A 139,859-nucleotide genomic window follows, 5' to 3' on the forward strand; every position below is an offset into this window, starting at 1 on the left:
CCTGGCCGGGACACTTTTCAATGTCTCTCTCCTTTTCTCCCTCTCCTCTTCTCCCCCTCTCTCCCTCTCTCCCTCTCTCTCCTCCCCTCTTCCTCTCTCTAAAGCATGTCCTCAGGTGAGGATTAAAAAAAATAATAATCCTATTATTGACATGTCATCTTTCCTGAGTCCTGAAAGGGAAAGCACGAATCTCAGCACTGGGGCCATGCAGGCCCATGAACAGTCCCAACTCTGCATCCTAGAACTGTGGGATCTTAGATAGAAGATTCCCTGCTCTGGGCCTCCATATTCTCATCTGTGAAGTGAAGGTAACAGCCATTCTTCCTGCTGAGAATGCTAGTGAGAGTTGGAGAAAGTCTTTGAAAATTGTGAACTGAGCCTCATCCGGGGTGACCCTCAATAAGTGTGTACATTGTATCTGGCCCACAAATAAGTGGATGCAAAATAAGTGGAAACTGTTATGTGTAACCATACAACCTGCTCTTCACTTGAAAACCCAGATTTAGCTGCTTCTGCCGCGTTTCACAACAGATCCTTCAAACCAGCGCATTTTTTTAAAAACCTCTGTGTCATCTCTGACTCCCCTTGGTCCTACGTCCCTCACTTTGAGACCTTAGTTCTAAATTCAATTGACACGTCCATTTTATCCAGCAAGGGCTCCTTTTATTCATTCAGGGTGGGTTTTTTAACTCAGTGCAACTTTATAAAGTCAAGGTGCCAGGAAAGTGAGCCTGCCAGGTGCAGAGAAGCATAAGAAGCTTGCGGAACCTCCAGCCCATGGACACCCTCAGCTAGCGTGTGGCCACGGCTGCTGGCCCGCAAGGAGCCGAGCGGCCCTCAGAATGAGAGCAGGGTGCCTGCTCCAGGTGCAGCTCAGGACCGCTTCCGTCTGTCCTCCTCTTACACAACATGTGCAAACAATCTGGGAACATCCTCGCACAGGACCCCAGAACCAGCTCCGCTCGCTGTCTCTGGGCCTAAGCAGCATTCTGGCCGTGCAGGAAGGGTCGGGCAGTTTCCCTTCTCCCAGAAGCCAGGGCGTCGTCAGCTGCCTCTGGCCTGCCAGCTCAGCCTTCACACAGGCGTCTCCTCTGCCACCTTCTTCAGGAAGCCTGCTGCCAGCAGGGAGTGCTGGGTAGCCTCGGCGCCCTCCATGTCCCGGATCTTCAGGTGTACTTTCTGGTTGGTCCTTCTCCACTCCGTGTACAGCTGGTAATGATAGCGGAAGGAGACCTACGGGGCAGTGCAGAGGTGGGTGAGAAGGTCAGCCAGCAGGCCTCCCTCCACCCCCAAGGGAAGAAAACGGGACTCCTGAGACACTGGCTCAAACTTCCAGAAAAAGGGACAGCTGCCAGTATTTTTCATACGGACTGTGCACACAAACCCATTCACTATTGTGGGGAAAGTCTCCAGCGTTCAAGACCCTGCCAATGTGAGGGTCTCTCAGAGGGTGGTATGGCCACTTGAACGTGATTATATAATTACCAACACTTGGAAACCACCAAGATATCCTTCAGTAAGTGAACAGATAAATAAACTGTGGAACATCAGACGATGAAATATTCAACACTAAAAAGAAATGAGCTAGCCGGCTATGAAAGGACACGGAGGAACCTTACTTAAATGTATGTTCCTAAGTGAAAGAAGCCAGTCTAAAAAGGCTACGAACTGCATAATTTCAACACTCTGACATTCTGGAAAAGGCAAAACTATGGAGTTGTCAGGAGCTGAGGAGAGGAGAGGAGGGATGAATAGCAGGGGCACAGAGGATTCTTAGGGCAGTAAAACTGCTCTGTATGATACTGTCCTGGTGGATACATGTCATGATACATTTATCCAAACCCACAGGATGTACTACTCAGGATGAACCCTAATGTGGCCTATGGACTTGGGGTAATAATGATGTATCAATGGAGATTCATTAATTGTAAGAAATGTACCCTCTGGTGCCATGTGGATAGTGGGGGGAAGCTCTGTGTATGGAGGAGAATATATGAGAACTCTATACTTTCTGATCAATTTTGCTTTATTTATTAGAATCTTAAAATGTTCTAATAAATAAAGTCTATACGAATTATTTTTAAATAAACGTCAATGGTTTATACTCTTGGACCAAGCAAGTTCCAAGAAACGTTTACATGGGTTGTGCCCAAAGCACTGCTCATAACAGCATGAAAAAAAGGAAAAAAAATGAACTTCAGAATACATCCCAGACCCTATCAAAGGGATTAATTAAGTCAATGTTATATACCCATACAATGAATGACTGCTGGGTGGCTGCCCTTTTTATTTAAAAGACATTAGCAAAGTTAAAACAAGCAGACTGCAAATCAGCACCTGTGTCATCCTATTTATATATTTTTAAAATATACTGGTGAATGCAATGAACAGTAATTATTGAGGTGGGAATGCCCCACAGGCAGGCACCAGTGGTTATACCTGAGGGGCAAGACTTTGGAGGCCCTTTTCTCTCTGAGGAAGGGTCCTAACGCCTGCCAGAGGCCTGACAACTCCTCCACCCCAGTCCCTGGCTCTCTTTCCGTAGCTTTTTTTCTCAGTCTCTTGATTTACTCTTCTCTGGGTCTCCCATTCTCCTGCTCTTTCTGTCGTTTGGTGACACACACACTCTCTCTCTCTCTCTCTCTCTCTCTCTCTCTCTCTCTCTCCCCCCCTCCCACTCTCCCTCCCCCTTCTCTCCTTCCCTCCTTCTCTCTCCCTTTCCTGCCAGCCCTGTCCAGTCTTGGTGGGCTCGTGGATGGCAGGGTTTACACTCAGCACTGGTGATTAGGTGCCCTGGTCTCCTTGGAACAGAAGGCTCACCCAGCTCAGGGAACTAAACCTGGGTTGGGTTTGGAGAGACAGGAAGGATCTCCCCTCCCCAAGCCACTGACCGAACCCTGGTCTGGCTGCTGTGAGCCAGAGGCCCTCTGGCGGACAGCCACTCACCAGCGTCCAGAGGACGTAGATGGTGAAGAGGGCAATGGTGAGGGCAATGAGCCCCATGGCCTCCAGCCGGCCGTGCAGCTGGAGGTGATCCTGGGCCCCGCGCAGGCACAGCCAGCCCGAGATGGCGGCTAGAGGAGTGATGAACAGGAAACACACCATGTCACAGCACAGCGTCCGCTTCTCTGTCCGAGGCCCCGGGTCCTTCAGCCACTGCCAGGGGTAAGGAAAGGAGGGAGCTGCTGAGAGAAGCGACACACCACCCTTCAGCTCTTCCAACCCAGGGAGGGGGTGCAAGACCTCCAGACCCTGTGCCTCCCTCTGCCGACACCGCTGTGACCACGGGCCCGCAGGCCCAGCCTCCCGCCTGGCACCTCCCTCCCTCCTGTTCTTCTTACAAATACTTAACGAGCCTATAGTAACCCAGGCACTGTGGGGCATTTTGGCCTCATTTTACAGATGGGGAAACAGAGGCACAGAGGGGCTGACTCATTTGTGCGAACTTACACAAACTCACAAAGCCAGGACTGGGAGCTAGGAAGTCTTGCTCTAGGGCCTGTGTGCCCTTGAACGCTGTGCTACACTGCCTGTCCCAGGTGAGTGGGCGAGAAAAACGGCTTCACTCATGAAATTCTGATGAACAGGACAGAGAGGGTCCCTGCCCTCCAGTGCCAATGGCGTGAGGTACAAAACAGTGGGTGCTCAGAGGGGAAGGCCTTGCTGAGGAGGTGACATGAGGACCAGATGAGCAGAAGGAGCCAGGTGAAGAATGGGAAGCCCTAACTGGTTTGGCTCAGTGGATAAAAATCTAGTGTCCCAGGTTCGATTCCTGTCAAGGGCATATACCTTGGTTGCGGGCACATCCCCAGTAGGAGGTGTGCAGGAGGCAGCTGATTGATATTTCTAACTCTCTCTATCCTTCTCCCTTCCTCTCTGTAAAAAATCAATAAAATATATATTTTAAAAAAATAAATAACAGATATTAAAAAAAAGAAAAAAAGAAAAAAAGAAAAAAAGAAAGAATGGGGAGACAGCACTCTAGGCGGCAGGAACAGCAAAGGCAGAGGCCCTGAGTCGGGACTGTGTGACCGGGACAGAGTACATGGGAAGGAGGCCCGTGTGGCTGGAGCATGAGGAGAAGGGGGCTACAGGCAGGGCAAGCTCTCCTTCCCCTGCTCTAAGAGCCCGTTCCCACGTGTGCCAGAACCTTTCCGAGCCCACACCTCAGCCCACTGTCATCACCCGTAGCTCTCAGCAGCCTCTGCCCAGCTGGGCAGGGAGGGCATCAAGAGCCTCCGGGTGGTCCGCAGACAGAGCTCTGAGGAGCAGGGAAACAGCCACGCCCGGGAATGCCCTATCACCGCCCAGACACATTCCACGCAGGCTAAATTCTAACCCGCAGCAAGGACCACAAAACCCAGTGTGGCTGCTACCACCTCCCTCTAGGTTTCTCTCCTCCTCCTCATTGCTTTCAGAGAGGAAGGGAGAGGGAGAGAAACACCAGTGATGAAAGAGAATCACTGACTGGCTGCCTCCTGCATGCCCCTCACTGGAGATAAGCATGCAACCTGGGCATGTTCCCTGACCAGTTACCGAACAGTGACCTCCTGGTTCATAGGTCATCCTCAACCACGGAGCCATTCTGGCCAGGCTCCCCTCCTGCTTTCGCTTGTTCCACTCTGGCCACTTGGGCTTTGTCAAGCACACTTAGCTCTTCCTGTTTCGGGGCCTCTGCACTTGCTGTGCCCTCTGCCAGGACTGCCCTCCCTGGCTTCTGGGCATTGCTGGCTCCTTTTCATTCCTCAGGTCTCCGGTTCAGAGATCACTTAAAGTGACCAGTTCAGGGAGGGGGCAGGCACAGGGTTTGTCAGATCTGGAAGCTTAGGCCTAGTTCCCTCCCCCCAGCAGACTCTACCCTAGAGTGGAGGAAGGAAGGAGGTTCATCCTATAAAGAAGCTGCTTCCTCAGCCCCCCAGGATGCTCCGGGCCGTTCCCTCCTCTGGACCCATTCCTGCATCCCTCCCTTGCCCCCTCCAACCTCATGCTGCTAAGCATACCTCTGTGAGGGGCCGCGGCCGCTTCTCCACCGCGAACGGTGTGTGGCACAGCTCGCAGTAGCTGGTGTTGGACGAGGAAAGCCACCTCTCCAGACAGCTCTTGTGCACGGCGCCCAGCGTGCCGGTGCAGCCACACGGAGACAGCAAGCTCTCCCCGTTCGCTCCCTCGTGGCAGATCCGGCAGAAGGGACCATCGCTGGACACGGAGATGGGACATGTGAGCAATGATCAGCTTTCTGCCTACATACCTGCTTCACTCCCCATTGGATCGCAAGCTACTTGGCAAACTCCTATTTATCCTTCAACACCCAGCTCCAAATGTCCTTTCCTTTGGGAAGCCTTCCCAAACCCCCTAGGTGGAGTGACGTGCTCTCTCCCCAGGGTTTCTGCACTTTTTTAGGCTCAGGGTGAGCATCTCTCTTTTTTAAAATTTATCTTTATTATTGAAAGTATTACAGATAACCCCCTTTTTTCCCCCATTGACCCCTTCCACCCTGCACTCATCATCCCTCCCAGGCCTTCACCACCCTGGGTGCGTATCTCTTATACCTGTCTACCCAGAGTCCCCTCCTTTTCCTGCAATAACATTCTCATTGTGCAATACCACCCTGATTGTCCTGGGCAACCACTCCGCTCTTTTTTTGTTGTTGTTAATCTTCATCCTAATATATTTTTCTATTGATTTTTAGAGAGAATGGAAGGGAGAGAGGGAGAGAAAGAAAGAAACATCGATGTGAGAGAGACACGTTGATTGATTGCCTCCTGCATGTGACTTGACCTGGATCGGGGAGCAAACCCACAACCCAGGTATGTGCCCTGACTGGGAATCAAACCGTGACCTCCTGATTCATAGGCTGATGGTCAATCATGGAGTCACACCAGCCAGGCTTCACTCTTAATTCTTGGTCTTTAAGGACTAGGACAGAGCTGATGATACTCCTGATGACCTCAGTCCTGACCAATCAAAACACCACATATCACCAGACACAGGACCAACTTAGACCGTGTGTGATACAATCAAAGCCACAGGAAATTAATTTTGAAATTCTACACCCCCCCCCCCATAAACCTCAGAACTACAGGCAGCATGGTTGACATAAGTCTAGAACTTCTGGTGGCAGCCTGGTCTCCACTTGGCGTCTTTGAATGATGCCAAACACAGAAAAACGAAGAAAGCAGAGCCAAAAGACAGGGAAGGGCAGCTTTTTTAGGAGATCAACCAGAGGCACTGGATCTAGACATACCTGAGACCATGCTACCTGAGAAACCTGTGTGTCCAGGGAGAAGAGCTCCTTTGCCCCTCTACCCTGTGAGGCTCAGAAAACACACACGTAGCATCATGGAGAGCCCCTTCGGGAAGTCTCAATGCTAGCCTGGTCTCTGGGATGCTGGTGCTTGCTGGGGCAGCTTAGGAGACCAGGGACGTGGCAGGTGGGCCCAGAGGCTGTCTAGAACATGAGTCATTGTTTTCCAGCCATTTCTGCCCAGAGAGGACTGTGGAACACACGAAGGCGAAGGAACAAGAGAGTAGTTGCATTTTTGTCTTGTTTTTTAATTTTTATTCATTGATTAAAAAATTTTTTTTGAGTTAATTCTTACCCAGGTATTTTTTCCATTGATTTTCAGAGAAAGAAGATGGGAAAGAGAGAGAGGGGAAAGGAGAGAGAGAGAAAGAGAGAGAGAGAGAGAGAGAGGGAGAGAGAGAGAGAGAGAGAGAGATTGGTTGCTTCCCACATGCACCCAACCGGGCCAGCGATCAAACCTGCAATCCAGGAATGGACCCTTGACTAGGAATCAAACCCACAACTCTTCAATTCTCAGGCCAATACTCTAGCCAAAGGAATTATTTATTGATTTTAGAGTGAAGAAGGAAGGGGAGAGAAGAGCATTGACCTGCTATTTCACTCATTTGCCCATTCATTGAATCTTTTTTTTTTTTAAGTAGAGTTTTTTTAATATATATATATGTATTTTTTATTGATTTCAGAAAGGAAGGGAGAAGGAGAGATACAAACATTAATGATGAGAATCATTGATCAGTTGTCTCCTGCACACCCTTAATGAGGCTCGAGCCCAGAACCCAGGCATGTGCCCTTGACCAGAATCAAACCCAGGATCCTTTAGTCCACAGGCCGATGCTCTATCCACTGAGTCAAACCAGCGAGGGCTATTGGTTGATTCTTGTATGTGCCCTGATTGAGGATCGAACCTACAACCTTGGCATATTGGAATAATGCTCTAACCAACTGAGCTACCCAGCCAGGGCAAGAGGGCAGTTTTCCAGAAAAACAACAGTTTTCCCTTAGGAACTGTTTTCCATTCTTTACTCAGCAGCTCCTGCTGGGGGGCAGGGCCCGGCTGCTTTGAAACCGAAGAGCTGAGCTGACCCTTCATGTCTGCTTTCTGTCACCAGTCCTGTGCAGGGTGCTGCTTTCTCACACAAGGTCAAAATGATGTTCCAATCCACACTCTCACTCCACACCCTGATTCCACCACACACACACACACACACACACACACAGTTCAATTCTGGAACCCAATGTGGGATGAGAACCCTCAGAAAAAGCCCATCAGTTTGGGGTTGTCCTGGGAAACCCTACTTCAGAGGAGCAAATTCAGAGAGAAAAACAAAACCAAACCAGATTTATGATCGAGTACTTATGTGCTGAGCACTGTTCGAAGTCTCACATCTTGGATCCATTTGTCTCGTTCTCACAGGAAGCCTAGAAGGAAGGTGCCCCCATTTTAGAGATGGGGAAACTGGAACTTCAAGGGGTAAAGTCAATTATGCAAACTCTCACAGCTAGTTATCTGCAAAGCTGGGGCTTGAACCCAGGAAATCTTGCCCTGGCCTTGGCCACACTGGTGGTGCAGTTTACCGAGAAACATGAGCAGAACATCGGCGCTATGTGAAGCTATTTCCAGATAGTTTGGACCAGACTGACATGCACAGAGACTGAATACATCATGTTTGGCCCTGACATCTGTGGCCTAGGACCAAGGAGGTTCATGTTATCTTCAACTACAAGGGCAAGAAAGTGCTCACCAACAAGGACATCCTTTGCAAGGATGATGAACTCACACACCTGTATACACTGACTCTATGGCCCGATAACACCTACGAGGTAAAAACTGACCACAGCCAGGTGGAGTCTGGCTCTCTGGAGGATGATTGGGGCTTCCCGACACCCAACAAGATAGAGCACATGTGTCAAACACAAGGCCCGCGGGCCAAATCCAGCCCGCCAGGCCTTGCAATGTGGCCCGCACCGCGCTGTCATCACTGCACTCCGCTGTCAGTTTATGACATTGTCAGTTTATGACTGTTCAGTAAACCATTCAGCCCGCGATTTAGGCTGGATTTTAGATTTTGGCCCCTTCTCTGATTGAGTTCGACACCCCTAAGATAGAGGATCCTGATGCTTCAAAGCCTGAAGGCTGAAATGAGCTGGCCAAGACTGATGGCACCATAGACTCCAAACCTGAGGGCTGGGACCAGGCCGAGCACAACCCTGACCCCGATGCTAAGAAGCCTGAGGACTGGGATGAAGGCATGGATGGAGAGTGGGAACCACCAGTGATTCAGAACCCAGAATATAAGGGCAAGTGGATCAACAACCTGGCAGATCAACAACCTGGATTATAAGAGCACTGGATTCATCCAGAGATTGACAACCCTGAGTATTCATTCTCCTGATAGCAGCATCTATGCTTATGGAAACTTTGCCATTCTGGGCCTAGACCTTTGGCGATCAAGTCTGGTACCATCTGGTACTCATCACCAATGATGAAGCATATGCCAAAGAGTTTTGGCAACGAGACATGGGGAGTCACAAAGGCAGCAGAAAAGCAAATGAAGGACAAGCAGGATGAGGAGCAGAGACTAAAGAAGGAGGAGGAGGACAAAGATGAAGATGAGGAGGAGGAGGAGGAGGAGGAGGAGGAGGAAGAAAAGGAGAAAGAGGAGGAGGAGGAGGAGGAAGAAGGTGCTGCTGCCGGCCAGGCCAAGGATGAGCTGTAGGGGCCACACCATCGCTTCCAGGGCGGCACTGAGGCCTGAGCGCTCCCGTCACAGAGCTGGCTGCGCCAAATAATGTCTCTATGAGACTGGACAACTTTCCTTTTTCCCAGGTGGGTTCCAATTTGGGGTAGACTTTGGTATTGTTCCTGCCCTCCCTCTCCCTTTTTTATTGGTGTTTTGTCTCTCATTCTCCTTTGGCCCACATCTTTGCCTTCTGTCTCCTTCTCCCCCTTAGGTTCCTTAGTTCCCCTTTCGACCTTGGGGCGTGTGGGGTGTGGAATAGCCCCAGGCCCAGGATTTCAGTGTTCTCCTTCCTGGAGCCCGGAGGAGGGCAGGAGAAGAGGATGGATCCCTCAGCCCCCCAGCACTGAGGAAGATTGGGGCTCCTAGGGCCTGAGCTCTGATACCCCACCAGCTCCCTTTCTTCCCTGCCTCCGTTACTGGGCCACAGGGAGGGGCAGTGGGTTCCAGTTCAGTTCACACTGAGAATGTAAGAACTCCAAACAAAATTTCTATTAAGTTTTGTGTCTTAAAAAGAAAAAAAAGAAACAGAGGAGAGGCTCTAGCCAGTTTGGCTCAGTGGATAGAGCATCGGCCTGTGGACTGAAGGGTTCGAGGTTCAATTCCAGCCCAGGGCACATGACTAGGTTGCAGGCTCAATCCCCATTGGGGGCATGCAGGAGGCAGCCGATCAATGATTCTTTCTCATCATTGATGTTTCTATCTCTCTCTCCCTCTCCCTTCCTCTCTGAAACACACTAATAAAAGGGTAATATGCTAATTAGACCAGGTGTCTTCCGGACATCCTTCCTGACAAAGGGCTGAGGCAGAGGAGGTTAGGGCCATCAGGCAAGCAGTGGAGCAGTTAGGGGCCATCAGGCCTGCAGGCAGAGGTGGTTAGGGGTGATCAGGCAGGCAGGCAGGTGAGCGGCTAGGAGCCAGCAGTCCGAGCTTGCAAGAGGGATGTCCGACTGCCGGTTTAGGCCCAATCCACAGTAGGACATCCCCTGAGGGGTCCCTGATTGGAGAGGGTGCAGGCCAGCTGAGACCCTTCCCCTCGTGCAACGGGGCTCTAGAATATATATATATATATATATATATATATATATATATATATATATATATATATATATATATATATATATATATATATATATATATTGTATATATATATTATAAAAAGCAGCAGAGGGGAGCCCTAGCTGGTTTGACTCTAAATTGAGCATCAGCCTGTGGACTGAAGGGTTCTGGGTTTGATTCCAGTCAAGGGCACATATCTTGGTTGCAGGCTCCTCCCTGGCCCAGGCCCTGGTTGGGCACATGCAGGAAGCAAATAATCAATGTGTTTCTCTCACATCAACATGTCTCTCTGTCTCTCCCTTTCTCTTCCACTCTCTCTCTCTCTAAAAAAAAAAAAAAAATCAATGGAAAAATATCCTTGGGTGAGGGTTAAAAAAAAAAAAAAGAAGAGGAGAGAAGCTGTTAGCAAAAAGGCAGAGGGGCAGATCAGGAGGGCCTTGTGGTCTCAGAGGACATGCCTGTCCAGGCCACCAGTCTGAAAGCAGAGGGACTCGCCTGGGTCTCTGAGGACTGTAGGAGAGCGGGCGGGACCCATGAGCATCTCCCCTGCTTCTCCCTCAGGAGCCCTGGAGTCAAACCTCCGTTCTGCGGTGTCTGCCTCCCTCTGGCCTGTTTCCTCATGTATCAAGTGGGAGGGTGGGGCATGGTGGGGTCAACTCACTCAGTGCCCCTCATGAACCCATGTAGGGAGGCGCCAGCTCAGTCAGCTCCTTCCCATGCCCCTGCCCGGGGAGCCCTGGCCTGCCAAGTGTCCCCTTCACGCCAAGCCTGACTTGACCAGAACGCAGTCTACCTTCAACAGATCTGATGGAGATACAGACTTAAAAACCAACACCCTATAATTCTTCTTATATAAATACAGTGTTAATTCCATTGGGGGGGGGGGGCGGAATCAATATCCTGTAAAATGATGCAGCCATTATGGAAAACAATATGGAAATTTCTCAAAAAATTACATATTTTATCTGATGGAAACAAAAAACATTAATTCAAAAAGACATATGCACCTGTATGCTCATTGTAGCATTATTTACAACTAGAGGCCCGATACACAAAAATTCATGCACTGGGGGAAGGGGGTCCCTCAGCCTGGCCCGTCTCCTCTCAGTCCAGGAGTCCTCAGGAGATGTCCTACTGATGGCTTAGGCGGCTGGGCTGATCAGGGAAGATGCCACCCCCAAAACCCCGCGGCTGCTGTCACTGCTGGCCATGGCAGCTGCGAGGCCCGAGCCCCAGGCCTCGAATCCACCAGAACTCACAGCTGCCTGAGCTCCATGCCTCACAACCACTGGGGCTCAAGGCTGCCTGAGCCCAAGGCTTCCTGAGCCCGGGGCCTCACAGCTGCTGTGGCTTTGTGCAGATGGATGTCCAGAAGACGTCTGCCCTAATTAGCTTATTACCCTTTAATTAGTATAGACCACATGTGTCAAACACACGGCCCGCGGGCCAAATCCAGCCCGCCAGGCCTTGCAATGTGGCCCGCACCGCGCTGTCATCACTGCACTCCGCTGTCAGTTTATGACATTGTCAGTTTATGACTGTTCAATAAACCATTCGGCCCGCTATTTAGGCTGGATTTTAGATTTTGGCCCCTTCTCTGATTGAGTTCGACACCCCTAGTATAGACTAATAGCCCTGCGCATGAATCCGTGCACCAGTAGCTTGCTGCCGCTTGCTTCAACTGGCTCCACACCCACAGCTGCTGGTAGCTTTCTGCTGCTCTCCGCCAGCTGCCCCACCCTCCTGGAGCTCCCCCCACATTTCCCACCTCCACCCCCACCTCCTCCTTATCCCCCCTCCCTCCGGGCTCATAGCTTGCTACCCAGTCCCCTCCAGTAGCTTTTCACTGCCTGCTGGTAGTTTGCTGCCCCACCCTCCAGCAGATCGTGATCTGATTGTTAGGTGGTTGGTTGTTAGGCCTCAAGGCATAACGGATTATTAGCATATTCCTCTCTTATTATATAAGATTATATAGGATAGCCAAGACAATGAAGCAATCTAGGAGTGGGTAAAGAAGAGGTGCTGCATATATACAAGCAAATATTACTCAACCATAAAAATGAAATCTTACAACAATGTGGAGGGTATTATGCTAAGTGAAGTAGGTCAGGCAAAGACAAGTACCATATGATTTTACTTATATGTGGAATCTAAAAACAAAATAAATGAACAAATAAAACAACACAAAAAGACCCTCCTAAATTCAGAGAACAAACTAAGGGCTGTCAGAGGGGACTGAGGGAGGGAGTGGGTAGGAAAGGGGGATTAAGAACTACAAACTCCCAGTTATAAAGTAAGTCATGGGGATGTCGTGTACAGCATAGGGAATACCGTAAATAACACTGTAATAACGATGTTACTAGACTTGAGATGATCACTTTGTGTAAAGCACAAAATATTGAACATATTATGTTCAATATATGTTATACACCTGAAACCAATATTAATACTCCATGTCAACTATTGGGTCGGCAGCTAAGTAATTGCGGGTTTCACACATATATGGCTTCAGTTGAATTTTTAGGTTTGCAGACGTAGTACAAATGTAAAACACATTTTGTTATTTGATAGTTGGCTATTCAGCTGTTAATCAGTAAAAAAAGTTTTTTGATCTGTTTTGTAGTTTTCGTTTGGCGTTCGTTGAAAAATGGAAAATCAAAAGGAACATTTTCGTCATATTTTGCTTTTTTATTTCCGCAAAGGGAAAACGCATCGCAAGCTCATAAAAAGTTATGTGCTGTTTATGGTGACGAAGCCTTAAAAGAACGGCAGTGTCAAAATTGGTTTGCCAAATTTTGTTCTGGTGATTTTTCACTCAAAGATGAAAAACGCTCTGGTCGTCCAGTTGAAGTTGATGACGCCCTAATCAAAGCAATAATCAATTCGGACTGTCACAGTACAACACGTGAGATTGCAGAGAAGCTTCATGTATCACATACATGCATTGAAAATCACTTAAAACAACTTGGCTATGTTCAAAAACTCGATACATGGGTTCCTCACGAACTGAAAGAATCACAGTTAACGCAACGCATTAGCAGCTGCAATTTGCTAAAGAAACGTAATGAAAATGATCCATTTTTAAAACGACTGATAACTGGCGATGAAAAATGGGTTGTTTACAACAATATCAAGCGGAAAAGATCGTGGAGCAGGCCAGGTGAACCAACTCAAACAACATCAAAAGCTGATATTCATCAAAAGAAGGTTTTGTTATCAGTTTGGTGGGATTACAAAGGAATTGTCTACTTTGAACTCTTACCACCCAACCGAACGATCAATTCTGATGTCTACATTGAACAACTAACGAAATTAAACAATGCAGTTGAAGAAAAGCGGCCCGAATTGACAAATCGAAAAGGTGTTGTATTCCATCATGACAATGCAAGGCCACACACATCTTTGGTCACTCGGCAAAAATTAATGGAGCTTGGTTGGGATGTTTTGCCACATCCACCATATAGTCCTGACCTTGCACCATCTGATTACTTTTTGTTTCGATCTTTACAAAACTCCTTGAATGGTAAAAATTTCAATAATGATGATGATGTCAAATCGTACCTGATTCAGTTTTTTGCTAATAAAAACCAGAAGTTTTTTGAACGTGGGATTATGATGCTGCCTGAAAGATGGCAAAAGGTCATTGATCAAAATGGGCAATACATTACAGAATAAAGTTATTTAGTTCCATGAAAAAATTGTCTTTGATTTTCTTTTAAAAATCCGCAATTACTTAGTTGCCGACCCAATATAATTAAAAATGAAATGTTAGCCGAAACCGGTTTGGCTCAATGGATAGAGCGTCGGCCTGGGGACTGAAAGGTCCCGGGTTCGATTCCGGTCAAGGGCATGTACCTTGGTTGCGGGCATATTCCCAGTAGGGGGTGTGCAAGAGGCAGCTGATCGATGACTCTCTCTCATCGATGTTTCTGACTCTCTATCTCTCTCCCTTCCTCTCTGTACAAAATCAATAAAATATATTAAAAAAATTAAACAAAGACATTAAAAATTAAAAAAAAAAAAGAAATGTTAGAAACACAATAGCTTGCTCTCCCTCCCTGGAGCACGCCCGCGCCTTTCTTCCCTCTCACGTGTGCATCTCCTAAAGGGCCCCCATGAGACCTGCAGCCAGGGGAGCAATGAATCGTGGCATCGCCTCCGGCTAACCCCCCGAACCTGTCCCCAGGGCCCGCTTTGGCTTCCCCGTGAGCCAAAGCGGTCCTCCTGGGCTCATTTCTTCCCTGTCACGTTTCTAGGGGGCCAAACAGCCCAGCGAGGCCCTCTCCTGTTGTTCTTCTATCCTAAGCCCTCCCTTGTTCCACTGTCCTCAGCTTTAATAAATGTACTCGCAAAATAAATAAATAAACAAACAAATAAATAAAATTTCAATTTAGAAAGGCAACACAAAAAAGTAAAATAAATAAATAAAACCATGGGAACAAAAACTGCCTTGGAGGAGGTCAGAAGGAAAAGTGCTAATCTCATCTGGGCTCAGGCAGGGCTTCCTGGAGGAAGTGACACTGGCAAACTTAGCGAGTGGCAGTGAGCTCCCTGCATAGCCCAGCAAAACTCCCAACTACTTTTTTTTTTTTTTAATATATTTTATTGATTTTCTTACAGAGAGGAAGGGAGAGAGATAGAGAGCTAGAAACATCGATGAGAGAGAAACATCGACCAGCTGCCTCTTGCACACCCCTTACCGGGGATGTGCCAGCAACCAAGGTACATGCCCTTGACCGGAATTGAACCTGGGACCTTTCAGTCTGCAGACCGACACTCTACCACTGAGCCAAACCAGTTTCGGCTCCCATCTGCTTCTTTTTATGTTTGAATGAAAGTCTTACAAATTAATTCTGATACTTACTATGACATGGATGAACCTTGGGGACATTAAGCCAGACAGAAGAGACAAATACTGTGAGACTCCACTTACATGAGGCGGTAGAGGAGTCGGATCCATAGAGACAGAAAGTAGATGGGGGTGCCAGGGACTGAGGGCGGGGAGGGAGATTGTTGTTTAATGGGGATAGAGACTCAGATTTACAAGATGAAAAGAGTAAATGGATGACTGATTGCACAGCAAAGAGGAGGAGTGGATGACGGCGACTGCACAGCAATGTGAATGTACTTAATACTGCTGAACTATGCACTTAAATGGTTATGATGGTAAATGTTAAGCTATGATATACATATTCACTGAGTGGCCAGATTATGATGATCTCTGAACACATAATAATCTGGCCTCTCAGTGTATTTTTATCTTAAATGGGTACCAAAAGCATTCTAGACTTTTGCTGGAGATCAACCACCTATTTGCCCTGAGCTTTTTATCAGCCAGTGCAAAAGGGAAAACTGATCAGATGCATGATTTATAGTATCTTTGATATCAAATAAATGAGGTACTCAAGAGAAGTACACTGAGCGGCCAGATTATTATGCGTTCAGAGATCATAATAATCTGGCCACTCTGTGTGTGTGTGTGTGTGTGTGTGTGTTTATATGTGTGTGTATATGTGTGTATATATATGTGTATATATATTATATTTTAAATGATTTCAGAAAAGAAGGGAGAGGAAAAAGAGACAGAAACACCAATGATGAGAGAGAATCACTGATCAGCTGCCTCCTGCACACACACCCCTGGGAATCGAGCCCACAACCAGGACATGTGCCTGACTGGGAATCAAACTGTGACTTCCTGGTTCATAGGTAGATGCTCAACCTCTGAACTACATGGGCTAGGCTATGTTATGTACATTTTAACACAATCAAAAAACTGGGGGGGGGAAACTTACGCATTAAATCATATCAAATAAAGAACATTAAACTTGAAAAACTGGTGGCTATTTTAAATTTGAATGAATTCAGATAGATTGAAATTTGTATGGGGTTTTTAAAAAAGTTCTTTCCCTAGAACTGATGACAAATTGGTGAACCAGGCAGATCTAGCTCACAGACGGGTCCGGAAGGCCAGCGCCAAGGTTAAAACACATTTATCAAATTCAGGCGAGGCCTAACCAATTTGGCTTGGTGGATAGAGTGTTGGCCTGTGGACTGAAAGGTCCCAGGTTCGATTCCCAGGTCAGGGGCATGTATCTTGGTTGCAGGCACATCCCCAGTGGGGGGTGTGCAGGAGGCAGCTGGTTGATGTTTCTAACTCTCTATCCCTCTCACTTCTTCTCTGTAAAAAAAATCAATAAAATATATTTTTTAAAAACGCAAGCGAGGTGGTAAGCCGACCTGTGTGCACTCTGTGGGGACCACAGCAACGTACTCTCAGCACAACCCAGCTGTATCTCCCGTTTATAGATATGGGGGTAAACAACTGCCCCAGGTCTCACAGGGAGGGAAGGCCCCCTCAGCACTTCAGCCAGGTTCTGTGAGTCAACCTCTGCACTTCGAACCCTGTCCTCCCACTGCCTCTGCAAAATATGAGCTACTTGTCACGTTTCCTCTTCCGATTTCACATAATCAACAGGTCTCCTGGCCTTTCCTGAAGAATCAGACCTTTGCAGCCTGGGCTGCTTTCTCTGTCTGACCCATCCAGATGGAGGATTTCTGACCACAGTTTGGGAGGAGATCCCTGGGCCCAGGAGTAAAGTGAGTGGAGATACATACACCTGCTCGGTCACCACTCACCTCGGAGTGTCCAAGACCCGGATGACAGTTGAGATGAGGCGGCCGTCCCTTGAAGTCACCTGTGCCACATACTGGGGTGGCCCCAGGCCTGTGGCCTCCACGACCTTGGAGAAGGCAGGGCTGCTGGAGCAGTCACACAGGGAGCCGGGGAGGTGGCAGCAATCGCCCGTCGTCATGGCCACAAGGAGCACCGCGTCCTCAGGGCCTGAGGCCCATTGTCCCAGGAGCCTGGGGAGAAGCCAGCAGGGAGGGGAAGCGCAAAGTGAGTGATGGGACACAGACCAGGGTTTGAATCCAGCTCTCTCCGCCTCAGTTGCCCAATCTGTAAGATAGGGCTTTGTAGGGGTTGTGAAGATTCAAAAAGGTCACACATGCAACTCAGCCCAGCACACACCAAGGACTTGGTTATATTACCTCTAACTCTCCTAAAATAAAAAAAAATAAAAAATAAAAAAAAGCCAGCCTGCTCCAGCCTTCAGAGCTTCCAGGCTCCCCAAAATTCACCTTAACAGCATCTAACAATTGCTGAGCACCTACGGTGTGGCATGCCCTTTACTTAGCGTTTGCCAGTGCCAGAGCCATGCCAACCAACCATATGGAGAACGGTTCTCTGTGGACTGAATTATAGGACTGGGCTCAGAACAGATAAACCGGCCTCTGAGTGGGGCAGAACCGAGCTGTCATTTGGCCCCACAGACAAGGATGGTGTCACCTTGACCCATCTGGTTCATGGGCTCCTCTTCTTCTTCTTCTTCTTCTTCTTCTTCTTCTTCTTCTTCTTCTTCTTCTTCTTCTTCTTTTTTTTTTTTTAATATATTTTACTGATTTTTAAAAATATATACTTTATTGATTTTCTACAGAGAGGAAGGGAGAAGAATAGAGAGCCAGAAACATCGATGAGAGAGAATCATCAATCAGCTGCCCCTTGCACACCCCCCACTGGGGATGTGCCCGCAACCAAGGCACACGTCCCTGATGGGAATCGAACCCAGGACCTCTCAGTCCGCAGGCCGACGCTCCATCCACTGAGCCAAACCGGTTTCAGCTGATTTTTTAAATTTATTAATTAAATATTTATTTATTTATTTTATTTATTTTTTTTTTACAGAGAGGAAGGGAGAGAGATAGAGAACTAGAAACATCGATGAGAAGCATCGATCAGCTGCCTCCTGCACACCACCCACTGTGGATGTGCCCACAACCAAGGTACATGCCCTTGTCTGGAATCGAACCTGGGACCCTTGCAGTCCGCAGGCTGACGCTCTATCCACTGAGCCAAACCAGTTAGGGCTCCTGGCCTCTTCTTGCACAGCTCTGAACTCCTTGGCACTTCAGGCCATCAAGGAAGCGGCCCAGGCTGGGAGGACCTTGGCCGCCTCTGTCCCCATCGGAGCAGCGCTTTAAGCCGCCTCTGTTGCGAGGTGAAGCCGAGGTGAAGCCACTTCAGACAGCAATCCGAACTCCGTTCTGGGTAGGTGACTTTAGCAGGATTTGGCCCCCCAGTCCGGGGTCTGACCTGCCAGAAGGAACCCTTGGCAACCCCCTTGTCCCTTCCAGAACCAGCCAGAAGACGTACGTGCTTCCCCCTGGGAATTTCGTGAAAGTATTATACTAGATGCCCCTCTTAATGCCTCTGAAGGCCAGTACAGGTGCCCTGAAGCTAAGGGTCTGTCCCCAAGTTCTCACCCTTTATCTCAGGAGCTTTTAGCCAGAGACCCCAGAAATACTCACTGATGTACCCCACCATCAGCTTTAACCAGTTCCTGCCAGTTAAAATCTGAAACCCAAGGAGACGGAGTCAGAGGAAAGCAGCGTAAGTTATTGACTAACTTTCTGCACCGGGATAGCCTGTCCGCGGATCACTGCTCTCTGAACAGCTCGACCGGAAGTATCCTAGCCCAACATATGCTTCTGGGCCTCCACATGGAGGCCGACCAGTATGAGCCAGAGGCAGGAGGAGCCGAGAGGAAGGGTGTGTGACAGAGATAACACCTGAAGGGCAGCGAGAGGCCTGCCGTGGTGTGTATGCCATGTGCCTACAACCCAGAGGTCAGCAGGAAAGTCAATGGTCTATCCAAGAGAATGTTCCTGCACCCCACCCCACTCCCACCTCCCTCCAAGGATCAACCTTAACATTCCTGCAAGGACTTGGGCACTACAAGAACAATCACAGCTCCTATATATTACTTCTACCATTCCTTTTACTATCAGGGGGGAAAACTCACTGGTATATCTGCTAATGTAAGGCCTGCAAATGGCCAAAATAATAACAGTAGTTACTCTTTCTTAGGGACTTACTACGTACTAGTACTGTGCTCAGCTCACTGAACTCTAAAAAATGAAGTGTCCTCTTCAAAGGTCACCTCCCCAGAGAGGCCTTCCCTGACCATCCTAACATGCCATTGATGTCCACCTTATTGCCCTCACAGACTGTGCCCCACTCTGAGATGCTCTTGCTTCTTCATCTGCTTGTGTAACCACTTCTGTCTTCCAGGCCTTAGGGAGCTCTATAAAGAAGGGACTGAATTGGACTTGCTCTCTGCGGTCCCCAGCACCTGACCCTGTGTCTGGCATAGAGCGGCTGCGTTAATTTCTCAGTCCCTACTCTGTGTAAGAGCAGACCCGTGTTATTAAGAAGAAGGTCCTGCCCTGCCACCATGGCTCAGTTGGTTGAGTGTCATCCTGTGCACCAAAAGGTTGCTGGTTCAATTCCCGGTCAAGGCATATGGGATGTGGGTTCAGTCCCAGGTCAGGGCACCTAAAGAAGGCAAAGTTTCTCTCTCTCTCTCTCCCTCTCCCTCTCTCTCTCTCTCTCTCTCTCTCTCTCTCTCAAATCAATAAAAACGTTTCAGAAAGGAAAAAAGAACAAGGTCTCTTGATTTGCCAGTGCCCATGGAGGGAATCAGATGTTTAAAGGCTAGAGGTCCTTGCAAACCACAGAGGTCAGGGCTCAGAAGAAACCAAACTCAAGGTTGGACACAAGGATAGAATGGCTGCAGGCTAGACTCTGCTGTGAGGCTGCTGGGATGGGAAAGGAAACCAGTGCCTATGGCAAACTTGCTTCAGTGCTCTAGAGATAAATTTCACTGAATCTTCTTCAGTTACTTGCTCAAGGTCACAAAGCTAAGAGGCACAGTGCCGGAATTAACTTAGTCCAGCCCTAGCTGGTTGCTCAATGGTTAGAGCATCAGCCCATGGACTGAAGGGTCACAGGTTCTGCTCTGGTCAAGGGCACTCCATTGCAGGCTCGACCACCTGCTCCTGTTGGGGCATGTGTGGGAAGCAACCAATTGATGGATATTTCTCTCTCTGTCTCTCCCCGTCCCTTCCACTCTCTCCAAAGGACCTGGGTGTTTTCAAGTCCTGACTCTGTCATTGACGATGTGTGTCCTGGGACAAGTCACTTTGCTTTTCTGGGCCTCATCCTTCTCTGTCAGCTGAGTTGGAGTTGGTGGACTGTGTCTGCTGAGGCTCCGTTCCTCCAGTGAAGCTCGCCCTGGGCTAGGCCTGCCTCGGTGGCACTCCGGCACCACAACCTTTCCACATCTGCCCCGTCTCCTTTACTGAAGGAAGGAAACTAAAGGAAAAGAAGGCAGGGGACCCAAACTCCCTACAGTATGATCTCAGGCCAGCTGCTTCGGTCTCTGGCCTTGGTTTACTCATCTGTAAAATAGTAATAAACATGATACCTAGCTGAAAATTCCATAAATATTAAGAAGTCAATAAATAGCCCTGGGCTGTACAGCCCAGTGAGTTAGAGCATCATACCATTAAACAAAGATTTTGGGTTGGATCTCTGACAGGGTATAAACAAGAATCAACCAATGAATGCATAAGTAAGTGGAAGAAGAAATCAATCTCTCTCTCTCAAATAAATACATGTTTTTAAAGTTAAAAAAAGTCAATAAATATTACCTCTTATTATAATTGCCAGTTCACATACAGAGTTGAGGGTTTGATGAGACAAGGCACAGCGTGGCACACAGTAAGTGCTCAATAAATGCTCACTTTAAAAAAAATGTAAAATAATAATAATAAATAAAAATAAAAGTAGAGCCTGTGAAATGCATTCATTCCCCTTCATTCACCATAAGGGAGGCTCCTGCTCCTATGTGCCCTTCAGTAACTCCCAGGCCCTGCACTGGAGGTCAGGTTCGAAGCCCAGTTCTGATCTTATTTGCTGTGCAACATTGGGCTAAACCTTGACCTCTCTGATCCCCTATTTCCTCTTCTGAATAAAAGGGAACATTTCTAATACTTGCATCTATTATGATCCCTGGAAGAGTAAATGAGCCAATCATATAAATTGCTTGCAACGCCCACTAACAATCAGGCACTCTGCTCAGCATGTCCTTTCTACAGGGTGCCTGGTTTACCATTATTTACTATTTTTCATCAGAACCCCTTTGAGAAGGAGACTGAAGGACACTGGTCACTACTGACCGCCTACTGTGTGCCTGAAACTCTCAGCAGCCACCGCCAGAATCAGCCCTATTACATTGACGCTGGGATGATCAATATCACAGATAGGGAAACCGGGGCTCGGAGACCTCCCGCTGCCCTCGAGCCGGGAACTGCAATCCCCTCGTCCTGGGAAGGGTTGAGGCCGAGGGTCAGAACCCGGCCGCTCCGCCAGGGGCCAGGCTCCAGGCTCCGGCCTCGAACCTGGGGCCGGCCCGCGGACCGGCGTCCTCGGTCCCCACCCGGCTCCCGTGCGCACCTGATCCGCGGCCGGGCCGGGAGGCAGCGCAGACCCTTCCTCTCGCCGGGCCCCGTCCCCGGCCCGGCCGGTCCCGTCAGCACCTCTAGCTCCGCTCCTCCGCCGGCACCTGCGTCCCGACACCGCCCGCCAAGCAGACGGAGCCGGGGGCCAATGGTGACCGCCTCTCTCCCGCGCCGGCCAATGTCTGTGCACGTCCAACCCTGGGAGGCGGGGCCGAAGGCGACAGGGCATCCTGGCCGCACAGGGCGCCCCGCTTTGCTGCAGCGGCTGGCTCCGCCCCTGCCGCGCCCTAGCCCCGCCCCCTGTCCCAACCCCACCATCAGCCTTGGCCCCGCCCTAATCCGGCAAGGAGCACGAGAGGGGCTGCTAGCGCCACCTGCCGGCGACCAGTGCTTGTTAATAAAACCGTTACAGGATTTGAGAGTTTGTCATCTGCCTTAAGCTTCCCATCAACCCTGGGGGAGGGAGACACCATATGCTCTCCAGAGGAAAAACAGAAGCCTAGAGAGGTTAAGAGGCCATGGAAGAGACAAAGTCAACATCATTCATTCATTCATGCAATAGAAATTCATCCACTAGATGTAATATAAACATCAATAAGAGAGCCTATTGGGCCCTGGTGTGACTCAGTTGGTTGAGCGTCGGTACTCTGTACCAAAGGGTCACTGGTTGGATCCTGATGTTTCTCTCTAAAATCAGTTAAAAATCTTTTTTTTAAAAAGGAGAGCCTATTCTGAGCAGGTACTGTGCTAGGCGCCGGGGACACAATGTTGAGTAAGAGAAATATTGCTCTTATGGACCTCAGTCTATGGAGTGAGAAAGACAAAACAACCAATTATGCTATTAATACAGGGTGATAAATTTTAGCAAGTGAGGGGGGATATCATGGAATAATTTGAACAATCCAAACTTCTATCCTTGAAGATGAATTAATTGAACTGACAAGGTGTGAATGAAAGTTAACTAGAAGAGGGAGGAATCCTAGGCACATGCAAAAAGCCTCAATACTCCTTTGCTCCTCCCACCCCTCCTTTATTTAATATATAGATCAGCTCAATTGTCTACATTAAATTCTATTGTTATATTGGCTTATATATTTTTAATGAAAAAAACAAAACATTTTCATTTTTAAAAATGTTTTATTGATTTCAGAGAGGGAGATGGAGAGACAGAAACATCAATGATGAGAATCATGTATTAGCTGCCTCCTGTATGCCCCCTACTGGGGATTGAGTCTGCAACCCAGGCATATGCCCTTGACGGGAATTGAACCTGGGACCCTTCTGTCCACAGGACAACACTCTATCCACTGAGCCAAACCAGCTAGGGCCATGAAAATATTTTATATAATTATATAAAACAAAATTTAAAGATACCCCTAAACACCAAAATAAAACAAATGAACCAGTGTATCTAGTTTGTGACAAAATAACACAAAGATGAATGAACACCTAGTGACTTTTAAAACACAACAATTTGTACATGCCATTGCTATATTGGTGGTGGTGGTATCAAAATAGTTCTAAGCGTGTTATGTGTGTAATATGAGATAATACAAAGGAGTAATTATGTTGGTGTCAAAAACTGGGATTTTCAGAGGGAGTGAAGGAGGTACAGATAAAGATTGATTTCAATAAATAAAACCCTTGTAGTCTTGAATTTGAATTTGGGAATATCATGATAGATATATATTTTTAAAATATTTTTATTGTTTTCTAAGAGAGAGAGGAAGGGAGAGGGAGAGAGAAACATTGATGTGATAGTGAAACAATGGATTGGCTACTTCCTGCATGCCACCTACCAGGGATTGAGCCCATAACTCAGGCATGTGCCCTGACTAGAAATCTAACCAGCAATCTTTCGGTTCACAGAAAAACACGCAACCAACTAAGCCACAGTGGCCAGAGCATCATGATATATTTTATCTTTATTTTTTAAAATATATTTTATTGATTTTTTTTTTTTTATAGAGAGGGAGATAGTTAGAAACATCGATGAGTCATCGATCAGCTGCCTCTTGCACGCCCCCTACTGGGGATGTGCCCACAACCAAGGTACATGCCCTTGACTGGAATCGAACCCGGGACCCTTCAGTCCGCAGGCCGACGCTCTATCCACTGAGCCAAACCGTTTTCAGCTATATTTTATCTTTATAAAAAGAGAACACTGCCCAGCTGGTATGACTCAGTGGTTGAGCATTGATCTATGAACCAATAGGTCTGGTTTTGGGCTTGAACCCCAGAAGGGCTACAGGAGGCAGCTGATCAATGGTTTTCATCATTGATGTTTCTCTTTCTTCCTCTCCCTTCCTTTCTGAAATTAATACAAATATATTTAAAAATAAATAAAAAGCAAGTATTACTTAGTTTTGTCCACTAAACAGGTCAGAAACAAAGACCAACCTCATTGCAGAGTGTTCCTCAAGCTTGTGGACTTTAAGTATCATTTCCAAGGAAAGAACAGGGAACCTTGGGGAAATGACTGATTCTTGGTCTGGTACAGGAAATGTACAAAATAAACGTGGCACATCGTGATATACCAGAAAGTACAATAATTGTCAAAGACATTACCTACTAATGTAGTGTCAGTGTGGGCCAACAAAAGATCCCACCAGCAGCAAGGTGGACAATTTGGCCTCCTTTAAGGATGATTGCAAATCAAAACACACCAAATGTTTAAATCTATGCACTTAAAAAATTTTAAACTTTCTATTTATTGATTTGTGAGAAGGGGCAGAAAGAGAAACATCAATTTTGACCCAGCTGGTGTGGCTCAGTGGTTGAGTGTTGACCTATGATCCAGGAAGTCATGGTTCAATTCCTGGTCCGGGCACATGGCCTGGGTTGTGGGCTCGATTCCGTGTGGGATGTGCAGGAGGCAGCTGATCAATGATTTTCATTATTTATGTTTTTTTTTTCTCTCTCTCCCTTCCTCTCTATAATCAATAAGCATTTTTAAAAGGTAACATCAATTTTTTTGTTCATTGGTTGCTACTTCTATGTGCCCTGACAAGGCATTATACCTGCAACCTTGGTATATCAGGACAAAACTGCCAAGGCTCAGGTTAAAAAAAATAAATTTATAGAGTGGCTTTGTTTGCTAGGTGTCCTATAGGGCCCAGTGGTTAGTTTTTTATGTTAAAATAATGTCAAATAAACATAAAAGTTGCAGAAATAATGCATTGAGCTCCCATAAACCTTTTGCCCAACTGTTAACATTTCAGAGTCCTTTGAGTATCAGGTACACACATGGTATCTCATTAATCCTTAATACTTCAGAGTATTTTTCTTAAGTGCACTCTTCTCATAATCTCAGTGCAACCTCAAAAATCAGGATATTAATATCAGTCCGATATTACCATGTCATTCCTAAATATTATAGTTTCAATCAAGTATTTTAAAGTTTCAAAATCCATCCCATGATTATTATATTTTGTCATCTAATTCAATCTCCTTTAGTCTAGAATAATTCCTCATCTTTCCTTGTCTCTCATGACCTTAATACTTTGGAAGATTATAGGCTAGTTATTTTTAGAAAGCCCCTCAACTGATGTTTGGATAGTATTTCCTCATGATTTATGCATTTGGGACAGGAACCACAGAAGTGATGGTGTTCTCAGTGCATACATGTATCAGGAGGCATAAAATGTTTTCTTCCATCACTGATTATGCTAACCTGATTAAAATCGTTTGCTAGGTTTCTCCAGCATGATTTATTATGTTGTGCTTGTTATGGGAAAATACTTTGAAACTAATTTTCCTGTTACTCAATAAACCTTCAAGCACCAGATTTAATGTTCATGGATGAGCCAATTTTTGTTAGTTTCAACAAGAATTCTAGAGGAGGATGGCTGCTGGCATTGGTTTGGTCAAATGATGATAGGGTCCATGACTCTGAGATCCTCTTGGCCTTTTTCTCATGGTAGCAAAATAGCTGATATAGGGTGTAATTATACTGACTGAGTTAGGTGGTGGCAATATATGAGTTCTTTTGACATCAGAAAAGCTCAGCCCTGGCTGGTTTGGCTCAGTGGATAGAGTGTCAGCCTGTGGACTGAAGAGTCCTAGGTTCAATTCTGGTCAAGGGCACATGCCTGGGTTGTGGAATTGATCTGGGGCGTGCAGGAAGCAGCCAATCAATGATTCTTTCTTATTGTTGATGTTTCTCTCTCCCCCTCTCCCTTCCTCTCTGAAATAAATAAAAAACATTTTTTTTTTTTTAAAAAAAGCTCAAACTTGGCCGGGACCGGTTTGGCTCAATGGATAGAGCGTCAGCTTGGGGACTGAAGGGCCCCGGGTTCGATTCCGGTCAAGGGCATGTACCTTGGTTGCGGGCATATCCCCAGTAGGGGGTGTGCAAGAGGCAGCTGATCGATGACTCTCTCTCATCGATGTTTCTAACTCTCTCTCTCTCTCCTTTCCTCTCTGTACAAAAATCAGTAAAATATATTTAAAAAAAAAAAAAAAAAAAAGCTCAAACTTGTAGAGAATTTTTGAGTTTATTTGAGCCAAAACTGATGCCAGAGAGTAAGATCTAAAATGCTCTGCCAAAATAATAATAGTAATAATAATAATAATAATAATAATAATAAAAACATGCCGAAACCGGTTTGGCTCAGTGGATAGAGCATCAGCCTGCAAACTGAAAGGTCCCGGGTTTAATTCTGGTCAAGGGCATGTACCTGGGTTGCGGGCACATCCCCAGTAGGATGTGAGACACATCAGCTGATCGATGATTCTCTCTCATCGATGTTTCTAACTCTCTATCCCTCTCCTTTCCTCTCTGTAAAAAATCAATAAAAATATATTTAAAAAATAAATAAAATGCTCTGCAAAATAACAATTGGAAGTTTCCTTTATGCATTCAAAATTAAAGAAGGAACACAAGGAAGATTATATGAAAGTGTGAGAAAGCGCTGAAACCGGTTTGGCTCAGTGGTAGAGCATCGGTCTGTGGACTGAAAGGTGCCAGGTTCAATTCTGGTCAAGGGCATGTACATTGGTTGCGGGCATATCCCCAGTAGGGGATGTGCAAGAGGCAGCTGGTCGATGTTTCTCTCTCATCGACGTTTCTAACTCTCCCTCTCTCTTCCTCTCTGTAAAAAATCGATAAAATAGATATTAAAAAAAAAAAAGTGTGAGAAAGCAAGGTAGAGATTGGAATGCAGAATAGTTAAGATTGTGCTCCCTTGAGGATGGTTATACTTTAGAGGGACTGAAAGGGTGGTTCACATTAAAAGGGTTTTAAAAAGAGGCATTTCAAAGGTTGATCTAGATGCACAGAAATAAACCCTTTATTAAAAAGTTATATGCCTGGGATGTGACTACCCATCATTACCTGCACAGTTAGGAATTATGATCAGACCATCCTGTAAGGTTACTTTTCATAGAATTCTTTTAAATTTTATTTAAAAAAATATATTCTATTGATTTCAGAGAGAGGAAGAGGGAGATAGAAACACTGATGAGAAACATCAATCGACTGCCTCTTGCATGCCTCCACTGGGGATCAAACCCGAGACTGGGACATGTGTCCTGATCAGGAGTCGAACCGTGATCTCCTGGCGACACTGGCTGGGCCATAATAAAATTTTGTTGTTAATCATCCTTTGAGGATATTTTCCCCTTTTTTGGGGGGTGCGTAGGGGAGACACAGAGAGAAACCTCAATGTGAGACACATGAATTGGTTGCCTCCTGCACACGCCCCAGCTAGAGCCAGGAATCAAGCCTGCAACCGAAGAATGTGCCCTTGACTGAAATCAAGTCCTGGATCCTTCAGTCCGCAGACCAATGTTCTATCCACTGAGCCAAACCAACTAGGGCTATAATAAAATAAAAAAGTTTTAGCCGAAACCGGTTTGGCTCAGCGGATAGAGCGTCAGCCTGCGGACTGAAGAGTCCCGGGTTCGATTCTGGTCAAGGGCATGTACATTGGTTGCGGGCACATCCCCGGTAGTGGGTGTGCAGGAGGCAGCTGGTCGATGTTTCTCTCTCATTGATATTTCTAACTCTCTATCTCTCTCCCTCTCTGTGAAAAATCAATAAAATATATATTTTTTTAAAAATTTTAATTTTGGTATACTTCTTCCCAGTCTTTTATCTAGGTGTTTTCTTCAATTGTTAGGGCTTTTGACACATAGTAAGCACTCAATAAACATTTGGAGAAGCCTGCTAGCTAATGGTTACTACATAGCTCTGGTATAGAAACCTACTTACTTAACTGTGGGACTCTGGGAGTCACTTTTTTGAAAATACCCATTTATTTATTTTTCCCATCAATGACTTCTGTTCCCTGTCTATAAATTGAGGCTGGTAAATAATGCCCACCTCCTGAATCACATGGCAATTCTGTATTTAATTTTTTGAGGAACTGTTATGATAGAAAAATTTATTTTTTTGTGGAACTATATTCTTTTATTGCATAATTTATTTAGATGAACAGTTCATCAAAAATATTAAACACAGAATTACCATATAATCCAGCAATTTAACCCAGAAGAATTGAAAGCAGGGATTCAAAGAGGTATTTGCACACCATTCATAGCAACGTGATTCACAACAGCAAAAGGTGGAAGCAACCAAATGCCCATCAAGATGGATAAACACAATGTGGTCCATCCACACAATGGACTACTACTCAGCCTAAAAAGAAAGGCCGACTGGATGCCTGCTACAACATGGACAAACCCTGAGGACAAATACTGTAGGATCCCACTTTTATGAGGTGCCTAGAGTCAAATTTGTGGGCAAAAAAGGGGGAGGGGGATTCTACCGAAAGTGACCTTGCTGGGTGGTCTGATCATAAGTTGCTAACTGGGTCTTGGCTGGTGTTGCTAAGTGGTTAGAGCGTTGGCCCGCTAACCAAAGGGTCCAGAGTTTGATTCTATCAAGGTCACTTACCTGGGTTGCAGGTTCAATACCCATCCAGGTCAGGGCACTTGCTGCCTCTCTTACATCAATGTTTCTCTCTCTCACCTCCTCCCTCCTCCTCTTCCACACTCTTAAAAAAAAAAAAAAAATCAGCCGAAACCGGTTTGGCTCAGTGGATAGAGCGTCAGCCTGTGGACTGAAAGGTCCCAGGTTCGATTCCCGTCAAGGGCATGTACCTTGGTTGCGGGCACATCCCCATTAGGGGGTGTGCAAGAGGCAGCTGATCGATGATTCTCTCTCATCGATGTTTCTAACTCTCTATCCCTCTTTCTTCCTCTCTGTAAAAAATCAATAAAAAATATATTAAAAAACAAACAAACAATGAAACCCTGGCTGGTATGGCTCAGTGGATTGAGTGTCAGCCTGAGGATTGGAGGGTCCTGAGTTTGATTCTAGTCAAGGGCACATGCTGGGGTTGGGGGCTCGATCCCCAGTAGGGGGCATGCAGGAGGCAGCCGATCAATGATTCTCTCTCATCACTGATGATTATATCTCTATCTCCCTCGCCTTTCCTCTCTGAAATAAATAAAAATATATTTTTAAAAATTCAGTGGAGCCCAGCCAGGTGTGGCTCAGCAGTTAAGCATTGACTCAGGAATCAAGAAGTTGCCAGCTTGAACTCCAGTAGGGGGCGTGCAGGAGGCTGCTGATCAATGATTCTCTTATAACTGATGTTTCTCTCTCTCTCTCCCTCTCCCTTCCTTTCTGAAATCAACAAAAAAAATATATATTTTTAAATCAATGGAAAAATATTCTTGGGTATTAACAAAAATCTAACAAACTAAAATGCCAACTGGGCAGTTCATAGTGGGTAGCCACACACCTGACATAACTTCTTTACTAAATAGCTTATCTTTGCCTTCAGCAAGCTCTATTCATTGATCCTATTAACACATCTTTGAAATGCTCTTTCATTTATAAAAAAATATATTTTATTGATTTTTTTACAGAGAGGGAGATAGAAAGTTAGATGAGAAATATTGATCAGCTGCCTCCTGCACACACACCCCACCCCCCAACTGGGGGTGTGCTCACAATCAAGGTACATGTCCTTGACCGAAATTGAACCTGGGACCCCCCCCCCCCGCCCCCCCAGTGTGCTCACAACCAAGGACGTGCCCTTGACCGGAATCGAATCTGGGACCCCTCAGTCTTCAGGCTAATGATCTATCCACTGAGCCAAACCGGTTTTGGCTGAAATGCTTTCAGATCCCTCCTTCTAAAGCATAGGAGAACACGTGATCTTAACTATCCTGTAATTTGATCACCATCTTGCCTTTTCACACTTTCATATAATCTTCCTTAATCTCAAATGCATAAAAGAAATTGCAAACTGTTATTCTCCAAAGCATTTTTTTCAGTGTTGAAATTTTGCTTCCAGGTGTATCCTCTGATAATTTATCCTCAAATAAATGTTTTAAATTTGATTTTCGAGAGAGGAAGGAGAGAGAGAGGGAGACAGTGACATCAATGTGAGAGAAACATAGACCAGTTGCCTCCCAAACGCACCCTGACCAGGATAGAATACGGGTATGTAACCTTGATTGAGAATCGAACCCACCTTTTGGTGTACAGAACGATGCTCCAATGAACTGAGACATACCTGTCAGGGTTATCCCCAACTACATTATAATAAAAATTCCCTACATGTTTAGACATTCTTAGGTTAACAAATTCATGGAGACTGAAAATAGAATGGTGGGTGTCAGGGGATGGGGAAGGGAGGTGGGGAATGAGTGTTTAATGGGGACAGAGTTTCATTTTGGGAAGATGAGAAAGATCTGGAGATTGATGATGGTGATACTGGTACAACAAATGTGAGTACCGCATTAATGCCACTAAACTGTAGTAGCTCAGTTGGTTAGAGCATTATTGTCCCAATAAGCCAAGGTTGTGGGTTTGATCTCCAGTCAGGGCACATACAAAAATCAACCAATGAATGCATAAATAAGTGGAAAACAAATCGATCTCTCCCCCTCTCTTCCTTCCTCTCTCTAAAAATCAATAAAAAAATTTTTTGTGTAATGTTTATTTTACCATAAAAATAAAAAACTCTGAAGAACAGTGCCTAGCACAAAGCCAGCGTGCTGTGCTTATTAAATTATCGAAATTAGAGTAACTGAAATAGTATCACTGGACTCACCCTCCAAGGGGAGAGTCACATCAGTCTAAACACTGGCATGTGCCCAGGGCCTGGCCCGTCTGCGGCTTCACGAAGATTTGATCTTTGACTGCTTGAAACCCTTTCACGTGCCCGAGTGCTTCGCTGGTCCTCCTGAAGCTCCCACTCACCCTCTGCCTCTCCACAGCACACCCTGCCCAAACCCTGGGGAGCTGGGATCCGTGTAAATGGGCCCTGGGTTGCACACCCCATTAGATTCCCAGCCGAGGATGCGCCTCAGCCTGGAGCATGGGCTCTGGCTCACCCAGCTCCTGTGAGAACAGCCCCTGTGACTCAAGAGCTCTTTCGGAGGATGTCTGCACAGGGCAGCGGAGCCTGGAATCCCCCTCTGGTGGCTCTCCTAAGGGTCAAGGGCACAAGGGGTTCAGGCAGAGACTGGAGCTTCTAGAATAGCTACCAGCACTCAGGAGAGAGAGAACACGCATTGGGTCATGTGATCAGTGCAAAGACAGGGCTGGGCACACCTCCTCCCCCTCCACTTTGGGAACCTGCCCTCAGGCCAGTCCTGCCCCTGTGGACAAGCATCCCATTCAGCCCTCCTCAGAGGTTAGTCTGGGATGGGACTGGTACTGCCAACATGTGGGCCAGCCCCTCTTACTAGTCCTCGCTGGGACCCCAAGTGGTGGCCAGGTGGGAATAGATGGGGGCAATGAGCAGTCCAACCCCCAGAGCTGGGAGTTGAAAGCAGAGGACACAGCCCACCTCCTCAGGGAGGGCCACACTCAAGTCCTAGAGCTGGTGGTCCTTGCAGCAAGGAGTTTAAAGTCAACCCCTCCCCCACCTCCCCTCCCCCCAGGGCCTCTGCGGTCAGCTCAGGAGGCCTCTGCATGGTCCTGAGCAGGGGTTCAGGCCTGGTGCTCTAGCTCCCCGAGAGGCTGAGCCCGGTGGTGCAGCCCAGGGAAGGATGTGTGCAGCGAGGGGCCTGGCTCAGGGTGGCCACCTGGAGGAGAGAAAGAAGACAAAAGTGCAGCAGCAGGTTTCTGTCCAGGAAGTCGGGTTACACGTTTTAGTAACGGGACAGAGAAATGAGGCATCGGGACAACAGGGGCCACAGGGAGAATAAGAGGTCCGAGAGCTGGGGTTTGGCGTCAATCTTACAAAGTGTATAAAGAATCTGTTTCTCTACAATAACAAAAAAACAAAGGCTACAAGAGCGGCTGTATATACAAAACACTGAGATATTGCTTCACTTGCAAACAGTTCCTGACCAGACAGGGAGACAAGACAGAGAGGAGGGCCCGGGGGGGGAGTGTGCTGCGTGCAGCGGGGAGGTCGTCTCCCAGCGAATATCTACAGGCAGGAGCTGGATCACGCACGCACGGGAGAGGCCGAGGTCAAAGGCGGGTGCCGGCGCTGGCTGTATGTGGGTGGCGGGGTGCCAGGAGCCTCTGTCGGCCTGACCCAGTCCCCTGGTCACTTGTTCTTCAGGCTTCAGCCCGGGGGGGAGGGGGGGTATGGGTGGGGACCAGGGCCAGCTGGGACAACTGGCCAGAGAGGAAGGGAGGTAATGGCTCCCTGGAGTCTGCTGTGGAAAACTGAAGCCTGCTTGCTGTGCCCATCCTCTTGCCTCTGGCAGGCCTGGTCCATCCTGCCACCCTCCCCACCCCACCCAGAGGCCCACTGGGACCCAAGAAGAACAGGTGCAGCAGCCAGGTTTCAAGCTTCCCTGGGGTGGGGGAGAAGGACAGATGGTGCAGCTGGACTCCTGTTCTTCCTGAGCCCCTGCTGACTGTGCAGAGCTCAGTGGAGGGGTAGGAGCCAGCCGCAGAGGGACAGAGAGGGTCGGGTCAGAGAAGACATCGTGGTGAGGGGCAGGCGAAAGATGAGGATGTGCACGCACGCATACTTGGACGAGGCACGGGGCAGTCACAGGTTCTGGCAGCACTGCAGCTTGCTCGGTTTCTGTCCGTCAGTAGTGGGTGGCACACTGATGTCCACCACGTTGTTACCAGGGGACTCGTCATGGGCTGCGCGGTCTGCGATTTGCTTCTGTGACACGATGCGGTAGATCTCTGCAATGGGGGGAAGTGAGGTGAGTGCCGGGCATACTCTTGCCTGTGGTGACTGGCACCCTGCAGGACTCATCTGGATGTCACCTCCTCGAGGGAGCTCCCCTAAGGTTGTGCCCCTCCCAAAGGCCCCACTGTGGCCTACCTGCACCTCTCACATAAGGGTTCTCCCCTGTGAACCCACATCTGGTCACAGAGATACTCTCCCCAGCCCAGGCCTCTTCTTCGTAAATATCTGAGACCCCTTCTCCTCAGAATAAACTTCAGAAAACCAGAGCTCTGGGCCTGAGGCCATCTGCAGTCCCCCCCTGGCTGTTCCCTGGTGGAGCCATGGGTTTACCATGGAGCTGGGTGCCAGGTGCCAGTAGGGGTGGATCTAGCCTGACTTCAGAGCTTGCCATGTCTGTCCTCCTGTGCAGACTGACCAGCAGGTTTAAGACATGAAGGGTTAGGGGCTGCATTCTGAAGCATGCAACCAGTGTAGCTGGTGCCCTTCCCACACCACCGCTGGTGGGCCTGCTGGGGGTTCCTGTGGCCCCACCAGACCCTGGGTAACCTGTGAGAATGTTCTTGAAGGCTTCCTCTACGTTGGTGGAGTCCAAGGCTGAGGTCTCAATGAAGGACAAGTTGTTCTTCTCTGGAACAAAGAGAATATTGCCCAGGTGGGCAGGGGGCTCTCCCGCATCCTCTAAGGGCCCTGTGTGCCCAACCACTCAGCTGGCCCAGGAAATGAAGGGCTGGGGCCAAGAGGGTAGGGCTGAGACGCCCACTCCTTGAAGAGGGGAGGATGGCACTGTGGCCACGCTCACAGGCAGGGAAATGGGAAGGACCTGGAGGGGGCTGCTGGCTTTCCAGAAACTTCACGGATGCCTTAATCCAAGTCCCGTTCTCAGGAGCTGGCCCCTGCGGGAGGACCCTGACCTAAGTGAAACCCCTCACAACGGGTAGGTGCTCACCTGCAAAGGCTCGGGCCTCATCAGTGGGCACAGCCCGCAGGTGGCGCAGGTCGCTCTTGTTGCCCACCAGCATGATGACGATGTTACTGTCAGCATGGTCCCTCAGCTCCTTCAGCCAGCGCTCCACATTCTCGTATGTCAGGTGCTTGGCGATGTCATACACCAGCAGTGCTCCCACTGCACCTCGGTAGTACCTGTGGGGACAGGGGCAGGGCCAGGAATGAGCTGCCTGCCAGCGCCCCATGGGGGCCCCCCACTTTGTGAGCAGCAGCTCCTGGACCCACACAGAGCCCAGCCGAGGGGTGACCTCCATGGCCTTGCGAGAGGACTCTGTGTTCCAGATTCAACTCAAGACTGTGGGGGCCTTCCTAGCCGGTTTGGCTCAGTGGCTAGTTGGTCTGTGGACTGAAGGGTCCCAGATTCAATTCTGGTCAAGGACACATCCCCAGGTTGTGGGCTCGATCCCCAGTAGGGGGCGTGCAGGAGACAGCTGATCAATGGTTTTCGCTCATCATTGATATTTCTCTCTCTCCCTTCCTCTCTGAAATCAACAAAGACATACATTAAGAACATAAATAAACAAAAGGCCGTGAAGGCCTGAGGAGGGAGTTAAGGGCCTGAGGTCAGAAGACACCCACAGAAAGGGAGAAGGAAACAGTGCCTATGCAGGAAAAGGCTGCTGCTTGGCAAAAGCTCCAGTGCCCGCTGTGGCCCGGCACACCGGAAGACTAATGGACACACATCCACCCTGAGGGATTAGAGATGAAGAGGTGACCGGGCTTCAGTGGTTGAGAGGAAAGCGTGACCAATGGGGAAATGGCCAAGGCGGTGGGAAGGGGGCAGCTCCAGTAGGTCCCGATGGCTGGGTGGCTGGAGGGAGCCGAGGAAAGAGGAAGACCTGGAACATAGCCAGGCAGGACAGGCCAAGCAGGCAGGACTGAGGGGTGGGCAGATTAGAATAGCCCACATGAGGTCACAGAGTGGTCAAGAGTGGGCACTGGTTTTCCTGAGCGTCCCACAGCTCCTGGGGGCGTCTCATCCCTCCACCCCTGGGCCAACTGCTCTCAGGGTTGTGCTCTCCCCTTCTCCTCCTGCCCAACTCCTACCCCTCCTTCAGAGCCCACTAAGCGCTACGTCCAAGCCCTACATATCCCCATCCTGCCACTCACGCGGAGGTGATGGCACGGTAGCGTTCCTGGCCAGCGGTGTCCCAGATCTGCGCCTTGATGGTCTTGCCGTCCACCTGGATGCTGCGGGTGGCGAACTCCACGCCAATGGTGCTCTTGCTCTCCAGGTTGAATTCGTTGCGGGTGAAGCGGGACAACAGGTTGCTCTTCCCTACTCCCGAGTCCCCGATGAGCACCACTGTAAGGGGGGAGGGCTATGGCTGCGGCTCCACGGGGCCGAGCAGGCAGCCCACCAAGCAAAGACCCACACGCCACCCACGGCCACCTGTAGAGCCTTCACAGCAGTGCCCAGGTTCTTCGGAAATGTGACAGCCAACAACAGATGGAGTCAGAGCTGTCTAGAGCCTTTTGCCCAAAGCCCCACATCTCTTGGTGCAGAAGCAAACAGTGGCTCCAGGTTTCCAGAAACACAGCCACTGCAGACAGCACAATGCTCCTGCCTGTGTCTGGTCCTTCGGAGCAGGGCTGCCCCGGCTAAGGCGCAGGGACCCATACAGCCAGGCAGGCAGGTGACTTGGGGACCCATCAGTTCCCAAACAGATGGAGGGCTCAGTAAGCTCTGGGGTAGGTGACTTTGGGCAAGTCACTTAACCTCCCTGGATTGCCTTTTCCACAAGTGTGAAAAGAAAGACAGGAACAAGAGCCAGTTAGGGAAGGGGACACGGGAGCTTGCAGGATCAGAACTCAGCCAGCATCCAGCCAGCTAAGATAAGTGGGAGAGCAATGCTCCTCCAGAGTTTTAAGTCACAGGAAATGAGAAGCCTCATGTCCCATGCCCACCTTGTTGCTTCTTCATGGAAAGTGGCTGCAAGCAAACCAACATTCAGCCCAACACAGCCAACTTGCCCATTCAAAAGAGAAAAATGCCCTCTGCGTGGAATTAAGAGGGAATAGAGCCCACTAACCCTCCCATCAGCCAACCCCAGGGTTGGACCGCCCTGCAGGGACATCCAGGACAAGAGCCCTCCAGGGCAGGGCAAAGCAGTGGGGCCACTCGAGATGATTCAGGAAGGTCCTAGGCCTGGGAAGGCTGGCCTCAGCCCCAGAAGGAGCAGTGTCTGTGTGTGTGTACACACACCTGGGTGTATATGCAGCACAGAAGGAACAACATACAGAAAGATCATACACCCCAGCTGGAAACCACATGGACCCCAAGTATGGGCCTTGGGCTCTGGCATCTGAGCGTGGATCTGCCCAGTGAGAGCTGTCAGCACTTCAGGTTTGGTCACCCTCGGCTTGATGAAAAATCCCTCAATGAAAAATGTTATGTGTACATGTCCAGATTCCCCCAAATGCTTTCCACCGTCTCTGCCCCAACACTAGGTAACCAGGCAGCCTCCTTCTTTCCCTGGGTGGCAGTGCCAGCCTTCCCTCCAGTGCCCCTGAGTTCACTCTCATCTCTAACCGACCGGCTGTTCTCCCGAGGCAGCCACCAGGGGGTACTTGTGAGCACCTGAGTCAGGTCCTGCTCCTCTCCTGCCCACAGACCTCCAGGGCTCCCACCTCCCTTGGGGTAAAAGCCTAAGTCCTCCCTAGGACCCACAAGGCCCTGCATGACCTGTCCCTGTCCCCTCCCCGCCCTCACCTCCTCTCCCCCCTGCTTGCTGACTCTGCCCCTGCCACACGGGCCTCCTCGCTAAGATTCAGAGATGTCCAAGTGCACACTGCCTTTTGCCTGATATGTTCTTCCCCAGGTACCGCCTGATTCCCACCCTCAGCTCCTCCACATGGTGCCTCAGATTTCACTCATTCAAGGAGGCCTTCCCTGCAGTCCTCATAAAACCCCTCCCCACTCCCTCACTCTGCCTTTCCTCCATAGCTCCTACCACCCTCCCACACTTGCCAGGTTTCACTTATTTGCTTTTCGTCAGTCTTCTTCAAGGGTATGATATCAGATGCTCTCATTCCCTGCGTATCCCCAGGCCTGGCACAGAACCCTGCACATAGGACAGAGTGAACAAACAAATGATAAAGTGGCTGCAAGAATAGGACGAGCTGAAACCGGTTTGGCTCAGTGGATAGAGCGTCAGTCTGCGAACTGAAAGGTCCCGGGTTCGATTCTGGTCGAGGGCATGTACACTGATTGCGAGCACATCCCCGGTGGGAGGTGTGCGGGAGGCGGCTGGTCCATGTTTCTCTCTCATCGATGTTTCTAGCTCTCTATCCTTCTCCCTTCCTCTGTGAAAAATCAATAAAATATATATATTTTAAAAAATAGGACGAGGGCCACTAGCCTTTGCCCATATAAATGTTGGAAAGGCCAGGATGCCTGGGCACTCCCTGGCACAGGTGCCCACTGTAGAGAGATGGCCAGCAGGGCCGTGGCTGGGTTGGCTCTGGGTACATTGTGGGAATGAGAACGGCACTGTCAAAGGCACAAGCGATCTATTGTCTTGGGGAAATAAAGGGCCTTTGTGGACACGACCCCTAGCATTTCCCCAGAAGGTGGTGGCAATGCTGGCCAGGAAATGGCCTCCCCAGACACGCCGCTTGGCTGGCAGGGCAGGCAAGCCTAGTTGGCAAAAATAAAGAACTGGCACCTCTTGAAGGCCTGGGTCCTCTGGCCTGCCCACAACAGTGTAGCACCACCAGGGCCCACACTCAGATGCTCAGCAAAGTGAGGGCCATTTGGGTGGGGAGCACACTCCCCTACTTCAGGCAGAGCAGAGTCCCCTCTCTCCTCCAGGAAGCAGACCCTGATATCCCAGGCTCCAGGGACCAGCACTTGGGGGCAATCTTACCACAGACAGTCCCCTGGAAATAGAGAACAAAGAAGAGGTGTTTGAAGCTGGGGCACTGGCAGGGCCACCATATGCAATGGGAGAAGACGGTGTGCTTGGTTCTGGGACCAGTGGGCCTGGCGGAGTCCAGGAGGCTGTCTGGGAGCACGTGGCAGAGAGAGGTGAACACTGGCCCTGGCAGTCACTCTCTCCTTGCCCCCTTTCCCAAAAGTACTTATAGATGGGACAAGGTGTAAACAGCCCAGAGGACAGGGCCCTGGGCCACCGGGGATGCTTCCCACATTAGTCACGTCCTTATGGGCCAGGTGAGTGGCTCTGGAAAGGCCTCGGCAGCCTTTGGGGACACCACTGCTCCCACTATAGACACCACGACCTGGTGGATCAGAGGAGAAAGCAGGGGAGCCTTAAGGGACCGATGGGGCTGGGAAAATGACCCACAGTTGGCAGGATAAATGTGAGAATCTATAATTAGGTACAAATAAACAACCTCACTCCTGGGGAAAGTGGAATGTGTAGCAAAGAAAAGAAACACCACGTGGAGAAAATACCCAGGAGGATCTGCTGGCCTTGGGGTGGAGGTCAGGAGAGCCAACATGTGATTGGCTGCCAACACAAACAAGATTGGTGGGAGGGCTGGACAGGCGGCAACCAGAGTCCCAAAGTGAGAGGTTGGCCCCTTTGTGCCCAGGACAGGGCCAGGGGAAGGTGACAGAAGCCTGAGGAAGGTTGGGCACGGGGTTGGGGGGAGTAGGAGGATGACTGGCCCCTTTTCTGCTAAAGGGTGGCCTTTACCAGGTGCAGGGTCAGGGAGAAAGCTGGCCCTGGTCAACCCTTCTGATGCAGTCATGTCTTGGATGCCTCTCTAATGCCCAGGCCTGACCCTTTGTAGGCCACGGGGTCTCAGGAGGGGCTGAGACGGGAGGGTGTGCAGCATATATATATATATATATACACATATATATTTAAATATATTTTATTGATTTTTTTACAGAGAGGAAGGGAGAGAGATAGAGAACCAGAAACACTGATGAGAGAGATACATTGATCAGCTGCCTCCTGCACATCCCTCACCAGGGATGTGTCTGCAACTAAGGTAAATGCCCTTGACCAGAATCGAACCCTGGACCCTTCAGCCTGCAGGCCGATGCTCTATCCACTGAGCCAAACCGGTTTCGGCGTGTGCAGCATATTTATGTATCTGTCTACCCACCATATTTATGTTATGTGGGGGTTATGGCATGCCTGCCGGCTTCCCTCCTCCCTTCTTTATTTGCCAGAGCCAAATAGACTTTCTTTTTCCCATTTAAAAGAATGAAAACGTGGGTAAATTTAAAGACAAACATTAAAGGATAAAGGTGTGTGTGTGGGGGGGGAGGGGGGATCCTCCAAAGAGATTTAAGTGTGGAGAGGAGGTCTCAGATGGCCCCAGCTTGGAGAGCCCTGACCTTGTGGACTCAGAAAAGGAGGTCAGTGGAGGAGGGAAGCAGAGCAGGCGGGCACCATCCCCCCAATGCCAGGTGCCACGGAAGTGGAATTCGTTTCCAGGAAGTGGACCAGATACAGCTGCTCCATTGCCCCTGACCCAGTAACTGAACTTCTGGGAACACACTTCAAGGAAATAACCCAAAGGGCAAAAGATGGTTTGTGCAAACACTTGGAACTGGATTACTTGTATCAGCAAACAATTGAAAATAACAAGCAAATGACCACAGAAACGTGGAGAGGGTGACAGGGGAAATGCCCCCTGCCCTGGCAATGCCGGGGCCAGGTGTGTACTCCACCTTGACCAGGAGCAGTCACCTAAGGGCAGGCTGGGTAGCAGTACTGAAGTCCAGACCCCCTGTCCCCAAACCCTGACAGAACTTCCCCTGCCTCTAAGGTGAGACCAACCACAAGGCTTAGTCTGCACCAGGCCTTGGCCTGATGCCTGCTGACCACACAGCCTCAACTGCCAGTGACATACCAGCCTGCAGGAACCCCCCCCAGAGCCCAGGGTACTGCGTGGAGACTCTGGGGCTCTGCAATGGGCACTCTCTCACCCAGGTAGGGAGTGCTCCACCCACTCTCCACACCTCCGAAGTTCTCAGGTTTGCCCCAAGATGCTGGATAGTCACCCAATAAGGAAAGAGTCCAACAGCTAGTGTGGCAGGCAGACTCTCACACAGCAGGCAGCAGAGCAAATGTGGACCTGGCCAGTTTGGCTCAGTGGTTATAGTATCGGCCTGTGGTCCAAAGGGCTGTGGGTTCAATTCCCATCAAGGGCACATACCTCAGCTGCAGGTTTTATCCCCAGCCCTGGCAACCAATCAATGTGTCTCTCTCACTTCGATGTTTCTCTGTGTGTGTCTCTCTCTCTTTCTCATCCCATCCTTCCTCCATACCCTCCACTCTCTCTCTCTCAAAAATAAATAAATAAAAGCAATGGGAAAAATATCCTCAAGTGAGGATTTTTTTTGAAAAGTACCCTGTGTGGGCCCAGGAGTTAGCTCTCAAGGGCAGCCACTATCAGCCAGCCTGGACAGCAGAGGCCTGGCCAAAGTCCAGGTTGGCACAGAAGACACTATAAAGCCAGTGACCCCTAAACTAGCTGAGCTGAGAAATGAAGGACTCTAGCAACATGTAGCAAGTCTCTTCAGCTAGGGGCAGGGTGAAGGAGTTCCCCAACTGGCTGCAGGCCAGCTATGGCTGTCTGACCTACAGAGGCCATACTTGAGGCTCACAAAGTCCTCTGTCCCTCCGGCTGGGAAAATCCTCCAGCAGGTCGGCCTGGACCCAAGCCTTCAACGGGCGGTGTTGAAGGAGGCTGTCTGATACCTTAGTCCCAGATCCTGGCCAGAAGCTCCCCCAAATACACTCCCTAAGTGGTAAAGCCAACAAATGGCCTGGTTTCAAATTCTGCTCTAACACCTATTCACTATGTCCTTGTCTCCCTGGGCCTGTTTCCAGGTCCATTAAAAAAAAAAAAAAAAAAAAAAAGAGGCTGGATAATACTGACCTCACAGGGTTGTGGTGAGGATTTCAATGAATTCTTGTGTGTAAAGAGCTTAGAAAAGTGCAGGTTCTTGGGTGGTGCTATTAAGAGTTCTAGGTGTGTGCTTGCTTCCGCAGCACATATACTAAAATTGGAATGACAGAGATTAGCAAGGCCCCTGCGAAAGGATGACACGCTAATTCATGAAGCCTCACGTACCAGATAAAATTATAGATGGGAATTTTTGTGCATCATCCACTATTATGTGTAATCATTAAACGATTTATATATACTTTTGAAAAAGAAAAGAGTTCTAAGAGTTAATAGAGGTAACTATTGATGTTAACCACCAGGCCTGGGTCCAACACACACACGCCAGGCACCCCTCCACGCAATCTGTGTTCCCCAACACACATCTCAACCCGCAGAGTCCACGCCTCCCTCCTCGGCCACGCCTCGAAAGGCGCTCACACCAAGCCTAACCACGCCCACCCTGTGAAGAGCACCGCCCCCACCCGGCCGCCCTCGTCTTGGACACGCCCACCGCGCCCTAGCCCCGCCTCCAATGGTCCCACCCCCACCCCCACCCTACTGGAGCTTTCCACCCAGCCCGGTCCTCAAAAGATGAGGCGGTCCCATCCCCTCCCGAGGCCTCGCCCCCAACGGCCTCTCCCACCGCTGGGGGCCCCACCTCCTCTGGGCTCTAGCCCTGCCGGGGCGCATCCCAGGAACCTCGGGCCCTCAGGCCTGCGGCCCAAAGCTGTCGAGACCAGCCTGCCCCGTCCTGTCCCGCCGGACCCCAAGTCCTGGGCTCCGACCTGGGCCCAGCGGCCTAGACGGGTCTTCGGCTCGCTTGTCGGCCGCCGGCACCCCGTCCATCTGTGCCCCACCGGCCATACCTTTGAATAGGTAGTCGTACTCGTCGTCCCGGGTCCCCATTGTCCTGGCGCTTCCGGCGGGATCCACGGCTCCGCAGCCCCACCACAAACACCACGGGGGCGGGGCCGGCGCCGCGCAGAGCGGCGGCAGGATAGTCAATCAGCGCCGGGTGGCGTAGTGACGGGCACCCAGGGCAGCCAATCAGAGGCGGAAGCAGAGCCCCCGGGGTGGGCGCCGCCTGGGATCCGCCTTCCTCGCCTCGGGTCGGCTGTAGAAAGGCGGAAGGAATGCGGACCTTTCTGAAGTGACAGCCGCGTCAACCTCTCAGAGACTGGATCGAGGAAGGCGGGGCGGAAGGCTGGTATAATTACACGGATTGACGGAGCGAGTAGCCAATGATAGGCTTGATACAAACCGTGCCTGACCAACAGCAAAACTCTCTAGGAAGGAAAATGGGGCAACGCCCAGGTAATGTTACGATATCTAACGTCCGGATGACATCATAGGTCACTGTGTGGGCCCACCGGCTCCGCCCCCATTAATGACCGTTTCCCCGAGGCCTCTACGCGAGGTCTTTTTCACCTTGAGGTCTCTTCTCCTCTCACAGTGCAGTTTTCATCCTTACATTGGCGACTCATAACGTTAACCCTCTGCCTCAGTTTCCCTCTTCTGTATAACCGGAAAGAAACCCACCTCATGGAAACTTTTGACGATATCTAGATCTTTTCCCTAAACATGTACTAAATCAACCACCCACTTTCTGTCATTAAGGTGTTTTAAAAATATATATTTTATTGATTTTTTACAGAGAGAAAGGGAGAAGGATAGAGAGCTTGAAACATCGATGAAAGAAAAACATCAATCAGCTGCCTCCTGCACATCCCCTACTAGGGATGTGCCACAACCAAGGTACATGCTCTTGACCAGAATCGAACCTGGGACTCTTCATTCTGCAGGCCAATGCTCTATTCCACTGAGCCAAACGGGTTTAGGGGTAAGGTATTTTTTTTTTTTAATTGTTGAAATTATAGACATCACCCATTATCCCTCTTTGTCCCCCTCCACCCAGACCCTGACCTCCTCTCCCTCTGGCTGTAACCACATTGTGTCTATGTCCATGGGGTATTCATATATGTTATTTGTCTATTCTCTTTTTTCCCCTAGCGCCTTCCCCTACACTTCCCTCTGATTAGTCTGAACTGTCCTATATAATAATTTTATTCTATATAATAAAAGACTAATATGCCAATAAACCAAACAACTGAACAACTGGTGGCTATGATGTGCACTGACCACCAGGGGGTGTAGGTGGAACATGGCGGGTGTTGGCTGCTGTGAGATGCTGGAGCAGGTGAGCAGGGGGGCCAGACAAAGGCAGGGTGCGGGTTGCTGTCATTGGGGCGAGCCTCTGCTGTTTACTGAAAATTATTTGCTCCCATGTGCCATAGTCCCGATCACTCAGTGGGGACTGCTGGCCCTGATGGCCCCTAAGGGTTTCTCCACCCCACTCGTGCTCCTGAGGGGCAATAGGGGCAGCAGCAGCACTGGTCCTACTTGCACCCTCTGCCAGCATCAGCCCCAATTGCTCACGTGCAAGCAGGGCCAGCACTGTCAGCATGTGGGAGTGATGGTGGTGGGAGCAGGGCTGCCAGCAGACAGGAGACTGGGAATGCAGTGGGAGGGGCCAGGAAGGGACACAGAGAATGGGCTGAGACCCACCCTTGTGCCTACTGCAGCCTCACAGCCCACAGTTCCTTTCAAAGTGCATGAATTCATGCACTGAGCCCCTAGTATATAATCTTAATATATAAAAACCCTGGGTCCTAACAACCAGTAACGACTGAGGCTCAACCAACCGAAAGCCATGGCAACCCAGTGCCCACTGCTTCTGCTGCAGGCCTTGTGCCCCAGCACTGACTGCTGAGGGGGTTGCAAATCAGGGCCAGAGAGAGGCCTGAATGGAGAAGCAGGGTCTGATCCATTGCCTCTGTGGCAACTTTTGATCAGCACTTGCCTCTCTCTTTCTCTCCCAGTCTGGCCAGCAGCCACACCTCCATTCCTCTCCAAGCCTCCACCGGGCCTGCTGATCAGCCCCACCTTTCTGATCAGGCCTCATTAATAGGCCCAGAGATGCTGATTAGTATAAAAACCGACCAATCAGAACCAAATCTGGATGAAGTGTGAGGAACCAATGGCTGCCTAGGAGGTGGAGCTTTTGACACTTACTGGCATAAAAACTGACCAATCAGAACCAAATCTGGGTCAATTGTGAGGAGCCAATGACTGACCAGGAGGCAGAGCTTTTAACACTGACTGGCATAGAAGCTGATCAATCAGAACCAAATTGGCCAGCAGAAGAGGGTATTTGGGGCGAGATCAGGACAGCAGGTGAGGGCCATTCGGGCAAGATTGGGCTGGCAGGGGAGGGCAGTTAGGAGTGATCAGGCTGGCAGGCAGAGGCAGTTGGGGGTGATCAGGCAAGCAGGCAGGTGAGCAGTTAGGAGCCAGTGGTCCTAGATTGCGAGAGGGATATCTGACTGCTGGTTTAGGTCCAACCCCTGGGATCAGGCCTAAACTGGCAGTTGGACATCCTCCAAGGGGTCCCCAATTGGAGTGGGTGCAGGCTGGGCTGAGGGACCTTTCCAACCCTCGTGCATGCATCTCATGCAAAGCGCCTCTAGTGTATCCATAACTCTGGTTCTATTTTGTTCATCAGTTTATTCTGTTCATTGGATTCCATGAATAAGTGAGATCATACCTTATTTGTCTTTCTCTGACTGGCTTATTTTGCTTAGCATTATAATCTCCAGGTCCATTCATGCTGTCAAACCGTGAGAGTTCCTTATTTACAGCTGCATAGTGTTCCACTGTGTAAATGTACCACAGCATTTTTATCCACTCATCTACTGATGGGCACTTGGGCTGTTTCCAGATCTTAGCTATTGTAAATAACACTGCTATGAACATAGGGGTGCATGTATGTTTCTGATTGGTGTTTTGGGATTCTTTTCTTTTTAAAAAAATATTTTTTTTATTGATTTGAAACATCAATAATGAGAGAAAAAGAATCATTGCTTGGCTGCCTCCTGCACGCCCCCTACTGGGGATCAAGCTAGCTACCCGGGAATGTGCCCTTGAGCGGAATCTAACCCATGAGTCTGCAGGTTCATGCTCTATCCGACTAGAGGCAAATATTTATAATAATCTTTACCGGACATCAGACTCTGTCCAACTCTCTGTCCCTTACCCTATTTTATCACACACACACACACACACACACACACACACACACTCCCCACCCCAGGATTTCTTACTACCTAACCTTAAAGTGTGTATTTCTTTCTTGGTCCATTAATCTGTTTAGTTTCAGTCTCGAGTCAATAAAATTACCAGCCTCATGAGGGCAGAGATGTGTCTGTCGCAATCACTGCTGTTCTCAATAAATATTTGGGATATGTGATGGATTATGTAAGCATAGATATCATGTACTAGTTATAACCATAACTATAATTTTATATAACTATAATTATTATTATTGCCTTCTGGACGTCATCCCTGCTATGTCCATCAGGCATCCTAGATATTAATTTGGCCTTTTTGCTCCTCCTCCTGTGTCTTCATTCTTCCCACCCCCACTCCATGATCAAAACCAGAGGTCATGTACTTTTCTCTCCTCATCCTTACTCCCCTGGCCCTGCCTCCTTATCCCTCTCTTTATTGCCATTTTATGTCCCTCCTTTCTCATATATTCTGACTTCTTCCCCACTGCCACCACCATGATTCTTGCCCCATCACCACTCCCTGGACCTCCCAGAAATCCCCGCTCTGCCCACACATGCACACGCTGTTCTTCCCACAGCAGTCAAAGGGAGTCTTTTAAAACATGAGCCAGATTTTCTCGCTCTCCTTTTAAAAATCGTTTTTAGTCCTTTCCTTAACAAGTGTTTACCTAGCACCTACTGGGTGCTGGGGACACACCTGCCCGATCCTCATGGAGCTGACAGTTCAGTGGGGACAGGGAGACAAGAAGCAAGTAAACAACACACACAGTATTTGTCTTTCTCTGGGACCTTTCAATCTGAAGGCCAACGCTCTATCCTCTGAGCCAAACCAGTTTTGGCTCTTTTTTTCGTTGTTTTTTTGTTTTTTGTTTTTTGTTTTTAGAATCTGGGCAGTTCTTTTGGGTGTCCCTGTGTCCTCATCTATTTTCTGGCAGTATTTTTTTTTTTTTTTCAGTAACAGATCCAAATTTAGATAAGGTGGCCTTTATCTTTCTCTGACTGGCTTACTTTGCTCAGTATTATAATCTCCAGGTCCCTCCCCAGGAGGCATGCAATGAGGAAAATAGCCTGGGTTATTGTCAGGAGCAGCAAGAGCTCTGCACAGCACTGCTGCTCTAAGTCCATGTGTCCTTCTGAATTCTCCTCAGCTACGCCAAGTACCAGGGCAGGTTCCTTCTCAAACCCTGCCCATTGTACTAACTGTTGGGGCCGAGCCCCTTTGCCAGGGTCTGGACCTTGTTGGCTACTGGGTGTTAGACAGAGAAGCCATGAGAAGTTGTGGGTCTGTAAGAATGGGGCTTTATTGCCGAAGCCGTGGCCATATAAGGCATCAGACAAAGCAGTCCTTCACAGCAACCCCACATAGGCAGCGGCTCAGTGGCTGGTAAACACGTATTTTCCCCACACAGTAGTAGCAGTCTCTGTATCCAGTTATTATCTGAGCAGCTGCATGCTGTCCCCTAGACCAGGGGTCCTCAAACTTTTTAAAGTGGGGGCCAGATCACGGTCCCTCAGAGAGCTGGAGGGCCGGACTATATGAACTACTAATTCCTACTGTAACACCTTGGCTGCGCTCACTGCCCAAAAAACCTGGCGGGCCGGATCAGACTCCCCTGGGGGCTACATGTGGCCCGCGGGCCGTAGTTTGAAGACCCCTGCCTAGACTCACCACCTCACATGGTAATGGCACCTGAGCTCTCTGCCTCAGCAGCTTCTCCACCCTCTCCAGCCTCACATTGTAGCTATACTCCTCTGTGTCCACCTCAGCTTCTCCAGTATACGCTTCTGTCCATTACGCCGGCTGGTCTCTAGCCTCACACAGTAACTACCTCTGAGCATCTCTCCCAGCACACTGGCAGGTTAATCACATGTATTTATACTCCTTAGACAAAGAAGGCCAGTTGCCGCCCTATCCGGTTTGGCTCAGTGGATAGAGTGTTGGCTTGTGGACTCAAGGTCCCAAGTTTGATTCTGGCCAAGGGTATGTACCTTGGTTGCGGGTACATCCCCAGTAAAAGATGTACAGGAGGCAGCTGATCAATGTTTCTCTCTCCTTGATGTTTCTAACTATCTGACTTCCTTCCTCTCTGTAAAAAAAAATCAATAAAATATATATTTTATTTATTTATTTATTATTATTATTTTTTTAAGTCTGGGATGATATGTTCTTATTTTTCTACAATAACTTTCTTTTAAAATATATTTTTTATTGATTTTTTACAGAGAGGAAGGGAGAGAGATAGAGAGCTAGAAACGTCAATAAGAGAGAAACACCGACCAGCTGCCTCTTGCACACCCTCTACCAGGGATGTGCCCATAACCAACGTACATGCCCCTGACTGGAATCGAACCTGGGACCTTTCAGTCCGCAGACCGACGCTCTACCACTGAGCCAAACCAGTTTCAGCTAAAATATATATATTTTTAAAGGCCAGTTGCCAACGATGACATCCATCAATTTGGCTACAGAAGTGAGATTGCTGTACTTGCTGTGCACCTGCACACAGTCCATGTACCTGTGAATGGTATCTTAGCCTTGAACATTTTGATTGAGTCCCAGGCTCAGCGCGGCCTTGACCATCCAGTGCACTCTAAACAGGGTCCCCACAGTTATGTGGTAGCGGAGCTCCTTAATTAGGGAGTCAGGGAAGGCATCCTGAGGCAGGTGGCATTGCACCGCATCCTCGGGTGAGGGAGGAGATAGTGGAGGCAACAGCAAGTGAAGGAGAGAACCTGATGAGTCTGAACAGCCAGGACATGGTGGCTGGAGAGTGAGTTCCAGCAGCCAGAGGTGAGATTAGGTGAAAAGCAAGGCCGGAAGAAAGCCTTAGTCAGCAAGCTCCTGGGCAGCTGGCTTGAAACCCTGCACATTCAGGCCAAATCTTCTCTCGACCTTACCCAGTTCACCATCCAGCTGCCTGCTCCATGCTGCAGCCAGATGGGGAGAACTTCCCTCCCAGACCACTAGGCTTTTGCTCTCACAGTGACCTTTTTCTAGAATGCCATCCCACCCCCACCCCACCCCCATCCCCACCCCCACCCCCACCGTCTTTGTAGAGTTTTTATCCTAATTTGAAAACTGACTCACAGGCCACGTTCACCAAATGAAGCCTTCTCTCCTGTTTTGGTCATGCTCCCTTCTCTGCCCTACACCCAGCATGACTTAATGGGCGGGGAGTTAGACCTGAGCAGAGGTGCAGAAAGAAGGTCACCACGGTGGAGAGCCCAAAGTGCCTAGCAATGGACAACCATTTGCAGGGTGGAACCTCACCCCAGGGTGACTTCTGGATGTGGTTTGGACCCCCTGACCTTTCCTCCCTAGAGATAACATCTAAGCCTCAGTTGGATTTCTGCTCCAGGCCCAGATGAGCAACAAAATCAGCCTCAGGACCAGCTGCATTGAATAATGACCCGCTGCCCTGGTGCCGGCCAGTGAAGCAGTGGAGACCACAACCCTGAACGGACACACCTGGAACACTGCTGTGATCCGTGGAGATCTTCCCCTAAAATCTCCACCCTTAAAACCCTCAGGTAGAAGGACCAAGAGGCTCTCCTCTGGGGAGTACCAGGTGCCTTTCCCTTCCCCCTCTGTCTTCCCCTCCTGCCCAGGCACATTACCATTAGCTTCCTCTATAACTTTACCTCTATAACTTCTTTCCTAAGCCCAGTTCTTCTAGGAATTACCTCTGTTATATTTTTCTCCTTTTTTCCTTTTTAAAAAATTATTCTTTATTGTTAAAAGTATTACATATGTCCCCCTTTTTCCTCCATTGACCCCCCTCAGGTCATGCCCCACCCCCCTACCTCTGTGATTTTATAAATAGAGGCCTGGTGCATGAAATTCATGCTCTCGGGGGCAGGAGGGGGTGTCCCTCAGCCCTGCCTTACCCTTCTCACAGTCCAGGAGCTCTCAGGGGGATGTCCAACTGCTGCAAAGGTGGGAGAGGCTCTGTGGCTGAGTGGCGCTCCCCCTGGTGGTCAGTGTACACATAGCAACTGGTCGTTCTGCCATTTGGTCGATTTGCATATTAGCCTTTTATTATATATGACTAGAAGCCCAATGCACAAAGATTGGTGCTAACATGGGCTTTCCTTTCCTGGACTGCCAGCACTGCCTTTCCACTCCGGCCCAGCCCCTTTCTGCTTAGGCCCTGGAGCCACCTCTTTCCACTCCAGCCCTGTCTTCCCACACTGCCCAGAGACCCGAGAGACCGGGGGTGGGGCAGAACACCTGCGTCCAAGCATCCCACCCCTGTCACTTGGCACCTGTGTTTGCAATTGAACCACTATCTGTTGGGTTGATTTGCATATTACTCCTGATTGGCTGGTGGTATAGCAGAGGTATGGTCAATTTACATGTTGTCTATTATTAGGTAAGATATTCTATCACAGTTTGGGCCTTGGCTCTGAATTCTTCTTCTTTTTTTTTTTTTTAATAAATTTTTATTGTTCATATTATTACAAATGTTCCTCTTTCCCCCCCCCCCCACTCCATTGCTCTCCTCCACCAGGTTCCCACCCCACCCTCTGCCCTTTCCCCACCCCCCATTGTCCTCATCCATAGGTGCACAGTTTATGTTCAGTCTCTTCCCACATCCTCCTCTCCCCTTTTCCTCAAGAATCATCAGTTCACTCCCATTCCATACCTCTGATTCTATTATATTCAACAGTTAATATTGTTCATCAGATTTTTTAAAATTCCCTTGGTGTTTAGATTCACTTGTTGATAGTTACGTATTTGTTGTTCATAATTTTTATCTTTATTTTCTTTCTCTTCCAAAAGAACCCCCTTCAGCAATTCATATAATTCTGGTTTGGTGGTGATGAACTCCTTTAGCTTTTTTTTTTTTATTAGTGAAGCTCTTTATCTGGCCTTCGATTCTGAGTGATAGCTTTGCTGGGTAGATTATCTTTGGCTGTAGGTTCTTATTATTCATCACCTTGAATATTTCTTGCCATTCCCGTCTGGCCTGCATGGTTTCTGTTGAGAAATCAGCTGACAATCGTATAGGTGCTCCTTTATAGGTAACTACCTGCTTTGCTGTTGCTGCTTTTAATATTCTCTCTTTGTCTTTTGCTCTTGGAATTTTAATTATGATGTGTCTTGGTGTGGTCCTCTTTGGATTCCTTTTGTTTGGGGTTCTGTGTGCTTCCTGAACTTGTAAGTCTATTTCTTTCACCAGGTGGGGGAAGTTTTCTGTCACTATTTCTTTCAGTATGTTTTCGATATCTTGCTCTCTCTCATCTTCTGGGACCCCCATAATTCTGATGTTGGTTCGCTTGAAGTTGTCCCAGAGGTTTCTTACATTATCTTCAATTTTCTGGACTCTCTTGCCTTCTTGCTTCTGTGGAGGAGTGTCTTCTGGCTCTTTATGTTCCAAATCTTTGACTTGATTCTTGCAATCTTCCATTCTGTTTTTAGGACTCTGTATAATATTTTTTATTTCAGACAATATATTCTTTATTTCTTGTTGATCCCTTATTATTTCTTGTTGATTCCTTATTATTTCTTGTCAATTCCTTATTAATTCTAGTTGATCCTTTTCATATCCTCATAGGTCTTATCGACCTTTTCTAGGAAATTCTTGAAAAACCTTATAAGCGTAGATTTGAACTCTATATCCAGTCGCTTTTTGTCCTCCATTTCTTTCGTTTGTGATCTATTTTCTTATCTTGGCATTTCGCAGCTTCCCTGAGTTGGTAGCCTTAAAAGTCTCTGTGTTCTGCTTGAATGGGGTGGGGTTTCAGGGTGGAGCCTACAGCCTTGGCTTCCATCAGCCACACCCTATGCGGCTCCTGAGTCTCAGTATTCCTCAGGGTCCTTCAGTACTCGCTGCAAGCACCTTTGAGAGAAAGGTGCCCTCGATTTTCACCTGCTACCAAACAGTCTAGGTTCTCCCCCAATGAGCCCGGAACTGGGATTTAGTTTAGTTGGAAGTGGAGTTGGAGGTGGCGTTCAGAGCAGTCTGGAGCCCCTGTCTCCTTCCCGCCAGGGCAATCCCGTGGCACAGCCAACCGTCCCCTCTCTGCACGCAATGTGCACGCCTCCGGGGGCTCTGCCCTTCGCTGCTCCCCCGGGGTTCCGCCTCACAGCCCAGTCTCCCTCTGTTTGAGCCTGGGTCCCCGGGGTCTGGCCTAGAAACGGGGTTCAGAGCAGTCAGACCTGGGACCCAGCACAGTCAGAGCCTTTATTTCCTTCCTGCTAGGGAACGCCAGCCAGGCACTCAGCCGCCCTTCCTCTCCGACTCCATCCTCGCCACGCGCGCCCCGTGTCTCCATACCTTAGGCTTCTACAGCTCCTCCACTCTTCCTTCTGGTTTTCTCCATGCTTTTCTTTGTAGAATTTCCAGTCAGTTGACTTTCCTGTAGTTCTGGGTAATGTCCATTTTATATTTTAGTTGCATTTTATTGAAATTGTTGTGTGCAGCTGCGGCTAGGTGTTTACCTGTGCAGCCATCTTGGATTCTCCCCTGAATTCTTTTCTAGCCAAAACCCAAGTTCTGAGGTTCCTGAACCCAGGTTTGGCCTGACTCCAAAGGTGAGACACCTGATGCTGTTGCCACCTACAGCAGTAATAATATTGATAGTATTAGTAAGGATGGGTAATGTTTATATTGGGTGCTGTGAGCCAGATATTCACTGTTCTGTGTGTTTTTCATGTAATGCTACATGAAATCCTCCCACCATGAGGAGAACAGGCAGGGTGGCGTGGGTTGGAAGGGTGGGGTACCAGAACCATCTCCATTTTCCAGATGCAGGAACTGAGGCCACAGCCACTTAGGAGATGGATATGCTTCAGCGCTCAGGCTCTGGAGTTAGACAGGTCTGGATTCACATCCTGATTCTTATTTGGTTCTCAGCTATGGTGATTATTTTTTGTGTTGTTCCTGGAGGTGAAGGGGCAGAACATGTTGTGTTGGGGGAGGTGGTGAGAGAAGGAGAGGGACAGGTTGGGGAGATGAGCTCTCTTGGAAGAGCTTGAGAGAATTAAGAGGGAAGAGCTGGGGGGACCACCCCTCCACCAACACAGTTGGGATTTCCTACCAGTTCCAGCCATGCAGAGTCTCAAGGGAGATTCCCCCATCTGCCTGGTAGAGGACACACCCAAACAAGGAGCCTGGAGAGGGCCTGGCCCACAGTGCTGAGGACTTCATGGCCCATACTCAACCAGGGCCCCAGGGAAGTTACTGTGTCCCCAGGACGTTCTAGGAAGAGGCAGCTGGGACTCGGGGCATAGGCAAAAGTTGTTTTCCTCTAACATGTGTCCCGGAGACAAGAGATCACATTATTCCAGGCCACATTGAAAGGAGTTTAGAAACAGAACAGGCAGTTAGGTAATAAAGGGGGGAGGGGTGTCCCTGGGAGAGGAAGACTTACATTCACAGAGGATAAAGGAATCCTATCTAATAAAAGGGTAATATGCAAATTAACCATCACTCCATTGCAAAGATGGTGGTGCCCATAGCCACAAGATGGTGGCGCCTAGTCCTCTCAGCCCTGCCAGAGTCCCCCAGTCCCTCAGGGGGCGGCCTCTGGGCAGCGGGCACGGAGCAGTGTGGGGGGATGGGGGACGCTTGCATCATACCCCCTGCAAGGAGGCAAGTGTTCCACGCCCAGCCGCAGATGGGCCTCTGGGCGGCAGAGAGCCTCTAGGCATCAGGCACGGAGTGGCCAGGCCCCACAGAGTCCTACTGATGCACGGATTCGTACTCAGAGCTATTAGTGTTACTAGATAAGGGGAAGAGGAAGACCAGGTCACCAGGTGGGCTTTGGACTTTGAAACACATACACTGCAAGAGTGACCAATTAGGAAAGCACTGAGTCATAAAATGGGAAAGGGATCCAATTAGAAGGCAGCGTAGATAGACAAAGAACTTCCAGCCTTTAAAAAAAACTTAGACAAAAGGGGCTTAGTTGTTTACCCCCTTGGGAGTCCTTCCCTATGTTGGAGTTTGTGTTTGCTTCCAATAAATTTCCACACTTCTACTAACTAGTCCTTTCAGTCCACGAATTTTATTCTTCAAACGTCATAAGACAAGAACCCACAAGGAGAGTCTGCTCGCCAAACTCCACGTTACTATATGATCTGGGTGATAATTTCAGGTGGTGCATTAAGTAACATTGAACCACACACTGAGAAAGTCCTATCTTTTTTCTTTTTTCTTTTTTCAACCCTTTATCACCTAACAAGGAGAGAGGCTTACTCTCTGTGGCTAATATCTCTTGAACAATTTTCTAACCCTTATCTTTCTCATTTTAAGAGATGGGGGACCACCCCTCCACCAACACAGTTGGCACTTATACTGAGAGTCTGCAGAAGGCAACAGGATCTGGCTAGGATTTTCTTCCTTACATTTGATTGTGAAAATGTTAAATGCTTAGAAAAATAAAAAGAATTGTAACAGAAAATATCTCTGTACTCATATCCCAACCACCTGGATCCCACTGTTAGTGCAGCATTTTGTTTTATCACATATCTCTCTATCCATCCATCATCATCTTATTTTTTTAATATATATTTTTTATTGATTTTAGAGAGGAAGGAAGAGAGAGAGAAACACCAATGATGAGAGAGAATCATTGATTGGCTGCCTCCTGCCCCACACTCCACTGGATGTGCCCTTGACCAGAATTGAACCCAGGACCCTTCAGTCTGTAGGCCAATGCTCTATCCACTCAGCCAAACCAGCTAGGGCTCTAGCTGGAATTTTAAAGCTTTGGCTTTGTTTTATTTTCATTGACTTTAGTTTTACTAATCTATTTTGGCAGGTGATATTGGCTTTCCATATGTAGTAGAGATATGTGTTTACATTTTTTCTTACCTTTGTTATTTATTTGTTTTGTGTTTACATTTTTAAAAACGGAGTCAGGCCCTAGCCAGGTAGTTCAGTTGGTTAGAGCATCATCCTGGTACACCAAGGTTGTGGGTTCCCTGGTCAGGGCACATACAAGAATCACTCCATAGCCCTGGCCGGTGTGGCTCAGCTGGCTGGGCATCATGCAGTGCACAGGAAGGTGGCTGGTTGAGTTCCAGTCGAGCACATGCATGGGTTGCAGGCTCAATCTCCAGGTGGGGGCATGCAGGAGGCAGCCGATCAATGTTGCATTCTCACATTGATGTTTCTCTCTCTCTTTCCCTTCCTCTAAAAATCTTTTAAAATTTTATTTTAACCTGTTGGGTCAGTTTGAAAGCCCGTGCGGGCGTCGCGCTCCGCTGTGACGGTGGAGAATGCTGCGAGCGAGCGGAGCCTGAGGGCGGAGGAGGCCGACAGGGATGCTTTGTTGCGGCTCACGCCGGGCTACAGGCCTGGGTTTCCGGCGGGCAGTTGTGAAGTACTATGCACAATGCCCGTTCCATCAGAGTCGTCCCGGAGCCGTGATTTCTAAGAGTTGTTCATTGATGCCCACATGTGAGTGATGACATCCTCCCGTTCTTGTCCCTTTCTGTCTGACTTCCTTCGCTTAGCAGGATACTCTCGCCATCCATCTATGTTGCAAATGGCGCTGTTGCATCCTTTCTTACAGCTGAGCAGTATCTCATTGTATATGTACCAGTCACCCACTGAAGGACCCTTAGGTTGTTCCATGTCTTGGCTGATGGGACTAGCTGCCTGGCCATTGTGGTTTCTAAGAGAAATGAAGAGAAATAACCCATTTTGAGGAAGGCATGGCAAAACCAAATACAAAACACAGAGTTTGTTCTCGGGAATCTTCAGTATCTTCTCTGTTAGCGAGCTGCAGCCTCAGTGGTAGTAATTCCTCTAACCCTGATGTCTCTGTTCAGTATAAGTATAAACTGTACAGTTCTGCATCTCAGGCTCTACAGGCCTATATTGATGATTTTGATCGCAGCCAGATGTATCCTGGTGTAAGCACTGGAAAGATTAACATTGATAAGTGTCCTGTTAATATGCCAGAATTCCCCAACTATATTTATAAACCAAACCATGCTTTTGAAAAATTTGATCACAAAGAAAGCTCCTTGTCCTTATCTTCTAGAAGATGTACTATTAATGACATAGATTCCATTAGCCTAACAACTGATGATCTGTTAAAACTTCCAGCAGATGGATCATTTCCTTTCACTTGTGTTGGACCAGGTCATCAAATTACCAAGAAAACCAAGAAATGCATCGGAAGACTGAGTTTATCGGATACTTAAAAGAATCAAAATTTTCAAGAAGCCTGCATTGCCAGGAGCAAGGATTACTTAGTTACTCCTGTTGTACATACAAATATAAATGGAAAGCAGTGTCGTAAGCTAAAAAACTCAAAACTTGTGAATAAAATGCATGTCTGAACCACCTTTTTATTTTATTTTATTAAATTATTATCTGTGTACATATTTTAACATTGCCCCCCCTCCCATACATACCCTCCCTCCCCAGAGTTTTGTGTCCATTGGTTGTACTTATATGCATGTATACAAGTCCTTCGGTTGATCTCTTATCTCCCCCAGATCTCCCTACCCTCCCCACTGTAATTTGACAGTCTGCTTGTTGCTTTACTGTCTTTATATCTGACTTTTGGTTCATCAGTTTATAATGTTCTTTAATATCCAAAAATGAGTGAGGTCATGTGGTATTTCTCTTTCATTGACTGGCTTATTTCACTCAGCATGATGTTCTCTAGTTCTATCCAGGTTGCTGCAAATGATGAGAATTCCTTCTTTTTTATGGCAGCATAGTATTCCATTGGGTGGATGTACCATGGTTTTTTGATCCAATCATCTGCTAATGGGCACCTAGGCTGTTTCCAGATTCTAGCTATCGTAGATTGTGCTGCTATGAACATAGGGGTGCAAACACCTTTCTGATTGGTGTTTCTAGTTTCTTGGGATATAATCCTAGGAGTGGGATTACTGGGTCAAATGGGAGTTCCATTTTCAGTTTTTTGAGGAAACTCCACACTGTTCTCCACAGTGGTTGCACCAGTCTGCATTTCCACCAGCAGTGCACAAGGTTCCTTTTTCTCCGCAACCTTGCCAACATTTGTCGTTTGTTGATTTGTTGATGTTGGCCATTCTGACAGGTGTGAGATGGTACCCCATGAACCACCTTTTTATTTTTATTTTTATTTTTTATTTTTATTTTTTTTTGAACCACCTTTTTAAAAGAAATCCTCTTTCAAGGACAGTTCAAAGTGAGATCTTGAAAAGAATTACCCACGATGACTCACTGGCCATAAATCTGACCTTAATGTCTCAGGGATAACTAGTATACCTGATTTCAAATATTCTGTCTGGCTCCACAATCAAGACTTGCTATCTGACACAAAGAGTCAAAGTATTTATAAACTATTTAAAGACGAGCGGTGTTCCCCAAGACATAGTTACCAGGCACAAAGAACTTCTCGACCTATGAATAAATTAGATTGTTTTGAATATTCTTTTGATCCTTCAAATATTTCAGATTTCTTGAGTGGTGATTAAGGATTTGTTAAATGAATATAAATGTGATTCTGAGCATAGCCAATGTTAGTGGGAGAATCCACTTCTTCCAGGACAATCCAAAAAGCCATTCAATGTCTCTTAAAATAGGTGACAAAATTGAATAACTTATCCTGAAGGCCAAGAGAAATCTAGAGCCTTGTACTAAATTACTGAAGTCTATGAAACAGGATGATAGTCCTTGTTCATTAGATAAACTGGAAGCAGAAAGGTCGTGGGAAAATGTTCCTGTTACTTTTAAGTCTCCTGTTTCTGTTAACTCTGATGACAGTCCTCAACAGCTTCAAGGACAAAGAATGCTAAAAGGTTCCTTGAAGACTTTTTAAGTGATAATGATCAGAGCTGTACTCTGTCTGGAGGAAAACATCATGGTCCTGTTGAAGCCCTGAAATAAATGTTATTTAATCTTCAAGCTGTACAAGAAAGTTTAAATCAGAATAAAACTATGGAGCCAAAAGGAGAGATTAAACAAGTTTCAGAAGATGATTTCTCTAAATTACAATTGAAGGAAGGTATGGTTCCTACCGTGTTTCCCCGAAAATAAGACATCCTCCGAAAATAAAACTTAGCCCATGGAAAGATAAGACATCCCCTGAAAATAAGACCTAGCGCAACTTTGGGAGAAAAAATTAATATAAGACACTGTCTTATTTTCGGGAAACAGGGTATTACTAAGTCACTTCCAAAGGCTTTGCACCATTTATCTTGCCTGAGGGGAGCTGGTTGGTGATACCAGTGGGAAATAGTCACCGAAAATGTGAAGAGGAAAATAAAAGTTTAATAAATAGTCACCACAAAAACAAAAAATAAAATAAAAATAAAAATTTATTTTAAAAATCAATCAACCTATACTAATAAAAGGGTAATATGCTAATTAGACCGTGTTGACTGAACATCTTCTGGTCATCCAGTCCTTCTTCCAGACAAAGCCATGGTGGGGGGGGCCTAGGCAGAGGCAGTTAGGGGCAATCAGGCAGGCAGGCAGAATGGTTAGGGGTGATCAGGCAGGCAGGCAAGTGAGCAGTTAGGAGCCAGTGGTCTCTGATTGCTGAGATGAGATGTCTGACTGCTGGCTGGATCAGACCTAAACCAGCAATTGGTCATCCCCTGAGGGGACCCGGATTGGAGAGGGTGTAGGCCAGGCTGAGAGACAACCCCAGTGCATGAAGTTCATGCACCGGGCCTCTAGTTAAGTGTATAAATAAGTGGGATAACAAATCAACATTTCTCTCTTCCATTCTTTCTAAAAATGAATCAATCAGTAATTTAGCCGAAACCGGTTTGGCTCAGTGGATAGAGCATCGGCCTGCGGACTGAAAGGTTCCAGGTTCGATTCTGGTCAAGGGCATGTACCTCGGTTGTGGGCACATCCCCAGTAGGGGGTTTGCAGGAGGAAGCTGATCAATATTTCTAACTGTCTATCTCTCTCCCTTCTTCTCTGAAAAAAAAAAAAAAAACCCAACACAATAAAACATATTTTTAAAATAATAATTTAACATTAAATAAAAATAAACATTTATTTTTTAAAATATTTTTTATTGATTTCAGAAAGAAATGAAAAGGGAGATAGAAACATCAATGATGAAAAAGAATCATTGACCAGCTGCCTCCTGCAAGTCCCCCCCTCCTCCTCTCCCCTCCTTCCCCTCCCCCCGCATTGGGGATTGAGCTCGCAACCCCGGCATGTGCCCTAGACTGGAATCAGTGACCTCCTGGTCATAGGTTGACCTCAACTACTGACCTTCTGGTTCATAGATTGACCTCAACTACTGAGCCATGCCAGCTAGCTAAACAATTGTTTAAAAATAAATAAAAATGGAGTCAATATATCCTGATATGCCTGGGAGTGAGCTGCTTTGTTTGTCATTTGGCTTAATTATTAACAGCATACTCCCTTTCACTTTCAAAAAGCATCTCAGTTTGGACCATCAGTTATAGGTCTGTAATGGGATGGGCTTGGTACTAGCAGGGACTCTTCTTTCACTACAGTATCCCAAGCACTTAGTACAGGGTTTTAGCATGTAGCAGGTGCTTGGTCAATACTAGTTGAATTTATATATGCATCTTTTAAAGCCAACTTAAAGGAAAACATACAGACATGACCAAAAAAATATGAATTTACCCCAAACACTGAATTAATGTACACATTAGAGCTGTGCTGTCCAAATATGGTGGCCATTGGCCTCTGTGATTGTTGAGTCCTTAAAATATGGTTGGTCCAAATTCAGATGTGCCATAAATGTAAAATATATACCAGATTCCAAATATCTATAAGAATAAAAGAATATGCTAATTAGACCGGACAGCCGAACGACCTTCCAGAGGTCCTTCCAGATGATCTTCTGGATGAAGCCAGGGCTGTGAGGGCCGAGCCTCTTGCACGAATTTCATGCATTGGGCCTCTAGTTTAGTATAAAAAAGCAATGTCAAGTATTTCATTAATAACTTTTATGTTGATCACATATTGAAATAGAAATACTTTTGATATATTGGATTCAATAAAATATATTTGTAAAATATATTTCACCTGTTTCTTTTTACTTTTAAAAAAATGTTTTTATCAGCCGAAGCCGGTTTGGCTCAGTGGTGGAGCGTCGGTCTGCAGACTGAAGGGTCCCGGGTTCGATTCCGGTCAAGGGCATGTACATTGGTTGTGGGCACATCCCCGGTGGGGGGTGTGCAGGGGGCGGCTGGTTGATGTTTCTCTCTCATCGACATTTCTAGCTCTCTATCTCTCTCCCTTCCTCTCTGTAAAAAATCAATAAAAATATATTTAAAAAAAATAAAAAAATGTTTTTATCAGTTGGTGGGACACTGAGAAATTAATGGTGATTCACATTTATAAATATGATCAGAAGGGTGTTCTAATTTTCTCTATTACCTGCTTCCAGAAGGAATGAATGGTGGCTTTGCTTTCTAATTTTGAAAATAAAAATAACATACACATCATAAAATAATAAATGAAGGAAATTAAATCAGTTGTCAGAGGTGATAGGGAGTTTTGTCCTTAACAGGCCAGCGAGTGTTCACCTCCACCTTGAGAGCATGTTTACCTGGATTTTGAAACTGTCCACTTTTAACAAACTTAAGGTCAAATAAGAATGAAATTTCTGAAGCTGCATTTATTTCAAGAATTCTGTGGGTTCCGCCCAGACACCAACGGCATGGGCCTGTCCCACAGCACCCACATAAAACAGCACCGCGAGGGTGCCCTCGTCCCCTGGCCAGTCAACATGACTGAATCTACCATTGAGGCTCCTGGTTGCCCCTGAGTGGTCCCTTTGCACCTCCCATTCCCTGGGTAGGCAAGGAACAGGCCTCAATGTCTGTTGGTCCCACACGTCTGTGGTCTGCACCCTGTGTTCTGTCCTCAGAGGGTATGTCACCTGTAGCCACCCTACCGAGAAAGGGGGCCTCTTCACTCACAGGCTGCTTCTCTGTCCACATCGCTCCAATGGCCCCTGCCCAGAGCCCCTGCCCAGGCAGAGTGCGGCCACGTGCTGGGCCAGAGTCATAGTCACTGTCCTCTAGGAGCCTGGGACCAGGCCCCAGCGAGGAGGCTAAGAGGCTGCTTCATCCGCTCGGGGCTGGACCAGCATGGTGGTGGCCTGCAGCGGGTAGTAGCGGCCCCGCCACGTCTTCCAGAAGATGCCCTTCTTACGCTGCTGCCGCTGCCGAGGAATGGAGTGGAAGTACTGGCCATTGAGGTTCGAGTGGCTGCAGTTACCAAACCACCAGCCTCCTGTCGGAACAAAAGGGGACACGGTTAGGCGGGGCCTGCCCACCGGGGCGGGGATAGCCGTGAGGCTAGGCACTGGACTGGCACACTCTAGATGGGAGGGCGTTGGCAGCGGTTGTCAAATTGGGTCCCGAAGAACCTCAGGTTGTAAGAGAGGAGCCTCAGGGACTCTGGGACTCCAACCCAATAACCGTAGCCTTTACATCTATGACCGTGGCAAGTTACTTCCCTGCCCCTGACATTCATTAAAGACTTTCTACACTTGGCATCTGCCTCATCAATTCCTATTATATTGGAAGAACAAAATATTACCAGTATTCCATCACTTGATGATGTATTCTTTTTAAAGTCACCCTTTTAAATGTTTTTTAATTGATTTTTTTTTTTTTTTTTTTTAGAGAGAGAAGAAAGAAGAGGGAGAGAAACATCGATGGGAGAGACATCGATTGACTGACACTTGCATACCCCCAAGATCAAGCCCACAACTTGGGCATGTGCCCTGACTTGGTCCATGGGTCAATGCTCAACCCCTGAGCAACACTTGCCAGGCTTTTTATCATTTTTAAATCTTCACCTGAGGATATGTTTTTATTGATTTCAGAGAAAGGAACATGGATGGGTTGCCTCCCTTATTCAACCCAACCAGGGACTGATCCTACAACCTGGGTAGGTGCCCTGACTGGGAATCAAACCCACAACCTTTCAGTGCATGGGATGCCACTCCAACCCACTGAGCCACACATTTTGCAACTCACCGAAAGGGAGTTTGATATGTTTCACTTCACAAGGCCTGGACTCTGCCTTAGATTTCATTTTTATGAAGTGAGTTTATCTTGGTGGCTTTGCCACAATGTCATCTCATTGAATATTCATAATAATTTTAAAAGTGGGGCAACTGTAGATGGGAGAGGTTAAGTCACACAGCGGATGGAATTGTGCTGAAGGCAGGGCAGGGAAGCAGAAAGGCAGGGAGAGGAGGCCCGGCAGGCAGGACCAGGAGGGACAGAGCTGACTCACCAGAGAGGCTCTTCGCACAGTTCTTGTCCCCCTGGAGGTCGTGAGCCTGGTCCCAAGTGGAGAAGGGAAGGGAGAGGCTGCTGGGTGTCGTAGTGGTGGCACCCAGCTCGCTGGCCGTGGGTGCTGTTAGCTGCAGACTGTAGGCTGTGTCCTCACCACCCAGGCGGACGGGGAACTGCAGGGACTTGGCATTGCCTTCCCAGTCCTGCAGCTGCACAGCCAGGTGGCTGCCGTGGTCCCCCAGGATCAGGTGCATCTTCTCTAGGCCCAGCCAGAACTCTCCTGCAGTGGGAACCGTCATCAGTGAGACAGAGACCCGCCGCCACCGCTCCTCCTCTCCCTGTGCCTCTGGCTTCTGGGAACACCCACCTTGGGGGTCTCCAAAGCCAGTCTTATAGGCTTCCCAGGGCTGATTGAAGTCCACGGAGCCATCCTGGCGCCTCTGAATTACGGTCCAGCCTCCATCTGCCCAGACAGGTACAAGGTCACTACTCACCCTCCGCACAGGGGACTCCAACTCCATCTGGCTCCAAACCCCCAAGCCCCCTCCAAACCCAGGGACAGCAATGCTCCCCTCATTCATCCCAGGGGGACTGGAGGAAGGTGGTCAAAGAAGGAATACTGTGGACTGGCAGCAGGAGGGAGGCTCAGCCCAGGTCTTTGTCCCCAGGACTCAGCAGGGGAAGAGGGAGTGGGAGGTGGGCTGCATTTGACAGAATGACAACAGTTCCCTAGTGGGCTAACTCATCCTACCTGAGGTCATCTTGCAGTTAACCAGGAAAGGCAGGGACCCCTGAGGCTGGATCTGGAAAAGTCCGCTTTGCCGTTCTCCTTCTTCAAACAGCTCTTGGCAGTCCCTGGGCAGCCCTAGAGGGCAAGGAGAGGGACAGGGAGACTGAATCAGAGAGCAGTCCTGTGGGTCCCAGGAAACAGGTGTGTGTAGAATCTGGGCAGTGGGCAACAGGGATATTAGAGGACAATCCCTAGTTCAGGACACCCTCCCCTTCACTTCCTAAAGTCTTCCATGGCTCCCTCTGACCTTCCTTAACACTGACCACAAGATGCTCCAGGACTGGCCGCTGCCCCCACCCTCCCTCTTCCCACACTGCAAGCCCACCTTCTGGCCACACAGCCTTCCAGTCCCACACACCTTCCTGCCACAGGGTCCCTCTGCCTAGCGTGCTCTTCCCTCATGCCTTTTTATGTAAGGGTTCCAGGTTCTGGAAGAAATCTCTGACCCCCCAGACCAGACCAGACTCCCAGAAAGGAGCATCAAGGACTTCCCACTCGAAATACTGGGGTCATCTGGTGTCCTCTCCCCAACTCCATCCCCTGAATGAGGCCTCCATGAGGCCAGGGATAGAGAACGTTCTTGGCCCAGGCTGGCACCAGTGCCAGGTGCTCCTAGTCCACAGCAGGTGTTTAATAAAGACACAATGACTGAATGATTGATAACGAATATTTGCAGGAGCTGAATTGGGGGCTGGGCAGAGGAGGCAAAAGCTGAGCTGAGCTGGACAGGCTTTGCTTTGTCTAGCGGGGATTCGGATCAGGTCTGGATGGGACTTGCTGGGACAGGGACCCGGCCAAGGGTCCCAGAGGGGGAGTTGAATGACTGAGTAGTGAGAGAGGGAGAGAGGAAGAAAGGGAGGGAGGGAGTGAGGGAGGGAGGCAGGAAGGCAGAGAGTGAGAAGGGGAGGGAGGAAGTGAGGAAGGAGGGATGGCCTCTGTTGGTGGGAAGTCCCGCCCCCAGCCCAGCAAAGAAAGTAGGGGAAAGGTCGCTGGAGGGAAAGGGGGAGTGAAGGCCCAGGACAAGGGGTGAATGTGTCCTATTGTTGCCAGGGTGGGGCCAGCCCAGAGTGACTGCAGACACTTTCTGGCCCCTGGGGCAGCTCCCCTTTCCCCTACTTTCCTTTCTTCCAATCAGGACAGGCACCTGGCCAAACCACCAATGTGGCTTCCATTAGCACCGGCTGTTTCTCTCTCCAGCTCTGAACTTTCCCCTACTTGGCAGGACTGAGCTGGAGCCTGGGAGTTCCCAAACCCATGAGTTCCCCCCTCCAATCCCCTCCACATCCCTCAGCCTGGACCTATACCTACTGGTCCATCCCAGAAGCCCCTCATCCCAGGACAGAAGCTGGGGAGGGTGTACTGGAGCCTTTCTGATAGGAGTGGGGGCGGGGAGCCGTGTGTGTGTGTGTGTGTGTGTGTGTGTGTGTGTGTGTGGCAGGGGCGGGAGGGGGGAAGCCCTCAGAGAGGGCTGGAAGCCAGCAATCAGTCTGAGGGTGTGAAGGGGGAGAATCTGAACTTTCACCCAGTTGGCAATAGGCAGCACAGATGCCAGGCCGGGTGATGGGGTAGGAGGACTAGAGGGAAGTTGGCTGGCTCTGGGGCCATGAACTTGAGGTGGGGCAGAGACAGGAAGCTGAGAGCCTGTGTTGACACACACAGACATGTGGTGGGGAATTTGGGCAATTTCAGGCATACATTCAAACAGAACTGCAGATGGTGGCAACGGCCAGCTCTCTGTGGAAGCAGGGGAATGGGAAATGGGGGTAATCAGGTACTTTGGGGCCAAGAATGGGGGCAGGGACCAGGTGCTCAGACCCGCAGCCCTGGGTTTGTCAGAGATGCAAGAGTGGATGTGTCTGGCTGGGGAGATAGGCCCCCTGCCCTTGCTCTACCTCCTAGATCCACATTCCCAATCTTAGAACCCTTCTCACAGGCAGGGGTTTGCTGTTCCGCCAACAAGGACTCCAGACTCCCCAGCTGGCACCCCCTTGTCCACCACGGTGCCCTCCTAGAAAGTTCCAGCCTACCTGGAGGTGTCCCTGCACTGCACCACCCCCTTCCCCACACTCCTGCAGCTCAAGTTCCTTTTGGACTTGGACCCTCTTTCCCAATCCTTGCTCTATTAATAGCCAGCAAGGCTTTGGGGAAAACCCCCTGGCCCATGGGAAGAAGGGTGGGGCAGTCAGGGGCAGAGCTGGAGAAGGTGCCCCATTAGCCCTTCACCAGGGCCCGGAGGGACCCAGGGCCAAGACCTCTCTCCTCCAGGAAGGTGGACATGACCAGGAGGGGTGCAGGAACGGCAGGTGCACGTGTCTGCGTGCGGAGGCGGGAGCTGCCAGAGGACGGCCGCGGGCTGGACACTCACTGTGTGGGTGGGTTGCGTTGTGAGCAGAGCCAGCAGGCTGGGGCATCTTGGGCAGCCTCTTCCTCCGGGCAGGCTTGGCGCGGCCCAGGTGCGTGGGGGCCAGGAGGCCCACCTGGGCGAGGACGGGGAGAGAATGTCAGCTATGCCTGCCTCACACCCAGACTCACGGGATCAGCTTGGACCTCCCCGCCCTCGCGGTGCGAGCAATCAGGTACCTACCTGGCTCTGCAGGTTCTGGATCCTCAGGTGCTGCTTCTCCAGGTGGCGCTGCTGCTTGGCCACCTTTTGGAAGAGCAGCTCGATCCTGCTGTTCTGAGCCTTGAGCTGGGTCTGGAGAGAGAGTGAAAAGCCTGGTGAGGGCCTGGCCTTCTGCCTCTCCATTCACCCGCTCCTCTGTCCTCCCAGCGCTCCATCCTTGGGCTCCCGGGCAGGAGCCCTGGAAGCGCACCGCTTCCGTCCACACCCTCCCAGACCTGCAGACCTGCACGTGCGGGCAGCCCCTGGGGAGCACGTACCTGCAGGCTGCGGAGGGTCTCGGGGACGGCCTCGCCCGGGGAGCCGGGACCTGCGGGGCCGTGCGGGGCGGAGGCGGCGGTGCCGGGGTCCCCGCAGGCGGCGCCGCACGCGCTCAGACGCCGCTCCAGCGCGCCCAGCTGCCCGCGGGTGCGCTCCGCGTGCTCGCGCAGCCCGTGGCCGAGCTGCAGGAGCCCGTGGGCCAGCACGTTCACCTCGTCCCAAGACGCGTAGCGGGGCGGCGGCTCGGAGGGCGCGGGGCGGCCCTGAGCACTCAGCAGCCCGGCGGCGGCGCACAGCACCAGGGCGGCCCCGGTCGCGGGCGCGCAGCGCATCTTCCCCGGCGGCTGGGCGCGGCTTGCAGACAGGGGGGCGCGGCACGCGGGGCGCAGACAGGGGGCGCGGCACGCGGGGCGCAGGCAGGGCTCTCCGCGGACGGACGGGGGTTCCAAACACGCGCCGACCCCGGCGGAGGCTTGCGTGGCTGCAGAAGCCCCGATGATCAAGGATCGGGTCCGAGCCTCCCGCCCTTCGCTCGGCGTGTTCCCCTTTTTATAGGGCGGGTGCGAGAGGGGGCGGGGCGGCTCCCAGGCGGAGCGCACGTGCCGGGGGCGGGGTGAGCCATCGGGGTGGGGTTCTGTGCATTCCCAGCCGTGTGGTTAGTGTGCGGGGTGCAGGGCGCCCTAAGATTGCAAAACTCAGGCTCCTCCCCGCCTGGCTCTGACGAGGCTTCTCTGCAGACCGTGAGAGACGTGACTGTCCCCCTTACCGTAATCCTCTTTCCTGCTCCGAAATTCCGAGTCACCCCCTCGCCCCCCCGCCGGCCACTGTACCCGAAGACCGGGCGGCTGGCATTCCTCGTGCCCTCCTCAAGTCAAACGCTGGAGGAGGCGTGTGAAAGGCCCTGTGCGCTGAGTCCCGCAGGACCGGCGGGGAGCCCGGGATATTAGGAGAGCTTCCCAAGACCAGGCTGTCCCCTCTCCCCCACACTACCACCCAGACGTCTGCAAGCTCCCACGCTCCTTCCCGCTCCAGGATTCGTCATAGCAGAGGTGTCTGTGGGTTTTTTAAAGTCCCTCATCATCACCCTTCCCCTCGACCTCGTGCCCTGTTGGCAGGGCCAGTGTCTGTCCCGTTAAGTCTCCAACTCAGGGTCTCTCTTCCCACACTCTCTACCCTCAGGGTCTGCAGTGTCTGAGTCTTGCCTGCATCAAAGCAGAAACCTCGGAACAGAAAGAGGGGATACTTGGAAGGAAGGCCAACCCATTCATTCATTCATTCATTCATCCATTCATTCATTCATTGGGCAGTCATCTACTCTCCTAAATGGAGCTCCCAGGTTGGTGGTGGAGAGACCCTGATACTCTGAGACTGGGGAATGAGCAAGGCTGGGACAAAGGGAGAGCTGAGAGCGGCTGCAATTCCATGGGCAAACATTTATTCAGCAAACTTTCACTAACACCCTCTCCCCCCCTGCCCTCCATCCCCTACCAACTCCCCTCTACCCGTCAGGAAAGAGCTGGCACAGAAAGTCCATCTGCCAGGAAGAACCCGGGGCAGGTTAGTTCCAAGCTCTGGCAAGCACAGCGTTGACTCAGCAGGGCCCAGAGCCAGGTCAGCTCTGTAATCCGAAACTGCATGCCTGGGGCCTGATGTGCAGGTCTGCACTCACAGGGGCCTGCCCAGATGTCAGGATCGCAGATCTCGGCGGCCATGCCAGGCAGATGGGAAGGGCAGGGAGGAAAATCTCCACCAGGAATAGACCTGGATGGTCACCATCTGCCTGGCAGCCAGCCTGTCCACGCCGAAGCCCATGCTCCGTCTGAGTGGGTGACACTGCTATCCCAGGGTGTGCTCTTCCTCCGTCTGAGTGGGTGACATTTCCATCCCGGGTGTGTTCTTTCACCCCTGGCTCCCTGCGCTGAGATAAATGATCAGTTACTTTCCCAACCTGATGGCCTTTTCATGATTCATTTTTAAAATATCTTTTATTCATTTTTTTACAGAGAGGAAGGGAGAGGGATAGTTAGAAACATCAATGAGAGAAAACATCAGCTGCCTCCTGCACACTCTCTACTGGGGATGTCCCTTTAACCAAGGTACATGCCCTTGACCTGAATCGAACCCAAGGCCTTTGAGTCTTCAGCAGAAGCTCTACTCATGCAACTACAGTCACCTGGAACTTGACTTGGAGTAGATATTCCAAGGTGGACACTTAGTGTCTGGTGATTAGCCTCTCCAGCAGGATCACCTGAGTTTCTCCCATGGTGACGGTAGTTCCAATAGGATGAGACCCAAAAAACAAGATGTATTCAACCTCTGCTTGCCTCACATTAGCTAACATCCCAATGGCCAGAGCTACAGAAGAATGTGGATACCAGTTGGCATGAATCATGAGTGAGCAGCTTATCACAGCTAGCGTAATGTAGAACTCCAAATAGTTAGACATAGACCTTCATTTGCACTCTTGACACACACCCTGCAAACACTGGAGTGAATGTCTCTATTTCATCAGGCACTCAGTGCAGATCAGGATATCCTCCTGCCATTTTCCTCTTGGAGATCCCAGCCCTGGGGGTCAGCCCAGCACACTCACTTAGTTCATTCTGAAAATGTTACCTATACATCTGCCGTGTACCATACACTAGGGGTACAGCCATCGGCAGGTAGACACAGTCCTGTCCTCAAGAACTGGGGAGTCCAGGGCCCTATCTACATAGAGTTCAGTGAGATTGATGTCGTGACTTTTTTTTTCTTCAATTCTCACCTGAGGATATTTTTTCCATTGCTTCTTCAGAGAGTGGAAGGGAGGGAGATAGGGAGGGGGGCGGGGAGCAACCATGGGAGATAGCTACATCAACTGGTTCCTCCCTCAGGGTGGGGAGCGAACCTACAACCCAGGTAAGAGCCCTTAGCCAGGAATGGAACCCTCCACACTTTGGTACATGGGGCGTCGCTCTAACAACTGAGCAACACAGGCCAGGGCTCCAGTGACATTTTGTAGACATTTAATTAAACATTTATTAACTTTAATAATGCAGACTATTTGTTATTTCCCAATTTGTGAGATGATATGCATTGTTTTCAAGCCTCAAACATTTTGTAGGGGCTTGGAAAGCCCTTACACTTTCTTTGTGGGAAAGTTTGCCCTGGGGAGGAAGACAGAACACGTAACTCTGTGATTTCTTTCCTTTTGTGTGAGTAATTTTAAATTTTGCAATAATTTCAACTTACAGAAATTTTGCAACAAGAGTGTAAAGACCACTTGTATACTCTTCGTGGAAATTCACTAATTGTTGACTGTTCTAGTCGCTTTATTATTCTCTCAGTCTCTCTATCTGGAAAATGAAACATGTATCGGCATATACTAGTATGCATCTGTAACATACACAACAAAATATAATGATATATAAAACATTTATTGAGAGAGACATGTATAATATATACATTTATACGTAGATGAATATATAACACACACAGAAACAGAATACATGTATGTATAGAAATATATAATTCATATACCTGTAGAGATGTATTACAACACACAGAGACATATGTACACTAGAGGCCCCAACAGGGACTGGGTGAGACTGCCCTCATCACTGGCCAGGCCTAGGAACCCCACCAGTGCACAAATTCCTGCACCAGCGTCTAGTTTATTTTATAACTGGAAGTTTGTAACTTTTATTTTATTTTTTATATAAATATATTGTATTGATTTTTTTTACAGAGAGGAAGAGAGAGGGATAGAGAGTTAGAAACATCAATGAGAGAGAGTCATCGATCAGCTGCCTCCTGCACACCACCCACTGTGGATGTGCCCACAACCAAGGTACATGCCCTTGACCGGAATCGAACCTGGGACCCTTCAGTTCACAGGCTGACACTCTATCCACTAAGCTAAACCGGTTTCAGCGAAAGTTTGTAACTTTTAACCTAATATGATTCTTTTAACCATTTAACTTGAATACTGGGTGATCAGTGCTATCCTGGGAGAAGCACAGGAGCTGTAAGAGCTCAGAGAAGGGGCCAATCCTCTCAGGCAAGGCTTCCTGGGGCAGGGGCCAGAGGCTGAGGGGACCAAGATCATCCAGACCAAGAGAGTAAGGAATGGGCGACCCAGACTGGGGAGGAGCCTGAAAATGCACTATAGCCTGGGGCGTGCGTGCCTGATTCTTCCCAGAAGAGCCCAGTGACATTGGGGCTAAGTATGTGGACACCCCAAGAGAGGCCTCTGTGCCTGTCTACGGACTGGCCCCACCACACCGTCAGCTGATCATGACCTTCTCGGCCAGCCTTTGGTCACATTCAGGTCACGGGGTCAGCCCCAGGGCAGGAGCCTCAGAGGCTTGGGCAGAGATGACTCAGCTTCTGGGTTGAGGATTCAGAAGGGAACAAAGTGGCTGCTACAGAGACGCCCTCCCTATCTGCACCGCGAAGTCTCCCCAGTCTGGGAGCGTATGTGAGCCTTTGCTCCCAGGGCAAACTCACCAAGGAGAGAAAAACAAGTCTAAGTGCACTTTACAGCACTCACCTTTATAGCATCCAGCATCACATGCTCCATCTCACCTCCTCAAATTCGCCTTGGATAGGAGAACACGCCTTTCCCTTTTGAACTAGGGAATCTGAGATGTTCAGACACTTCGCCAAAGTTGCACAGCTTTCAAGGGCCAAGATTTGTTTTTTTTTGTTTGTTTGTTTTGTTTTTTAAATTAAATCTTTATTTTTTTAAATCTTACATATAATATTACATCAATAAACATTAATATTTCAAGAATAAAAGGATTTTAAGTATAATAATATTGCCAAAACTGTACTAATATATCACAAAAGTTGTAGGAAATATTAAAAATCTGCAAATAACAGGATTTCTTCTATTATATCCTAGAATATTTTTTCCCTTTGGCTCTATTTTTGTTCATCAGTTTATATTGTTCATTATATTCCACAAATGAGTGAGATCATATGATATTTATCATTTTCTGACTGGCTTATTTTGCACATGTATGATGCTCTCCAGTTCCATCCATGGAACTGGAGAGCATCATACATGGAGAACATTTAGTATGATGCTCTCCAGTTCCATCCATGCTGTTGCAAATGGTAAGAGTTTCTCCTTTTTTACTGCAGTGTAGTATTCCATTGTGTAGATGTACTACAATTTTTAAAAAAATATATATTTTATTTATTTTTTACAGAGAGGAAGGGAGAAGGATAGAGAGCTAGAAACATCGATCAACCGCCTCCTGCACACCCTCTACTGGTGAGGTGCCCGCGACGAGGTAGAGGTACATGCCCTTGACCGGAATGGAACCTGGGACCCTTCAGTCTGAAGGCCAACGCTCTATCCACTGAGCCAAACTGGTCAGGGCAGTTTTCTAATCCACTTATCTGCTGAGGGGCACTTAGGCTGTTTCCAAATCTTAGCTATTTAAAATTATGCTGCTATGAACATAGGGGTGCATATGTCCTTTCCGATTGGTGTTTCTGATTTCTTGGGATAAATCTTTACTTATTTATTTTTTTAAATATTTTATTGATTTTTTACAGAGAGGAAGGAAGAGGGATAGAGAGCTAGAAAAGTTGATGAGAGAGAAATATCGACCAGCTGCCTCCTGCACATCCCCTGCTGGAGATGTGCCCACAACCAAGGTACATGTCCTTGACCAGAATCGAACCCGGGACCCTTCAGTTCGCAGGCCTACGCTCTATCCACTGAGCTAAACTAGTTTTGGCTTTTTTCTTTTCTTCTTCTTCTTCTTCTTCTTCTTCTTCTTCTTCTTCTTCTTCTTTTTTTTAATATATTTTATTGATTTTTTTACAGAGAAGAAGGGAGATAGAGAGATAGAAATGTCAATGAGAGAGAAACATCAACCAGCTGCCTCCTGCACACCCCCTACTGGGGATGTGCCCACAACCAAGGTACATGTCAAGGGCCAAGATTTGAACCTAGTTCTCTCTCCAGGTCCAAACCACTGAATCTTTTGTTTTGAACAGATAATGTATTTCCATTGCCCCAAACCCAAAACGTTTAAACAGCTTAGCTGGAAAAGTCACCCTCCCCTAGTCACATGTCCACACAAATTTTGTTCAAGAATGTTTATCCAGCCCAGCTGGCGTGGCTTAGTGGTTGAGCATCGACCTATGAACCAGAAGGTCACAGGTCGATTCCTGGTGAAGGCACATGCCTGAGTTGAGGGCTCAATCTTCAATGTGGGGCATGTATGAGACAGCCAATCAGTAATTCTCTCTCATCATTGATGCTTTTCTCTCTCCCTCTTCCTTCTTCTCTAAACTCAATTAAAAATATTTTTATCTCTGATAAGGGTTTAATCTCCAACATTTACAGGGAACTCATACAACTTAACAAAAGGAAGATAAACAACCCAATTAAAAAAATGGACAATGGACCTAAATAGATACTTTTTAAAAAAAAATTTTAAATATATTTTATTGAGTTTTTACAGAGAGGAAGAGAGAGGGATAGAGAGTTAGAAACATCGATGAGAGAGAATCATCGATCAGCTGCCTCTTGCACACCTCCCACTGGGGATGTGCCCGCAACCAAGGTACATGCCCTTGACCAGAATCGAACCTGGGACCTTTCAGTCCACAGGCTGACGCTCTATCCACTGAGCCAAACCGATTTTGGCTAGATACTTTTTGAAAGAGGACATTCAGAAAGCCAAGAGACATGAAAACATGCTCAAAGTCACTAATCATCTGAGAGATGCAAATCAAAATGACAATGCGGTACCATCTCACACCTGTCAGAATGGCTATCATAAGCAAATGAACAAACCACAAATGCTGGCGAGGATTCGGAGAAAAAGGAGCCCTCATGCACTGCTGGTGGGAATGCAGACTGGTGCAGCCACTGTGGAGAACAGTATGGAGTTTCCTCAAAAAACTAAAAATGGAACTGCCATTTGACCCAGTAATCCCACTTCTAGGAATAGATCCCAAGAAATCAGAAACACTAATCAGAAAGGATATATGCACCCCTATGTTCATAGCAGCACAATTTACCATAGCTAAGATTTGGAAACAGCCTAAGTGCCCATCAGCAGATGAGTGGATTAAAAATCTGTGATTACACCTGCACAATGGAATATTATACTGCTGTAAAAAGGAAGGAACTCCTACCATTTGCAATAGCATCAATAGACATGGAGAGCATCATGCTGAGTGAAATAAGCCACTTGGAGAAAGATAAATATCACATGATCTCATTTGTGGAATATAATGAACAAGATAAACTGATGAACAAAAACAGATCCAGAGACAGAGAAGCATCTATCAGACCTTCAAACCTCAGAGGGAACGTAGGGGAGGAAGGGGGTAAGAGAGAGAGATCAACCAAAGGACTTGTATGCATGCGTATAAGCAAAACCAATGGACACAGACACCAGGTGGGTGAGGGCATAAATGGGGTGGGGGGCAATAGAGGGATAAGGACACATATGTAATACTTTAATCAATAAAGAAAATAAAAAATATTTTAAAAAAGAATGTTTATAAAGGCTTATTTATAATCACTTTTGAGGGGTTTTTGTATGTTTAAACATTTCCATTTTAGAAATTTTCATGGCCCAGCAGGCATGGCTCAGTGGTTGAGCATTGACCTATAAACCAAGAGATCACTGTTAGATTCCTAGGTTATGGGTTCAATCCACAGTAGAGGGTGTGCAGAAGGCTGCCCATCAATGATTCTCTTCAATGATGCTTCTCTCTCTCCCTCTCTTCCTCTCTGAAATCAATAAAAACATGTTTTAAAAAAAGAAAAAATTGTAGCCTTGGCAGGTGTGACTCCGTTGGGCATCATCCCATTCACTTTAAGGCTGCTGGTTTGATTCCGTCAGGGCACATGCTTGGGTTTCTGGCTCAAGTCCTGTAGGGGGACAGCAAGAGGCAGCTGATTGACAATGCGCTCTCACATCAATGTTTCTCTCTTTCTCTCTCCCTCTCCCTTCCTCCCTCTCTAAAAATAAATTTTCAAAATCTTAGCTCCCTTTTGCTCTCCCTCTTCTCTCTCTCTCTCTCTCTCTCTCTCTCTCTCTCTCTCTCTCTCTCTCTCTCTCTCTCTCTCTCTCTCTCTCTCTCTCTCTCTCTCTCTCTCATCTCTTCTCTCTCCTCTCTCTCATCCTGGGATATTCTGGGGGATGTGCTCCTTGCGCCCAGGACTGGCTTCTCTCATTAAACTTTGCATCCACCAAAAAACACACAAAAACTTAGTCCTACCTAGTTTGGCTCAGTGAATAGAGCATCTGCCTGCGGACTGAAGGGTCCCAGGTTTGATTCCAGTCAAGGGCACATGCCTGGATTGACGGCTCAATCCCCAGTGGGGGGCATGTGGGAAGTGGCCGATCAATGATTCTCTCTCATCATTGTGTTTCTATCTCTCTGTCCCTTTTCCCTTCCTCTCTGAAATTAATAAAAATAAGAAAATAAGAGACAAAACAAACAAACAAACAAACAAACAAAAAACACCAAAAAAACCCACACAGCAAATCTGAAAAAAAAAAAAAATCTAACAAAAAGAAAAGAAAAAAATTGTTATGGACTGAATGTTTGTGTCCCCCTAAAATTCCTTTGTGGAAGCCCTCACCCTCCACTGTGATGGTGCTTGGAGGTGGGGCCTGTGGGAGGATGGGCCCCTGATGTGGCTGGTGCCCTTATAAAAAGAGAGATGCTCTCTTCCCCTCTCTGCCACGGGAGGGCACAGAGAGAAGTTTGCTGTCTGCCAGCCAGGAAGAAAGCTCTCACCAGAAACTGCCTGCACCTTGACCTTGGACTTTCCAGCCTCGGGGCGGTGAGAAATACATGGCTGTTGTTTAAGGCCCCAGCCTGTGGTGTTTTGTGATAGCGGCCCCAGCTGACTAACATAAAAACGGTGGGGGAAACATTTCAGCAGCAAGTGGAAGTCAACTGACATACCATAATATGCACATATCTCAAGTTCATGATGTAATAACCTTTGACATATGTATATGCCTGTGACACTGTAGCCACAAACAAGGCAATGTGCCCCACCCGAGAGCTTCTTTGTGCCTCTCGGGAACCCCTTGCACTGTCCTCTCTGCCTCCTTCATGTAATCAATCATCACTTGTTTTCCATCACTACAAACGAGGTTGTATTTTCCAGAACTTAATGTAAATGGAACCACATAGAATATACTTTTTTCCCCCTAGCTTCTTTCACTCAGCACAATTATTTTGAGATTATCCTTGTTGGATTATCTATAGCATATTTATTTGTTTAAAATATATTTTATTGATTTTTTACAGAAAGGAAGGGAGAAGGTTAGAAATATCAATGAGAGAGAAACGTTAATCAGCTGCCTCCTGCACACCCTCTATTAGGGATGTGCCCGCAATCAAGGTACATGCCCTTGACTGGAATCAAATCCGGGACCTTTCAGTCTGCAGGCTTACACTCTATCGACTGAGCCAAACTGGTCAGGACAACAGCACATTTATTTTTATGATGATAGGGATAAACCACAGTTTCTTTATCCACCTGTTGAAGGACATTTGGGTTGTTTCCAGTTTTTGGTTATTACAAATAAAGCTATGGACATTCATGTGCAAATTTTGAAAAATATATTTTCATTGGTTCAGAGAGGAAGGGAGAAAGCGAGATAGAAACATCAATGATGAGAGAATCGTTCATCAGCTGCCTTCTGCACGCCCCCTACTGTGCATCAATCCCAAAACCTATGTGCCCTTGACCCGGGATGGAACCTGCAACCCTTCCATGTGAGGGTCAATGCTCTAGCCATTGGAAAAACACTGGCCAGGAACATATATGGCTTTATGTTCATGCTTCATTATTTGATTCAAATCACAATATCATAACAAATCAGCTACGCCATCTCCCTAACCGATGACTTGTACAATACTAGTGACGCTCTAAGAAACAACCCAAGTGGTTCAACTACAAGGAACAGCCATAGAGTGTAACACACTTTCAAATTGCAAATTATTTTAATGAGGTATTTAGTGACCTGGGAAAGTATATAAGGTGTGTTGAGTTAGAAATACAGAAATTCAACTATGTATCCAGTGGCATTCCAAATTTTTTTAAATATATATTTTTATTGATTTTTCACAGAGAGGAAGAGAGAGAGGGATAGAGAGTTAGAAACATTGATGAGAGAGAGTCATTGATCAGCTGCCTCTTGCACATCCCCTACTGGGGATGTGCCCGCAACCAAGGTACATGCCCTTGACCGGAATCGAACTTGGGAACCTTCAATCCGCAGGCCAACGCTCTATCCACTGAGCCAAACCGGTTTCTGTGGCATTCCAAATTTCTTGTTAAATGTGTTTATGAGAAAAGAGGCTGGTGAGAAACACACAAATAGATGAGTCATCACAGGCTTAGTTTCCTTGGGCACATCCATTCATTCATCAAGATATTTATCGATGCTTCTATTGCGAAAGAGTGGCAGCTTCGCCTTGCTGAAAAAAACAAAACCAAACCCAAATCAGATAAAATGTCTAGAAGGTTCAATCTCCAAAAAATGTACAAAACAGTAGCTATGAGTCACTTGACATGCAGCCAGTCCATATTGAGATGTTCTCTAAATGTAAGCTATACACCAGGTTTGGAAGACTTGGAAAAAAAGAGAGCAAACTACTTGACTAATTCTATAAACTATTTTTTTTTTTTTTAAATAAAAAAACACTGGCCAGGGACATACCACAGGCCGACGCTCTATCCACTGAGCCAAACCGGTCCCGGCTAATTCTATAAACTATTGATTGCATGTTGAAATAATTAAATGTTGGACGTGTTAGTTTACAATTAAATGATTTTTTAAAAATTCACTTTTTTTCCCAAGTGCCTACTAGAAAATTTAAAACGTACAATGTGACTCGCATTGGCAGCTCACAGTATGTTTTTCTTTTCAACCCTGGCCTAGAGTTATGCCCCAATGTTTAGCAAATACAAAGAATAGGAGGACATCACCAATGACACTACTTGGTGCAAGGAAATCCCAGCTGTGGAAGACGCAACAGGACAAATCTGTTTTCTTTGACAAATAAATTGGAGGGGAAAATGGTGAGAAAGTTTTTAGATCAAAGGATATTTGAAAAGCATTTCAATCAAATGCAATGTATGGACATTTTGGGATCCTGATTTACTAAAGTAATAAAACAAAACAAATTATAACATTTATGAAACAATTAAAAGTTTGATTACTTACTGGACATTTGATGATTTTAAGTTTTAAAGTATAATAATGCCTTTATGGGAATTTTAAAAATAAATAATCCTTATCTGCTAGACTGCATACATATTGAAAATATTTATAGATGCCACCCGGTGTGGTTCAGCGGTTGAGCAACTACCTATAAACCAAGAGGTTGTGGTTCCATTCCTGGTTAGGGCATATGCCCACGTTTTGGGTTCCATCCCCTGTAGGGGGCGTGCAGGAGGCAGCTGATCAATGATTCTCATCATTTATATTTCTATCTTTCTTTCTCTCCCTTCCTCTCTAAAATAAATAAAAATATTTTTTAAATATTTGTAGAAGATAGAACATCTGCTTTCAAGCAAATGCTTCAAAACAATCTAATTGACAAGGAAGTGGGAACACAGGAAGAGATGAAACAGGATTGACTTGGCAATTGTCTATATTTAGAATCTATTATTTTTGTTCATTGTGGAAAGTGCACATCATATAAAACTTACATTTTTTTGTTGTTGTTAATCCTCACCTGAGGATATTTTCCCATTGACTTTTAGAAAGAGTGGAAGGGCGGAGGAAAGACAGAGAAACATCGCTGTGAGGTGAGAGAAGCACATCAATTGTTTCCCACACACAAGCCTGCAACTGAGGTATATGCCCTTGACCAGAATCAAACCCAGGACTCTTCAGTCCCCCAGCCGAGGCTCTATCCACTGAGCCAAATAGGCTAGGTCTAAAGTTTATCATTTCAACTATTTTCTTGTGTACAGTTTAGTGGCATGAGTATATTTCTCTACCTTTTTTGTTAAAAATTGTCCAAAATAAAAGGTTTAAATAAAAATTGTGAATAAGTAAATGGTGATAAAAATAAAATATGTAGCCCTAACCTGTTTGGCTCAGTGGATAGAGCATCAGCCTGTGGCCTGAAGGGTCCCAGGTTGGATTCCGGTCAAGGGCATGTACCTTGCTTGCGGACACATCCCCTGTAGGGAGTGTGCAGGAGGAGGCAGCTGATCCATGTTTCTCTCTTGTCGATGTTTCTAATTATCCCTCTCCCTTCTTCTCTGTAAAAATCAATAAGATATTAAAAATAAATAAAACAAGTAGTTAAATTAATATTGAGTTCCTAGGTGGGCTAGTGCAGTGGTTTTTACTTATCTCTTTCATTTCTTAAAATTCTATAATTAACATGCGAATTTTTAGAGATTAAATAATTTTTGTTGATTTGTTTAGAGAGAGACATACATCTATTTGTTGTTCCACTTATTTATACATTCATTGGTTGTTTCTTGCATGTGCCCTGATTGGAGATCAAACCCGAAACCTGGGTTCATAGGGACGACCCTCTTCACCAATTGAGCTACCCAGCCAGGGCAATTTTTAGAGATTTTTAAAAATAACAATAAGAAACAGATAAAAGTGGCATTGTTTTTTCAGAGCCATTTCTTCACGGGTGTTCCACGGGCAAGCGCTGCTCCTGTATTTGGCCGTATGAGAGGCGTCCCCTCGTGGCGGATATGAGAACTACCCTTGCTGGTTCCTTTACCCAAATGCTCCTATGCACTCTCTTGGGCGCCAAGGGGTCACCCAGAGTGACCTAGATGTCTTGTCCTAGAAGATGAGAGATTCAGAGGAGAAACCAAAGGGGAAATGTAGAGATGATGAACAGCAACACCCCATCCCCCTCCCCCTTCTTTTCTCAGTTTATCTCATTTAACAGCAAGTCACTTATTCCTCCATCAAACATTTATTGATCACCTACTGTGTGCCAGGCTCTGTTCCACGTACTAGGGATAAAAGCCCTTGCCCGAATGGAGCTGACACAATTACTGTGTGAGGACACACAATAAACGAATAAAGAAAATATACAGGGTGTTATATGGTGATAAGTACCTGGTGATAGGGAGAAAAATAAACCCAGGAAGGGAGATACCGAATGGGGTAGGCTTGTAATAGAATGGTTAGAAAAAGTTTCACTAAGAAAAGGGAGTTTGATGCCCAAACCGGTTTGGCTCAGTGGATAGAGCATCGGCCCGAGGACTGACGGGTCCCAGGTTTGATTCCAGTTAAGGACATGTACCTTGGTTGCGGACACATTCCCAGGGGGTTGTGCAGGAGGCAGCTGATCGATGTTTCTCTCTCATTGATGTTTCTAACTCTCTATCCCTTTCTCTTCCTCTCTGTAAAAAAAAAATCAACTATATATATATATATATATATATATATATATATATATATATATATAAATTTCTTATTTATTTTTATTTTTATTTTTTTAAAGAAAGAAAGAAAAGGGAATTTGAGCCTGGCCAGGGTGGCTCAGTGGTTGAGCATCGACCTATGAATCAGGAGGTCACAGTTTGATTCTTGGTCAGAGCACATGCCCAGGTTGCGGGCTCAATCCCTAGTGTGGGGTAACAAGAGGCAGCTGATCAACGATTCTCTCTCATCATAGATGTTTCTACCTCTTTCTCCTTCTCCCTTCCCTCTGAAATCAATAAAAATATATTTAAAGAAAAGAGAGTTTGAGGAGAGGAGCATCTGAGATCTTGCTTCCTGGCATATATCATCAGTTTGGCTCAAATAAACTCATAAAAATTCTCAAAAAAAAAAAAGAAAAAAGAAAAAAAGAACGAAAGAAAAGAAAACAGAAGAGAAGAGAAAGAAGTTTGATCAAGGAAGTGAAGGAAGTGAAGGGGTAAGTCAGGCAGATGTCTGGGAGAACATCCCAGGCAGAGGGAATAGACAGTGCAAAGGCTCTGAGGCAGGAATGTGCCTAATGTGTTTGGGAAACATTAGAATGCCCATAGAGAGGAGAAACCAAGATGTCGGCCTAGGTAAGCACCTAAGCTGCTGCCTCACACAACAATTTCAAAACAACTAAAAGACAGAACGGACATCATCCAAAACCACAGGAAAGCTGGCGGAGTGGGAAATCTACAACTAGAAAGAAGGAGAGAGGCTCATGGATCAGGGGAGCCACAAAGCGCTGAGGTAGGGAGATGCGCGAGCAGAGAGGAAGGGCGGCCAAGTGTCTGGCTCCTGGGAGGGGAAAGGAAGCCCCCGACTGCACTGCACCCCAGTTCCGACTGCACTGAACCCCAACCCCGTCCGAAACCCCATGGACCCAGACTCATACGGGTGGAGTCTGGACTGTAGAGAAAGACACCTGTAGACTCGGAGACTAGGAGATGGCAGGGGAGCCGGGAGCCACAGGGGGCAGGGGCTACAGTCGCACTCGAGTGAGTGCACACAGAGAGGTCTGACCACGGAGGATGCCATGGCCTCTCCATAGTGGAAGGAGTCAGAAGCTCCAGACTACAGATACCCAACCCAATTCCGAGTGAGCCCCTAGGGCACCCATGCTCTTGCACAGGGAATCTGGACTGTCAGGCGGAAACTCAGGGGAGCCACAGAAGGCAGAGGTCTGAGGTGTGCGCACAAGGGCAGGACTGACGGGAAGCCAAGACTGTCAGCTCAGCCCTGAGTCTCCGCCCCATCCAAGCTGAGCACAGAGGCTTTTGCAATTTTGCAAATATGATCCTATAAGACTGTCTCCAATACAGAAAGTATCCTGGAGTAGACACAGCTGATACTCACATCCAATTGGCATGGAGGTCAATTCCTCCCAGTGATACCAACAACAATCAAGACTTAACTACAACAAGGCTGTACTCACAGTCCACAAAGGGGAGCACCAAGAGTGTCTACCTCAGGTAACTGGGAGGTTGACCCACTGAACCATATAAGACACCTTAGCACACAAAGCCACCCTACCAACTCAGGGAAGCAGTGAAAATGCCGAGACAAGGAAATAGATCTCAAACAAAAGAAATGGAAGAGAACAAAAGACTGGATATAGAGTTCAAAACCACGGTTATAAGGTTTTTCAAGAATTTCCTAGAAAAGGCCGATAAATTTAACGAGATCCTTGAGGATATGAAAAAGGACTAACTAGAAATTAAACATACACTGAGTGAAATGGAAAATATTATATAGAGACCCAACAGCAGACTGGAGGAACACAAGAATCAAGTCAAAGATTTGGAATACAAAGAGGCAAAGGACACTCCTCTGGAAAAGCAAGAAGAGAATCCAGAAAGTTGAAGATAGTATAAGGAGCCTCTGGGACAACTTCAAATGTACCAACATCAGAATTATGGGGGTGCCAGAAAAAGAGAGAGTGCAAGACACTGAAACCTATTTGAAGAAATAATGTCATAAAACTTCCCCCACCTGGTGAAAGAGATATACTTACAAGTCCAGGAAGCAAGGAGAACCCCAAACAAAGGGAATCCAAAGAGAACTACACCAAGACTCATCATAATTAAAATGCCAAGGGCAAAAGACAAAGAGAGAATATTAAAAGCAGCAAGAGAAAAACAGTTAGTTACCTATAAGGGAGCACCCATACGATTGTCAGCTGATTTCTCAACAGACACTATGCAGGCCAGATGGGAGTGGCAAGAAATATACAAAATGATGAATAGCAAAAACCTACAACCAAGATTACTCTACTCAGCAAAGTTATCATTCAGAATAAAATAAAGAGCTTCACAGATAAGAAAAAGCTAAAAGAGTTCATCACCACAAAACCAGTATTATATGAAATGCTGAAAGGTATTCTTTAATAAGAGGAAGAAGAAAAAAGATAAAAATTATGATCAACCAATACATATATATCAACAAGTAATCTAAAAATCAAGTGAATCAAAAATCTGAGGAACAGCCGAAACCGGTTTGGCTCAGTGAATAGAGAGTGTTAGCCCATGGACTGCAAGGTCCCAGGTTCTATTCCGGTCAAAGGCATGTACCTTGATTGTGGGCACATTCTCAGTAGGGGGTGTGCAAGAGGCAGCTGATCAATGTTTCTAGCTTTCTTTCTTTTTTAAAAAAAATATATATATTATTGATTTTTTAAAAAGAGGAAGAGAGAGGGATAGAGAGTTAGAAACACCGATGAGAGAGAATCATCGATCAGCTGCCTCTTGTAAACCCCATACTGGGATGTGCCCACAACCAAGGTACATGCCCTTGACCGGGATCAAACCCGGGACCTTTCAGTCCACGGGCCGACGCTCTATCCATTGAGCCAAACCAGTTTCAGCTGTTTCTAGCTTTCTATTCCTCTCTCTTCTTCTCTGTAAAAACTCAATAAAATATATATATATATATATATATATATATATATATATATATATATATAATCTGAGGGACAGAATAAACTGGTGAATATAATAGAGTCAGGGGCAAAGAAAGGGAGTGTATTGATAATTTTCAGGGGGAAAGGAGTGTGGGGGGTGCAGGAAGAGACTGGATTAAAATAGCACACCTATGGATGAGGACAATGGGGAGGGGGAGGTAATAGCAGAGGTTGGGGTGGGAACTGGGTGGAAGGGAGCTATGGGGGGGAAAGGAGAAAGAATTGTAATAATCTGAGCAATAAAGATTTATTAAATTTGAAGAAGAAGAAGAAGAAGAAGAAGAAGAAGAAGAAGAAGAAGAAGAAGAAGAAGAAGAAGAGGAAGAAGAAGAAGAAGGAGAAGAATGCCCATGGAACCCTGACGAATTTGGCTCAGTGGATAGAGTATCAGCCTGTGGACTCAGGAGTCCCAGGTTCGATTCCAGTCAAGGGCATGTGTCTTGGTTGTGGGCACATCACCAGTAGGGGGCGTGCAAGAGGCAGCTGATTGATGTTTCTCTCTCATCAATGTTTCTAGATCTCTATCCCTCTCCCTTCCTCTCTGTAAAAGATCAATAAAGTATATTTTTTTAAAAAGAATGCCCATGGAGAGAGAGAGAGAGAAGTAGATATGTGTGTTTTGCTTTTTTTTTTTTTTTTTTTTTTCCTTTTGAGGACCAATCTCATGACTCCTTTATATTCCTAAATAGTTCCATTTATATTTCCTTAGAGGGGGTTTCTCTATCTTGTCATTGTCAACATTTGGACTGGGTGATTTTTGCTGTGGGGGGCTGCGCTGGGCACGGTACAATTTTTAGCACCTCTGGCCTGTACCCACTAGATGTCAGCAGCACACACCCCAGTAGTAACAACCAAAATGTCTTCAGACATTGTTTGTTGGATGTGCCCTGGATAACAGAACTGCCTGCAGTGAAGACTTCTAAACCTCAGGGTAAGTTCTGGATAACAGAACTGCCCACAGTTGCTTCTAAACCACAGTGTAGGGATTATAACCAGAATTTCTATTATCAATGCAATATTGCTATCTAAGCTACACACCTTACTCAAGTTTTATCAGTCATCCAATGATGTCTTTTATAGCAGTTTTTATTTTCAAGTCCCTGGTTCAATCCAGGATCATTTATTTCATTTAGATATCATTCTTTTTTAACATCCTTCCAACCTGGAACATTTTTTCTCCTTTCTTTGTCTTTCATGGCACTGACATTTTTGAAAGTTATAGGCTAGTCATTTTTATGAAAAATACTAGAGGTCCAATGCACAAAATTTATGCGTGTGTGTGTGTGTGTGTGTGTGTGTGTGTGTGTGTATGTATGTTCCTCGGCCCAACCTGCACCCTCTCCAATCTGGATGTATTATATATACATCCTCCCTACTTAGCTTTGCTCATTGAAAAAAGTCTAGCCACAATAGCAAATGAGTATTCCTAGCACCCAAATTACTCTATTTCCCACTAACAGAAAACAGAATTTCACGTGGTTCCTGGCTGATGCCACAGAATATGTCCAAGATGAACCTGTGACATCTGGTCCTATGAGAGAGTAAGAAAACCACCAAAGATTACCTGAGTCACTTCTGAAAGTTCCAAAACACAAAGTTCCCTCAGCCAGGTGTGTCCCGCAGAGAGGATAAGTGCCAGGGACTGAAGCAGGGTGTGTTTCTCCACAAGCTCATAATGACTTAACAACAATAAAACCCAACTCATCACTCCAGAGGATTGTGGGGAATCGTTCATTATTTTGAACACTGGTATATAAAGTGCAAGAAGCCAGCCCTCGCCTGGCCTTTTCCATAGGAAGGCTCACTGGGTAGCCACATAGGAAGTACGGGAAAGGAAGCACCTGGCAAAGGAAGAATCCTAGCTAGTAACTAGGAGAGCATTGCTGGAGAAAGGTCACTGTTTTTGCAACCTCAGTGGCTGCTGACCTCATGTAAGGAGAGACAGTCAGAGAGTATGAGCCTCCTGGTGAAAGGACACAACACCACCCGAGGTTGTGCCAAGGAATTAAACCCCAGTCTGAACCCAGTTCTAGAACCAACCACCAATGCTCAGGGCAAAGGGAAAACAAAGCAACATACTGGACTGCGTCATGAGGGTGCAATTAACAGCACCTCAACTGTAGGAAACACCTCAGGACAAATAGCCTGAGTTATATTTGGATTTATCTCAAGGGAAGGAAGGGGATGTAGGAGGCCTGTGAATTAACAGAGATTGAAAAGACATATTTTCTGCCCTAACTGATTTGGCTCAGGGGATAGAGCATCAGCCTGCGGACTGAAAGGTCCCAGGTTCGATTCCGGTCAAGGGCATGGACCTTGATTGCGGGCACATCCCCGGTAGGAGGTGTGCAAGAGACAGCTGATTGATGTTTCTCTCTCATCGATGTTTCTAACTCTCTATCCCTCTCTCTTTCTCTCAGTAAAAAAAAATCAATTATATATATATATATATATATATATAATTTTTAAAATATATTTTATTGATTTTTTCAGAGAGGAGGAGAGAGGGATAGAGAGCTAGAAACGTTGATGAGAGAGAAACATCGACCAGCTGCCTCTTGCACACTCCCTACCGGGGATGTGCCCGCAACCAATGTACATGCCCTTGACCAGAATCAAACCTGGGGCCTTTCAGTCCGCAGACCGACGCTCTACCACTGAGCCAAACTGGTTTCGGCTATTTTTTTTTTTTTTTAAAGAAAAGACATATTTTCTTTTGGAATGGGCAATGTTACAGGCAGTTAGACATGACCAGAGCAAGGACAATAAGCCAGGTGCTGAAACTCACCAGGGCAAAAAACTCCTAGAAAGGAGCAAAACTGAGAAAATGAAAACCTCACCCCCAGGCTAACATAGCCTCCCCTGACATATCACTAGTCAAGCAGTTTAGACCCCCTGCCCTATCCTTCCTAAATATAGCATCTGGGCCTCAGCTGTATTTTAGCTCCAGGCCCAGAAAAGCAGCAAAGCCAGACGAGGGATGCTGTGGCTGCCTCAGGACCAGCTCCGTTGACTAATGACCCTGCCCCAGCGTTGACCAATCCATGGAGAGCATGAACCTGAAAGAGCACACCTAGAAAATGGATAAATAGTCTCTTGAGACCTCCGTGAGACCTAAGATTTCTCCCTGAAAGAGAGATAAATATGCTCAGCATGAAGGACCCATCTCGGGCTCACCCCCCACCGGAGCATGCCCCTGCCATTCCCTTCTCCCATCTTTCCCCTAAGGGTCCCCACAAGACCTGTAACCAGGGGAGGAATGGTTGCAAGTGGCAGCTCATCCTGGGCTCACCCCTGAACCTGTCCCCAAGGCCCCCTTTTCTCAGACCTCTCAGCGAGCCAAAGCAGCCCAGCCTAGGTCTCCTGTTGCTTCTTCTATGCCTTCCTTGTTTCACTGCCCTTAGCATATTTTTGCTGCGGCCAATAAATTCTTTTTTTAAAATTAATTAATTAATTAATTAATTAATTTTTATTTATTTGTTTGTTTGTTTGTTTACTTATTTATTTATTTATTTTGGTATAGCAAAGGTGTAGATTTATTAGAGAACAAGTACAGACTCCCACGTCGGGAGAGGGAAGAGTCCCACAGAATGGACTTCCATGTGGGGAGGGGGAAAGGGTCCCTGTTTTTTTAAAAAAATTTTTATTGCTGACAATGTAATAGCTTCCCCTCACTTCCCCCCACCTCAGTTTGTTGCCCTCCAGCATGTCCCCACTCCACCCAGCAGTCACACATTTATATGGCTCCTTTAAGCCACAACATGACTTGTCATCAATTATACCTCGAGAGCAGGCCCAGAATCAGTTGAAGTTCAAACAGCTAGTCTGATTTTTCCCCACCAGGGTCCCGTTCTTCCCAGGGATTTGTAGCTGAAATTCCAGATTGAAATGTGGACTACCCCTACAACGTCCTCTTGAAAATCCAATTTCCTTTTCTTTTCTTTTTTTAAAATATATTTTTATTGATTTTTTACAGAGAGGAAGAGAGAGGGATAGAGAGTTAGAAACATCGATGAGAGAGAATCATTGATCAGCTGCCTCTTGCACACCCCCCACCGGGGATGTGCCCGCAACCAAGGTACATGCCCTTGACAGGAATCGAACCCGGGACCTTTCAGTCCGCAGACCGACGCTCTATCCACTGAGCCAAACCGGTTTCGGCTAAAAATCCAATTTTCAAGAGGAAGAGTCTTAACCTGTCTTTTTAAGAACAAAAATAAGAAATAAATTTTAAAATGTCTGTGGAAATAAAACTTGAGTATTTGGATAAATCAATATAAATACTGGCTCATATGCTGATTTTGCCATCTGCCATAGAGATAAACTGTACCTTTCCACTTGTGTGCAGCTCTAAGGAATGTAGTCAGTGTGGTTGCTTTTCTTGAAAAATTTAAATAGATGACTACCTTCTCCTATTATTGAGCAAACTCTTCAGCTAGTCATTGTACAAGTATTTCCTTGGCATCAAGTAGCTTACATTTTATTCAGCTACACTTGAGGGCACTTGTCCCTTTTAATGGGACCACTTCAGCTAATTATTTTTCTCTTTCTTCTTCTCCTTTTTTACATACATAATAATTGGAGCCTAAAGGGCTCGATTTTATTACTCTTTGAAAAAAAAGCATCCTTGATTCTTTTATTTCTTCGCTTTTATTCCTTTGCTCTAGTACATTTTGAATTGTTTAAACACCAATAGGCAAGTCCATTTTATTTTCCCTGGGAAAACATTTTCAGTTCCAAAAGAGAAATAAAGGTAAAATGAAACCATTTTCTTAGGAAAAAAAAAAATCTTCAGTCAAGAAAGAGCAAGATCAAACGGAAGGTGTCACCCACCCTCTTGTAAAGGACTACATTGAAATGAAAACATGAGAAAACCTTTCCAAATGCTCTCCGTTGTATTTTTAAAGTTCGGGGTAATATCCTGCAAAAGATTTTTTGTTTTGTTTATAAATGTCAACCAGGCATTGGTATTTGTGAACACTTTTAAAAAATCAAACTATGCTGTCTTAGGGGCATCCTTATCTCATAACGTGACAAAGCAAGTAGAAAAGGAACTCTAGCTCAGTAAGCTTTTGTATAGCCGGTCACCAGCCCTTGCAATGAGATATCAGGCCTTTAATAAACTTGCAAAACCAAGTTCAACTTCACATTGAGAAATACAATGGGCTCGAGAGCTTGTTTACTCGATGCAGGCATTTGAACTTGGCGCCATGGAAGTGTCAGGAGGCTGGGGTTCTTTCTAGGGACACAACATTTCGGGATTCTCTGCAGCTAGCTTTACCATCTTTTCTGAGATCATTTTTTTCAAGCTACTCAGAAAAAAAAAAAAAAGCCTGTTTGGTGTAAAGAACAAACCACTGCCAGCGACTGTCCTCGCTGTACTGGAATGGGAGCTCCAGGTTCTGGTTGAGGGTTCGCTTGGGGCCCATCCATATCCAGTAGAGTCCCCAGGAAGGTGACCTGCCGGCACTTCACTCTGCTCAGCTGGAAGACGACCTGCTGGGTCTGGCTGTCGGGCAGGGTGACACAGCAGCTGATCTCGTTGTTGCCAATGGAGAGCACAGCCCCGCAGCCCGGCTCCGGGTGTCACAGGTGCAGGGTCCAGCTGCACACAGCCATAGTGCCGCACCTCCCGGGACAGCTCCAGAAACTGTGTTTGCTTGTCTTCCACCTGGAGAGCCTCTGGTTTCTGCCTCTGGGCAGGTGTGGGTTTGGCCCATCCTCTCTGGATGTCCTGGATGGCCTGCAGGTGGATCAGATTCACCGCCGCTCTGCAGTCCATCAGCATGGAGTCAGGGATGGGTCCATGTACCACTTCCGGAGTCCGACCTTGCAGTCTTCCAGTTCGGAACTTTGGAGACTCACATAAGGGAGTTTAAAGTCTGCTAACTTATGCCGAAACTGGTTTGGCTCAGTGGATAGAGCGTCAGCCTGCAGACAGAAAGGTCCCAGGTTCAATTCCAACCAAGGGCATGTAGCTTGGTTGCTGGCACATCCCCAGTAGAGGGTGTGCAGGAGGCAGCTGGTCGATGATTCTCTCTCATCGATGTTTCAACTCTCTATCCCTCTCTCTTCCTCTCTAAAAAATCAATAAAATATATATTTAAAAAAAAACAACAACAACAACAAAGTCTGCTAACTTTTTTATGACAGAGAGCTTGCCCTCCTTGCAAAACCGAATGAGAAAGAGGCCAAAGTAGCCCAAGAGCTCCCGACACAGTTCGAAAGGTCCGCCTCCAGGACCTTTTCGGGGGTGTCCGAGGTGAGGATCTCGACTTCAATGCTCCTTCCGTCGGGCAGAAGTATGTCCAGGGCGGCTTTCTTGGCGGCGATGCTGAACGTGTCCAGCTGCACCCGCTTCAAGAAATCAATGAAGACTTCACTTCTCAACATGTCTGGGTCCACAGTTACATTTTGCAAATAATGTTCCAACTGGTCCCTCCTCTCATTAGCCATAGATGTGGTCATCGCGAGGTAGTACCCTGGTGGAAAGGGAGGCAGGCAATTTCCAAAGACCCGTCTCAGCTGCTGGTCCCAGCGATGCAGCTGGCTGTAGCGCACCCTGCAGACCAGCAGCCCCTCCAGGTACACGGAGTACAGCGTGTAGCAGCCGCCCAGCGCGTCGGGCCGCTGCTGGGACACCGGGATGCAGAACTGCGTCTTCATGGCTCCGCGCTCCGGCATGGGTTGGGTCCGCGGTCCCGGTTGGGTCGCGGCGGGGCAGCCCGGCCTGCCATCCTAGGCTCTGAGCCCCCAGCGGTGGGCGCAGCCGGGTGGCCAGGCCGTCGTGACGGAACCCTGCGGCCAATAAATTCTTACCTACTTTGCTACAGTCCCGCGATTGAAATCTTTCCTTCAAGAAGACAAGGTTTCAGAAGAAGAAGGAGGAGGAGGAGGAGGAGGAGGAGGAGGAGGAGGAGGAGGAGGAGGAGGAGGAGGAGGAGGAGGAGGAGGAGGAGGAGGAGGAGGAGGAGGAGGAGGAGGAGGAGGAGGAGGAGGAGGAGGAGGAGGAGGAGGAGGAGGAGGAGGAGAAGAAGAAGAAGAAGAAGAAGAAGAAGAAGAAGAAGAAGGAGAAGAAGAAGAAGAAGAAGAAGAAGAAGAAGAAGAAGAAGAAGAAGAAGAAGAAGAAGAAGAAGGAGAAGAAGAAGAAGAAGAAGAAGAAGAAGAAGAAGAAGAAGAAGAAGAAGAAGAAGAAGGAGAAGGAGAAGGAGAAGAAGAAGAAGAAGAAGAAGAAGAAGAAGAAGAAGAAGAAGAAGAAGAAGGAGAAGAAGAAGAAGAAGAAGAAGAAGAAGAAGAAGAAGAAGAAGAAGAAGAAAAGGTTTCTTAGTCTCCAGACAGGTAAGACTAAAACTACAGTGACAGGAGATGCATGTTCGGGTGATAGACTAGCCAGGAATGCAAGGCAGTGATTACTACAAAAGTCACAACAGTGGTTACTTTGCAAAGGAAAAAAGCAGCTGTGATGGGAATATGGTGAAAGGAGGGCCTTCTGAGGTAGCTGGAGACATGTTGACCTGGGCGGGGGTTATAATTCTGTTCACTTCCCAGCTGGTTTCTCAAACTCAGCACTATTTTTAAAAAATATATATTTTATGACTTTTTACAGAGAAGAAGGGAGAGGGAGAGAGAGTTAGAAGCATCCATGAGAGAGAAACATCAATCAGCTGCCTCCTGCACACCCCCTACTGGGGATGTGCCTGAAACCAAGGTACATGTCTTTGACAGGAATCGAACCCAGGACCCTTTAGTCCACAGGCTGACTCTCTATCCACTGAGCCAAATGGTTAGGGCTCAAACTCAGCACTGTTGACATTCAGGCTATTTAATCTTTTGTTGTGTGTGTGTGTGGGGGGGGGGGGGGGAGAGCTACCCTGTGCACTGCAGGGTGTTCACCAGCATCCTGTGCTTCCACCCACTAGATCCTTTCCCCTTCTCCATTATGGCAATCAAAAGTCACCCTGGGCCCTGCCGGTATGGCTCAGTGGTTGAGTGTTGACCTATGAGCCAGGAGGTCATCATTCAATGCCTGGGATGGAGGCTCAATCCTTAGTAGGGGGCCTGCAGCAGGCAATGGATCAATGATTCTCTCTCATCATTGATGTTTCCATCTCTCTCCCTCTCCCTTCCTCTCTGAAACCAATAAAAACATATACTTTAAAAATCACCTTGGTTGCCGAAACAGGTTTGGCTCAGTGGATAGAGCGTCGGCCTGTGGACTGAAAGGTCCCAGGTTCTATTCCAGTTAAGGGCATGTACCCTGGTTGCGGGCACATCCCCAGTAGGGGGTGTGCAAGAGGCAGCTGATTAATGTTTCTTTCTCATTGATGTTTCTAACTCTCTATCCCTCTCTCTTCCTCTCTGTAAAAAAATCAATAATATATATATCACCTTGGTTGAGAACCTCCTTTCACTATTCCTTAAGCTATACATTTATTTTATGTGGCTTCTTTATTTTTTCCCAAAGGTTCTTTCTTGATTTTTAGAGAGAAAGGAAGGAGAGGGAGAGAAATATTAATGTGAGAGTGAGATATTGCTTGACTGACTCCTGCACACCTCCTTCCAGGGATCTGGGATCCAACTTGCAACCCGGGGATGTGCCCTAGCCTGTAATCCTGTAATCCAGTGTTTCCCAAACTTTTGACATATGTGTACCCCTTCTATAATTTTCATAATGCTGAGTACCCCTCGTACTCATGAGAACGTAGAATTAGGCGCAGCTAAGCACGGTGCAGTGCATATCCCCACCAAACTCCGGTGCAACGCGTACCCCCACTAAACTCTTCCCTACCCCTGGGGGGACGCGTACCACCCTTTGGGAAACACTGCAGTGTAATCGAACAGGGAACATTTCAGTACACTAGAGGATGCCCAGCCAACTGAGCCACACAGGCTAGGGCTTATGTAGTTTGCTTCTATTTTACAATAAAAATACTCTTTAAATTCCAATGAAGTGTTCATGGGAAAATTGGACAGAATTCTACAAACAGTTTATGTGCATGAAAAAAAAGACAGTGGAAATAGCCCAGGAATTTTCTAAAAGGCAGACTACCCAGTATTGAAATGTGTTCTAAAGCTACAGTGTTAAAGTGGAGTGGCAGTGGGACAACATAGAGGAATCTGGAATAAATAACTTGCCTCCAGGGCTCCACTGATCAGATAAAGCCTGAGAGCTTCAGATGTGTTTTTCTGCCTGTCCCTTCAGTCTCCCTCCTGCCAACACATTGACCTGGTCAAAGTCCTGATATAGGGAGCTTCCTTCTTCCCTTCCTCTGCACACGCTCTTTCTCCCATTTGGAGCACCCTTCCTTAAATGTTACACCTCCAGCTGCCTCGCAGGACCCTCCGGGTCAGGGTTTGCCCCTCTTTTCTCCTCCCATAGACCCCAGCTCCACTCATCATCCCCTTACCATACACTGTAGCTTGAGTCTGCCTCTGCCTCTCAGCTTTGAGGTGCAGGATGACAGGGACTGTGTCTCCTTAGGGTCATACACAGTAGGTGCTCAGTAACACTAAAATAATCAGGGGGGAAAAAGCAATCTGTACAGCCGCTTTAGATAATGATATATTCCAAATGGATTAGAATGTTAAAGGTATTTTTTAAATCATTAGTTCAAGGAATATTTATTGCACACCTACTGTGTAACAGGGGCATTGGATAAAGTAGTAACCAAAATAAATCAATTCCCTGTCGTTACGGTGCTGACATTAGTGGGACAGACAGGTATGTGCAGGGAAGACAGGTCAGGAAGGTGGAACAGCCTGTGCAAAGACCCTGTGGTGGGAAAGACCCAGGGTCCAGGTACCTCACCCAGACACTGGGATCTGAGCATCAGTCCTTCCAGCTTCCATCTAAAGAATGTTTCAAGCAGTTTTTATTACTGCTTTATCCAATGCCCCTGGCACACAGTAGGTGTGCAATAAATGTTCGGTGAACTAATGATTTAAATTTCTAATCCATATGGAATATATTATTATCTGGAGCGGCTGTACAGATTTTTTTTTTTTTCCTGATTATTTTAGTGTTATCGAGCACCTACTGTGTTCCTGGCACTGTGTATGTCCCTAAGGGGACACAATCTCCCCCGTGCATCTCCTGCTCAGAGCCTCCCATGGCTCCCTAATGTCCAGTGGATCCAACCCAAGGTCCTCGGCCCTTCGCTGGGCAGCCCTTGGCCACGGGGCTCGGTCCCGCTGAGCCTTAGGGACAGTCATTCCAAGCCCCGCCCCCAGGCTCTCCCACCGTTGCGGGGTCGGCCCACCCCACCTCCCCATTGGACAGTTCGGAGAGTGCCGGGCGGTGGTTGGCTGCAGTGACCGTCAATTAGGGCCGAGGCATAGATAACCTGTTCTCGGGCTCCGAGGGGGCGGGCTCGGGCGCGGGCGCGGATGTGGATGCGGCATCAGGTAAATCCTTGCGGGCCACCGGGGAGAACCTCGGGCTGGATGAGGGGGCGCCCCGGGAAGCGGCGCCCTGGGAGCGGCGCTGCGCCATCAGCCCCCGCGGGCTCAGCCGCTGCGACGGGGCGGACGCCGCGCCCTCCGGCTGGGACCCTCCCTCACCGCGAGCCCCAGCGGGCAGCGCGCAGGACGGGGGGCTCTGCATTGGGGCAATCGCCTCCTCCCGCCCTCCGGGAGCCCAGTGGGGGCTGGTTCGCCCCCCAGCGGGCTCCCCCAGCCTTTCCCGCGTCCCTCCCGGACAGCCCGGGGCCGGGGTCGAGCCCCCCGCGCCGGACCGGGGTGTGCGCGGGGCGATGCGGAAACGGCGCGGGGGGGACGGCCGCCCCCGGGCCGCGGACAATAGGCAGCGGATGGAACCGCCCGGCAGCGCTTCCTGCAGGAAACGGCTCTGTCCCTGCGAGGCCGTTTGGGGGGGACGGGGAGGGAGTGGTGGGTACTCAGGGTGCTGACCTGAGTACCGCTCCCTCATCTCACGCCGTCACCAGCCGACACCCCCATCTCGGGGTGTGCATGTTCCGCTCCAACTTTAGGGGGCGCCACCACCCAGGGCCTCAAGCGGGGGTGGGTGTGGGCCGGGAGCTGCACAGCCGGCGGGGTTTCGTGATCGCAGCACCGAGCCCAGAAATAGTTCCGGGGCTGGAGTGGGGGCGTCTGGCGTCAGCTCTGACGGCCTAATGAGGGACCTCGGGCAGAGGACCCCAATCTAGCTGTGACAGCTCAGCGGGAGCGGAGGAGAGGGGAGGGCAGCTGACGCCCCAGTTCCCCAGCTGCGTGAGGCTGCAGCCCCTGGAGGAAAGGGGGGCCGAGGGGGGTGCTCCCTGCCTTCGGGGACACACCGGGGGACGGGCATGATGCCGGTGGGAGGGTCGCCGGGGAGGGAAGGGCTGTTTCCAGGAGGCCAGCAGGTGGAATGGCCAGTGCAGAAACAGTGGCAAAGCCGCCTGGGATCGAATCCTGCCTCTGCCGGAATGTGACCTTGGGAGCATCCCTTAATCTGTTTCTCCCTCTGGATCAAGGAGAAAGATAGTGAGAAACCGACCTCAGGGGCTTAGCTAGGATTTTTTTTTTTTTAAGATAATTAATACCTACAGATTGCCTAGAAGGGAAGCTGGTCCATTGAAAATGGAAAAAGAGTCCTGGCAGTTTGGCTCAGTGGACAGAGCATCGGCCTGCGGACTGAAGAGTCCAGGGTTCCATTCTAGTCCAGGGCATGTACCTTGGTTGCAGGCTGAATCCCCAGCAGGGGGCGTGAAGGAAGCGGCCAATCCATGGTTTTCTCTTGATTAATGTTTCTCTCTCTACCTCTCCCTTCCTCTCTGAGATCAATAACATATATATATCAGAAACCGGTTTGGCTCAATGGATAGAGCGTCGGCTTGGGGACTGAAGGGTCCTGGGTTCGATTCCGGTCAAGGGCATATACCTTGGTTGTGGGCATATCCCCAGTGTGGGGTGTGCAAGAGGCGGCTGATCGATGACTCTCTCTCATCGATGTTTCTAACTCTCTATCTCTCTCCCTTCTTCTCTGTACAAAATCAATAAAATATATTTTTTTAAAAAAATTTTTAAATAATATATATATATATATATATTTTTTTTTTTAAAGAAAAGATGAGACATTAAAGAGAGTAAAGAATCTTTAAAAAAGGAAAATGGGAAGTGTTTTTATTATTCGTTACCATTCTTGGAGTATGCACCCATTTCCCCACCAGCCTCTGGGTGAGCTGCTAGGTGGTCTGGGTCTTAGGGATGGCCCACAGCTATTCTTGGAGGTCCCAGCACCTCAGATTTGGGTGTTACCCGATCACTGGAGGAGGGGGCTGTTCCCCTTTGAGCTGTGTATGAAAAGGCCCAGCCTTCTAACCCCCCACCCAGGCCTTTTCCATGGCCAAGCTTTTCTCTGGAAGTTTCCTAAAAACAAGTCCTGAGAGGCACTGGATGTCCTGTGTGATGGCCAGCTGCCCTGCTGGTCCACCCTTGCTCCTGGTGAAGGGGCAGGAAACAGCTGCTTCAGGACAGGAAGAGGCTCCGGGTGGGGGAGGTCAGGGACCGAGGCTGGACAAAGGTGGGAAGTGAGAAGACGGTTAGTTTAGCACAAATGAGCGGTCAGATCGGGTCTGGTAGGGAAGGGTCTCCAGAAGATGAGCAGAGGGTGTTTCCCACAATTGACTTAATTGCTTTGCACTTCAGTTTCCCCATCTGTAAAATGTGACTATCTGCCTTGCAGGATTGCACAGGATTACATGTAACCAAGCAGGGAATACAGTAGCAGCTTGATCCTGGCAGCTGGCTGCCCTTCCCTGAGGCTTTTCATGGGAGCGCTTTAAAGCCCCATCTTTCTCACCTGTGCTTTCTGAACCCAAGTTCGGGACTCAGTGTTTGTTCTTGTAAAATAGCACATTATTAGGTGTGTCTCCGTCTCCCTCAGTTTCTTAGGGCCTCCATCATGTCACCCTTACTCCCCTTCCATCCCCAGACACAGTTTCAGCTCTGACAACCTGGGTGCTTGTGGTTCCATCACAAGCTCTTACAAGCCCAAGACAGGGCCCTGTGGCAGCCACCAGGGAATTCCGGGGTGCAGGTATCCACTGATTGGCATCCTTTGTGCATCTGACCCCCAACTCTGTCTTTCCTCTAAAGCAGTGATTCCCAAAGTGGTCTATATCGACCCCCAGGGGTCTATGACAACCTGCAAGGGGTCTACGTCAGCGAAAAAAAAATTGGGGGGTTCATGAAATGAAAATGGGGGTCCACGATAGTGGATCTCAACATACACTGATAGTACCTATTTACTTACATCATATTATCTTATAATATAAAAACATATAAATTATTTATAAAAGTACCTATGAAGTAAAAAATTTATTATATATGTTTATAAAATTGTGTAAGTTGTAGGATAAAAACCTGCACATAATGATATACCAGTATCATCTTGTTACAAGCATACGCGCAGTAAACATCTTGCCAATTTTTGTCTCAAAGCTTCGCGAACTTGCACCGACTTGTTCAATTCGTCACTCTATAAATATGAATGTGAGAAAAATACGTTCATTCGTTTCCTGAATCTTGAATAGGAAAGTGCTGAGAAAATATTTAAAAAAATATAAACTGGTAGTTTATCATACAAATTATAGTGAATCAGTGTTATTTTGTTTGAGAATGCCAGAGAAAAGTAGGTACATTATTTTTTATTAAATTTTAACACTAAACTTCACTACAGTTAGAAATTTACAAAAAAATCAATATCAGGTAAGTAGGGGGTCTACCCAAAACCGAAAAACATGGCAAGGGGTCTACGGCACAAACAAGTTTGGGAACCTCTGCTCTAAAGGCCTCAGAGGTGACCTTGGTAAACATTCACATGCAGTTGTATCTTACTTGCATTTGTCCAAGGGAAACATTCAAGTGATTCCGTGTTTTTGTTTTTTAATCTGCAGAATCTGACCAGATGAGTTTTTTTCTTTTCATATATATTTTATTGATTTTTTACAGAGAGGAAGGGAGAGAGATAGAGAGCTAGAAACGTCGATGAGAGAGAAACATCTACCAGCTGCCTCTTGCACACCCCATACTGGGGATGTGCCCGCAACCAACGTACATGCCCTTGACCAGAATCGAACCTGGGACCTTTCAGTCCGCAGACCAACGCTCTACCACTGAGCCAAACCGGTTTTGGCCCAGATGAGTTCTTAATGAGCCCATGAGGGCTTCCAGTTCTTGCCTTCCTCTCCTGAAGGTTCACATTCCAAACCTGTGATGATTGGCTTCTGATTTTCCCCAGCGACTGACAGAAAACTCAGATCTAGAATGACACCCATACCTGCTCGCACCTTCAGCTACTCTTGTTTTTCTTTTTTATTGATTTGAGAGAGGAAGAGAGAGGGAGAGATAGATAGAAAAATCAGTGATGAGAGGCAATCATTGACCAGCTGCCTCCTGCATGCCCCCTACTGGGGACTGAGCCTATAAACTGGGCATGTGTGCTGACTGGAATTGAACCATGGTTTACAGGTTGATGCTCAACCACTGAGCCACACCAGCTGGGCTACTCTTGTTTTCTGAATTACTTTCTCTCTCCTTTTGATGCTCTTCCTTTCTCCTCCTGCTCAGCAGGCTGAGGCCTAGCACCTGGGTGTTCCCACATTCATTTATTCTAAGGCCTCTTGGGGGAGGATGGAGAAATGGGCACTGGTGTGTGGGGTGGGTTGTTGGAGAACTCCTGGTCTGTTTACTCAGAATCCAGGCTGACCTGAGTCACAGCCAGAAGGATAGGGCCTGACCCTTACCCCTCTGGGGGCCTTTTTCAGGGTGTGTCTGGTGGCTGCTCCAGGAAACATGGCCAAGTTTGCCCTGAATCAGAACCTGCCTGGTAAGTGTACAAAATGGTAAGTGTGCACAGGCCCACACTTGGTGCTGGTGTGTGGACACAACCCTGCAGTTCCCTTCTTTGCAGTGGCCGGAGGGGCCCTCTGTGCTGCCCTGTCACGTGTGGAATGTAATCTAACATCTCGTGAAGGCCCGGAGTCCCCCTCTGTCTGGACTCATCTCCCTCTCCTACTCCTCTCCCCCTCTCTTCATTACTCTTCTCTGGACCCCTCAACTCACCCTTTATTCCAGCCCTTCCCCCCCGCCCCCCCCCCACTCCCATTCTCCCCCCACCCCCCTCGCCTCCCAGGACCGTTGCATGGGCTGTTTTGTTTTAGGAACCTTCTGTCTCAGCTGATTCCTCCTCATCGCTTGGCCCTACTTCACCTTATTATTGCCCTAAGCACCATTTGTAATGTTTGTGTTCATCTGTCTCCTACAAAAGGACAGAGATGTTTGTCTAGTTCGATGCTTTGTCCTCAGGAAAGTGCCTGATGTGTAGCAGGAGCCTCAATAAACGTGTGTTTGCATGACCATTTGGGTTCACATAGGCATCTGAGCCTGGATGGGGAATGGCTCGGTGCAGACAGAGCCCTGCCAGCGTGTTGCGGAGGGGAGGGGTACCCTTGGCCTGACACCCCTCACGCCCCTGTCATGCCCGCAGATCTGGGTGGCTCTAGCCTGTGCCACGGCCCGATTGGGGGCTCCCGCAGCCCGAGTTCGTCCTACACGGTGGAGACGCCCTATGGCTTCCACTTGGACCTGGATTTCCTCAAATACGTGGAGGAGCTGGAGCGCGGCCCCGTCGCCCGTCGCGCTCCCAGCGCCCAGCCCGCACGCCGTCCCCGCGCGCCCCGGATCGGCATCACGGGCGCGCGGAGCCCAGGAGCCTGGACGTCCAGCGAGTCCCTGGCGAGTGACGACGGGGGAGCGTCGGGCGCACTCTCCCCGGGCGCGCCCGCCTGGTTCCTGCAGCCGCCGCTGTCGCCGCGCGTGCCGGTGCCGCTGCGGAACCCGCACGTGGAGGACATGCTGCTGGAGACCAGCCGGCGGCTGGAGCTGGCGCAGGAGCGCGAGCGCAGCCCGCGGGGTTCGGGCCGCAGCAGCCCGGCCCCGGGCTCCGCCGCCACCCCCGCCCCCGCCTCGCCGGGCCCGGCGCAGCTGCAGGCGGTGCGGGAGCAGATGGCCGTGGCGCTGCGGCGGCTGCGGGAGCTGGAGGAGCAGGCGCGCGCGCTGCCGCAGCTGCAGGAGCAGGTGCGCGTGCTGCGCGCGGAGAAGGCGCGGCTGCTGGCGGGGCGCCGGCGGCCCGAGGACGATGCGGAGGCCGAGGCGCGCCCGGACAAGCTCGCCCAGCTGCGGCGGCTCACCGAGCGCCTGGCGGCTCCCGAGCGCGGTGTCCGTGCCAGGGCCTGTCCCCGGGCGGATGGCCTGGACGAGGAAGCTCCGCGGCGCAGCGAGGGCGCACTCCATGTCCTGGACGGGGCGGCGGGGACGGCCGACGGGGCGGCCCAGACTCAGGAGCCTGGAGTCCAGGCCGTGCTGGGGACCCAAGAGGCAGAAGCCCAGGCAGTGCCGGAGAGCCGGGAAGCCAGCGTGCAGGCGGTCCCCCAGACCCTCGAGGCGGACGCATGGGTGACGGAGGCGCTGCTGGGGCTGCCCGCCGTCGCCGAGCGCGAGCTGGAGCTGCTGCGCGCCGACCTGGAGCACCAGTGCGGGGTGAGCGAGCTCCTGCGGGGCCGGCTGCGAGAGCTGGAGGAGGCCCGGGCAGCTACGGAGGAGGCGGCAGCGGCCGGGTCTCCGTCCCGCGAGGCTGCAACCCAGACCCCGTGGGGTTGTGCGGAGAAGTCCACGCAGACCGAGCCCCCCGCGGAGGCCCCTTCCCGGACGCAGAGCCCACCTGGACTCACCGATGGGGACAGGGCCACGGCGCCAGTGGGTGAGTCCCCACCTCCCCCGGAGCCCCGGCTTGATGACCACTGGTCTGGAATTCAGTGCCCTTATCTGATCCCTGGCAGGCGTCCTCAAATCCATCATGAAGAGGAGAGACGGAACGCCTGGCGCCCAGCCCAGCCCCGGACCCAAGAGCCTGCAGTTTGTTGGGGTCACCAATGGAGAGTGAGCATCTCCCCCTCCTCCTGACAGCAGCTGTGGGAACACGGACCGGGGTTTGAGTTCCAGCTCTACCCTCCTGGGAGATGGGGATAGCCGGTCCCACCTGGCAGGACCCGGGACCGAGCCCACAGGGGAGGGTCAGCCGATGCCTCCCAAACCGCCCCCAGGTACGAGAGCTCATCCAGTGAGGAAGACAGTGACAGCGAGGACGGTGCCGCCGACCCCCTGAGGAGCAGCTCCTGTGGCTCCGAGGACGACAGCGGCCAGGAATCCGACTCGGGCACCCCCGGACCTCCCGGCAGCGGAGTCGTTCGGGAGCCGGAGCGGGAGCAGGAGCCAGAGCGGGAGCCGGAGCCGGGTGTGCCGGGGAGGTGAGCAGCGCTAGAACTCTGGAGTGGGGACCGTTGTTCTCTCTCCAGTTTCCGCGCCCACCCCCACCACTCCTGAGCCTCTCCCCACCTCCTCCGTAGGTGCGAACTGAGCCCGCGATTGAGGGAGGCGTGCGCAGCGCTGCAGCGGCAGCTGAGCCAGCCCCGTGGGGTCGCCCGTGACAGCGTGAGTGCGTGAGGAGACAGGCCTTTACATATGAAGCCATTGAGTCCGCCCAGGACCTCCAGGTGTCCTTAGGGAAGCGCCTCTATAGTCTAGAGTTGGGGGAGGGTCTGGAGTTCCGCCCCCTAGCGCCTGGGACCTCCACCAATCCCAGACTCCAAAGGAATCTCCCTAAAAGCATCCCGCCCAGGCACTGATCAGAGCCCCGGGCCCACTCTGACTCCCCAAAGGAAAGCGCTCACCAGGTCTCCCACAGGCTCTTCCCCAGAAGAGGATCCCTGCTCCCATGAGCCCGGGGCCCAATGTACTCCCTCTTCCGAAGGGGTGTGGCCCCACGGGTCCCTACGGCCCTCCTCAGTGACCATCCTCCCCAGCCTGGACTCCCAGCCCCAACTCCATGGCGCCGGGACCTTCGCTGATGCTCTTCCCTGTCCCCTCAGGGCGCAGCACGCCTGGTGGCCCTGGAGTGGTTTCGAGTGTCCAGCCAGCGCCGGTCGCAGGCTGAGCTGGTAGCCGGGGTCCTGCGGGCGGCAGCACGCCTGGGACAGGAGCTGCTGGCCCACGTGGTGAACCTGGCGGACGGCAACGGGAACACAGCCCTGCACTACAGCGTGTCCCATGGCAACCTTGGCATCTCCAGCTTACTGCTGGATACTGGTCAGCATGGACGGGTGGGCAGGCACTAGGCAGTGGGGTGGACAGGTAGAGAGCCTGGGCACCTGGGAAAACCTGGAGAAATGTAGAGATGGGCTGGCCAGGCAGCTGGGACCACCATCCCTTACTGGGTGTTTCAAGAGCCAACATGGACTGACCCGAGTGCTGCCCCTGAGCCTTCACTCACTTTCTAGGCTTTTGAATTATGTTGTCCTAAACTTAGCTTCCTTAACTGTGAAATGAGGATGTATCATCTCCCTGCCTGGACAGCTGTAACACCTGTGTCAGGCATGTAGTATGAAACTCCAGCCACATGTCCGGCCAGCTGCCTTTCTAATCTTGAGGGAAGGTACTCACTGGTCAGGGCTGTGACTACCATCTTGGTCTGGGACTGTCCCCTATCCTCCAATTCCACTTCACACCTTCCCATGCCCTGCCTCAGGAAGATACATGGTGCCAGGTGGTACTGGAGTGGGCCACCCATGCTGCTTTGCCCATGGGACCAACTGCCCAAGAGCCCTGAGTGCCCTCCCTGGCCTGCAGGTCTTGACCAAAGTAAGGTCACAGCTACTCTGGGCTGTGGCTTGTGAGGGGGTGATGCATCAAGTTATTTTCTGGGGATCCTCTGCCTTAAAGGGGATTGGCTGTCATTGATGAGACCCAAGGCTCCTTGGACCCTTTCACCCTGTATTGAACCCCATTCAGCCATCAATTACCACCAGTATCCCCTATACCCCTACCCACTTGCGGTTTGTCAGCCTGGTCCAACCTCACCCAGAACAATGAACCTCATACAGGGGCTGCTTTCCTTTCATCCCTCCAACTTAGCTTTGCAGTTTCTTCATCTTGATGTATCAGCCTAACCTTACCCAACCCTCTTCACAACTTTCACCTCCCTGGGGTCTCGGCTTCCTCTACTATTCCCTAACAATCCTCAATCTTAAGGGATCCCAACCCATCTAGGGATCCCAGTCATATGGGATTAGGGCCTACCATGACCTCATTTTGTTACATCTGCAAAGAGCCTGTTTTCAAGTAAGGTCACATTTACAGTTCTTCAGCTACATTCAATCTGTCACAGGCTTGGGGAAGGGGAGGATTCCAGAGGAACCTAAGTTAACAGCTTCACAGGTCATGGTGGACAATAGCACTTATTCCAGGAGTCAACAGGAAAGTTTTAAATAGACTGGACCAAATTTTTTTTATCTATTTCTGGCTGCTGTAAGGAAAGGAGGGGCACTTGGATCAAGGTGAACAATGGTGGTTTGTAGCCATAAAAATAAACATCCTTTATTGAGTGCTAGGTGGAGGGTAGAACACAATGCGAGGGAGGAGCCACAGGACATGGTACTGGGTGAGACCACCTATAACACAAATGAACCAGAGACTGGGAGGTGAGTGAACCAGGTTGGGCTAGGGTTGTGGGCTTAGCTCACCGATCCCCTATCTCCTAGGAGTCTGCAACGTTGACTGCCAGAACCAAGCAGGCTACTCAGCCCTTATGTTAGCTGCACTCACCTCTGTTGGGCAGGAGGACATGCCTGTGGTCCAAAGACTCTTCCAAATGGGCAACGTCAATGCCAAGGCTAGCCAGGTGCGTGAATACCTCCAGTTCAGGAACCAACCCTGATTTTGACCTCCCTTCCCCTAAAACCCACCCAGTCCTCTCTTCCCCACCCCTCAGACAGGGCAGACAGCCCTCATGCTGGCCATCAGCCATGGCCGACAGGACATGGTAGCAGCCCTGCTAGCATGCGGGGCTGATGTCAATGTGCAAGATGTGGACGGAGCCACAGCACTGATGTTTGCCAGTGAGTACGGGCACCTGGAAACTGTCCGGATGCTCCTGGCCCAGCCAAGCTGCGATCCTGCCCTCCTGGACAATGTGAGCTACTGTGGGTGGGGCTGGTTGGGTAGGCAGGGTACCATGCCTTGGTTCACTGACCTAACTGTCCGTTTTTCTTCAGGAGGGCACCAGTGCCCTGGCCATGGCTCTGGAGGCCGAGCAGGATGAGGTGGCTGCTCTGCTGCATGCCCACCTGAGTTCAGGCCAGCCTGGTCCCCTGGTGAGTGTAGCTCCGACCTCAAGCAACAAAACTTTACAGCTGCAGTGTGTGAGGATACCCAGCATGCTCTAGGAAGGCCTCCCTCAGGGGAACCCTGGGAGAACTGGGGGTTAATCTCCTATGTGGCCGGGACATTCCCTCCATCTTACAGACTGAGCCCGAGGCCTGCACAGGGAGTGACCTGATCATGATCAGAGGCGGCCTGGCAGAGTATCTGTCAGTTACTGTCCCCTAAGAGGCTCAGAGCAAAGGAGTGAAGGACCCTTTGTAGTTAGGCCTGGTTGGGGAAGAGGGTGTGGGCACTCTGCAAGTAAGAGCTTCAGAATTGGAGACTGGATCAGTTTGCCAGCAGCCAGCAGGTAGGGAACACCCAGTTCGTCCCTCAAAGGGGAAAGAGTAATTCTCAGAGCTAAACCTGCCTGCCCATCCTGCTCTTTCCAGCAGAGATGCGGGAAAGGAGGCATGGTTAAGTGCCTCTTCCAGGTCAGATGGGGTAAAGGCAGGATTCAAACCTAGGCAGTCTGGCCCCACTGTGAAGGAGTTTTTCCTTAGACATGACCGCAACGGAGAGGAACGAGACTTCCACTAAGTTAAGCATCCTTGAGTCTATGGCATCTGAAACCACACCATTGTCCATCCTCCACCACCTCTCTCACCAGTCAGCCCCTGACTCTCCCCCCGCCGTGCCTGGCCAAAGAGGAAGCAGTGACGATGGAGAGGACCCCCGGCCTCAGTGAGCGGCCTCGCACAATGGAGCTGGATATGGATAGGGTGGGGATAAGGGTTGACCTTTCCTAATAAAACATTTCTAACTAAACTTCTATCTTGTTTTAGAAGCACAAATAAACACTTGGTTTTCCTTCTTCAAAAAGGGGTAAAACCTCCCTCCCCCAGGTTTCCGAAACGCACAGGGGCCAGTGACCCACCAGAAGGTATTAGAAGCCTAGTGACCCCAGACCAGAACCCAAATTTATACAAACACTTTATTAACAGTGGCGCATCTTCCCCTGGGCTCTGTGTTCACCCAGCCAGCCAGCCAGGACCCTGTAAAAAGACCCAAGCATGAGATGCCGACAGGCCTCCCAGCAACTGGCAAACTCCCTCCTCCCCAGCCTCGCAGCCCGTTTCTACATCCTTACCCTCCTCCTCCAAGAGCCCCATCCCCGGGCTTGCCAAAGCCCCCCTACCACCAGCCCGAGTGTGACAGAGGCCGGCTCCCAGGTCCCCCAGGCGGGCACTGCGCTCACCAGACACAAGTTCAGCGCAGCCTCCGGGCCTCTCGCTCGGACTCCAATAGGGTGAGCACGTCGCCCTCGCGCACAGGGCCCTTCACGTTGCGGATGATGGAGCGGCTCGTGTCGTCCATGAACTCCACGCGGACCTACGGGACCCCCGGGAGTGGGGTGGGGCGGAGGCGTGTGAGCCAGATCTAGATTTAGACGGCGCGAAGGGGCGGCCCGGGAGGAAAACCAAAAAGGGCGGAGACTGGCAAACCAAGTTGTCAAGCGCCAGAAGCTGCCACCATGGGGTGGGGGGTAACTGCGGCTCTGGGCCCGCTGGGGACGGGCCCATACTCGGCCGGGCGTGAAGCCTCACAGTGTCCATGGAGACCGCTGAGCCCAGGTAAAGGGGTTCACTGGAGCTCAGACCCGGCTGGCAGGGCCTTGGTGGGGGTTCGGACCCCTCAGGAAGCATGGGATAAGGGCTTCTCGGATTCCCAGAGGGATAGTCCCCGCCCGCTGACCTGCGTGCACTGTCCCTGGGAGCCGGTCCTGCCCAGCACCTTGGTCACCTGGAGGGAAGAAGCTGGGTCAGCACCTGGCCCGGTCCCCTCCTCCCCGCCCCACCGGCCTCACTGCGGCCCGCAACACCCGCACCCTGCTCACCCTGGCCAGCTTGATAGGCTGCACGCGACTCGTGTCCATGATGGCGGCAACAGTCGGGCGGAAAGGAGTCACGTGGGTTTGGGAAATCCTTTATACGCCGTCCTAGCCCCGCCCCCCGCTCTCGCGAGATTATCACGTATTTCCCAGCAGCCCCCGCTGCAGCACCGCCGCCGGCGCCCTTCAGCGCGGAGAGAAGATGGCGTCTGCCACCCGGGTTATCCAGAAGCTGCGGAACTGGGCCTCCGGGGTGCGCGCGGCGGGGAGGAAGGGCCGCGCGGGGATGGGCGTGGGGGGCTGCGAGCTCCGGCGCCCGGGACCCGCTCCTTCTCTCTGTCCTGTACCCTGGTCTGAACGCCTCGGTGCCAGATCTCCCCGGCCAGGCCCCTCGCTCAGCCCGGGACCCCAACTCTGGAGGCCTTCAGCCCGGGACACACCCACTTCCACTCCCACCCTTTGCCAGGGACACACCCACCTCCACTCCCACCCTTTGGCAGGAGACCTGGCATCTCCCCAGTTCCTGACCGTATTAGCCTTGGACCTGGTGGTCGCGGCCCCGACTTTTCCTTTTCACAGGGCCCATATCCCTGGCTCCACATGCCCATCTCTCTCCTTCCCTTCATCTCTCCATCCCTGGGCTGTCCCTCTCCCTCCTGGGGTGCCCTGCTGGCTGACCTCCTTCCTTTCCTCCCACAGCACGACTTGCAGGCGAAGCTGCAGCTACGTTACCAGGAGATCGCCAAGCGGTGAGCAGGCCCCGCTCGCCGCTCAAACCCTCGCCCTGTTCTGCCCTTCTTCCACCAAAAGCAAAGCCCGTGTTCATTTAGACCCTGAAGCCCTGAGCCAGAATCCTGCCTCCAGCTTCCTTGCCAATTGGTGGTATCATCCCCAAGCAATAGGTGGGGGAAAAGAATTGAGGCGTGGAGAGACTAAATCATTTGATTAAAGCCAATCAGAAGCTAGAAAGTGACACCTGGGACTTGAACCCAGAATTGTCTTGATTTCAACTCATTAATGTCCAAAAACTGCTTGAAATATACAAGCCCTTGCCATGTCCTCAGCCTTGGGGATACCAGTGCAAACAAGAGAAGTTCTGGTCCTCATTCCTTCATATCCTAGGGAGAGGAAAACGTAGGGGAAAAACACAGCAGGCAAAAACAAAACAAAACACAAACAAACAAAAAGCCCCACGTTATTCTGGAATGCTCCAAAGATAAATGAGAGTAATCTGGAGGGTTACTATCCCAGGTCATGTGGGTCAGGAAAAGTTTCTTTTCAGGGATTGACATTTGACTCACCTAAATGTTGAGAAGGAGCCAAAGGATAATTATTGAATAAATGTTCTGGGCAGAGAGAACAATAAGCACGAGGCCGTAAGGCCCAGCAGAGCCAGAAGTAGGAAGGAGGCCAATGATACACAGGCAGGAAAGGGGGATAGCAGAATAAAATTAAGTCTGTGGCAGGCAAAGGTAAGGCAGTGTTAGAGAGTTGGCAGTAAAGGCATTAAAATGGACTAATAACCAAATTGACTAATTCCTAATATCAAAAGTTTAAGTTGATTTTTCATCCAGGGTTTCGGTCAATTGAGGAAACTTGTAAAATTTTCAGCTTCTTTAGGGTATTGGCGTCCCCTAGTATTTCATTTGGGCTTTCCCTTTCAGCACTGGTTCTTCTTTTTCTTTTTTCTTTTTTTAATTGATTTCAGAGAGGAAAGGAGAGGAAGAGAGACATTAATGACGAGCCTGGCCAGCTGACGTGGCTCAGGGGTTGAGCATCGACCTATGAGCCACCATTTGATTCCTGGTTAGGTCACATGCCTGGATTGTGGGTTCAATCCCCAGGGAGGGGAGTGCAGGAGGCAGCCGATCAGTGATTCTCATTGATGTTTCTATCATTCTCTCCCTCTCCCTTGCTCTCTGAAATAAATTTTTTTAAAAAAGGAGGCTTGGAATACAAGGTGCTCTTTGATTTATAAGCCTTGATCCCTGCGGGGTTCTCCAGAGCAGCGGTCACCAACTTCTCAGACATCATGGACCGCTGTCCACGGACCACCAGTTGGCGACCGCTGCTCCAGAGAGTTCCTGAAATAGCAGAAAACCCAGAATTTGTGTAGTCTAGCCTTTGCGAAGGAAACCCCTCAGAATGAGCTATGTTTAGAGCTTGTTGCCCAAGCTTTTACTGATTAACTACTAGGTACCGTAGTGGGAGAGCCTCTGAGCCTGGCTTCTCCATTTCCTGAGCATCTTCAGCTGCCAAGCTTTGGGTCACGGGGAGGGTGGGAACAGGCCCACGTGTGCAGACGGGGCCTACCCCTTTCATGGGTTTCACATTCGGGGCAGGCAGGGGACCTGCAAAGGAGTAGACCCAGCTCTCACATCCAAAGCCTGGGCTGCCACCTGCTTGAAGGCTCTGGACCCTCTCCAGGCATGACCCTCCTTGACAGTGTACCAAGGGATACCCCTGGCCTGCAGCCTGTCCCAGTGACAGGTGACCAGCCGCGCCCAGCCAGGCAGTGAGTGCACTTAGGGCTTTGCTCTAATGCCGATGTCCTTTTTCCTTAGAACTCAGCCTCCTCCCAGGCTCCCGGTGGGCCCCAGCCACAAGCTCTCCAACAATTACTACTGTACTCGTGACGGCCGCAGGGAAGCCACGCCACCTTCCATCGTCATGTCCTCACAGAAGGCGCTGGTGTCAGGCAAGTCAGAAAGGTGAGAATGCCACACACTCCTGCAGCCAGCCTGCTCTCTTGCCTCTGCTTTTCAAGGTCCCATTTACCTAGCATCCACTGTGTTGGGAACTGTGTTACCAGGAACTTTTCATCCGCAAACTCACTTAATCCCCCCCCCCATCCCACTGGCCTCAGGCAGGGGTGGGTTTCCTATAAATCAGATAAAGTTCCAGGGTCCTTTAGTTTCAGGTATACAGTATAATCATTTGATATCTGTATATATTGCAAAATGATCACCACAGTAAATCTACTTAGTGTTCCTCATTTTACATAGTTACAATTTTTTTTTTGTAATTAGAACTTTTTTAAAAAAATGTATTGATTTAAAAAAAAAATACATTTTATTGATTTTTTACAGAGAAGAAGAGAGAGGGATAGATAGTTAGAAATATTGATGAGAGAGAATCACCGATCAGCTGCCTCTTGCACACCCCCCACTGGGGATGTGCCCGCAACCAAGGTACATGCCCTTGACCTGAATCGAACCCAGGACCCTTCAGTCCACAGGCCGACGCTCTATCCACTGAGCCAAACCAGTTTCAGCAAAAAAAAAAAAAAAAGGTATTGATTTTTTACAGAGAGTAAGGAAGAGGGAGAGGGATAGAAACATAGATCATCTGCCTCCTGCACACCTCCTAGTGGGGGTGTGCTGGTAACCAAGGTACATGCCCTTGACCGGAATTGAACCTGGGACCTTTCAGTCCATAGGCCAATGCTCTATCCACTGAGCCAAACCGGTTAGGACTATAATAAGAACTTTTAACATCTCTCTTAGCAACTTTCAATATACAATACAATACAATATCACCCAGGCCCTGTCCCCAATCAGGGTGAAGGTGCCGATCAGGGGCGGGGCCAGCTGGGGCAACTGTGGGTGATAGGTTGTCCAGCTGGCCCTGCCCCCTGGTCAAACTCCCAGTGGAGGGGACAATTTGCATATTAGCCTTTTATTATATAGGATAGTCACCATGTTGTATATTACATCCCCAGAACTTATTTTATAAATACAATAGAAGCTTGTACCTTTTAACCCCCTTTGCCCACCCTCCAACCCCCACCCCTGGCAATCTTTTTTCTGTATCTGTGAGCTGGTGTGTGTGTTTGTTTGTTTTTCAGATACCACATATAAGTGAGGTCATATGGTTCTTTCTCTGTCTAACTTATTTCCCTGAGCTTAATACCTTCTAGTCCTCTAGGACCATCCGTATTGTTGCAAATGGTAAGATATCATTCCTCTTCCAGCTCAGCTTTGGCAGCCACTGAGAAGAAGGCGGTGACACCAGCTCCTCCCATACAGAAGTGGGAGCTGTCCCAGGACCAGCCTTACCTGTGATACTGCTCTGGGCCACCGGACTGTGCCCTCAGGGCGACCGAGGGCTTCCCCTCCTCTTCCATTCTGGGAGAACGTGACCTAACTTATGACAAATATATTATATTGTGCTCTCTAGTATCACTTCCATCTTTACTTATATATATATATATTGATTTCAGAGAAGAAAGGAAAGGGAGAGAGAGACACATCAATGACGATTGGCTGCCTCCTGCATGCCCCCTACTGGGGACCAAGTGTACAACCTGGGCATGTTCCCTGACCAGGAATTGAACTGTGACCTATTTCATAGGTTGACACTCAATCACTGAGCCATGCCAGCTGGGCCATTTTTACTTTTAAAGTGACACTGGGTTTACTTGGATTTTGGGGTGAAGTTGGTGCCAAATCTCTTAATTCTGTCAGTGCTTCAGGGACAGAGAGGGATAGTTCACGGGCTCCAGGGTGACATGTCACAGACATGGATGACATTGTACAGGGGGCCCAGAGATATCCCATTCCTTCTCCGAGGGCCTGGCTCTATCCCTGAGAGTGGTGGGCTGGCTTTCAGGGCCTTGGGCAGGCTCTGACTGAGAAGACTGGGCCAAAGACATACTGCTCACTTACTCAGGAGCTCCCCCAGCCATTGCTCATGTGGACCTTGGCTAGTACCCTCCCACTGTGGCCCCTGCCTGACTTTGATCACCTTGCAGCTCAGCAGGGAAGGCAGAGGGCAGCAAGGTGGCTCACGGGTAAAGCTCACCTAGGACAGCTGAGGAAAGGCCTCCCTGAGCCAGAAGCCTTGCTGCTCAGGGCCTCGGGGTATAGGGTGAGGCAGAGTCAGCCAGGGAAGTAAGGGGCTTGTGCCTGTGGAGGAATGAGCAGGAGAGTAAAAGCCAAAACGAAGCGGTCCCATTCTGGCTGCAGGAGCAGCACTGACCTCAAGTGGGGAGTGGCATGGCTGTCCCATGAGAGAACCCTGCAGCCTTTCCAAAGGTTTAGATCAGCTGTGTGCCAGGGGAGTGGAAGTGGAGAGCAAGGCAGGAAGCAGGAAAGGGTCACAGGTAGGAGGTATAAGTGGACCAGAGTGGACATCTCCAGATGCTAAAAGCTCATCAGAGGTAGGGAGCCCCGCAGGCTAAAACACCTGGAAGACTTCCTGGAGGAGGTGGGGTTTTGGTTGGGGTAAATGGTAAGTGATAAATCAGATTCAGGAAGGCAGGAGGGAAAAGAAGGCTGAACAGGGTATGGAAGCTACAAGGAGGGCAACCCTGGAGGGCTTCAGAAGACCCAAGGCAAGATGTGCCATTGAAGGTTCAATAGTTTTATGACCCAGACTTGAAATTTGGCGAGGGAGTAAAATAGGACACCTGAGCTCTTTCTGTGTGCTAGGTACAGTTCTGAATGCTTCCTACCCATGATCTGGCTCCTTTGATCCTGTGAGGTCACCACCGTTGCCAAGCCTCCAACAGCCTTTGAGGCCAGACACTCCTACCCCCAGTCCTATTTGCTACTCTTCCCACCTGCTTCTGCATCTTTGCTTCTTAACCATTTCCCCTGAGAGATTATCACCAGAAAATAAAACTACTCCAAAAGCAGCTATAACTTCCAACATTTTCAGATGGTGAAATGTGCCATCGACCGGCAAATAGGATCATTTCTGTGAAAATATGTACGCTATAGTGTAGCTTCACAGGATCGGGGTGGTAAATACTTGCATGTCCGGCATAATGCTGAAGGACAGTGATTTGTCTGGATGAGGTCTTGCTGCAGTGGGACTTGCTTCTGAAGACAGAGCTGTAAGTGAAGATATTTTCTAGAAGAGAACACAGAAATCAGATCGGCTAGAAAGCTTGCAGAAGGTTTGTTATTTTATGTGCCTCTGGGTGAGTGTGAGAAGTGAAAACCCAAGGATTGCCTTCACATATCTTGTTCCAGAAGTGAAGAAAAATACTTCCCTATTGGGTACACGAGGACTAAATGAGGCCCTGAGCGTGAGTGACCCAGGTGCCAGGGACAGTATGTTCATATTTTTTTTTTAAAGGAACTAAGTTCTTAGGCCGGCTGGAAAACCAGAAGGGCTGAGCCCCCAAATGGCGCCAGCCAGGATGTTTATATTTAAAAGGCTACTAGGTAGTAGGCCCTGGGGACGTAAGAACAGCTTTCCTGAACTCCTGGGCCTGACATTACAGTTGGGAATCAGACACTAAACCAAAATAAGTAAATAAATTATATAATGTGTCGGGTGCACGAAAGAAATACAGTAAAGAGGGAAGCAACACCATCTAATGTGTCAGCTGCACAAAAGATGATCAGAAGGCGGGGATGGGGCGTGTCTGAGGGGAGTGGTTGCCATATTAAATACGACAGGCAGTACACATGCTGCGGCATGCATGTAGAACGTTAAATGTTGTACTTAGACGTCAACAAGTTCGTTTCCACCCCTCCGTTCTTTCGCTGTACCCTATCGCAGGGAAAAGTGCGAAAGTCTCAAATCGCGGGCCCCCTCGCATTCGGGCATTTACGGTAGGCTTGGCGGCCGGACCGCTGCGCTCGGCCCCGCCCCCGGCGGGTGCGCGTGCGCGGGAACCAGAGCTGCTCCGGAGCCAGACCGCGCGCCGCGCCGGCTGGAGGCACGCTGAGCGCGGAGCGGGTGGATGGCGCTGGGAGGAGCGCAGCGGTCCGCGGCTCTGGGGCTGGCTCTGCAGCTGCTGCTCGGCTTCGTGCCGGGCCTGGAGGCAGCCCCGCGCCGGCTCCGGCCCCGGCCCCGGCCCCAGACCATAGGTGAGTGAGCTCCGCGCTGCCCGTGCGCCCACCTGGCCAGCCGCCGCGCTTCGTCCCCGCCGGCTCCGCTTCGCCATTGGCTGCGCCGCGCTCCGTCCGGACACTCCTCCCGCTTGTGGCTGTTGACTCGGGGAAACTGCGAGTTCTCTCCGATGGGAGAGTTCGCTGCCTGCCTGTAACTACCGTGCTCTGGCCCTGTGCACACCCACACCAGCTCTGCTTTGCCGTTACCTCCAGCCGTCCGTCCTTCAGCCCTGCGCGTGCTCGCCCCGGGCCCTGGCTGACCGACCTCTAACGCTGCGGGGTCGGTCACCTGGTACCTGGTCCCTCCCGCTGGGCAGCGCCTTCCACACCCTCCCGTCGGAGCTGAAGCCATGTGGCTGTTTCCTCGGCGGCCGTCCTCCCACCTCCCAATCTCTGCACTTTTCTCCTCTAGCCTGAGAGAACGCAAGGTCTCCCTCCCGGTGATGTTGGTGGCTGTCTCAGGTTCCCAGAGGCAGCGGGGAGGGTTAGAGTGGCCTCCGTGTGTGCAAAGGTGCCCCTGACTTTGAGCTGTGAGCTCAGGTTCGCACACGTGGGGTCTCCTTTTCTCTGGTCCTCACCTCATCCCAAAGTCCCTGCCATTTCAGGTTAAATGTGCCTGTGAAGAAGGCAGGACTCATGTTAACCAAGGACTAAGCCCTTTACATACAAGCGGTCTCCTCAGGACACTGAGGTAGGGACTCCTAGCTGCCCCATTTACAGGTTAGAAAACCAAGGCTGGGAGGAGGATCACTGGTCTGGCCCCAGCCTTATGAGGTCGAGTCAACTCTGCTCTGCTGCCACTTTACAAAGGGACCCACTCCAGCAGGCCAGGGGGAGGTGTCGCTGCTTGTCCAGGCCAAGACTGGCCAGGCCTGGGGAGTAGCTGAGCCTGGATGCGGGCAGGGAAGGATCCAGCTCCAGGCTGTCTACAGCTCTTCCCGCTCCACCGAGCTCCGACTGTGTGGCCTGCAGCAGCGGTTGGGCCTGGATGTCCACAGAGGAGCCCGCGGTGGAGAGGGGGGTGTTTGGAGGCTCAGGCCCCTGTGAGTAAAAGTGGAAGGGGCAAGTGGACCAGCATCATATGGGGCCATGCCAGGGATTTGCCACCCATCTTGCTACCTCCAGGAGGAAGCCCTAAAACTAGTCCCTCTCTTGCTCTGTCCCTCAAACTCGGGTTCCAGTTTCCCTGTGCTCCTCCAGGTCAGCACACAGCCGGTCCCTTGCTGTCAGGGATCCAGGAAGGCTCAGATCTCACCTGAGTGTGACCCGTGCTCACTTACTGTCAGGCACCACCCTGGGCTTTCGGTCAGTCACAAGGTCATGGTCCTGGCACACTGAGTGTCCGGTCTAACCCACGTCAGTTTGAAGACGGTGGTTGTAAGTGGGAAGCAGAACCTCAGGAGGCTCTGAGAGGGACAGGAAGCTCCTCCTAGGAAACAGATTGGGATCTGGGGGCCGAGGAGGAAATCACCAGGTGGAGTGGAGGGAGGGGAGGGTATCCTGGGCCAAGACAGAGGCCCTGAGGTGGAACAAGCCAGGCTTTGTGAAGAGGAAAACGTGGGAGGAAGCGAGTTTCCAGGAAGGGCTCAGGCTGGGCCAGGCCTTGTGGGTCACTGGGCGGAGGTAGGATTTGGTGGTGAGGGGGCTGGTGGGCCAGGAGACGGCTTTGAGCTGACAGGTGGCGTGGTTACCAAAGGATGTGCCGGAGAGGTCTCCAGCGCCCAGATGGAGATGAGGTTGGGGGCCTGGTCAGGATACGGAAAGTGGTCAGATGTGGAGGAGTTTAGGAGCTAAGATGATAAAGCAGGGTGACAGCTGATCTTTTACCCCTTTGTTAAGTAGGTGGCATGTCATGGCCTGACCCAGGGCAGGTTCAGAGAGGGCCCCTCCCCGAGTCTGTTTCACCATGCGGTTTGGAGAGAGTCCTGGGGAGACCATCTGACCATGGGGAGCTTGGTAATGACTCCAGTGTCAGTGAGGCCTGGGTTCCAGCCCTGCCTCTGCCTCCAGCTCTGCTGCTTCTGGCCTTACATCTCCTCAGTGATCTCTTCAGAGTGGGGATCGCAGGAGAACGGCCCCGTAGGGCTTGTGGTGAGGCTGTGAACTCTTCGGCTTCCAGCCCCACATCTGGTGGGTCCTCGGCAAAGGCGCCCACCAATACGGTGCCAGCGCCCTGGGACCGGCCCGCCTCCCGGTGTTCGCAGCCTGGGGCTCCCTGACTTCTGGAGAGGGTCCAGACCAGGCCCCCAGGCTCACTGTGTCCATCCCGCAGGCTCGCCCCCAGGCTTCCAGTGCCGCGGCGGCGGCTACGCTGTGCCCCTCGCCTGGCGCTGCGACGGTGACCCGGACTGCCCTGATGGCAGCGATGAGGAGGAGTGCAGTGAGTGGTCGCAGCTCGGGGCGGGGCTTGCAAGGATGGGGCCACAGCGGCGATGCTTGTGGAAGGGGGCACAGTGGGGTAGGGCCTGGTGGGAAGGGGGGGCTGTAAGGAGGGAAGTCTGGGTCTCGGGTTTGAGAAGAGGCGAGTTTACACGGGGGTGGGGTTAGTGTGGTCTTGGGCCAGGAGGCTTGCGAGAGGTTGGGCTGTGGGGAGTACCTGGGCCTGTTGTGGGGGCGCCGGGGACCTGACTGACTCTGTACCCCAGAGACCCAGCCGTGCACCCAGGACGGGCAGTGCTCCCCGCCCGGGGGCAGCCCTTGCTCTTGTGACAGCATCGATGACTGCCCGGATGACATGGACAAGAGCCTTCTCAACTGTGGCGGCCAGCCCTGCCCGGCGGGGGAGTTCTACTGCCTGCTGGACAGCACCTGCATCCTGCACACCTGGCGCTGTGACGGCCACCCCGACTGTTCCGACTCCAGTGACGAGCTGGGCTGTGGTGTGTGCCAGGGACCTCCTCGTGGCTGTAGCAGGGGGGAGGGCTGGTCGTTACATAAGGATGTCTGACAGCACGTGTGCGACCAGGCTGCGAGTGTGGGCTTGTGCCTCAGCTTTTGTCTGCATACCTGTGGGGGCAGGGAGAGGTCACTCCTAGCACCAGTGCTCACCAGCCGCACTCGGCCTGGGGTGGAGGATGTGCCTCAAGGTCTCCCTCAGGCACATGGAGCACCTGCTCACCCCCCCGCCCCCCACCACCACACACACACACACACACACACACACACACACACACGCCCCTTCCCCAGCTCATGAATGCCTGGACTTATTGCAGGAACTGAGACTCCCCAGCATGGCATGTCTGTGACCTTGGAGAGCGCCACCTATTTCGGGAATGCCACAGCCACCTTTGTCAGGAACCAGGACTCCGGCCAGTCTGGAAACCGAAGTGCCTATGGGGTTATTGCAGCTGCTGGTATGACGAGCACCCCACTCCTACCCCCGGGCCTGGGGCAGCTGCTCTTAAGAGCTGGGGCTTGGGGAGGGGACAGGCTGCAGACCCCACCCCCCATGCATTAGGGTCTTTGTGGGAGTGGGGCTCCTTCCGCTCCCTCAGCCAACCCCATCTGTCTGCTCCCCACAGTGGTGCTGAGTGCAGGCTTGGTTGCCGCCATTCTGCTCGTGTTGTCCCGGCTCCTGTGCCCGCCGGGGCTGCTGGTGGCCGTGAAGGAGTCCCTGCTGGGGTCAGAGAAGAAGACCTCGCCGCTCTGAGGAGGCCTCTCGCCATCATGGTGCCGGGGCCCGGGTGTGGCAGCCGTGGGGAGTGCATGCGGCCGCTGCACACCAGGCTCAGCTATGGGCTCTTCCGACCACAGCACTGCAGACCGAGCTCCTGTGGACTTGACCCTGGAGACCGGATGAGCCCCTGAGTGTGGGGAGCCTGGATTGGAACATGCCCCACCGGGGTGGGCCCCAGGCCGCTCCAGGGTGGCCTGCGCATAGACACTGCTCCTGCCATAGACACTGCTCCTGTCCTGCCCCGTCGGAGGGTGGTGATTAAAGTTATTTTGCATCATCTGCCTGCTTCTGGGCCTCTGTCTCCCTCTGCTGGGCAGTCTGGGCAGCAGCCCACCTCTGTGGCCATTCTGCTTCTTGCTTCCTGGGACCCAGAGCAGGGGCGTTGGGGCAGTCTGCATTACCCACAGGCTTCTTCCAGGAGAGCAGAGCTTCGGCATTGCCTCCTGGAGTCAGAGGATCCCTGTCTATCATGGCTGCCTCTTTGAGATGGCAGCTGGTTTATGCTCCACCGCATTTTAAAATGTAGTTTTATTATTCAGGTTTGAGAAGGCCAACAGATCAGGAGAGGACACGTTGTCCTTGGCTGGTGTGGTTCGAGGTTGAGCATTGACCTATGAATCAGGAGGTCATGGTTTGATTCCCAGTTGGCACATGCCCAGGTTGCAGGTTCAATCCCCAGTAGGGGGCATGCAGGAGGTGGCTGATCAATGGTTCTCTCTCTCATTAATGTTTCTCTTTTTTTCTCTCTGAAAAAAAAAAAGACTGCCCTAGCTGGTTTGGCTCAGTGGATAGAGCATCAGTCTGCAGACTGAAGGGTCCCAGGTTCGATTCTGGCCAAGGGCACATGCCTGGGTTGCAGGTTCAATCCCCAGTGGGTGGTGTGTGGGAGGCAACCGATCAATGATTCTTTCTCGTCATTGATGTTTCTCTTCCTCTCTGAAATCTATATATATATTTATATATTAAATCAATATTTTATATATATTTTTTAAAAAAAGAAAAGAAAAGATACATCATGTCCTGGCCACTGTTTCACCAGTGGTTAGAGCATTGGCCCATACACCAAAAGGTTGTGGGTTTGATTCTCAGCCAAGGGCACATACCTGGGCTGCAGGTTCAATCCCTGGCCCTGGTTAGGTTATGAGCAGGAGGCAACCAATAGATGTGTCTCTTTCACATCTATGTTTCTCCCTCTCCCCTCCTCCCTTCCACTCTCCAAAAATCACTAGAAAAAATAACCTTGAGTGAGGATTAACAAGAGAAATGTAACTAAGAGGAGGGCCCACTTCTGCAGGTAGGGCCACACAGGAGGCAGAGGGCAGGAGAGAAGGCCAGAGCCTTGACTGTAGTTCCCACCAGAGGGGTGGGTGAGGCAGGGAAAGCAGGCCTGGACTGCTGGTTGGAATAGTCTCAGTGGGCTCGGCACAGGCACTGTCTGTTCTGCGTCAGTCTGTTGACAGAGATGCATTCAGCTAGGAAGGCCTGAGACACATCTGGGTCTTGTGTTCTGTCTCAACACATTCCCTGACCAGAGCCAGTGTTGTGGCTTGCCCGGTTCAATCCCCAGTAAGGGGCATGCAGGAGGTGACTTGTGATTCTTTATTTTTTTAATTTTTCAACAGAGAGGAAGGAAGAGAGATAGAGAGTTAGAAATATCGAGGAGAGAGGAACTTTTGTAATAATATGAACAATAAAGGTTTATTTAATAAATAAATAAATAAAAATAAAATAAAATAAAAATAATGTAGTAAACTCCGGGAAAAAAAAGAAAGAAATATCGATGAGAGAAACATCAATCAGCTGCCTCCTGCACAACACCTACTGGGTATGTGCCTGCAACCAAGGTACATGCCCTTGACTGGAATTGAACCCAGGACCCTTCAGTCCACAGGCCGACGCTCTATCTACTGAGCCAAACCGGTTAGGGCCCTTGTGGTTCTTAGTATGATCCCAGGATGCAACTCAGCAGCAACCATCAGGGAACTTCAAGGACAAGATTTATTACTCATGGGTCCGGGGGCTTACATGGCAGGCTCAGGGCCACTCGGCGTGATTGGGAGTGAGGGATAGCACGGACCTGGGGGGTCTGCCTTTATTAGGGACTGAGGGTGAGTCATCTAGGGCTGCCTGGGTTCTCTGTTGGCTTATTTAAAGCATAAGAGCAGAAATGAGGGCGCGGGAAGGGAGGAGCAGGGTCACTCAGTGGTCAGTTACCCAGGTCACCGGGCTTTCTGAAGAGGGTCCTTTATGTGTGGGAACAGCGGATTCCCATCTGGGTTGTCTTGCTAGTAGACTGGCATTGTATTTATTCAAGCTGGTTGTTTTTTGAAATGGATGCTTCAACTATCAAAAGCTTATTTTCGGGCCTCACGCCAGTGGTCGGCAAACTGCAGCTCACGGGCCACATGTGGTTCTTTGGCCCCTGAGTGTTCTAACTCCACTTCTTCAAAATAGACTTGCCCAGACTGAAAACCGACTTCTGCGCATGGGCCACGGAATTTCAATCGCACTGTACTTGTTTTGTGGAAGAGCCACACTCAAGGGGCCAAAGAGCTGCAAACCTCGTGAGCCACGGTTTGCCAACCACTGACTTACACTATACTGTCCTTACTTGGCACCTGGTCCTGGGTTGATCAGGGCAAGGGCATAATGGTTCTGGATTAAAGTTGAGTTGTTTGCTATCTCCAGGAGCTAGCTAACCCCGAGGAACAATCCCTCCCTGGTTAGAGAGACCCCAGTAGCCAGAGCTCCGAGAAAGCAGAAAATATAGACCAGCTGCTGTGGCTCAGTGGTTGAGCATTGACCTATGAACCAGGAGGTCACAGTTTGATTCCAGGTCAGGGAACATGCCTGGGTTGTAGGCTCAATCCCTAGTGTGGGGTGTGCAGGAGGCAGCCGATCAATGATTATCATAATCATTGATGTTTCTGTCTCCCTCTTCTCTGAAATCAATAAAAAAAAATTAAAAAACGAATACAGAAAATATAATTAATATACAGTAGGTCCTCGGGTTATGTCCGAGATTCATTCCTACTCGACGTAACATGATTTTCGCCGTAAGTCAGAACCCACCTACATAAGCACCTACATCACTCACATGGAACTCACACACAGCAGAAATGAAGTGAAACAGTAAAAAAAAAATTAAAAGAAAGATAAAAATTCCTGACCTTTTCTTGTGGTAAATAAATAATAAAAAACAGCCTAAACCAGTTTGGCTCTGTGGATAGAGAGTCGGCCTGTGGACTGAAAGGTCCTGGGTTTGATTCCAGTCAAGGGCATGTACCTTGGTTGTCGGCGCATCCCCAGTAGGGGGTGTGCAAAAGGCAGCTGATCGATGATTCTCGCTCATCGATGTTTCTAACTCTCTGTCACTCTCTCTTCCTCTCTGTAAAAAATCAATAAAATATATTTAAAAAATAAAAATAAAAAATAATAAAAAACATAAAGCACATATGTACATATGTGGTTAGAGCATTGGCCCATATACCAAAAGGTTGTGGGTTTTATTCTCAAAATGACAGAACTTTTATTTTTTTATATACCGTATTTTTCGGACCATAAGACGCACCAGTTTTTAGAGAAGGGAAATGAAGAAAAAAAGATTCTGAAACAAATAGTGTCCTAAAATATTTTATGTGCATTAAAACCCAACATCACAGTCATAAACACATGTAATCAACCCTGTAAAGTAAACAGCAGCATTTAGAACCATTTTAGAGCCGGGCAAGCACACAGAGACCACACAGAGCCGGGCAAGTAAAAAAACTTTTTTTTAAAGTATATGTGTAGGCTATATTTGGACCATAAGACGCAGGGACTTTTCCCCCCCACTTCTGGGGGAAAAAAAGTGCGTCTTATGGTCCGAAAAATACGGTAAATAAATAGGAACTGACGTAACCCGGGGACTGCCTGTACATCCTAACTGCTGGGTGGTGAGGACAAGGGTCTTCTCTGACCCTCTTTCCTCATCACTGAGTGGGGTGGCCAGGCCCCCCCCCCCCCCCCCCCCCCCCCCCGATAGCCTCTCTGGGGGGCAGTGGCCTCGCTGACATCCTTGTAGGTGGTTGGATATTCGTCATCAGCTGGCTCCATGCAGCCCAGTGCTGGGCGACACCCAGGCCCCATGCAGGGTCCTGTACAGGGTCTTGGGGCAGGAAGCTGGCTCCTGATTGGAAGGAATAAAGCACCAGAAAAGCTTCCAGGAGGTGGTAAAGCTTGGCTTTGGGACTCTGCCCCCACTGGGGGAAGGTGGTGGAGCAGGGTTTTGGAGTCTAGGCCTTAGGCAGCATGTTGGGGGCTGAGCTCTCTGTGGGGCAGAGGGAGTTGAGGCCAGGGCAGAGGGGCCTTCTGCAGTACCAGACCTTCCCTCTGCACCCTTTGGGCGCACCTAAGCTGGCCAAGACATCCTGTCAAAGAATGGTGCTGACAGGAAGGAGTTCTCACAGAGAGAAGGGTTTTCTTTTTTAAATTCTTTGATTAGAGAGAGAGAGAAAGAGTAAGGGAGAGAGAGAAACATCGATTTGTTGTTCCACTTATTTATGCATTCCTTGGTTGATTCTTGTATGTGCCCTTACCAGCGATCAAACCCACACCTTGTTTCAGGGGGACACTCCCAAATGACCTACGGGCCAGGACCGAGAGCAGGGTTTCCTTGTTTTTAGGTTCCGGGGTTTTCTCCTTCGCTCAGGCATGGTCAGCTGCAGTGGGCCAGGGGCTATGAGGTGGTGGCAGTTGTCACATGCTCCCTAGCTGTAGAGGGCCCCTGGGGAATGAGACCTTAATTTAAAGGTCATCCTTCAGCTGAGTCCGAGGTGACTGGCCTGGCCGTCCTCTGGAAACAGCCTCCCAAAATATCAGAGACTGTTATCAGTACCGATTTCTTATCTTTCTCCTTGTGCTTGGAATGAGGAACGAATAGGACCTTGACTTACCCAGGTCTTGATATGCTAAATCCCAGGAATGAGGGAATGAATAGGTCCTGGGCACACCCAAAACTTCTTTGACCTTAACCCCCCTCTGGGAATCAGTAAGTGCGCTGTGTTGCCTGAGGTGTCAGAATTACAGCCTTTGTATCTACTTCTGCCTCTTGTCTCTTTCTTTTATTTCTTAATCCCCAGCTCCTCCACTCAGGAACCTGTCCTCCTCCCTTTCAATGGCATCTAGTACATTCATAGTGTTGTGCAACCCCCATTTCTAGGAGTACAGGAATCTTTTTAAAATATATATATATATTTTATTGATTTTTTACAGAGAGGAAGAGAAAGGGATAGAGAGCTAGAAACGTCGATGAGAGAGAAATATCGACCAGCTGCCTCTTGCACACCACCTACCGGGGATGTCCCCGCAACCAAGGTACATGCCCTTGACTGGAATCGAACCCGGGACCTTTCAGTGCGCAGACTGACGCTCTACTGCTGAGCCAAAAACAGTTTCGGCAGTACAGGAATCTTTTAATGAGTTTGTTGCATTTCACAAAGATCAAGTTGGGACTTTGATTGGAATTGCATGGTGTTTGTAAGTTAATTTGTACAGGAGCACAAACATTCATTGAACACGGGCTGTGTGCCAGGCATTGCTGTAAGTGCTAGAGATGGTGCCTGAAAGAGAACAAGGCCCCTCCCCCATGATGTGGAGCAGGAGAGGAGGCAGACAGCCAGCTAATATACTGGTGGGATGGTTCTAAGTTGTGGGGACCAAAAGCAAAGTAGCAGGGTAAGGGCATGCTGGGTTGGGAAAGATGGGTCACTCTTTTTATGTTAAACTAGTGGCCCAGTGCATGAATTTGTGCACAAAGGAAGGAAATTCATTAGAAGAAATATTTCAATATTGCTATTCGCCCTCTCTGCAATAAGAATTCTCCTTTCCCTTTTTTGTTTTTTATTTTTATTTTTGTAAAAAATAGAAAATTCCTTTTGACCTGGCTGGATGGCTCAGTTGGTTGTACAATAGCTTCATCCTGTATACCAAAATGTTGTGGGTTCAATTCCTGGTCAGGATACATACTAGGTTGCAGGTTTGATCCCCGGGTTTGGGGTGTGTACAGGGCGCAACTTATCAATGTTTCTTTCCCACTTTGATATTTCTCTCTCCTTTCCTCTATTTCTAAAATCAATAAAACAAAAATAAACATAACCCCATGTCCTTAGGTGAGGATTAAAAAAAAAAAAAAGAGGAACTTACAAATCCAAGATAGCTGCACAAGTAAACACCTAGCTGCAGCTGCACACAACAATTTCAATAAAATACAACTAAAATATAAAATGGACATTACCCAGAACTACAGGAAAGTCGACTGACTGGAAATTCTACAATGAGAAGCAAGGAGAAAACCAGAAGGAAGAGCGGAGGAGCTGTAAAAGCCTAAGGTACAGAGACACCGGGCGCGCAGAGAGGACAGAGCCAGAGAGGAAGGGCAGGGCGGCTGAGTGCCTGGATGGCATTCCCTAGCTGGAAGGAGATAAAAGCTCCGACTGTGCTGAACCCCAGTTCCGACTGCTCTGAACCCCAGTTCTAGGCCAGACCCTGAGGACCCAGGCTCATCCATAGGGAGCTGGGCTGTAAGGCAGAACCCCAGGGGAGCGGCAAAAGGAGGTCCCGGAGGCGCGCACATTGCGTGCAGAGAAGGGACGGTTGGCTGTGCCATGGGATTGCCCTGGCGGGACGGAGACAAAAGCTCCAGACTGCTCTGAACGCCACCTCCAATCCCACTTCCAACTGAACTGAACCCCAATACCGGGCTCATTGGGGGAGAGCCTAGACTGTTTGGTAGCAGGCAAAAATCGAGGGCACCTTTCTCTCAGAGGCGCTTGCAAGGAGTACTGAAGGACCCTGAGTCTCAGGAGCCCACATAGGATGGGGCTGACGGAAGCCAAAGCTGTAGGCTTCACCCTGAAACCCCGCCCCATCAGGGAAGCTACAAAAATGCCAAGATGAAATAGATCACAAACGAAAGAAATGGAGGACAAAAAGCGACTGGATATAGAGTTCAAATCTATGCTTATAAGGTTTTTCAAGAATTTCCTAGAAAAGGTCGATAAGACCTATGAGGATATGAAAAGAGATCAACTAGAATTAATAAGGAATCAACAAGAAATGATAAGGGATCAACAAGAAATAAAGAATACATTGTCTGAAATAAAAAATATTATACAGAGTCCTAAAAACAGAATGGAAGATCGCAAGAATCAAGTCAAAGATTTGGAACATAAAGAGCCAGAAGACACTCCTCCGCAGAAGCAAGAAGGCAAGAGAGTCCAGAAAATTGAAGATAATGTAAGAAACCTCTGGGACAACTTCAAGCGAACCAACATCAGAATTATGGGGGTCCCAGAAGATGGGAGAGAGCAAGATATCGAAAACATACTGGAAGAAATAGTGACAGAAAACTTCCCCCTCTTGGTGAAAGAATTAGACTTACAAGTCCAGGAAGCACACAGAACTCCAAACAAAAGGAATCCAAAGAGGACCACACCAAGACAAATCATAATTAAAATTCCAAGAGCAAAAGACAAAGAGAGAATATTAAAAGCAGCAACAGCAAAGCAGGTAGTTACCTATAAAGGCGCACCTATACGATTGTCAGCTGATTTCTCAACAGAAACCATGTAGGCCAGATGAGATGGCAAGAAATATTCAAGGTGATGAATAGTAAGAACCTACAGCCAAAGATAATCTATCCAGCAAAGCTATCACTCAGAATCGAAGGCCAGATAAAGAGCTTCACTAATAAAAAAAAAGCTAAAGGAGTTCATCACCACCAAACCAGAATTATATGAATTGCTAAAGGGGGTTCTTTCGGAAGAAAAAGTAAATAAAGATAAAAATTATGAACAACAATTACGTAACTATCAACAAGTGAACCTAAAAAGCAAGGAAATTAAAAAAAAAATAATCTGGCCGAAGCCGGTTTGGCTCAGCGGTAGAGCGTCGGTCTGCAGACTGAAAGGTCCCAGGTTCGATTCCGGTCAAGGGCATGTACATTGGTTGGGGGAACATCCCCCGTAGGGGATGTGCGAGAGGCAGCTGGTTGATGTTTCTCTCTCATCAACGTTTCTGGCTCTCTATCTCTCTCCCTTCCTCCTCTCTGTGAAACATCAATAAAATATATTTTACAAAAAAATCTGATGAACAATATTAACTGTTGAATATAATAGAATCAGAGGTATGGAAGGGGAGTGAACTGACGATTCTTGGGGAAAAGGGGAGAGGGGGATGTGGGAAGAGACTGAACATAAACTGTGCACCTATGAATGAGGACAATAGGGGGTGGGGAAAGGGCAGAGGGTGGGGTGGGAACCTGGTGGAGGTGAGCAATGGGGGGGGGGGAGGGGAGGGAAGGAACATTTGTAATAATATGAACAATAAAAATTTATTTTAAAAAAAGCCTGGCAGGTGTGGCCCAGTAGTTAAGTGTCGACCTGATCAGGGCACATGGCCAGGTTTTGGGATTGATCCCCTGTGCAGGTGGTGGGGATGGTGCCAGAGGCAACTGATTGATGATGTTTCTCTCACATCAATGTTTCTATCTCTGTATGCCTGTCTCTTCTTCTCTAAAAATAAATTAAAAACAAAAAAAGAAAAGCCCCTTTTAAAGAACTGATTTATTGAACTGACAGCTTCTGTCCTAAGAAAGACTTTGTGGTTTTTAAAAATATATATTTTTTTTACTAGAGGCCTGGTGCACAAAATGCATGCACGGGTGGCATCCCTCTGCCTGACCAGTGATTGGGGGTGATCAGGGCCATCTTACCCAGTCCCAATCGGCTGGTCCTCAGCCGCAAGCTAATCTACCTGTTGGAGCATCTGCCCCATGGTGGTCAGTGCACGTCATAGCGACCAGTCAGTTGACCAGTCAGTGGGTTGACTGCTCAGACACTTAGCATATTAGGCTTTTATATATATAGAGTTGAGGCCCGGTGCATGAAATTCGTGCATGGGTGGTGGGGTGTCCCTCAGCCCAGCCAGCACCATCTCCAATCTGGGACCCCTTGAAGGAAGTCCTACTGCTGGTTTATAGGGATCAGCCTAAACCGGCAGTTGGACATCCCTCTCACAATTCCGGACTGCTGGCTCCTAACCGCTCACCTGCCTGCCTGCCTGCCTGCCTGATTGTCCCAAACCACTCTGCCTTCCAGCTTGCTTGCCCCCAACTGCCTTCCCTGCCAGCCTGTCGCCCCCAACTGCACCCCCTGATGGCCTGCTCACTCCAAACTTCCCCTCCCCCCACTGTCCTGATCGCCCCCAACGCCACCCCCCCCTTACTGGCTTGATCACCCCCAACATCCCTCCCCACTGGCCTAATCACCCACAACTACTGTCCCATCTTGGCCTGATCACCCACAACTACCCTTCCCTCTTGGCCTCTAACCGCCTCTACCTCAGCCCCACCACCATGGCATTGTCCAGAAACATGTCTGGAAGGTCTCCTGGAAGGTCTCCCAGTCTAATTAGTATATTACCCTTTTACTAGTATAGATAGAGGGCAGGTGCATGGGTCAGGGCCAGCTGGTTTGCCCTAATCCTGATGTCCCAGATCAGGGTGGGGTTCCCTTGGGGCGTAGGGTGGCCTGGATGAGGGGCCTGTTGTGGTTTTCAGGCTGGCCATGCCCCCATGGGGTGAGGGGGTGTGGCCAGCCTGGGTAAGGGGCTTTTTTTTTCTTTTTTTTCAGCACCTCTTTGAGTGAAGGCCAGGGCCAGCTGGAAGCTGGTATCTGGGATTTATGTATCTTCTATAATTGAAACTTTGTAGCCTTGAGCGGAGGCCAGGGCTGGCCAGAGTGGGCATGAAGCTTGGCTTCCTCCATCGCTGGGAGCAACCCAAACCTCCTGCTCGCTCCAGCTCCGTGGCTGCCACCATCTTTGTTGGGCTAATTTGCATACTTGCTCCTGATTGGCTGGTGGGTGTATAGGAGAGTTGGTTAATTTGTATGTTTCTCTTTTATTAGTGTAGATTGCAATTCATCGAGTGGAATGCTTGTCACTCACTTTTCTTCCAGCCCTGGTCTTGGAGAACTCATGTGCTTCCAAGGCTCTGCTCACCCTCTTCACTGCCACATGAAGTAAATTGTATCATGTGTGTGGAAACCCTCTGCAGGCTCCATGGGTGCCTCAACCTGCACGGCTAGGGTTTGGGATCTAAAGAAGGGGCTGACACACAAATGAAAACACTAGACAAGAAATATGAATTTAGAAGGCATTGGTGGGCCTCTTTCTTGAAGAGGCACACTGAAACCTGGTCTTATCCGCTTTTTATTCAGTTTTAGATACACATCTTGCCCCCAGTAAAGCACAGCAAACAGGTAGCAGACAGATCGTCTCGAAGATCGATAAAGATCAGTAAAGATCAGTAAGGTCCAGTAAACATTTACTTTGAGGCTATTAGGTCAGGAAATTGCTTTGAGCCACCGCTATCTCAACATGAACAGTGGTGCTGGCATTAGCCATGCTAACACCCAAGGTCCATCGGCCTTCCGAGCTCTTTGGTGCACTCTCATGTACTATTGGCGGTGGGTGGCTTCCCCTATCTCCCACGTTTTGCTTTCTTTCTTTCTTTCTTTCTTTCTTTCTTTCTTTCTTTCTTTCTTTTTTAATAAGTTTTTTTAAATTGTGACTTAGAAGACACCGCTTTTTAAAAAAAATATATATATTTTATTGATTTTTTACAGAGAGGAAGAGAGAGGGATAGAGAGTTAGAAACATCAATGAAAGAATCATCGATTAGCTGCCTCTAGCACACCCCCTTCTGGGGATGTGCCTGCAACCTAGGTACATGCCCTTGACCAAATCGAACCTGGGAACTTTTAGTCTGCAGTCCAATGCTCTATCCACTGAGCCAAATCGGTTTCGGCATGTTTTGCTTTCTTAATAAATCTTGAAAAGTGTATGCTGTCTGTAGGACTTGAGTCCTTTTAAGACTATTCATTCCGCATCTGCAGACTAGAAGTAAACATATAAGAACAAGAATGAGACAGGCAATAGTGGTTATGCTAAGAAGCAAATGTAAGGAGATCCAGTAAAAGGGATTAAATTCTCTCACATCCTTTTAAAATTGCTGCCAGGCATCTAAGAAACTAGTTAGTAAGTTTGCCTGGGATAATTGTATAATATGCTGTTGTAATTTTAAAATATCAAGGGTTGTGTTACCTTTATCCCAAGCACCAAGAAAGTGATTTTTATTTTATTTTATTGATTCCCAAGGGTGTAAGGTACTGTTATAGGGAATGGGGGTAACACAAATCTGGGAAAAATTATAATACCACTGCAAGGACATTCTTTGTTCTAAACTGTGGATTTTATCACCCATTCAAAAAATGTAGATTTTAGTACCGATAATTCTATCTCAAACTGGCTGTCAATTCTTTTTTGTATAGACAAGTTTTTAGTTACATTTTCCTTAACCTGTTGTACAAACTGAGAAGTTTGAACAGTTTTGTACCATGGATGAAGCAGCAATCCCCACAGCAGTAACATATTGAGAAAAAAGAGTCCTGCAGTTAACATTCCAATAACTATTTTTTGTAGTTTTAAGATTTTCACCAGGTCTTGTAACAGTTGGTAGGTTTGATGAGATTCCCAGGGCTCGGTTAGGTTAGTAGGAACCCAAGCGAAAGCAGGTTGTTTTAAAATCAGGAGGGAATCTTTTTGGAATGTAGAATTAACATAATGGGATAGTGTGCAGTCTGTGCATGACACCTCATACAGATAGCTTGTGCATTAAGGCACATCTGGATGGGGCCTGAGAGGAGTACAAAAAGCTCAAAAACACAAGCAGTGGCAAATACTGTCTTACTGGGAGTGCCCCATAAGGTCCGAATGGAGTTATTTAAGCTATAGTTAAAACTATGCCATTTTATTTATTTTTATTTATTTTAATTTTTAAAAAATAAATCTTTATTGTTCATATTATTACAAATGTTCCTCATTTTTTCCCCTCCATTGCTCCTCTCCACAAGGTTCCCACACCACCCTCTGCCCTTTCCCCACCCCCCATTGTCCTCATCCATAGGTGCACAGTTTATGTTCAGTCTCTTCCCACACCCCCCACTCCCCTTTTCCCTGAGAATCGTCAGTTCACTCCCATTCCATACCTCTGATTCTATTATATTCAACAGTTAATATTGTTCATCAGATTTTTAAAATTCCCTTGGTTTTTAGGTTCACTTGTTGATAGTTACGTATTTGTTGTTCATAATTTTTATCTTTATTTACTTTCTCTTCCGAAAGAACCCCCTTCAGCAATTCATATAATTCTGGTTTGGTGGTGATGACTTCTTTAGCTTTTTTTTGTTTGTGAAGCTCTTTATCTGGCCTTTGATTCTGAGTGATAGCTTTGCTGGGTAGAGTATTTTTGGCTGTAGGTTCTTGTTATTCATCACCTTGAATATTTCTTGCCATTCTCGTCTGGCCTGCATGGTCTCTGTTGAGAAATCAGCTGACAATCGTATGGGTGCTCCTTTATAGGTAACTACCTGCTTTGCTGTTGCTGCTTTTAATATTCTCTCTTTGTCTTTTGCTCTTGGAATTTTAATTATGATGTGTCTTGGTGTGGTCTTCTTTGGATTCCTTTTGTTTGGGGTTCTGTGTGCTTCCTGAACTTGTAAGTCTATTTCTTTTCCCAGGTGGGGTAAGTTTTCTGTCACTATTTCTTCCAGTATGTTTTTGGTATCTTGCTCTCTCCCATCTTCTGGGACCCCCATAATTCTGATGTTGGTTCACTTGAAGTTGTCCCAGAGGTTTCTTACATTATCTTCAACTTTCTGGATTCTCTTGTCTTCTTGCTTGTGTGGAGGAATGTCTTCTGGCTCTTTGTGTTCCAAATCTATGACTTGATTCTTGCGATCTTCCATTCTGGTTTTAGGACTCTGTATAATATTTTTTATTTCAGACAATGTATTTTTTTAAATTTTTTAATTGATTTTTTACAGAGAGGAAGTGAGAGGGACAGAGAGTTAGAAACATTGATGAGAGAGAATCATCGATCAGCTGCTTCTTGCACACCCCCCACTGGGGATGTGCCCCACAACCAAGGTATATGCCCTTGACCGGAATCGAACCCGGGACCTTTCAGTTTGCAGGCCGATGCTCTATCCATTGAGTCAAACCGGTTTTGGCCAGACAATGTATTCTTTATTTCTAGTTGATCTCTCTCTCTCAAATATATTTTATTGATTTTTTACAGAGAGGAAGAGAGAGGGATAGAGAGCTAGAAACGTCAATGAGAGAGAAACATCGACCAGCTGCCTCTTGCACACCCCCTACTGGGGATGTGCCCGCAACCAATGTACATGCCCTTGACCGGAATTGAACCTGGGACCTTTCAGTCCGCAGACCGACGCTCTACCACTGAGCCAAACCAGTTTCGGCTAGTTGATCTCTTTTTATTTCTAGTTGATCCCTATTCATATCCTCATAGGTCTCGTTTATTTTATTGGCCTTTTCTAGGAGATTCTTGAAAAACCTTATAAGCGTGGTTTTGAACTCTATATCCAGTCGCTTTTTGTCCTTCATTTCTTTCATTTGAGATCTGTTTCCTTGTCTCGGCATTTCCGCTGCTTCCCTGAGTTGGTAGGATGGCTTTGTGTGCTAAGGTGTCTTATATGGTTCAGTGGGTCAACCTCCCAGTTACCTGAGGTGGACACTCTTGGTGCACCCCTTTGTGGACTGTGTGTACAGCCTTGTTGTAGTTAAGTCTTGATTGTTGTTGGTATCACTGGGAGGAAATGACCTCCAGGCCAATTGGCTGTGAGGATCAGCTGTGTCTAAGCTGGGAGATAGCCTTATTCGACTAGACTTGGAAAAATGCAAAAGCCTCTGTGCTCAGCTTGGATGGGGAGGAGTTTCAGGGTGGAGCCTATAGCCTTGGATTTCCATCAGCCCCGCCCTATGAGGTTTCTGAGTCTCAGTGTTCTTCAGTGTCCTTTGGTACTCGCTGCAAGCACCTCTGAGAGAAAGGTGCCTTTGAGTTTCATCCTCTACCAGACAGTCTAGTCTCTCCCCCAATGAGCCCGGAACTGGGGTTCAGTGCAGTTGGAAGTGGGGTTCAGGGCAGTCCGAAACTTTTGTCTCTTTCCCACCAGGGCAATCCAGTGGCACATTCAACAGTCCGTTCTTTGTGGGCAATGTGCGTGCCTCTGGAACTCCTTTTCGCCACTCCCCTGGGTTTCTGCCTTACAGCCCAGGCTCCCTCTGCATGACCCTGGGTCCCTGGGGTCTGGCCTAGAACTGGGGTTCAGTGAAGTTGGAACTGGGGCTCAGCACAGTCCAGAGCTTTTGTCTTTTTCCTGGCAGGGCAATCTAGCAGCAGAGTCAACAGTCCGTCCTTTGTGCTAAATGTGTGCGCCTCTGGGACTGCCTTTCGCCGCTCCACCTTACAACCTAGATTCCCTCTGTATGATGGGTCCCCAGGGTCTCGCCCAGAACTGGGGTTCAGTGCTGTCAGATCTGGGGTTCCGCACAGTCTGGAGCTTTTATCTCCTTCCCACTAGAAAACACCAGCCAGGCACTCAGCCTCCCCCACCTCTCTGGCTCCATCCTCTCCGTGCGCACAACGTGTCTCTGTACCTTGGGCTTTTACAGCTCCTCTGATTTTCCTTCTGGTTTTCTCTTTCCTTCTATTTCCAGTCAGTCAACTTTCCTGTAGTTCTGGATAATGTCCAATTTGTATTTTAGTTGTATTTTTTGAAATTGTTGGGTGAGACTGCAGTTAGGCGTTTACCTATACTGCCATCTTGGTTTCTCCAGCCATTGTATAGGTGCAAGTGCAGCAGCTAATTTCCATTGCATATTTTGTAAGGCACAATTATTATGTTGTAAGTGAGATCCAACAAGTCCTCTTCCATGCCATGAGATGGAGTGATAAGCTTCAACATATAGATAGGATGTGCTCCCCTTCCAGTTTAGGGTGCGATTGTTACTATACGCAGACCTGTAGGGGCTCCAATCCACAAAGGAAAAACTGTTATTAAGTTTGCTGCTAGTGGGGTGGTCACTATAGACGTCTTTCCCATTAATTTCTTCCTCAGTGGGGTGCCATTCATAAGATTTTTTACATAATGGCTTAGCGGGGGGATGCCTTAGTAATGTTACATTTTCTGTACCTCTTGGGGTTTTGGTCTCCTCACAAATTCGCTCAGCTTTCTGGACCGTCTTCTTCACCATCCCCAGGTGATCTCTAGACTGTCTGTTGTCCATCTCATTCTCCTCCCACTCCTTATCTTCAGCATGTTGCTTGGGACTACTGCTGTCTGTGGTTGGAGTAGTGGATTGTCTGCAGCCCCAGGTACAGGATGAGGCTCCAGTGCAAACTCCTCGTTAGTCTGGTCAGTTCCTCTCTCAGATCCATGTTGAAGTTTAACATTCCTTACAAGAATCCACACGAGCTGGAAAGATTTTTCTGGAAATACACAGGCATATCTTCAATAAAATGTTAACAGAGGGTCAAGGTCCTTCCATAAACCAGACGCGGGATTTTTCCATTTAGCCAGACTATTTTCCTTTGGCTTATTCCGACACCAGTGCAATTCCTTAGGTGTCTTGCCACCAGGGTTACAAGTGAAAAAATTTAAAGTAATTAATGCTTGGTGTAGTCTACTTACAGGAGATTTCACCACTATTCCCCCATTTTGGTTTTTCAAGTTGGGATTTTAGCCACTGATGTTGGCGTTTTATAATTGCCTGTCCTTGGGAATTGTATGGTATTCCCGTAATGTGCGGAATTTTTTACTTTTTTACAAAATTGCTGGAAATGACAGCTTGTGTATGCAGGTCCATTGTCAGTTTTAATGATTTTTGGAATTCCCATGACAGCAAAAGCAGCTAAGCAATGATTAATGACCTGTTTCGCCATTTCCCCTGTAGATGCAGTGGCCCATAGGACCTTTGAAAAAGTGTCTACAGGGACATGCAATGCCCTAAGGCTTCCACAAGGAGTATAATGTGTTACATTCATCTGCCAGATATGGTGCCTTATTAATCCTCGAGGATTAATTCATGTATTAGGCCTTTGAGGCAGATGTAACATATAAGTGAGACATTCCTTGATAATCTGTTTTGCCTGCCGATGAGTGATTGAGACTTGTTTAGACAACATTTTGGCAGGCTGATGTAAAAGCTGATGAGATTCTGTGGCCTGTTTTAATAAAGCAACCAAATTGATCAGCTTATGCATTTCCTTTTGTTAAAAGGCCAGGCAGGGTGGTCTGAGTCCTGATATGAATAATATAAAAGGGGTATTGTCTTTGCTGTACAATTTTCTGTACCTGTTTAAATAGTATAAATATACTTTGGTTACTGAGATATTTTAATGGAGCAGTCTCAATTCTATTTACCAGGCCAGCAGCATAGGCAGAATCAGAAATAATATTAAGAGGCTCTTGGAAATCCTGCAGTGCAGCCTTGATAACTTCTAATTCAGTTCTTTGCACACAAGTATGACTGGTCTGGATGACTCTGTCTGAATTCATTGCATGATAAGTAGCTTTACCATTAGATGAACCATCAGTAAAAACAGTTAATGCTCTAGGAATAGTTTCCTGTCTAGTATTTTTTGGTAAAATAATAGGGTGTAATATAAAAATTGTAATAATTTGCTTTTTAGTAGGTGACAGCTAAGTTCCCCTGAATATTTACTTAGTCCAATTTGCCAATTCAAATCAGTCTGAAATAACATTTCTAATTGCTTCCCAGTGAGGGGGAGCTAGATGCATTGGGGATCTTCTCCTCTAAGCTGTCTGCAGTGCTTTCTGAGTTGAGATATTAATTGAGCCATGAGTTCTATATATGTAACCACAGTTTTATTATTTATTTATTTATTTATTTATTTATTTATTTATTTATTTATATTTTTATTGATTTTACACAGAGAGGAATTGAGAGGGACAGAGAGTTAGAAACATCGATGAGAGAGAAACATCGACCAGCTGCCTCCAACTGGGGATGTGCCCGCAACCAAGGTACATGCCCTTGACCGGAATCGAACCCAGGACCTTTCAGTCCGCAGGCCGACGCTCTATCCACTGAGCCAAACCGGTCCCGGCCACAGTTTTAGAGGATTGATGCCCTAGGTCAGTGATCGATGAACTGCGGCTTGCAAGCCACACGAGGCTCAAGAGCCACAGTTTGCCTCTCTGTTGACTAATGAGTTTGTCAATCACTGGGATAGGGGCTTAATCACAAGATCTAGGCCTGTGCTTCCTGGAGTGGCTCAGGTGAGGGAATCTACTGTGGGCCTTGCAGGGCGTTAACCCCCTGCTGTTGACGGGGCTGGGGGAAGCCCCTCTGGCCGTTTCCCTGTGGCTGGCCATTCCCTAGGTCTCAATTTAATGGCTTCCTATTGCTATTAAATTTATGTCTACATGGACCAGCCCAATGATTTCCTTTTTGACATCTAGGCCATAAGGAGGTTGAACCTGTGTTGTTTGAATCTGGAGGTGGAATGCTCACGCCTTCCTCTTGAGCGCCACCCGCAGTCCTTTTTGGTTGCCTACATTCTTTCTCTTTTTTTCTTTTCTTTTTTTTAAGTATATTTTATTGATTTTGTACAGAGAGGAAGGGAGAAAGATAGAGAGTTAGAAACATCGATGAGAGAGAGTCATCGATCAGCTGCCTCTTGCACACCCCCTACTGGGGATATGCCCGCAACCAAGGTACATGCCCTTGACCGGAATCGAACCCGGGACTCTTCAGTCCCCAAGCCGACGCTCTATCCATTGAGCCAAACCGGTCCCGGCGCCAACATTCTTTTTTGAAATGTCCTGGCTTTCCACAATTACAACATTTTTTTACTCCCTGCTGTTACAGCAGCAGCTAGTAAGTGTGCTTGAAGAATGCCTTATCCCCCATCCTGACATGCTCATTTCTGTAATGGTACCATTTTTTCTTAGAGGCGTCAGACGTTTCTTACAATCAGCATTGGCATTTTCATAGGCTAATTCCTGAATTAAAATGTCTTCTGCTGTTTCATGTTGTACTTGTCATCTCACTACTCCAGTGAGGTGAGCCACGAAATCAGAAAATGATTCCGTGGTCCCTGCATACACTTACCGAAAGCTCCCTCAGGGTCCCCTTTAGCTGGTAAATCCACCACCAGGCTTTTCTTTCACAAGCTCATCAGCTTGTTGCACACACTGTAGCTGATTCTGCAAGTCACTGTATTGTCCTGGTCCTGCTAACACTTCAAAAGTTATTTGAACATTCTGCCCGCAATTAGTATGAGCCTGTCTTGACATAGCCCTAAAAATTCTCCCTTCCATAGTAAGTAATCTCCTCCATCCAGAGCTAAAAAGTACCAATCAAAAGGAGGCAGGAATGCTTCAGAAATGTGAGTCATAATTTCTCCATTAAATGGAGAGGTAGACCATTTTGCACTACGCTATCACGCAAGGCTTTTATCATCTTTAAGTCAAATTTGTCATGCTGTCTTATTATTTGATTTGGAAAATGTGGGTTAGCTACCTATATAATAGGAAAAGCAAGTCTCTCCTCCAGCATCATGTCCTTTAATCCTTCTTGGATAGCTCTTTGCACAGTTGATTCGATTAGCGGCGAATTAAATATTTCAGGATCGGGACACGGAGGTGGAGGGGGACGGGAAGGCCACTCCTTCAATTTTTCTTTCTGCTTCTCTTAGGAGCAGAGGAAGTAAGGGGAGGAGGTTTATCCTCTTTTGCTTCTCTAAAAGGTTCTAGCAGATGCAATGCCATGCTCCACAAGGAGAAACAATATGGAGGCAAGTTTTTCCTCTGCTGAGGAGCTTTTTTCAAGTCCTGACCTACTCTTTCCCAACATTCAATATCTAAGGTCAGGAAACCAAGGATTATGTTCTATAATAATATGTAAAAACTGTAAGAGAGGACCTTCTGACACCTTAATTCCTTTATGCTTGAGCATGCAAGCCAAAAGTTTACAATAATATTTTTCCCCCTTTACTTGAATTCTGCCCCATTATAACCTGGCTGAATCAAAACATTCCCGTCCACGTATGGCCTTGACTTCGAAGCTGGCACAGGCTTTGTGTGCGATGAAGTTCTCACCTTTCCTGTGAATTTCCACTTTTCCTTTTTCACTTTGTTTTTCGCTCCAGCGAATCTTCTTCTCCAGTATCATGTTTGAGGTCCCAGAACGCTGCAACCTGCACGACTAGGGTTCAGGATCTGAAGAAGGGGTCGACACACAAATGTCTAAATTCAATGCCTTCTAAATTCATATTTCTTGTCTAATGGAAACATTAGACAAGAAATATGAATTTATTTTTTGTTTCCTATTAATTTTTTTCTTATTTTTTTATTAAATTATTATCTGTGTACATACCTTACCATTACCCCCCCCCATACATGCCCTCCCTCCCCAGAGTTTTGTGTCCATTGGTTGTACTTATATGCATGTATACAAGTCCTTCAGTTGATCTCTTATCTCCCCCAGATCTCCCTACCCTCCCCGCTGTAATTTGACAGTCTGCTTGTTGCTTTACTGTCTTTATATCTATCTTTTGGTTCATCAGTTTATAATGTTCTTTATTATCCATAAATGAGTGAGGTCATATGGTATTTCTCTTTCATTGACTGGCTTATTTCACTCAGCATGATGTTCTCCAATTCCATCTAGGTCGCTGCAAATGATAAGAATTCCTTCTTTTTTATGGCAGCATAGTATTCCATTGTGTAGATATACCATAGTTTTTGAATCCAATCATCTGCTGAGGGCACCTAGGCTGTTTCCAAATCCTAGCTATTGTAAATTGTGCTGCTATGAACATAGGGGTGCATAAATCCTTTCTGATTGGTATTTCTAGTTTTTTTGGATATATTCCTAGGAGTGGGATTACTGGGTCAAATGGGAGTTCCATTTTCAGTTTTTTGAGGAAACTCCATACTGTTCTCTACAGTGGTCGCACCAAAGAAATATGAATTTAGAAGGCATTGGGGGCCAGGTGGAGACTCTTGAAGAGGCACACTGAAACCTGGCCTTATCCGCTTTTTATTCAGTTTTAGATACACATCTTGCCCTCAGTAAAGCACGGCAGACAGGTAGCAGACAGACTGTCTCTAAGGTCGATAAAGATCAGAAAAGATCAGTAAGGTCCAATAAACATTTACTTTGAGGCTACTAGGTCAGGAAATTGCTTCAAGCCACCGCTATCTCAACACGAACAGTGCTGCTTGGCGTTAGTCCTGCTAATCGTCCAAGGTCCATCGGCCTTCCGCATTCCCTGGTGCACTCTCATGACAGTATTGGCGGGGGGTGGCTTCCCGCACATGGGTGAGTCCTTACTTTGCTGCAGTTCCAATTACCCCAACACAAGGAGAGACACCATCGTGGTAAGACCCCTGCTCAGCCTGCTGCAGCCATTTTAAATAGGCCATGGGTCACCCTAGATGACGTGGCTCAGTGGACAGAGCCATGGCCTGCAGTATGAAGGGTCCTGGGTTCGATTCCATTCAAGGGCACATGCCTGGGTTATGGGCTCCAATCCCAGTAAGGGGGCGTGAAGGAGGCAGCAGATCAATGATTCCCTCTCATCATTGATGTTTCTTTCTCTCTCTCCCTCTGCCTTCCTCTCTGAAATCAGTAAAAATGCATTAACAAAAATAAAAATAAATAAGCCATGAATCAAACGTCGCTGAACTCCATCCATCCAGTTCCCTCACACCCTCTTTCCTCTTCACTCCCCCTCGCTTACCGCCCCCCCCCCCCCAATTCTGCTGGGGTCTGTGAAATGGGGTCAGGATTTCTATTTCAACCAAGGGCAATGCTTCTGCCCTCTTTCCGCCCATCTCTGTCCCCAGTCCTGTGGGGTCTCTCCCTCCCTCCCCTCCATCTAACTTGGTGGGTCCTGCTCTGCCCCCTCTTCCTGCGACCTCCTGTCTGCAGCCTCCTCTTTCTCCTCCAGGGGCGGAGCTCCCAAAGGCTGTGGGAGGGGGTTAGGGGGACAGAGCGGGGCTGTGCGGGATGGGGAAGGAGGTGCGGGTGAGGCAGTGTGGATGGGCTGTGCGGGGTGCGGGAGCTGTGCAGGCGAGCCCAGGCGGGGCCTCCGAGGAGAGCTGGGGTGACAGGCCATGGGGAGCAGGAGGGAGAGACGTGGAACCTGGGCTGCCCCCACCCAGCAACTTTCTAGGCCCCTGCATAGCTGTCGCCCTCGCTGCCTCACCCGCACCACCTTGCCCACCCGCACAGCCCCGCTCTGCCCCCCTCCCCACCCTCCCCAGCCTTTGAGGAGCTCTGCCCCTGGAGGAGAAAGGGGTGGGGGGGTGGGGGACTGCAGACAGGAGGTCGCAGGAAGAGGGGGCAGAGCAGGGCCCACCAAGTTAGATGGAGGGGAGGGAGGAAGGGAGAGAAATCCTGATCCCATTTTACAGATCCAGCAGAGTGTGTGTGTGTGTGTGTGTGTGTGTGTGTGTGTGTGAGTGTGTGTGAGTGTGTGTGTGGTGGGGGGTCGGAGGGCAGGGGGCGGGTGAAGACAGAAAAGGGTGTGAGGGAACTGGATGGATGGAGATCAACCCTGCCCACCCTGGTCTCCCCCGGAGCCCGAGGCCGCCCTTGGCCTTGGGCAGGCGCGCCTGGCCCATCCCTCTTGTGTGGTGCTCCCTGGCTCCTGGAGTGGTGAGTGGAACTTGACAAATAAAGAGAAGCAGCTCTGAAGATTATAAATTGAGCACTGAGAAGCACAGGCTGCGATCACTGACACCCCCCCACCCCCCACCCAAATCTGGGGCTCTGGCCAAACCCTGGGAGCTTCTTAACACCTCACTTTCCAATCCAGCCCACCAGGCCTGCAGCAAGCTAACCTATCGGTTAGACTCAGCACATGTGTCAAACACAAGGCCCGCGGGCCAAATCCAGCCCGCCAGGCTTTGCAATGTGGCCCGCACCGCGCTGTCATCACTGCACTCCGCTGTCAGTTTATGACATTGTCAGTTTATGATTGTTCAGTAAACCATTCGGCCCGCGATTTAGGCTGGATTTTAGATTTTGGCCCCTTCTCTGATTGAGTTCGACACCCCTAGGTTAGAGTGTCTGCCCCTGGTGGTCAATGCGCATCATAGTGACTGGTAAAATGGTCAAACTCCCAGCGGAACTCCAGTTGAGGGGACAATTTGCATATTAGGCTTTTATTATATAGGATTAAGTTCAGAGAGGAAGGGAGAGAGAGAAAGAGATAGAAACATCAATGATGAGAATCATTGATCTGCTGCCTCCTGCATGCCCACACTGGTGATCAAGCCCACAACGAGGGTATGTGCCCTGACCAAGAATCAAACCGTAATCTCCTGGTTCCTAGGTTGATGCTCAATCACTGAGCCATGCTGGTGGGCTCTTTGCACGTTTAAGTGGGTGACTATGGTAGGTGTAGTGTTATGAGCTGAACTTCTTTTTAAAAAATATATATTTTTATTGATTTCAGAAAGGAAGGGAGAGGGAAAGAGAGATAGCAACATCAGTGGATGAGAGAGAATCGTTGATTGGCTCCCTTCTGCACAATCACACTGAGGATCAAACCCGCAACCAGGCATGTGCTCCTGACCGGGAATCCAACCGATGACCTCTTGGTTCCTGGGTCGATGCTCAACCACGGAAATACCCCCGGCTGGGCTGAACTTCTATTTTTTAAAAATATTTTTTATTGATTTTTTTTTTTAAAGCGAGAAAGGGAGAGGGATAGAGAGTTAGAAACATTGATGAGAAAGAAACATTGATCAGCTGCCTCCTGCACACACCCTACTGGGGATGTGCCCGCAACCAGGGTACGTGCCCTTGACTGGAATCGAACCTGGGACCTTTCAGACAGCAGGCCGACGCTCTATCCACTGAGCCAAACTTCTATTTGGCTGAACTTCTATTTTTAAAGTTGGTTTCGGCTGAACTTCTATTTTTAAAGTTGTATTCCTATTCCCGTATTTATTTATTTGTACGCATGAGAAATGTGCTAGTATTTTTTCAAGCTCCTTCCTGCTTTTGTTGGTGCTCTGCTTACAGACGGCACAGGTTTTGAGTGGCTGCCCCTGCCATGTGTCTGGATGAACCCTTTCTCAGGTCTGATCGTGGCAACAAGTATCTATAGAAGGAGGGATCCCGCCAGCAGACACATGTAAATAACCCTGATCTTCTGAGGTTGACTCTTCTGTGTTTTTCTGGCCCAGTTGTACTTGGTCATGATGGAATCAACCCAATCTGCAAGATTTGGGTGGCAGCCCTTTATTTAGGATTTTTGTGTCTATGAACATGGTTGCAAATTGGCCTGAATTTTTCGATCACCCTTCATGCTCTTTATCTGATATATATATATATATATATATATATATATATATATATATATATATATATATTATTGATTTTTAAAAAATATATTTTATTGATTTTTTACAGAGAGGAAGGGAGAGAGATAGAGAGCTATAAACATCGATAAGAGACATCGACCAGCGCCTCTTGCACACCCCCTACCGGGGATGTGCCCGCAACCAACGTACATGCCCTTGACCGGAATCGAACCTGGGACCTTTCAGTCCACAGACCGATGCTCTACCACTGAGCCAAACCGGTTTCGGCTTGATTTTTTTTTTTTTTTACAGAGAGAAAAGGAGAGCGATAGAGAGCTAGACACATTGATGAGGAAGAAACATCAGTCAGCTGCCTCCTGCACACCCCCTACTGGGTATGTGCCCACAACCAATGTACATGCTCTTTTTAAAAAAATATATATTTTATTGATTTTTTACAGAGAGGAAGAGAGAGGGATAGAGTTAGAAACATCGGTGAGAATCATCGATCAGCTGCCTCTTGCACACCCCCTACTGGGGATGTGCCTGCAACCAAGGTACATGCCCTTGACTGGAATTGAACCTGGGACTTTTCAGTCCACAGACTGACGCTTTATCCACTGAGCCAAACCAGTTTCGGCAAGGTACATGCTCTTGACCAGAATCAAACCTGGGACTCTTGAGTCCGCAGGCTGGTGCTCTATCCACTGAGCCAAACCAATGAGGGCTGTTTTTGTTTTTATTGAGGTGAAATTACATAATGAAATGAGCCACTTGAAAGCGAACAATTCAGTGCCATTTAGAACATTCACAATATGGTGCAACTCCATCCTCTCATTCCAAAACATTTCCTCACCCCTAAGGGAACCCACCCCTCCGATTCATTAAGCATTGCTCCCATTACCCCTTCTCCACCCCTGGCAGCTCTTCATCTTCCTGTCTGTGGGTTTGCCTGATCTGGACATTGCCTATAAAAAGAAGTTTACACTGTGGCCTTGTGTGTCTGGCCTCTTTGGTTGAGAATCTGTTTTCACGGCTCAACCATATTGTAACCCCATCTGGTTTTGGTTTGTAGGTTATATACCAACCCCTTCAAAGAAGTTGGGTGTTCTCTGAACTCGATCCCTTTTTTTCTATTCTTGGTGTCAATCTGAATAAAACGGGAATTATCTGCTACTTGAGAATCTGGTAAAACTTGATGGCTAAATCCTCTAGGTTTTTGTTTTGTGTTTTGTTAATCCTTACCTGAGGATATTTACTCCATTGCGTTTTAGAGAGAGTGGGAAGGAGGAGAGAGAGAGAGAAAACATGATGTGAGACGCATCGATTGCCTCCTGCACATTCCCTGACCAGGACTCATGACAATGCTTTTTACTCAACATGTTCTTTGCGTGGCTCAGTGGTTGAGCATGGGCCCATGAAGCAGAAGGTCAAGGTTCAATTCCTGGTCAGGGCACATGCCCCCCCTCCCCCTCCCACCACGGGCTCGGCTACCTGTCGCAATGTCCAATCATGAAGGCAGGGTTGAATCATAAGGCATTTATTGAGAAGGCCAGCCAACCAAGAAGACAGGGAGCTTACAAACATCCAAAACCTGTCTTGACAGCAGGGTGCAGGGAGCAGGATTATATAGGAGAAATGGGCTGGGGTGAGGTTGGGGACAGAATGCAATTGCACGCAGCCCTGGACGGCAGCAGATGTCAACTGTTGCTCTTGGCTGTCAGGCAATGAGATGACAGCTTGGCTCCTGGTTGGGTCGGCTGGTCATGCCTAGCAGTTCTGCTGGCCTGTTGGGTGCAGTGTACATTGTCCGCAGTTGGATCACCTCCTCCGTCACGTTGCTCAGGGTCAAAGGGAGTCCGCAGGTGCACTGGCCCAAGAAAGGAAACTTAGGAAAGAAACTTAACTCTCTGTTCCCACACCTATATGTATTTCAGAATTTCCAACTATTATGATTATCTCTTAGATTAACTCAGGTGCTCTATCTATTAGATTATGAGTCCCCCCTGTCACTAAGGCATCAGAGAAAAGGGGGCTCTGGGGCCCTAACTGGTTTGGCTCAGTGGATAGAGCGTCAGCCTGTGGACTGAAGGGTCCCAGGTTCGATTCTGGTCAAGGGCATGTACCTTGGTTGTGGGCACATCCCCAGTAGGGGTGTGCAGGAGGCAACTGATGGATGTTTCTCTCATCGATGTTTCTGTAAAAAAATCAATCATATATATATATATATATATATATATATACATATATACATATATATACCCATATATATACCCATATATATATATATATATATATGAAAGAAAAGGAAAAGAGGGCTCTGGGGACAAGATCAGGGTGTTAGCCGGGGATGAGCTGCTGCTGTCCATTGCTCCCTGATTGTAAGCTTCATGGGGTCCCTTAGAGTTTAGGAGACACATTCCTGTGGGGGGAGAAGCAGAGGAAGGGAAAGGCATGGGAATGCTCCTGGGAGGGAGATCATGCACTCAGGGACCTGTTTTTTTGTTTGTTTGTTTGTTTTTTAATGTATATTTTATTGATTTTTTTACAGAGAGGAAGGGAGAGGGATAAGAAGTTAGAAACATCGATGAGAGAGAAACACCGATCAGCTGCTTCTTGCACACCCCTACTGGGGATGTGCCTGCAACCAAGGTACATGCCCTTGACTGGAATCGAACCTGGGACCTTTCATTTTTCAGGCCAACACTCTGTCCACTGAGCCAAACCGGTTAGGGCCAGGGGCCTGTTTTCTGAGTGTTTGTAAAGGCTGGGGTTTTAGGGTGATTTGGGGGAGGATCTCGATAGAACATGCATTCGTTTTATGCTGACGTGCCAAAATGAGATTTACTCCCCTAGCTTCAGCTGTCCGTGGGTGTGGTTGGCAAATGGCACATATTGGTTTTCTGCCATCTACCCGAGTAGGGCGATTTAAGCTCCTCTGGTTGGGAAGAAGTATAAACCATTTACTTTTTTAGTTTATTTTTTTAGGACACAGGTTTCCTTTAATTATTCTTTGGGGAAGGGACACCACACTTCCACCCAATTCAGAGAAACATTTTCATCAGCACAGAGTCTTTTTTATTTTCCCCACTTCTCACACCATGAACCATGGGGAATG

The 139,859-nt window shown here is 48.6% G+C and overlaps 7 protein-coding genes and 3 pseudogenes across 11 annotated transcripts; 5 read left to right on the plus strand and 5 right to left on the minus strand.

The window, feature by feature from the left end:
* Positions 1-452: 452 nt before the first annotated feature.
* On the minus strand, positions 453-21,733 carry MARCHF2 (membrane associated ring-CH-type finger 2). The gene is made up of 5 exons (XM_084884842.1): positions 21,461-21,733; positions 16,741-16,968; positions 5,001-5,196; positions 2,947-3,156; positions 453-1,233 (listed from the first exon to the last, which is right to left on the minus strand). The coding sequence occupies exons 2-5, from the start codon at positions 16,914-16,916 to the stop codon at positions 1,075-1,077; spliced, it is 741 nt and encodes a 246-aa protein (XP_084740968.1). The 5' UTR covers positions 16,917-16,968; positions 21,461-21,733; the 3' UTR covers positions 453-1,074.
* On the plus strand, positions 7,788-9,206 carry LOC311622622 (calreticulin-like; annotated as a pseudogene). The gene is made up of 2 exons: positions 7,788-8,210; positions 8,411-9,206. The product of its transcript is annotated as a calreticulin-like (transcript).
* Positions 21,734-31,552: 9,819 nt separating the features above from the next.
* RAB11B (RAB11B, member RAS oncogene family) lies at positions 31,553-41,619 on the minus strand. The gene is made up of 5 exons (XM_084884862.1): positions 41,339-41,619; positions 34,710-34,905; positions 33,541-33,734; positions 33,141-33,221; positions 31,553-32,587 (listed from the first exon to the last, which is right to left on the minus strand). Exons 1-5 carry the CDS (start codon positions 41,376-41,378, stop codon positions 32,442-32,444), a joined length of 657 nt encoding a protein of 218 aa, XP_084740988.1. The 5' UTR covers positions 41,379-41,619; the 3' UTR covers positions 31,553-32,441.
* Positions 41,620-54,266: 12,647 nt separating this feature from the next.
* Positions 54,267-56,809, plus strand: LOC311623395 (lung adenoma susceptibility protein 2-like; annotated as a pseudogene). Its single transcript has 3 exons — positions 54,267-54,878; positions 55,716-56,574; positions 56,719-56,809. The product of its transcript is annotated as a lung adenoma susceptibility protein 2-like (transcript).
* A 2,022-nt stretch (positions 56,810-58,831) lies between these two features.
* Positions 58,832-65,034, minus strand: ANGPTL4 (angiopoietin like 4). The gene is made up of 7 exons (XM_084884837.1): positions 64,477-65,034; positions 64,181-64,291; positions 63,962-64,073; positions 61,558-61,671; positions 61,174-61,269; positions 60,805-61,086; positions 58,832-59,790 (listed from the first exon to the last, which is right to left on the minus strand). The coding sequence occupies exons 1-7, from the start codon at positions 64,807-64,809 to the stop codon at positions 59,609-59,611; spliced, it is 1,230 nt and encodes a 409-aa protein (XP_084740963.1). The 5' UTR covers positions 64,810-65,034; the 3' UTR covers positions 58,832-59,608.
* Positions 65,035-72,358: 7,324 nt separating this feature from the next.
* LOC311623396 (sorting nexin-31-like) lies at positions 72,359-87,559 on the minus strand (annotated as a pseudogene). Its single transcript has 3 exons — positions 87,027-87,559; positions 86,231-86,776; positions 72,359-72,365 (listed from the first exon to the last, which is right to left on the minus strand). The product of its transcript is annotated as a sorting nexin-31-like (transcript).
* A 3,672-nt stretch (positions 87,560-91,231) lies between these two features.
* Positions 91,232-101,914, plus strand: KANK3 (KN motif and ankyrin repeat domains 3). 2 transcript variants are annotated; one of them, XM_084884809.1, is made up of 11 exons: positions 91,232-91,279; positions 95,644-95,705; positions 96,366-97,637; positions 97,717-97,816; positions 97,981-98,184; positions 98,284-98,368; positions 98,806-99,022; positions 100,474-100,613; positions 100,704-100,904; positions 100,987-101,085; positions 101,745-101,914. In XM_084884809.1, exons 2-11 carry the CDS (start codon positions 95,672-95,674, stop codon positions 101,820-101,822), a joined length of 2,430 nt encoding a protein of 809 aa, XP_084740935.1. In that variant the 5' UTR covers positions 91,232-91,279; positions 95,644-95,671; the 3' UTR covers positions 101,823-101,914. The 2 variants fall into 2 exon arrangements, 1 of the variants encoding a protein (XP_084740935.1); XR_014795096.1 differs by having other exon boundaries at positions 100,704-101,085; positions 101,638-101,751.
* Positions 101,915-102,049: 135 nt separating this feature from the next.
* RPS28 (ribosomal protein S28) lies at positions 102,050-103,125 on the minus strand. Its single transcript, XM_084884868.1, has 4 exons — positions 102,972-103,125; positions 102,830-102,877; positions 102,333-102,466; positions 102,050-102,129 (listed from the first exon to the last, which is right to left on the minus strand). The coding sequence occupies exons 1-3, from the start codon at positions 103,008-103,010 to the stop codon at positions 102,344-102,346; spliced, it is 210 nt and encodes a 69-aa protein (XP_084740994.1). The 5' UTR covers positions 103,011-103,125; the 3' UTR covers positions 102,050-102,129; positions 102,333-102,343.
* NDUFA7 (NADH:ubiquinone oxidoreductase subunit A7) lies at positions 102,616-107,143 on the plus strand. The gene is made up of 5 exons (XM_084884863.1): positions 102,616-102,708; positions 103,122-103,218; positions 103,665-103,714; positions 105,530-105,676; positions 106,939-107,143. Exons 1-5 carry the CDS (start codon positions 102,689-102,691, stop codon positions 107,027-107,029), a joined length of 405 nt encoding a protein of 134 aa, XP_084740989.1. The 5' UTR covers positions 102,616-102,688; the 3' UTR covers positions 107,030-107,143.
* Positions 107,144-107,284: 141 nt separating this feature from the next.
* Positions 107,285-113,766, plus strand: CD320 (CD320 molecule). The gene is made up of 5 exons (XM_084884853.1): positions 107,285-109,789; positions 112,086-112,193; positions 112,459-112,692; positions 113,026-113,166; positions 113,335-113,766. Exons 1-5 carry the CDS (start codon positions 109,663-109,665, stop codon positions 113,460-113,462), a joined length of 738 nt encoding a protein of 245 aa, XP_084740979.1. The 5' UTR covers positions 107,285-109,662; the 3' UTR covers positions 113,463-113,766.
* Positions 113,767-139,859: the final 26,093 nt, after the last annotated feature.

Source organism: Pipistrellus hanaki (assembly GCF_964339955.1).
Source record: "Pipistrellus hanaki genome assembly, chromosome: 5".
NCBI lineage: Eukaryota > Metazoa > Chordata > Mammalia > Chiroptera > Vespertilionidae > Pipistrellus > Pipistrellus hanaki.

Excerpts from the sequence above, each read along its gene's own strand:
- NDUFA7 (XM_084884863.1), top strand. The coding sequence starts at position 102,689 with ATGGAGACCGCTGAGCCCAG. Across the intron at positions 102,709-103,121 it reads ATGGAGACCGCTGAGCCCAG|CCCCCGCTGCAGCACCGCCG; the intron begins GTAAAGGGGTTC and ends ATTTCCCAGCAG. Across the intron at positions 105,677-106,938 it reads GTGTCAGGCAAGTCAGAAAG|CTCAGCTTTGGCAGCCACTG; the intron begins GTGAGAATGCCA and ends TTCCTCTTCCAG.
- RPS28 (XM_084884868.1), bottom strand. The coding sequence starts at position 103,010 with ATGGACACGAGTCGCGTGCAGCCTATCAAGCTGGCCAGG. Across the intron at positions 102,878-102,971 it reads AGCCTATCAAGCTGGCCAGG|GTGACCAAGGTGCTGGGCAG; the intron begins GTGAGCAGGGTG and ends TCTTCCCTCCAG. Across the intron at positions 102,467-102,829 it reads CCCAGGGACAGTGCACGCAG|GTCCGCGTGGAGTTCATGGA; the intron begins GTCAGCGGGCGG and ends GGGGTCCCGTAG.
- RAB11B (XM_084884862.1), bottom strand. The coding sequence starts at position 41,378 with ATGGGGACCCGGGACGACGAGTACGACTACCTATTCAAAG. Across the intron at positions 34,906-41,338 it reads GTACGACTACCTATTCAAAG|TGGTGCTCATCGGGGACTCG; the intron begins GTATGGCCGGTG and ends CCCCCCTTACAG. Across the intron at positions 33,735-34,709 it reads TACCGTGCCATCACCTCCGC|GTACTACCGAGGTGCAGTGG; the intron begins GTGAGTGGCAGG and ends CTGTCCCCACAG.
- MARCHF2 (XM_084884842.1), bottom strand. The coding sequence starts at position 16,916 with ATGACGACGGGCGATTGCTGCCACCTCCCCGGCTCCCTGTGTGACTGC. Across the intron at positions 5,197-16,740 it reads CGGGTCTTGGACACTCCGAG|CGATGGTCCCTTCTGCCGGA; the intron begins GTGAGTGGTGAC and ends CTCCGTGTCCAG. Across the intron at positions 3,157-5,000 it reads GGCCGCGGCCCCTCACAGAG|TGGCTGAAGGACCCGGGGCC; the intron begins GTATGCTTAGCA and ends TACCCCTGGCAG.
- CD320 (XM_084884853.1), top strand. The coding sequence starts at position 109,663 with ATGGCGCTGGGAGGAGCGCAGCGGTCCGCGGCTCTGGGGCTGGCTCTG. Across the intron at positions 112,693-113,025 it reads CAGTGACGAGCTGGGCTGTG|GAACTGAGACTCCCCAGCAT; the intron begins GTGTGTGCCAGG and ends GACTTATTGCAG. Across the intron at positions 113,167-113,334 it reads TGGGGTTATTGCAGCTGCTG|TGGTGCTGAGTGCAGGCTTG; the intron begins GTATGACGAGCA and ends TGCTCCCCACAG.
- ANGPTL4 (XM_084884837.1), bottom strand. The coding sequence starts at position 64,809 with ATGCGCTGCGCGCCCGCGACCGGGGCCGCCCTGGTGCTGTGCGCCGCC. Across the intron at positions 64,292-64,476 it reads AGACCCTCCGCAGCCTGCAG|ACCCAGCTCAAGGCTCAGAA; the intron begins GTACGTGCTCCC and ends CTCTCTCTCCAG. Across the intron at positions 61,087-61,173 it reads TGGCTTTGGAGACCCCCAAG|GAGAGTTCTGGCTGGGCCTA; the intron begins GTGGGTGTTCCC and ends TTCCCACTGCAG.
- KANK3 (XM_084884809.1), top strand. The coding sequence starts at position 95,672 with ATGGCCAAGTTTGCCCTGAATCAGAACCTGCCTG. Across the intron at positions 100,614-100,703 it reads TCAATGCCAAGGCTAGCCAG|ACAGGGCAGACAGCCCTCAT; the intron begins GTGCGTGAATAC and ends CCCACCCCTCAG. Across the intron at positions 101,086-101,744 it reads CAGGCCAGCCTGGTCCCCTG|TCAGCCCCTGACTCTCCCCC; the intron begins GTGAGTGTAGCT and ends CTCTCTCACCAG.